Source organism: Cetorhinus maximus, chromosome 14, assembly GCF_964194155.1.
Source record: "Cetorhinus maximus chromosome 14, sCetMax3.hap1.1, whole genome shotgun sequence".
Lineage (NCBI taxonomy): Eukaryota > Metazoa > Chordata > Chondrichthyes > Lamniformes > Cetorhinidae > Cetorhinus > Cetorhinus maximus.
In genome coordinates, this window is record NC_135892.1 from 21573224 (window position 1) to 21717402 (window position 144179).

The 144179-nt window shown below is 44.8% G+C and overlaps 1 protein-coding gene across 1 annotated transcript; it reads left to right on the top strand.

The window, feature by feature from the left end:
* The first annotated feature begins 23528 nt into the window (after positions 1–23528).
* On the top strand, positions 23529–95834 carry LOC144690076 (synapse differentiation-inducing gene protein 1-like). The gene is made up of 4 exons (XM_078557584.1): positions 23529–23728; positions 45615–46189; positions 60830–60967; positions 95261–95834. The coding sequence occupies exons 2-4, from the start codon at positions 45707–45709 to the stop codon at positions 95417–95419; spliced, it is 780 nt and encodes a 259-aa protein (XP_078413710.1). The 5' UTR covers positions 23529–23728; positions 45615–45706; the 3' UTR covers positions 95420–95834.
* The last annotated feature ends 48345 nt before the right edge of the window (positions 95835–144179 follow it).

Below are 144179 nucleotides of genomic sequence, written 5' to 3' on the forward strand. Positions count from 1 at the left end.
TTTGAATTCACATGCTTTGGATTTCCAGCCCACTAACAAAATAACAACACTGCCATACCCATTATACATATCTCCAATTCCTCAATGCAATGTCTTGCATTCAATATCTACACATGTTTGGCCGTTTCAGCAAATCTTTGTTGTTTCGAATATTTGAGTGTAAGCTAAAAAAATTGACAATTTAGCTTTTTTTTTTGTGTGGCACACTGCTCTCAATATTAGATATATTGACTTCCTGAAACACGCTCCTCTAGAAACGTCAATCTGTTAAAGTGCTGACTATTTCTTCCGTTGTAATCTGGAGTTGGCCATTTTCAGTCCCGACATCCAAATGTTTAGAAGAACAACAACAGAAATTTGCATTTATATCAGGTCTTTGGTCTTTGCAGCAAAATTTCATTAGGTTCGTCACAGGAGCTGGATGACCAAATAAACTTTGACAGATAGCCACATATAGAGATAGTAGGGCAGGTGGACAAAAGCTTGGTCAAATAAGTGGATTTAAAGGAATGCCTTAAAGGAGGAGTGAGATGAGGAGAAACAAAGAGGTTTAGGGAGGGAATTACAGTGCTTGGGGCCTAGGCAACTGAAGGCACAGGCACCAATGGTGGGGTGCAGGAAATCAGGGATGCGCATTAGGCCAGAATTGGAGGATCACAGAGATCTCCATTCGCTAGAGGATGTTACAGAGATAGGGAGGGGTAAGGCCATGGAGGGATTTACTCAAGGATAACAATTTTAAATGGAGTCATCGGTTGACCCAGAGTCAATGCAGGTCAGCGAGGAAAGGGGATCAAAGTCCTTTCAAATAGTATAGAGCGTCCCCATTATTTCTTAATAACGGGAGCACACAGGAAGAAAATCAGTGCTTTATTTGGGGCCTGCAGAGATGCTCAGGAGAACAGGCAGCACAGGAAACCCCCAGCTCTGGCTGTTGTTAACCATCTCTCCCAGTCTCCAGGTTCGAGTGGGGCTAATTTACTATCCTCTTGCCAATGTCTAAGGAGGCACACTTCCTTCTCAAAGTAATAATAGAGTTGAACTGACTGCCAGATAGCTGTTGGCACAGCTTGTTGTGGAGACATTCAGTTGAATGAAATTCCAGCCAAATGAGTCTTGCCTTTATGGTCTCAACCCTGTCATTGGCTGACGTATCATTCTCCTCCACAGTAATCAAAACTCCAGTCTCCTGCTCCTTCTGAAAGACATTTTTCTACATTAGCCCAACACCATGCTAACCCTTTTTTGTCTAATACTGCATGTCCATTCCGTTCTAGCCCTCAGTGCTCTCCTGGCCAACCTTCCACCTTGCAAGCTCCAAAGATTTGTGCTCATTCTAAACCCTGCTGCCCATTTCCTAGTTCACACCAAAGTTTGCCCACCATCTCTGTGTTCACTGGCCTAGATTGCTCCCAGTCTGGCAACACCTGAAATTTAAAATACTCAACCTAGTGTTCAAATTCTTCCATGGCCTTACCTTTCCCTATTACCCTCTGAGAGCTTTGCCACCCTCCAATCCTGGTCTCTTGCACATCCCCAAATTTCTTCACTCCACCATTGGCCGTTGGCCTAAAACCTCTACAACCAACCTTTTCGCCACCTGTCTGAATGTGGCTCAGATTTAAAGTTTCTTTGATAATGCTCCTGTGAAGTGCTTTTGAACATTATGCTATGTTAAAGCCATTATGTAAATGCAAGTTATTTTCCTTGTAGCCTCCTGCTACTGTTAGCAGGGGCCTCTGGGTTGGATTGCCAAGGTTTTGTGAAAGAGCCTTGAGGGAGCTTGAGGGATATTGAGGGAGCTTGAGGGAGATTGAGGTGATACATCCTCGTCGTTGTTTGCAGGCTGCTTTCTCTTTCAAGAAGAAATCGGAGAAAGAAAACATTAGAATGGAGCCTTGGCCTAAGAAGATTTTTTTTAATGAAATTGAGAACAGATGCTGCCAAAGAAATGCCTATCACATCATTTTTTTCACTGTTTCCCTACATATTCAGCTTTGAGTGAAGGAAGACATGCCTGAGTTGGAAGGTGATGTCAAGGTTAATGTAGAACCTTCTGCTCGGTAGTTGTTAAGATAGTACAGATGGCATTCAATGCAGGAACAGCAAGGTGGATGCTGAAAATGGGACAGATGCCAATGATTGCTGTGGAGAATTTGGGAGTAGCATTCTGTCAGAAGGACACAATATCAATTACAGAACGGGCCAAAATGAGTTGTGGGTCAAAATGCCTGCAATTATTCTCTAGGATACTTAAGTGCAAAACACATCATGCATTCATCTAAGATGCCAATCTCCACTGTTGTAAAATAACTAGATTAACACCTCCAGTAAATAAGCAGACAACATTTGCAGAAAAATGTTTTTGTTGCAATGCCAGGCATCCTCACTTTTTTATGTTAATTCCAAGCCTCTCAGAACCCTTGGCATTATTTGGTGAAGAGCAGGAGAGATCTGGTCAATATTTATCCCTCCACCAACATCATTAAAATCGATTATCTGATCATTATTACATTGCTATCTGTGGGAGCCTGCTGAATATAAATTGGTTGATGAGGTGTTCCTTACATTAGGACAGTGACCACACTTCAAAAGTGTTAAATAGCTTGTGAAGTGCAGGTTTGGAGGTAGGACCGCAACACTCTAGTGCTGGTCCTGGAACTCCTCGCTCCAATGTAGCTGGGCTCTAGGACAGATGGCAGCTTCACAAAATGACCCCTGCAATGTGCTCCAGGGTGTTCTCTGACTGAGTCAGGGGCGAGAGCAAGACTGAATGTCTCAGTGCACTTTACAATGGGCTGAGATGGACAGGGAGCAAAGGAAGTGCAGACAGAGCGGGGGTGGGGGGGGAGGTGGGGCAACCAAAGGAAGTGGCTGAAGAGACAAGGTTTTGGAAGGTTCTCAGAGAGAGAGAGAGAGGCTTACAGGGAAACAGGAGGAAAATGATTGGAAGATTGTTGGATCCAGTGCCCTTGGTTTGTTGGGGCTAAAGGATCCGGGTTGCACGCTTAATTCAGAGTGACCGAGTTGGTACAGAAACAGAGAACATCCAGGGATTGTTGTTAGAATAAATACATGCTGTTTATTTACAAACTAACCATACAACTACACTTGTGCTCACAACATAAAACTCTATCTTCATTCATCAGTGACTGACTCAAGACTCTCTCACATAGAGGTAGCCCGCACTACTCTGCTATTGGACAATAAGACCATGTGACCTTACATTACAATACTTGTCTTAAAGGTATATTACATCTCAGATTACTACAAAGATCTGCCTCTGATGGTAGAGCAGAAGGAGCGGGGAAGCTGTAGTGCTTGCAGGGATGTACCTGGAGCAGGTGACTTGGATAGGATGGAACTAGCCCAAGGAAGGACCGAAAACAAAAGCATCTTGAATTCAACTTGCTGAGATATGATGAGGAGCATGAGCAGGGGAAAGAATATGATGGAGGAGGCAGAGGTAGCTGAGGATTTTTTGAAGCAAAAGAAGTCTCACACTTACAACAACAACTTATATTTATATAGCGCCTTTTACATAATGAAACACCCCAAGGCACTTTGCAGGAGCAGTATCGAATAAAGTATGTCACCCAAGACACATAAGCTTGGTCAAACAGGTAGGTTTTAAGGAATGTCTTAAATAACGAAAGTGAGGGAGAGGGGCAAAGAGGTGTAGGGAGGGTACTCAAGAGCTCGGGGACTAGGCAACTGAAAGCATGGCCACCGATGGTGGAGCGATTAAAACCGGGGATAGCCAAGAGTCCAGAATGAGGTGAACGCAGAAGTCTCAGAGGGTTGTGGGGCTGGGGATGATTACAGAGATAGGGAGGGGCAAGGGCATGGAGGGATTTGAAAAGAAAGACTAGAATTTTAAAATCAAGATGCTGCTTGACCGAGAGCCAATGTAGGTCAGAGAGCACAGGGTGATAGGGGAATGGGACTTGCTGCAAGTTAAGAAAAAGGCAGCAGAGTTTTGGATGACCTCAAGTTTAGACAGGGTACAATGTGGGAGACCATCCAGGGGTACATTGGAATGGTAGAGTCTAGAAGTAATGAAGGCATGAATGAAGGTTTCAACAGCAAATGAGCTGAGAAAGGAGCAAAGTTGAGCGATGTTACAGAGGTGGAAATAGGTGGTCTTCCTGAAGGTGCGAATATGAAGTTGGAAGCTCATATAGGGATCAAATATGACACCACAGTTGTGAATAGAGTGGCTTAATCTCGGAGGGATGAAGTCAGTAGCTAGGGTACAGAGTTTGGAACGGGCACTGGAAACAATAGCTTCAGTCTTACCAATATTTACTTGAAGGAAATTTCTGCTCATCCAGTACTGGATGCCAGATAAGCAGTCTGATAATTTAGCAACAGTGGAGGAGTCAAGAGAGGTGGCAGTGAGGTAGAGCTGGTGTCATCGGTGATCACATGGAAACCAATGCAGTGTTTTCAGGTGATGTAATCAAGGGGCAGCACGTAGGTGAGAAATAGAAGGAGATCAAGAATAGATCGTTGGAGAACATCAAAGGTAAAGGTGTGGGAGCAGGAAGAGAAACCATTGCAAGTGATTCTATAGTTAGATAGATAAGAATGGAACCAGGTGAGAGCAGTCTCACCCAGCTGCATGGCAGTTCAGAGGCACTGAAGGAGGATGGTGTGGGCAACTATGACAAAGGCTGCATACAGATGGTGCAGGACAAGGAGGGAAAGTTTCCCTTTGTTATAGTTGTTTGGAGAAATGCCTTTGTGCACTGTTGTCTCTTCTGTACTGTGCCTTGGCATAGTCATGTGGCTGCTGAGGTAATCTTAGGTGAAACAAAGGGCTTTGTGCAGAAGCTATTTCTATCCACCACATGAAACACGGTGTCAGGAGCGAGCAGCTGAATTTGAGTGGATTTGGATAGCTGTAAGAGAGCCAACCAGTGTAAGAAATAGCAGAGAATAATTAAAATTTCAGTTTGAAACTTTGTACAGGACATTGACTGCTGGGTGAGACAATATGGCTTTGAATATTCCAGTACCAGCACCTTTGGCAATGAGGGCAGATTTGAGAATGAATTGGAAATTCTTCCAGTCTCAATGGCAGAACTATAAAATTGCTACAGAGTTAAACAAGAAACCTGAACGAGTAGCTACTCTTGTTATCAGTGCTGGGGAAAGAGTCCTACAAGCTGTATTTTACCCTAGACCTCACTGAGAAGCAGAAAAGCTGGCCTTGTGAAATCTTGGAGGCCTTGAAGCCACTTTGAGCTCTCTACTAATGTTATTTATGAGCCCTATGTGCTCAACACCAGAGCTTAAGAAGAGGGGGAGAATATCGATCAGTATATGAGTGCAATGAGATGTCTAGCTGAATCTTGTGAGTTTGAGCAACCGAAGGATGATCTGATCAGAGATAGGATTGCCTTAGTAACAAGAGACCCCACGGCGAGACCATGTCTGCTGAGAGAAGAGAAACTTACTCTCTACTGACATGTGCAGAAGCTCTGAAGTGGTCAATCATCAGCTGAAGAGTATTGATGGGAGAATGGACCAGGCTTTGCATTCTGCTGAGAGGCAGCTCTGCCCTTCCAAGCTCAAGGAAATGGAGAAAAGGAAGAATTATTTGCAGAAGGGCCAGCAGAAAGATTAAGGCCACAGTACTGGATGTAAATATTGCAGAGGACACCACACAAAAGAAAAGGAAGCATATCCAGCAGTGTTCTCACTGCAAGAAGCTAAATCATTTTGCACGAAAGTGTTTTGTTGGAAAGAAAAAAAGCAAGATTATAAAGATGATTGCTGGAGAGATGTCGGACGATGATTCTGACTAATTACTCTACACCCTAGAACAGGTTGGCACTGTCAAGTCTCACGGTAAAAAATAGTGTGTGACTATTGGAATGATGACTGCAGAAAGACAGCATCAAGTTAATGTGAAGTATCAGATAGTTACTGGCGCTACATGCAACATCATGAGCTTCACAGCCCTGTGTGAAGCTGTTCAAGGTGGTGATCTGAAAGTTAAACTGCTGAAGGTAAAGTTGAGGCTCTTTGGTGGAACAATGCTTAGCCCAAGGGGGCAAACTAAGCTGAGAGCCCAATGCAATGGGAAAGAAGAAGATTTGCAGTTCCAGACAGTCAACACTGAACAAAATCTCCTCATCTCAGCTGAAACAATTCAAAAGCTTGGCCTGGTAATCTTCCATATACTGGAAAGGTTTGCAATGTTTCACATGGCACCAAGCATTGACTGCTGAACAGATCCGGATAAACAACAAAAATGTTTTCCCAGCTCTTGGATGTCACCCTGGTGATTTTCATCATGAAGTAGATGAGAGTATGAGACCAACTCAGCATCTTCCAAGGAGAGTCCCAGTTGCTCTCAGGTCCAGCCTGAAAGACAGGCAGAGGAACTTGAAAAGATGGGAGTAATCCAGAAAATGACAGCCCCTGCAAGACTGGATTAGTAACATGGGAGCAATGAAACAACCTGGAAAGCTGAGAGTATACTTAGACCCAAAGGATCTTAGTAAAGGTTTAAAGAGATTGCACTTCCCCATGCCAACCATTGAAGAAATTTTGCTGCAAATTGACAAGGCAAAGTTCTCTACCACCCTGGATATGAAGGATGGATGCTAGCAAGTGAAGTTGGATGAAAGCAGCAGTTTTCTGACTACATTCTGGAAGCCATTGGGAGGCACAGATGGTTGTGCATGTCTTTTGGCATTTCTACTGCTCCAGAATATCAACACAGACAGCATGAGTTGATCTTCCAGGATTGGAAGCAATCGTGAATGCTGTGCTAAAGTCTATGGATGTGGAAATATGATGAAAGAAGCCATCACAGACTATGATAAGAATCTAGTGAGACTACTAGAGAGATCGCCAGATGAACCTGAAGCTGAACAAGAAAGAACTGCAGCTGAGGATGACTGAAGTCAAGGACATAGGTCATGTACTGACAGCGCAAGGAATTCACCCTTATCCTGATAAGGTGTGAGTTGTAGCAGAGATGCAGCAACCAACAGATGTGAAAGTGGTGCAATGATTTATTGGATTTGTGAACCACCTAGCAAAGTTCATGCCCAACTTTTCATCAGAGTGTGAACCTCTACTCAAGCTCACTGCAAAGAGTGTGCAATGGTATTGGGGCACAGAACAAGAAGCAGTATTCGCCAGTATTCAAACAACTAATGTTGACAATGTCCGTGCTGAGGTACTACGATGTTAATGATGAAGTCACTCTGCAGTGTGGTGCCAACGGAAGATGATTTGCAGGAAGCATCATGCAGCAGGGACAACAAGATGCATTTACATCCAAAGCGTTAACACAAACTGAACAACACTATGCACAGATTGTGAAAGAATACCTGGCTATTGTCTTTGTTTGTGAGCATTTTAATCAGTACCTGTTTGGGAGAGACAAAGTGACGATAGAGTCTCACCGCAAGCCACTTCAAAGAATCTTTTTTAAACCACTCCTATCTACTCCAAAGTGTCTGCAAAGGATGTTTCTTTGTTTGCAGAGCTATCATTCGGAAGTGAAGTACAAGCAGGCAAAGTGGATGTACATCGCTGACATACTGTCAAGAGCCACACTCCCTTCGAAGGAAGCTGCTGACATTAGTACAGAGTGTGAAATCTTCCAGATTCAATGAGAAGCAACAGCACAACATGTTCTGGAAGTCTTCAACCCAGCAGAGACATCGAATCTGACAGACAAGCATTTTGCTCAGATCAAGCAAAATGTGCAACCAGCTGCAACTCTTAGGTGCTAGAAGAAGTAGTGATGAAAGGACGGTCAGAAACCATCAAGGACACAGCTATTGTTATAAGTGAGTATTGGGCATACAGAGATGAAGTGAGTGCCCAAGATGGCATCTTGTAGAAAGGAACTACAGTCGTCGTCCCTGAGGTGATGAGGAAAGGGATGCTGAAGGGCATCCATGTAAGCAATCAAAGAATTGAGCCTAACCTGAGGAAAACAAAAGAACTGCTCTACTGTCCAAACATGAGCAATGAGATCAAGACCACATTGGTTAGTGCAGTGCTTGTAATAAACACCAAGCTAAGCAAACTAAAGAGCCACTCATGACTCATGACATCCCAGACAGACCATGGATGATGCTTGGAATAGACCTCTTCACTCTCTTTGGAACTGATTATCTCATCACCATAGACTACAGTTCAGACTGCTGGGAGTTAGACAAAGTGACATCAACAACCACCAGTGAGATCGTGGGATGCCTGAAAGCACACTTCAGTCGCTATGACATCCCTGACATTGTAATGACCAACAATGGCCCTAAGTTCATGAGTGATGAATTCAGACCTTCACGAAAGGTTGGGAAATTCGGCACGACACATCAGCTCCACACTATCCCCAATCAAATGGAAAGGCTGAGGCAGCAGTGAAAATTGCCAAAGGGATCATCAAAAAACCAAGTAGATCTAACAAATAAAGACATAAAAAGTCGGAGCATGAGTAGGCCATTCAGCCTTTTGAGCCTGATCCACCATTCAATGAGATCATGGCTAATCTTCTATTTCAACACCATTTTCCTGCACTATATAGAAATCTATTGATCTGAGCCTTGAGTATATTCAACAGCTGAGCCTCCGCAGCCCTCTGGAGCAGAGAATTCCAAAGATTTACCACCCTCCGAGTGAAGCAATTCCTCCTCATCTCAGCCGGAAATGGCCTTCCCCTTATTCTGAGACTGTGTCCCCTGGTTCTAGACCCCCCCCACAACCAGGAGAAACATCTTTCCTGCATCTACCCTATCGAGCCCTGTAAGAATCTTGTCTGTTTGAATGAGATCACCTCTCATTCTTCGAAACACAGATGTGTGCAAGGCGATCTCAGAGTGGAGAAACACACCTACAAGGGGTGGAAAATAGTCCAGACAGCAGCTAATGTCACGTGGCTGTCACCCAAACCACTCTTCCAATAGCTAAAAAAAAACTACTGAGGCCAGAAGCAGTAACAGGAGTGAGTGACAAAATTAAAGCGAAATGACAGAGAGCTAAATTTCACTTTGATAAAGCTGCTAAATCATTGTCAGGGTTGAGAGTTCAAGATAAAAACAAAAAGCTAAAAGCTACTGCGGATGCTGGAAATCCAAAACAAAAACAGAATTACTTGGAAAAACTCAGCAGGTCTGGCAGCATCGGTGGAGAAGAAATCAGTTAACGTTTCGAGTCCTCACAACCCTTCGGCAGAACTGAGTATAGTTAGGAGAGAGGTGAAATATAAGCTGGTCTAAGGTGGGGGGGCGGGGGGAGAGAGAAGTTGAGGGTGGGTTGATTGTGGGGATAAGCAAGCAGTGATAGGAGCAGATAATCAAAAGATGTCACAGACAAAAGGATCAAAGAGGTGTTGAAGGTGGTGAAATTAGCTAAGAAAAGTGCTAATTAAGAATGGAAGGCAGGACACTCAAGGTACAGCTCTAGTGGGGGTGGGGTGGAAAGACTAACAAAGTTTTAGTTTTAGATTTAAAAATAATCAATAATTTATATAGATTCTTCTTTTCCCACCTATTTCCATTATTTTTAAATCTAAAACTAAAACTTTGTTAGTCTTTCCACCCCACTCCCACTAGAGCTGTACCTTGAGTATCCTGCCTTCCATTCTTAATTAGCACTTTTCTAAGATAATTTCACCACCTTCAACACCTCTTTGATCCTTTTGTCTGTGACATCTTTTGATTATCTGCTCCTATCACTGCTTGCTTATCCCCACAATCACCCCACCCTCAACTTCTCTCTCCCCCCGCCCCCCCCACCTTAGACCAGCTTATATTTCACCTCTCTCCTAACTATACTCAGTTCTGCCGAAGGGTCGTGACGACTCGAAACGTTAACTGATTTCTTCTCCACCGATGTTGCCAGACCTGCTGAGTTTTTCCAGGTAATTCTGTTTTTGTTTGAGAGTTCAAGAGCCAGTCAGAGTGCAAACATGCAGCGCTCTCAACAAAAGTCAGCACACTTGGCAGCTTGGGACCTGTGTAGAGAAGTTGAAACCTTGATCGTACACAATAAAAGTGAACAACAGATATCATATTGCAGACACATGCATGCAACCAGAGAAGCTGCTCCTTCTTAGCAGGCAACCAATGAGGAGGAGTTGATTTTGCCAGGTGAACATGGAATGAAATGACCACTCTCAGAGGTCAACTACGCCCCAACCAATACAGCGGTTCAGCAGCAACATTCACCATGTCAACGCCATTCCCCGGAGAGTCAACCGAGGTCTATTTGTTGGATCTACGGAGAGGCCCTCCAGGTCTCAGCCCTCCAATGGACGCCTGCCACGGTCAATACAGACAGGGCGTCACAGTCAGCAGGCTGCCTCCACCTCCACTGTGGATATCCAGGGAGCACCAAGACGTAGCGGCAGGGTTAGGAAAGTTAAGAAGATGTAGTTGCACAGCCTGGGTACAGGTGTTAATCACTTGTACATGCTGTTCACTATTGTAAATAAACTCCCAACAATTACTCCCTGCCTATGGCTCCTTGTTCTGGTGAGCAGTGTTCGTGTCACTAAAATGTGAAACCTTTCTGCACAAGGTAAAAGGCAGGTGTCTGAGTCCAAGACTTCTTCCCTGTGCTCTGTGCAGCCTTCAGACCACAGTGATGGTCCAGCCTTACACTCCCTGGACACATTACTGATGCCTGCACCTTGGTGGTGCTGGTCATTGCTGCCAAAATGTTGTGGTCAGGCCCCAGAGAGTTCCATCATTCTCTCTGTGTGCTCTCAGCACCTTTTAGATGGGGCTGGCCCCCATCTCTTCAACATCTGTGACCAGTGACACTGCGCTCCTGAAGGGCTCAGGTGCTGAAAGCAGACAAAGGATCAGGTGCTTCTAAAGTTTCATGGCTGTGTCTCTGAGATGACTCTGATCACAGAGCTCAAGCGAGCTGCCCTTGGCCAGACAGGAGTCAGACATACTCAGAGGCTATGTGAAGATCTATGGAGTGTCCTCACTGCATGTCATCATCATTCCCCCGGAATCGAACAACTATTAGGGCCTCCACTGCATCTCCATGACAGGAACATTATCACAGAGGTGTGTGTGCTGCCATGAGCCAGACTGGAGTCAAACATTCACAGATGCAATGTGAGGATCTATGAGGTCTCCTCACTGCATGTCGACATCATCCTCCACAAAGCTATGGGGGTCTCCCGAGCACACCTGCCTCATCTGGCCAGTGCGAGGGCCTCATCCCCGTCATCACCGTCAGTGTCTTCCTCATTGGAGGAGACGTCCAGCTCCTCCATCTCCTCCTCAGCCAGCTCCTCTCCCCATTGCAGTGCCAGGTTGTGAAGGGTGTAGCAGGTGACGACAATGCGTGACACCCTCTGTGGACAGTATTGCAGGGCTCCACCAGACCAGTCCAGGCACCGGAAACTGAATTTCAGCATCCCGATGGTTTGCTCCACCAAGTTGCGAGTTGCAGCATGAGCCTCATTATACCTTCGCTCTGCTGCAGTCTGAGGCCACCGCACGGGTGTCATCAGCCACGGCCTCTGTGGGTAGCCCTTGCCCCCAAGGAGCCAAACTTGCAGCTTCTCTGGTATCTGGAAGATGTCAGGGATCTGTGACCAACTAAGAATGTAGGAGTCATGCACACTCCTTAGAAACCGTGCGCAGACCTGCAGGATGAGTTTGTGGCAGCCACACACCAGCTACACAATCAGCGAATGGAACCCCTTGCGGTTGATGTAGTTGACCACATGCTATTACAGAGACCTGAGTGCCACATGAATGCAGTCGATGACATCCTGCACCTATGGGCAACCCGAGATCTGGGCAAATCCAATTGCTCTTGTATCCTGGCTCTCTTGGTCCCGGGAGAAAAGCGCAAAGTTGTATGCCCTCACGAAGATGGCATCTGTGACCTCATGGATGCATTTGTGGGTGGAGGCTTGTGGTATCCCACAGAGGTCACCTGTGGAGCCCTGGAAGGAGCCACTGGCATTGAAATTGAGCGTTGCTGTCACTTTTACGGCCACTGGCAGTGGATGCCCTCCATGTCCCCGTGGTGCCAAATCCTGCAGTAGCTGGCAGATGTGACCGACCAGTTACCTAGTCATGTGCAGTCTTCAGCGACACTGGTTCTCATTCATCTGCAGGAATGAAAGACTATCTATAGACCCTGAGTGTCGCCAAGCACCGACCAGCGATGGTTCACTGTGGTTCTTCTTCAGCCTGTGCAGGAGCCCCAGCCGCCCCTTCTTCCTGAGGATGCTGCTCCTCTCTCTGCCCAGCCAGGCGCCTCCCTCACTGTCTTCTCCATCGTCTTCACATTCTGTAGGTCATCAGGCATACAGCTAGTTCACCAGGCTCCATGATCCTGATGTATTCCTCCTGCAGGATGAAAGAAAGAGACACGTGGGTTAGCATGGGTGCACTAAGAACCTCTCCTGGTTTAAGTGTGAAGGCCCCTTAACACATTCCGGATACTGCTGGCCACCACTTGGATGGCCAGAGATCAATGCGCTGCATGGCTGCCTGAAACCCCACCCACCTCCACCCCCCTCTATCCGACCGATTGGCTGCAGCTTTGCCCATTGGACTGCATGTTCTGCTCTCAGCTCAGGCACAGGCATTCTCCTAACCCGCTCTCCAGGGCTACACTGTTAGCTTGAGCTGGTCCAACCTTGGATGATGTTATTGCAAGGAGCTGTGAGCACCTCACAGTGACTGCTCCATGGCCAGCTCTCGCAAGGAGATTGTACAACATGCTCACTCATCCAACTGTTCTGCAGTCCATTAGTTTTCAGTCCGTGCTCAATGGGTGAAAAACTCTGGAGCACTTGGTGGCACTTTGAATCCTCCGTGTTTTTTGAGTGGGCAGATAAGCTAGAGGCCCCACTCCAATCATATCAATGTGGCTGTGCCTGAACTGTCTCAGCTGCAGAGGAATGGTGACTCCAGACCAACAGCAATGTGGTTGACTCTGAAATGGCCCAGCAATCCACTCAGTTGTAACAAACCACTTCAAGAACACAAAAAAGGAATGAAACCAGACGGACCACCCGGCATCAACCTCGGCACCGGAAATGACAGCAGCAATCGCAGCCCTGTCAACCCTGCAAAGTCCTCCTTACTTAAATCTGGGGGCTATTGCCAAAATTGGGAGAGCTGTCTCACAGACTAGTCAAGCAACAGCCTGACATAGTCATCCTCATGGAATCATATCTTACAAATAATGTCCCAGACACCACCATCACCATCCCTGGGTATGTCCTGTCCCACCGGCAGGACAGACCCAGCAGAGGTGGCGGCACAGTGATATACAGTCAGGAGGGAGTTGCCCATCGACTCCGGATCCCATGAAGTCAAACATGGGCAAGGAAACCTCCTGCTGATTACCACGTACCGCCCACCCTCAGCTGATGAATCAGTGCTCCTCCATGTTTAACATCACTTGGGTGGCAAGGGTGCAGAATGTACTCTGGGTGGGGGACTTCAATGTCCATCACCCACAGTGGCTCGGTAGCACCACTACTGACCAAACTGGCCGAGTCCTAAATGACATAACTGCTAGACTGGGTCTGCGGCAGGTGGTGAGGGAACCAACAAGAAGGAAAAACATACTTGACCTCATCCTCACCAACCTGCCTGCCACAGATGCATCTGTCCATGACAGTATCGATAGGAGTGACCACCGCACAGTCATTGTGGAGGCATAGTCCCCTTCACATTGAGGATACCCTCCATCGTGTTGTGTGGCACTACCACCGTGCTAAATAGGTTAGATTTTGAACAGATCTAGCTACTCAAGACTGGGCATCCATGAGGCGCTGTGGGCCATCAGCAGCAGCAGAATCGTACTCGAACACAATCTGTAATCTCATGGCCCGGCATATCCCCCATTCTACCATTACCACCAAGCCAAGGGGATCAACCCTGGTTGAATGAAGAGTGAAGGAGGGCATGTCAGGGGCAGCACCAGGCATACATAAAAATAAGGTGTGAACCTCTTGAAGCTATGAAAAAACAGGACTACTTGTGTGCCAAACAGCATAAGCAGCCAAGTGATAGACACAGCTAAGCAATCCCATAACCTATAGATCAGATTTAAGTGCTGCAGTCCTGCCACATTCAGTCATGAATGATGGTGGACAATTAAACAACTCACTTGAGGAGGTGGCTCCACAAATATCCCCATACTCAATGAAGGGGGTGCCCAGCCCAGCAGTGCAAAAGATAAGGCTGAAGCATTCGCAACAATCTTCAGCGAAAGTGCTGAGTGGATGATCCATCTCAGCCTCCTCCAGAGGTCCCTAGCATCACAGATGCCAGTCTTTGGCCAATTCGATTCACTCCACATGCGAACAAGAAATGGCTGAAGGCACTGGATACTGCAAAGGCTATGGGCTCTGACAACATTCCGGCAATAGTAATGAACACTTGTGCCCCAGAACTTGCCGTGCCCCTAGCCAAGCTGTTCCAGTACAGCTATAACACTGGCATTTACCCGGCTATGTGGGAAATTGCCCAGCTATGTCCTGTACAAAAAAAGCAGGACAAATCCAACCTGGCCAATTACCACCCCATCAGTCTACTCTCCATCATCAGTAAAGTAATGGAAGGGGCCATCAACAGTGCTATCAAATGGCACTTGCTTAGCAATAGCCTGCTCACTGTTGCCCATTTTGGCTTCTGCCAGGGTCACTCAGCTCCTGACCTCGTTACAGCCTTGGTTCAAACATGGGCAAAAGAGCTGAACTCCCGAGGTGAGATGACAGTGACTGCCCTTGGCATCAAGGCAGCATTTGACCGAATGTGGCATCAAGGAGCCCTGGCAAAACTGGAGTTAATGGGAATCAGGGGGAAAACTCTCCGCCGGCTGGACTCATATCTAGCACAAAGGAAGATAGTTGTGGTCTGTCATCTCAGCTCCAGGACATCACTGCAAGAGTTCCTCAGGGTAGTGTCCTAGGCCCAACCATCTTCAGCTGCTTTATCAATGACCTTCCTTCCATCATAAGGTCAGAAGTGGGGATATTCACTGATGATTGCACAATGTTCAGCACCATTCGCTACTCCTCAGATACTGAAGCAGTCCATGCCCGTGTGCAGCAAGACCTGGACAATATTCAGGCTTGGGCTGACAAGTGGCAAGTAGCATTCGTGCCACACAAGTGTCAGGCAATGACCATCTCCAACAAGACAGAATCCAACCATCGCCCCTTGATGTTCAATGGCATTACCATCACAAAATCCCCCCACTATCAACATCATGGGGGTTACCATTGACCAGAAACTGAACTGGACTAGACATATAAATACTGTGGCTACAAGACCAGGTCAGAGGCTAGGAATTGTGCGACAAGTAACTCGTCTCCTGACTCCCCAAAGCCTGTCCACCATTTACAAGTCACAAGTCAGGAGTGCGATCGAATACTCTCCACTTGCCAAGATGAGTCCAGCTCCTACAACACTGAAGAAGCTGGACACAGTCCAGGACAATGCGGTCCGCTTGATTGGCACCACATCTGCAAACATTCACTCCCTCCACCACCGACGCACAGTAGCAGCAATGTGTACCATCTACAAGATGCACGGCAGGAATTCACCAAGGTTCCTTAGACAGCGCCTTCCAAACACATGACCAGTAGCACCTAGAAGGACAAGGGCAGCAGATAGATGAGAAGACCACCAGCTGGAAGTTCCCCTCCAAGTCACTCACCATCCTGACTTGGAAATAAATTGCCATTCCTTCACGATCGCTGGGCCAAAATCCTGGAACTCCCTTCTTAACGGCACTGTGGGTGTACCTACACCACAAGGACTGCAGCAGTTCAAGAAGGCAGCTCACCACTGCCTTCTCAAGGGCAACTAGGGATGGGCAATAAATGCTGGCCCAGCCAGCGATCCCACATCCCATGAATGAATTTAAAAAATGCAATGTTTTTTTTTCCTTTTTATGAAAAGCTTGATGTTTGGAGAAATGCCTTGGTGTACCACTGCCTCTTGTGTACTGTGGCTTGCCATAATCATGTGACCATTAAGGTCACCTTGGGTGAAACAAAGCCCTTGTGCAGAAGCCTTACAAGGTTTGGAAGAGGTGATTTGTGGTAGGGAAGGGAAACTTGAGGATTATTCTTGGTCTCCAGGATGATCCTTGGGTGTAATAGGAACAGAGGAATTACTAGGTGAAAAAAGAGCAAGGTCTATTTAGCTGGCCATCCTGGTGGTCGCACAATAATGGAGTTGCTGATTAACCATGGCAATCAATCGCTTTCAATTAGTCTCCAATAGATGCAGACATGAGGCGAGGAAACCCCTGTGATGGAGGTCCCAAGAGATATCATACGAATATACAAGAGCAAGAGCAGAAGTAGGCCATTCAGCCCCTCAAGCCGGTTCCACCATTCAATAAGATCGTGGCTGATCTGTTTGTGTTTTGAGTTCTACATTCCACCTAACCCCGATAACCTTTGATTCCCTTGCCTAATAAGAATCTATCTACCTCTGCCTTAAACATATTCAGTGACCCCGCCTCCACTGCCTTCTGAGGCAGAGAGTCCCAAAGTTACCCAACCCTCTGAGAGAAAAAATGTTTTCTCATCTCTGTCTTATAAGGGCAATCCCTAATGTTAAACATTAATGTTCTGGACTCACCCACAAGAGGAAACATCCTTTCCACGTCCACCTTGTCAATACTATTCAGGATCTTATATACCTCAATCAAGTCACCCCTCACTCTTCTAAACTCCAGTGGAAACAAGTCCAGTCTGTCCAACCTATCCTCACAAGACAACCCACTCATTCCAGGTATCAATCTTGTAAACCTCCTCTGAACCACCTCCAACACATTGACATTCTTCCCTAAATAAGGGGAACAAAACTGCACACAGTATTCAAGATGTTGTCTCACCAATGCCCTATATAACTGAAGAATAACATCCTTACTTTTATGTTCAATTCCTCTCATAATAAAGGATAACATTCCGTGAGACTTCTTTATTATATGCTTTACCTGCATACTAACCTTTTGTGACTTATGCACAAGGACACCGAGATCCCTTGGCACCTTGGAATTCTGCAGTCGTTTTCCATTTAAGTAATACTCTGCTTTTTTATTCTCCCTGCCAAAGTGAACAACCTTTCACATTTTCCCACATTATACTCCATCTGCCAGATTTTTTCCCACTCACTCAACTTATCTATATCCGTCTGCAAGTCCCTTATGTCTTCTTCACAACAGACTTTCCTACCTATCTTTGTGTCATCTACAAATTTAGTTACCATGCCTTCGCTCCCCTCATCTAAGTCATTGATGTAAATTGTAAAAGGTTGAGGCCCCAGCACAGACCCTGCCAATCAGACAAAGATCCATTTGTGCAAACTCTCTGTGTTCTGCCAGCCAACCAATCCTCTATCCAGGCTAATATGCTATACCCTGCACCATGAGCTTTTATTTTCCGTAATAACCTTTGATAAGCACCTCATCCAATGCCTTTTGGAAATCCAAGTACAGCACATCCATGGGCTCCACTTTATCCACAGCCCATGTCACACCTTCAAAGAACTCTAATAAATTAGTTAAACATGATTTCCCTTTCACAAAACCATGCTGACTCTCCCCAATTACCTTGTGTTTTTCTAAGTGCCCAGCTATAACCTCTTTAATGATCGATTCTAAACCTTCCCCACAAGAGATGCCAAGCTAACTGGCCTATGGTTTCCTGTTTACCTGCCTCCCTCCTTTCTTGAATAGAGGGGTTATATTTGCTGCTTTTCAGTCTGATGGAACCTTTCCAGAATATAGGGAATTTTGGAAAATGAACACCAATGCATCTACTACCTCATTACCCACCTCTTTTAAGACCCTAGGATAAAGTCCACCTGGACCCGGAGAGTTGTCAGCCTGCAGCTCCATCTATTTGATCAGTACTTCTTCCCTAGTGATTGTAATTTCATCAAGTTCCCCTCTTCCTTCCACCTCCTGATTTACAGCTATTACTGAAATGTTTTTTGTATCCCCAGTAGTGAAGGCAGAAGCAAAATATTTGTTCATTTCATCTGCCATTTCCTTATTATCTATTATTAACTCCCAACTGTCACTCTCTAGAGGACCAACACTCACTTTACTTACTTTTTTCCTTTTTAAATACCTGTAGATACTCTTGCTATCCATTTTTACATTTCTAGCTAGCTTCCTCTCATACTATAATTTCTTTCTCCTGATTAATCTTTTAGTCATTCGCTGCCATTCTTTCTGACCAATCATCTGAACTGCCACTCATCTTTGCGCAGGTATATGTTTTTGCCTTAAGTGCTTTCCCTAACTTCTTTAGTTAACCACTGATGGTGGTTCCTCCCTTTAGAATTTTTATTTATAGTAAGAATATACTTATTCTGAGTATTCTGAAAAATCCCCTTAAATGTCTGTCACAGCTTCTCTATTGATCTATCCCCTAGCCCAGTATCCCAGTTAACTTCAGCGAGCTCAGCTTTCATGCCTACATAGTTGCCCTTATTTAAGTTTAAAATACTACTCTTAGACCCACTCTTCTCCCTTTCAAACTGGATGTAAAATTCAATCATATTGTTGTCACTGCTACCTAGGGGTGCCTTTACCCCTGAGTCATTAACTAATCCTGTGACATTACACAATACCAAGTTTAATGTAACCTGCTCTGTGGTTGGTTCCAGAATGTGCTGCTCTGAGAAACTATCTCAAAAGCATTCTATAAACTCCATATGTCATTAGTAAATAGGTTAAGGGATAGTGTTATTTTCCCCCAGGATAGAGAGGATACATTAGTTGAGGGACAGAAAGGATGTTCACAAGAAAGGAGGTCTAAATGATTGGAGATGGCCTTGTTGGGGATGAAGACCTTTTCTCTTTGACCGAAAGGAAGGTCATGGGGCGGGAAAGTTTGGGTAGTGCATGAGGCCAAGGCTGGATGGAGAGAGTAGAGAAGAGACCAGGTTGGTCTGGGTGGGTTTGAGGCATCACTCACTGGAAACTGATCTGTTTGGAGAGGACCAATTCCTCTGCTGATGTGAAAACAGAAAGTGCTGGAAATACTCAGCAGGTTGGACAGTATCTGCGGAGAGAGAAACAGAGTTAAGTTTCAGGTCAGTGGCCTTTGGTCCCAACCCTCCTGGTGTCCTGGCCAACAGTAGGTGCCACCCAAAACAGTTTAGCTGGTCACTTATTATGTGATCTTGCTGTGCCGCTACATTTACCTCCATACTAAAAGTCACTGCTGTCCAAAAACTGTGTGCCAAACATTTTGAGGTACTTTCTCATGAGGCAACAATATCGATAAAATTCCCTCCCTTTCAATAGTTTCAGGGTTGTTAAACCAGACCTTCCGGGATTATTGCAACCAAATAAAAGGTAATCCCCATCCCAAATAGGCAATTCCCAGCACAAAAGACTCAATGCCCGAATTTCCACGATCGTTTGATTCCACTTTCATAGGAGAGGTATGTAGAATGGAACAATCTGATCAATTCCAACTGTGATTCCAACATAGTGCCAGTTCTGAAAGCCCCTGTCTCAGTGCAAATCCTTTCATTATTTTAGTGACAGGAAGCTCCCTGATTGGGTGCTTGATTATGCTCTTAGCGTCAGAAAGAAGCAAGGAGCCAATAGCGCCAACCTGTCACTGAGCAGATTGAATTCTGTCACCTAGACTCCAAACCTGGCTTCTTTGTAGATAGGCCCATATTTGGTGTGTGAGGGGGTTAAACTATTGATGTAAATCATCTTGCCAACTCCAGGGATTCAGGTATATGAATATTCCAAATATGTCAGGAGGGAGAGGTATACACTGGGCAAGAATGCAGAATCGTGTGGATACCAAATGCAGACCCATGTCCTCTGACATGGAACTATGTTTGATTTGCTCTTTGGGACACCAAGGTGTGAGTATTTATCACCCATCCCTAGATTTGGTTTTTTTTTAAATCAACTGTGCATTGTGTTAGTTAGCCACATCAGTCAACCCATTTTTCCCACTTGTTATCTGGCCACAGTAAGATATTGCACTCCAACTGAAGTACAGTATCATCTCGCCTTGCAGCCAGTTGTCCACAGCTGATATTGTACTTGAAATGCTGTAACAGACTCGTCTTGTCCCTGGGTGTTAGACAGAAAGACATTTTTTTATATATAAGTGGGCAGGTCATTAGTCTGACTTCCAGCTCCATACCAGGAGGACTGCCTTTAGAACAGCTACAATCTTTCAGCCTGTCTGGTGTAGGCAGCCCTACCAGGAGGTTTGTTTCCACCGGTATAGCTTTCAGAGTTAAAGGAGCATACAAGCCATCTCACCACATCTTGGTGCAATCCCAATAGGGAAGGTATGTAATGTGGACTGGAGTCAAGTGTAGGCCTGAAGAACATTAAAGAACCTGGTGGGTTATTATGACAATTTGGAACTTCCGTTGTCATTTTTTAACTGGCACTAGCTCACAAATTACCAAATTTCTTGAATTTGGTTTCACCAGGTTCCAGTGCAGGATTTGAACTCCTAGGCTTCTAGGTTTCTAGTCAAGAACCCAGATGCTCAACCTACCATATCTTCAGGCCTAAAATATCCCAATGCTTTGTTGGAGAGCAGGCTATTTATTTCTTCCCAGGTGTCTCTGGAGGGGAGGGAGAAAATGCAAAGGAGCCAGAATAGGACAAAAGCGTGAACTGAGTGAGGAAAAGTCACACCCAAAGCGAATTCGGGAGCTGTTGGAGGCTGTCTGGAGACTGCAGTATGGTAAAAGCACATTCTCTAAAGTTAATGGGTAAATTCATCCTCCATCTTTTCATTCAAAAAATTGTTGGACTCTATTTTAGGAGTTTTAGAATTTTCAAGGCAATGCTAAACATCATCATATAGTTCATGAATGCTTCTTGCTGATGAATGCAATTTAAGAAAGTAAGTGAAAAGGATGTGCAGTGTCAGTGTTTTGTAGATCATTTACTGTGTCCGTGCTGTTCTAATTATTGCAACCCTTCCAAAAATGGGTTAACGAGCATTCTTAAAAAGTTGATCAATAAGAATAGTTATTACATGCCAAATGCTTGTCAAGGTCAAGAATGAGGAAGTCATGAAGTTTCTGTTTCTAGAGTTTAACAAATTAAAGGATTCTGAATAGTCATCAGAACAGTATTAAACACAATTTACATAGCATATTTCAGGGGAACTCCCAAAGTGTTTACAGCCAATGAAGTACTTCCTTTTGAATTGTAGTGGTTATTGTAATCTAAAAAAGGCAAAAATTGCACAGAGCACGCTCCCACTAACAGCAAGGAAATAATGACCAACTAATCTGTTTTATTGCTGTAAAAGGAGACACGCTATCAAAGCTTTTTGTCCAACACCCATCAGGATAGCTCGCAAGAAATTACCAACTGTTATGGGAGAGCAACAATTTATACTGCATGAGAAGACAGTGCTGATTGGTTGGCAAGTAGACTCCGATTGGTGGAGGCATTGCCATGGATTGTCATTTGGGCTCACAATGTGGCTCACTTACACATGCTAGAAGCAACATATATTCAAACACAGAGCCCCGTCTTTAGCAGACAGAAGGAGCATATCCACACTTTGCGCCTTTCTCAACTAAACAAAAGCTTAGGGAACAGGCATTCCCTGGTTCATTCCCCAGGGCAATGCCTTGACCAACCAGAGCCGACCTGCTGGTTTGAATCTGAACAAAGCTGCTGCATTTTCCATTGGTGTCCTCAATAGCCCCCCCCCCTCCCCCCCCCCAAAACTCCCTATTAATGTTAAAAAATAAAAAACTACTGCGGATGCTGGAAATCCAAAACAAAAACAGAATTACCTGGAAAAACTCAGCAGGTCTGGCAGCATCGGTGGAGAAGAAAAGACTTGTCGTTTCGAGTCCTCATGACCCTTCAGCAGAACTGAGTAAAGTTAGGAGAGGGGTGAAATATAAGCTGGTTTAAGGTTGGGGAGGGGGAGAGAAGTTGGGGGGGGACGGTGGTTGTAGGGACAAGCAAGCAGTGATAGAAGCAGATAATCAAAAGATGTCACAGACAAAAGGAACAAAGAGGTATTAAAGGTGGTGATATTATCTATGAAATGTGCTAATTAAGAATGGATGGCAGGACACTCAAGGTACAGCTCTAGTGGGGGTGGGGTGGAAAGACTGACAGGGCATTCCAGGTATAGATTTAAAAATTATGGAAATAGGTGGGAAAAGAAAAATCCATATAAATTATTGAAAAAAACAAAAGGGAGGGGGAAGAAACGGGAAACCCCATCCCCAGCCCTTTCCCGTTTCTTCCCCCTCCCTTTTGTTTTTTCCAATAATTTATATAGATTTTTCTTTTCCCACCTATTTCCATAATTTTTAAATCTATACCTTTAATACCCTGTCAGTCTTTCCACCCCACCCCCACTAGAGCTGTACCTTGAGTGTCCTGCCATCCATTCTTAATTAGCACATTTTCTTAGATAATATCACCACCTTCAACACCTCTTTGTTCCTTTTGTCTGTGACATCTTTTGATTATCTGCTCCTATCACTGCTTGCTTGTCCCTACAACCACACCCCCCCCCCCACCAACTTCTCTCCCCCCACCCCACCCCCCCCACCCCCCAACCTTAAACCAGCTTATATTTCACCCCTCTCCTAACTTTACTCAGTTCTGCTGAAGGGTCATGAGGACTCGAAACGTCAACTCTTATCTTCTCCGCCGATGCTACCAGACCTGCTGAGTTTTTCCAGGTAATTCTGTTTCTGTCCCTATTAATGTTGCTGGTAATTTCTTGCAAGGTACCCTGATGAGTGCAAGACAAAAAACTTTGATAGCATGTTTCTTTTTGCAGCAATGTTCAAGTTCTGTTTTAGTTGTGTTTTAGTGTGATGTTACTATGACCAGCCGAGAGGGTAGATGTGGCCTTGGTTTAATGTCACATCTGAAACTCAGCACGTCTGACCCTGTCACTCTCCCTCGATTCTGCATTGGAAGGTCAGCCTAGACTAAACGCTCTCTGGTGTGACTCGGCCAGTAATATATTTCTATTTAGCCTTTCCTTCGCCGTTGCAATGCGAGAGAATTTATTTATTGCCGCCGGCTCAATTTGGCCGAACCCCCTTGGTGACTTACTTCCCACTGGACGAAGTTCCAAATCAATTTTAAAAGGGGAATTTAAAGCTTTGGGAAACAGTCGGTGTTAGGACCCAGGGGCCACCGATAGCTGCACTGCATTGGGATTGGGGGGGTGGGGGTGGTGTTTAATAATGATCACCACAGCACACTGGAACCCCAAGGAATGCGGGACTGATGCATTCGTGGGGGTTTTAATGGAGAGAAGCGCCGCAGCGGTTAACATGTCTGCACACGGTGGTGTTGCTGGCTGAGGAAGGGAGTACCTTTGCAAAGGGAAAGGAAGATCGCACGCAGAGCCTGGCTGCACACGGAACACTGCTTTGCACCGAGGTATCCGATAGGGAGTCAATTCGGACCCTTCACATCGCGTTGACAAGAGACAGAGCTTGCATGGCCAATGGAAGTTCCCCCGGTCAAGAGTTCCTCTCTGTACTTCTTTAAAGGTCACAAGTGGACCGTGGATTGGGGTTCAAAGCCAGAGGCAGGGCAGCATTGTACAAGGAGCCCGGTGCGCTCGCCCAAGAGCATCAAACTGACCCACAAAGCGACAGGTTCGGTTTAAACGTGCAGCTCTCCAACTGTTAGCGCTTTATATTGTGTAGGTACAAGATGCACCTCTGGACTGGCAGGTGAGTGAGTTTGAGAATGGAAGAACTTTTAGGAAAGCCTTTGAAAGGTGACATTTGTCCTATCACCTCTTCAGACTACTTCCGCGACATTGAAAGTAGTCACTCACTGTAATGATTAATGTCCCAGTTACACTCTATCAGGCAGCTGCTAAACTGCTTAAGACACCAGCACAAAAGCGACATAAAGCGAATGATAGCGCGTGCAATTAGGAATAGAAAAAAACAAACTCTCATACAAGCACATACCACACACACACATATACTCTCATACACACACTTCTTGCACACACATGTGCTCTTTTTCAAACACATGCTGTCTCACACACACACACACACTTCCCTGCATACACACAGACACTCGTGTATATTCTCACGTATACACAGATAAACACCTACTCACATACACTCACACACTCCCGTGGACTTACACACACAAACGCACCCTCTCACGAATACACATGCTCCCTCACACACACATACCCTCCCACTCACTAACACTCACACATGCCCACACTTCTCAGGCAGTTCATCAGGATGGAGGGTGACTTGCCTCCATTCCAGTTTGATGGGCCCAGAGGTGGCTGATAAATCCAATCTACGATCTGCAGATTCTGTCACAGGCGGGACAGGTGGTGCTTGTAGATTCGGGTAGTTGAGGTATTTGGTGGTTTATGCGCTCTTTCCGACACTTTGACTTTGCCTCTCTTCATGAACCTGACAAAGTCTCTCAATTTTTTCTGTGCCTTCCCAAATAAACCTCAATTTTGGTCAGTCACAAGCCAGGGTCACTCATGAGTCAACGGAGGTATCTGATCTCATCAGGGATGCTTTGAAGACATCCCCAAAGCATTCCCGCTGTCCTCCTGGGAGTCTCCTGCTGTGACTCAGTTCTGAGTAGAGTTGTTTCGGGAGTCTGGTGTCAGACATACGAACAACATGATCCAGCCAGCGGTGTTGGTTTTCAGTGATTAGCACCTTGATGCTGGGCATGAGCCTTTCTTCCCACCGGACTTGGAGGGCTTTGTGAAGGCACTGCTGATGATACTTCTCCAGTGCTTGAAAGTGCCTGCTTTAGGTTGGCCAAGACACCAAAGCCCACATACATACTGTCACATATACACACTGTCACACATACACACCGTCACACGTACACACACACCGTCACACATACACACTGTCACACATACACACTGTCACACATACACACCGTCACACGTACACACACACCGTCACACATACACACTGTCACACATACACACTGTCACACATACACACCGTCACACGTACACACACACCGTCACACATACACATGCATACACACCGTCACACATACATACACACCGTCACACATACATACACACCGTCACACATACACACATACATACACACTGTCACACATACACACTGTCACACATACACAGACAAACATACACGCTGTCACACATACACACCGTCACACATACACACATACATACACACTATCACACATACACACACATGTATACACACTGTCACACATACACACTGTCACACATACACAGACAAACATACATGCTGTCACACGTAAACACTGTCACACATACACACACATACATACACACCATCACACATACACAGACAAACATACACACTGTCACACATACACAGCCAAACATATGCACTGTCACACATACACACACATACACGCTGTCACACTTACACATCATCACACATACACACTATCACACATACACATCATCACACATACACACACATACACGCTGTCACACATACACATCATCACACATACACAGACAAACATACACACTGTCACACATTCACAAGGTCACACATACATACACACATACACAGTCACACATACAATCACATACATACACTCCGTCACACATACACATGGTCACACATACACATGGTTACATATACACACACATACATACACACAGTCACACACACACAAACATACACACTGTCACACATACACATGGTCACACATACACACATACATACACACCATCAAACATACACATTGTCACACATACAGGCTGTCGCACATACACATGGTCACACATACACACATACACACACACTGTCACACATACATACACACATTGTCACACATACACACACTACACACATACTGTCACACATACACACCCGCCCGCCGCCGGGATCGTCCAGTCCCACCGCAGGTCAATGGACCTCTGGCTGGAGCGCCGCCTCACCTGCGGCGGGTCCCGGCCACTGTCTCTCTCACACACACACACACACACACAAACATACACACTGTCACACATACACATCACATTGTCACACATACACACTGCCACACATACACACACATATGTACACTCTCCACATACTCTCTCATACTTACACATACACACTCTCCCTCACACACCCATTCTCACACAGATATTGATACACACACAACACTCACATATGCATGTACACTCATTCACTAACACATACTCACACACACATCAATGCACTCACACACACCTACACATTCACATGCATATCCGTTATACAAAAATACACCTGTGTCTAAATGAACAGATATACATAGATATGTTTGTATATAGGCACACACACATTATATGCACTTTTATAAATCTCTATCTGTGTAGATATAGATATGCACACAGATATATGTGCACACATACAGACGCACCCTAGTTATTGGGTGAGACACAGTGCTGTAGTGATGGGTCTGTGTCTCACTGGGAGATCACTGGTAGATTTAAGCAGAATGTAGCAGCGGTGGACCTGAGATATACAGGGTAGGTTGGTGTGGAGGTGTTGGTTTTCGGGCTGGGAGACTGGAGCTTTCTGTGAACAGGGCAGTGCGATGCAATGATGCTGTTTGTAGACTGCAGTATTCCTACCGCCGATTATGCTATCCCCAGCCCCAGGGGCTGCTCGGTGGAGGGAAGGGCTCAGCGAACAGTCCCTCACAAGTGCTAATGGATCACTCGGCAGGGTTTGGTACCACGCCGGGCAGGATTATAAAGGAAAGATGAGGTAGGCGGAACAAAGTGCTGTCTTGCTTTATCTTGCTCCGGGGAAATATGTTGTAGCCGCCGATGTGAAACTGACCCATCCATACAAACATATTCATCAAACATTCATGTCACATATAGAGCAATACATACATACACATTTCACACAGACCTATAGTTACATATACATTTCACATACATCACATAGCTATAGTTACATATACATCACACATGCATCACATACCTATAGTTAAATATATACCACACATACACTAAGGTGCATTTCGCAAAATTTCCTGATCACTTAAATGGGACAGAGCACGGGGCTAATCTTCGCTTCGCGAATAAGGTGTCCCAGTGAATTGGAGCAAAATCCTTTCTAAAGTAGGTGATCACTATGTTGCATTGCACGGGGAAATTTGAGAGACGTTATCATTATTAGTGCACGGGTATGGTGCTTAAATGGAATAGTGTGGGATTGTGTCTGTGTCTGTGTGTGTCACTCCGAATAAAGGTAAATAAAGGGGAAAAAATCAAAGTTCTTTCTTCCAGATGTCCTCGAGTAAGCCAAATGTTAAACTAGAAAGGTTCGTGTATTGTAAATAGGCTGTTACCGCAGTCCTCGTCTCTCTGATCAACTGCAGGCAAAAAGCCAACTGGTTTGGTGCCTGGGTAAGGTATGTGCGGACTGTTTTCACGTCTCATTATAACATTTGTCAAATCCCAGTGATTTTTCAATTCTTCATATCATGACACTGCTGGGTGATTGATCATTGCTTCACTGCACCCGATGTGATCGTTTTATTTTGAGAAAAGTAAGGGTTCACATGAGATGTGACGAGCTGACAAGATAGATCTCCCAGAAACTATAAATGGGAACGGTAGCAGTTTAATTGTGGCCTGGCGGGGTTAGACTGGGGAGCTCTGCTTCAGCAGGTACAGGTACAATGGTCCAAAAAGTCTGCCCCTGTGCTATACATTTCTCAGATTCTATCAATGCCAGTAGAGTGAATTTCTGCATCCTGCCGACTCCCAGTGTCAAATTGCAGGGGTGCTGCTAAAGGGTAAAGTAGTCTCATTTGTTTGCAAAGCCTTTCCTGCTGTAGTGCTCTGAGGGAAGATAACATCACGCCTGGAACACGACAGGACACAGTGGAAGGGAATACACTGTGAGCTGCTATGATTTGATAAACATTCACTGTGGACTCTGTTTCATGGCAGCTGCTGCACAGTGTTTGGAAAAAAAAAGTCAAATGTTTAGGATCCATTTGCAAAAAATTGTCACAGCTCACACTGGGGTCATGACGCTTTGGGGGGCTCAGGGCACATACCAATGCCTTTCTCTCCACTGACCCCTCCCCTTCTCTCCTCCCCTGCCCCCCTCTCTCTCCTCCCTCTTCTCTCCTCCACCACCCCCTCTCTCCCCTCCCTCTTCTCTCCTCCACCAGCCCCCTCTCTCTCCTCCCCTGCTCCCCTCTCCCCGCTCCCTTTTCTCTCAACCCCCACCCCCTCCCCCTCTCCTCCCCTGCCACCTCCCCCACTTCTCTCCTCCCCAGGCTCTCCCCTCCTCCCCTCTCCCTTTCTCTCTTCCCCTGCCCCCAACCCACTTCCTGTTCATGGCATAACCCCAGTCCTGCCTGACATCCCCACCTAGACTCCCCAATGGGCGTGGAGTCCCCCTTCACACCATCGCCAATTGGCCGTCTGATGTCTGATTTGCCATGCTGGGATGGTGGGGGCGGGAGCAGAAGTGAGCGGACCACTCACTTTCCTTTCCACCTCCCTCATCCCGCTGAAAACTGTAAAATCCAGCCCATAGAAATTTACAACACAGAATGGGGCTACATGGCTTCTCATGCCTGTGCCAACCAAAACACAACAATCCACCCTAACCCACTCTCCGGCTCTTGGTTTGTAGCCTTGCAAGCTACAGAACTTCAAGTGCACATATATCCAAGTGCTTTTTAAATGCGATGAGGGTTTCTGCTTCTATCACCCTTTCAGGCAGTGAGTTTCAGATCTCCACTATCCTCAACTCCCCTCTCTTCTCTCTAACAATTGCTAAATCAAAAACAAAAGCAAAAAATCTGTAGATGCCAGAAATGTGAAATAAAAACAGAAAATGCTGGAAATACGCAGCAGCTCTCATGAAACAGAGTCCACGGTGAATGTTTATCAAAACACACCAAATCACGGGTATTCCCTTCCACTGTGTCCTGTCGTGTGATCTTTACTGATGTTAGACATGTCGTCTGTGGAGAGAAACACAGTTAACGTTTCAGGTTGATGATCCTTCAAATCTATGCCCCCTGTGTATTGACCTCTCTGCTAAGGGAAATAGGTCCTTCCTAGCCACTCTATCTCAGCTCCTCATACTTTTATACTCCTCCATTAAACCTTCCTTCAGCGTTTGCTGTTCCGAAGAAAACAACAGCCTACTGAATCTTCTTCATAGCTAAAATGATCCAGTTCCCTCTCTCTCTCTTTCTCTCTTTTCTGGCACCATGCCCTAAGAGGGCATTAGTGGCCATGGACTTCCATGTGTTGATCCATGGTTATGCTTGGTACTGCAGTGGCTTACCAGTCCTGACATCCTCATAAATCTCCTTTGTTGTGCGATCACATTCTTCCTACAAAGAGGTGACCAGAACTGTATGCAGTACGCTGGCTGTGGCCAAATGAGTATTTTATACAGTTCCAGCATGACCTCCCTGCTCTTATAATCTCTGCCTCAGTTAATATACCTTTCTACTCTTCCCCTCCCCCCACTCTCTAGCCTTTTCTCCTTTCTCTCTTTCCCCTTCCTCCCCTTTCCCTTCCCCCCTCCCCTCAAAGTACAGCTGTGCTTGAAATAAAACCATCCATCTCTAATGAACTTGCAGTATTGCCTTTTAAAACAGATTTCCCCCTCCTTGAGAATGTCCACCAAATTGTAGTGTGGTACTATCCCTGTGTAGAGTGGACAGACCAAGGACAGATCTAGCTGGACACCAATGGAACACCAGTGGAATGCTTTATCATCACCGTCTGTAACCTCATGGCCTGAGAAATCTTTTACTCCTCGATCACCATCAAGTGAGGAGACCAATCCTAATTCAAGGCAAAGTTTGGAAGGGTCTGCTAAGATGAGAGACAGGCATACTTTAGAATGAAGTACAAATCTGGTAAGGGCACTACACAAGACTACTAACATGATAAGAACCAAAAGCAGCAGGCTGCAGACAGAGCTAAATGGTGCAAAAACAAGCAACATGTCAAACAAGCTTCGATAGCCCTTACCACATCTACAACAGAACAGAAGTGGGAAATCAAGCTACTATTGTCTTCTCAAACATAGTGGAACCCAGTGAGTGCAGGAGAGGAGACATAAATGTGTGCAAGTATCTTCAGCCAAAATTGCCAAATGCATGATTCTAATTGGCCAGTTTCCAGTCAATTCAATTAATGCCACGTAATACTAAGATATGTCTGAATGCATTGGACACAAATGTCCCTGATAACCTTCCGGCTGAAGAGCAATGCTAGTGACTTGCCAAATTATTTCAATACAGCTCTGAAACTGTCATTCCCCCAGCAGTATGGAAGGTTCCCCATCTATGTATCTATGTCTTACCCACAAGAAACAGACCTGCATAAGGCTCGATAGAGAAAGTGTGTGTGTGTGTGTGTGTGTGTGTGTTGGGGTGGTTTTTGGGGGGGGGGGGTGCACGGGGGTGTAAAACGGGCTGGCGAGGTGCTACTGCGCAAAACAGATTTCACCTCCAGTAAATGTACATGTTGGGAGTTATGAGAGCTGGGCAGAATATTCACCTACCTAATTTGAGAAGCCCAGCGACTTTCAATCCACCTGAGGGCAGACAGGGCCTCGGCTTCACATGTCATCCTAAAGACAGCACTCCTGGCAGTGCAGCACTCCCTCAGTACTGCACTGGGAGTGTCAGTCTGGATTATATATTCAAAGCCCTGGTGTGGGGCTTGAACCCAGTTCTCTGAGGGAGATTGCAAGCTCTAACCCAGGCTGATGCTTGTGATAAACACATCTTTCTGACACTGACTTGGAGGCAAAGTGAGGATTCAAAGGAACTGATGACAACTACATTTTTAGGGCCCCTCGAGATTGTTAATTATATTGAATTCCACTCAGAGACTCAGCAGATGAGTGAAAACTGACTAACCTAAACCATATTTCATCAAAATACACCAGGCATCAGGGTGAAGGGGCATGAAGAAATAGTGGCATTCCCTCTTAAGAAATTCATATCTGCATCTCTGAGTGCTGAGTAAAGCACAGTGTAGCTTAAAATGAGACTGCCCTTGAAACAAGAATGCTTGCCTTTAAAACCCACTTATATATTCGATGTTCACTATTCTGCTGTCAGGAAACACATTTTGGTTAGATATAAACTAACCTGACTGCCTGTTCTGTTAAACAAAAGGGTTATGAATCAAAAACACTACAAAAAGCTACCTCAATAGAGTGACTGTGGATTTCAACTTTTATATAAAAACAGATGCAAGATAAATTGCATAATAAAAACTAAATGTTGCTAAATTGCGACGCAGTGCTCAAAATTTCAGTAAGCCTGTCTGCACTGAATAAGTGCCAGGTTTTCATCAGGTCCTGGCTCAGATCCTGAGGACACTTGGCTCAGTACCAAAGGCAGGCGTGCTGGCTAACTGGGGGCTATCGGGAGAAAGAAATCAGGAAGCCAGTCACACTTTTGCAAAATAGAGTGGGGAGGAAGAAGCAAATTAAGAAAAATGTCGAGTGCATGACTGTTCTTCCAACAACGGAGTTGGCTCCAATTCCAAATTCAAACTGCATTCAGGGCCAGTCAAGTTGGATAATTTATTCTGCAGGAAATAATCTAAAGATTGCGAGTTTTATGCGCTCAGTGATGGTAATTTGGATGACACCATTGCAAGGATTCGAGGGTACTCTGCCCCATTTTCACAGTCATATTGGTGCCTGCCGGCCAATTTTCATGTTGTTTAATACTCTGGATGTGAGTGTTGCTGACATGACCAGCATTTAATGCCCATCCCTTAAATGAATGGCTAACTAGGCCAAGTCAGGGCAATGGTTAAAAGTCAACCACATTGGTGTGGGACTGGAGTCATATGTAGGCCAGGCTGGGTAGAAGGCTTCCTTCCCTAAGAAGGTTTCCTTCCCTAAAGGCCATTGGTGAACCCCTTTGGTTTATGACAACCCACTGTTCAGCTGTTCAGCCAGGTAGAGACCTTGGTTTGGTAACAGGGCAGGGTGGGGTAGAGAGAGAGAACAGGGGGTAATAGAGTGAAGTAGAGAGAGAGAGAGGGCAGAGGATAATAGAGTGAGAGAAAGAGTGAGGCAGGGAGAGAGGATGGGGGTGATGGTGTGAGGTGCAGAGAGAGAGGGGGCAGGGGATGGTGTAGTGAGATAGAAAGAGAGAGGGGGAAGGCAGGAGATGTTGGAGCGAGATAGATAGAGAGAGAGGGCCAGATATAATAGAGTGAGGTAGAGAGAGAGAGGCAGGGAATGATGGAGTGAAATAGAGAGAGAGAGAGAAAGAAAGAGAGAGCAGGGGATGATGGAGTGAGGTAGAGAAAGAGGGAGGGTGGGGGATGATGGAGTGAGGTAGAGAGAGAGAGAGATAGAGAGCAGGGGAATGGCCTCCTTCTGTTCCTGTCCAGCATAGCCTGACTGAAAAACCTTCAAGTAAAGGATGAACAATGAGAAACATCCTTCAGATCTTTAACTGAAGCCACCTGCAAGATCAATAATTGTGTATCATATTCCAAGCCCAGGTAATTCCTGACAAACTGGACCATTCCTTATCCCTTTGAGAATGTGATTATTATTAGAATATAAAAATCAAGTTGTGAGGAGGATACAAAGAGTCTGCAAAGGGATATAGATAGGTTAAGTGAGTGGGCAAAAATTGGTAAATGGAGCATAACAAGGCAAAACGTGGGGTTACCCACTTTGGTAGGAAGAATAGAAAAGCAAAATATTATTTAAATGGAGAGAAACTACAAAACTGCAAAAGGATCTCATACCCGAATCACACGAAAAATGCAGGTATAGCAAATAATTCAGGAGGGGTGTTGGTCTGTATTGCAAGAGGATGGAGTAAAAAAGTAGGGAAGTCTTGCTAGAACTGCACAGGGCTTTGGTGAGACCACAACTAGAAAATTGTATACAATGTTGGTCTCCTTATTTAAGGAGGGATATCCTTACATTGGAGGCTGTTCAGAGAAGGCTTAATAGCCTTCCTGGAATTCCTGGAATGAAGGTGTTGCCTTATAAGGGATGATTAAGCTTATACACATCGCAGATGACACAAAAGTTGGTGGGGTGGTAAATAGCAAGGAGGAAAGCCTTAGGCTACAGGATGATATAGACGGGCTGGTCAGATGGGTGGAACAGTGGCAAATGGAATTTAATCCTGAAAAGTGTGAGGTGTTGCATTTTGGGAGGACTAACAAGGCAAGGATGTACACGACGAATGGTAGGAAGTACAGAGGATCAGAGGGACCTTGGTGTGCATGTTCATAGATCCTTGAAGGCAGCAGGACAGGTAGATAAAGTGGTTAAGAAGGCCATGAAAGTGACCGCAGTGCTGAATTTTTATGTCAGTGGCTCCTTTCAGGGCTCCACAGGTGACCTGTGCAGGATCTCGCAAGCCTCCACCCACAAGTGATTCTGTGAAGTTGGATTCAGGAGGTCACGGATGCCATCTTCATGAAGGCACAGAACCTTGCGCATTTCGACTGGGATCAGGAATGCCAGGAAGCAAGAGCATTGGGATTTACACAGATCTCAGGTTGTCCACAGGTGCAGAGCGCTATCAACCGCACTCACATGGCGCTTAGATCTCCATGGCAACAAGCAGTCAACTATGTCAACCGCTTGGGCTGCCACTCGCTGAATGTTCAGCTGGTGTGTGACCACCACAAACACATCCTGCAGGTCTGCACACAGTTCCCAGGGAGCATCCACGATTCCTACATCCTTAGCAGGCCTCAGATCCCTGACATCTTCCAGGTCCATAGAGGCTGCAGGGTTGACTCCTCGGGGACAAGGGCTACCCACGGAGAATGAGGCTGATGACACCCGTGCAGCGGCCTCAGACTGCAGCAGAGCGACGGTACAACGAGGCTCATGCCGCGACCCGGACTTTGGTGGGGCAAATAATAGGCATCTTGAAAGTGAGGTTCTGGTGCCTCAACAGGTCAGGTGAAGCACTGCAATACAATCCCCAGGGGGTGTAGCACATCATTATCACTTGCTGCGCGGTCCACAACCTGCCGCTGCAACAGGAGGAAGACCTGGCTGAGGAGGAGATGGAAGAGCTGCACATCTCCTCCGATGAAAAGGATGTCGAAGGGGATGAGAGTGATGAGGTCCTCAAAGTCAAGGATGTTGGTGATGAGGCCATCACACTGACCAGACGAGGCAGGCGTGCTCGGGAGGCCCTCATAGCCGCAAGATTCATGTAGGATGAAGACGAGATGCAGTGAGGACAGCCCTGACATCCTCACCTTGCACCTGTGAACGTTTGACTCCTGTGTGGCTGATGGCAGTGCACATACCCTCAGTGCTCAGGCTCATGTCATGAAGATGCAGTGGAGGCCCCGGTAGTTGCTTGATTCCAGGAGGATGATGATGACATGCAGTGATGACATTCCAAAGATCTTCACATAGCCTCTGTGAATGTCTGACTCCTGTCTGGCTGAGGGCAGCTAGCTTGAGCTCTGTGATCAGGGTCACATCATAGAGACGCAGCCGTGAAACTTTAAATGCGCCCGATACTTTGTCACCTTTCAGCAGCTGAGCCCTTCAGGAGCACAGCGTCACCGGTCACAGATGCTGAAGAGATGGGGGGGCCAACCCCACCTTAAAGGTGCCGAGAGCACACAGAGAGAGTGACGGAACTCAGTGACGCCTGCCCATGACATTCTGGCAGCAATGACAAGCACCGTCGAGGTGCAGGCATCAGTAATGTGTCCAGTGAATGTGAAGCTGGACCATCACTTTGGTCTGAAGGTTACACACTGCACAGGGAAGAGGCCCTGGACTGAGACACCTGCCTTTATCTTGAGGTTTCACACCTGAGTGACACAAACACTGCTCATCAGAGCCCTAGACAAGGAAACATTCTTGAGAGTTTATTTACAATAGTGAACATTCTGTACAAGTTATAACTCCCGTGCTCACACTGTGCAACTGTATCTTAACCTTCACAACCCTGCCGTTACATCTTGGTGCTCCCCCGACATCCACAGCTGAGGTGGAGACAGCCATTTCACTGACACATCCTGTCCGTGATGACCTTGGTGGGCTTCCTCCGGAGGGCTGAGACCTGGAGGGCCCCAGCCTGCTTTGGGTGTCCTGCTGTGGGCCAGGTGCACCCTCCTCAGCCTGTTGAGTTGGCGCTGCGGGGGTCAAAGGAAGAGGGGATTTGGATCGACCGGACATTCCCAGAGTCTCCTGAGTGTATGGCCCCAGGCTGACTCTTTGAGGAGAAGGGGAAGCTGGAGTGAGATCGGGCTGCCCCGCACCCATCTCATATTGACACTGTTGGAGGCCAACTATGACTACAGCGATGGAGTTCAGCCTGCGCAGTAGTGCGAGACCGATGTCCTGGACCCAGGTCTCCATGGCAGCCACTATGCTGCCAGTGTTGACCTCAATGGTTTGGCATACCGGCATAATCACCTCAGACTGAAGGCAGACAGACTCCTCCATCATCCGTTGCAATCTGAAGAATGCACCAGACATCCCTTCCTGATGTTCCCATGATTGTCTTTGCAGCTCCACTAACTGATTGAAGACCGAGTACAGAGGCTCATCATCCAACACGGACCCAGCAGATTCCTTGCCTCCAGCAGTCCTCCGAGTGCCGGCAACCAAGGATGTCCCTGCCCCTACCTGCTGTGGAACAGATTGTTTGCTGTGCTCACCAGATTGTGATCCCGAGGCGACTCTAAAGCTAGGTCCCACCGAGGTGTGTGTCGCTGCACTGGTGGAGGGTGTGGGTGAGCCTTGTGATGGGTCTTCAAAGGCCCTCAGGGTCCTCATCCGAGGTGCTCTCGGTGCTGGGGTCGGGGTCAAGGTTGCCTGAGGGCAACGTGTCAGATGTGCTTAAGAGAGAAAGTGGAGATTATTAGTTCTTGGCAGTCACATTGACCACAGAACAATGGAATCATAGTGGTGTTGCGAGAGGGATGTGGTGCAGGATCCTCACGTGGGTGTTCGCCACTGACCTCACCATTCCCGCAGGAATGGTCAATACCCTCTCCGTCCAGCTCCAATGCTCAACTCTCAAACGGAGTGAAGACCTTGATGTTCAGCACTCCATCTCCCCCCCACCCCACCCCACCCCTGGGTTTGGGACCCCTCCCAATGTTTGTGCACAATCTTGTCCTGCATAAAGACAGGTGGAGAGAGCAGATGCTGTGAGCAAGGCACATGCCAGGCCAAATGAGAAGGATGCCAGGCATGCGTGTGTGCTGAGTGGAGCCATGGACAGGATGAGGAGGCTATCTCCAGAATAGATGAAGCCAGATGGAGATGTGAGGGAATGTGTGAGAGAATGAGTGGTGATGTCCCTTGAGCTGGCAGCGAGTGAGATTGCAGTGAATGTGTGATAGGCTGGTGAGTGGTTGAGTTGAGATTGGTGAGATGGCTGACTTACCCTGGCAGCACAGATGAGGTCATTCTTCTGTTTTCTACACTGGATGGCCGACCACTTGCGTGCAGCGTTGACACTGACCAGCTCTGCCACCGCCTCCCAAGCCGGAGTGGCGAGACTGATGGGCCCTCTGCGGCCGGAGTGGGGGTAGAGGACTTTGTGGCGGGCCTCCACAGTGTCTAGAAGGCACCCCAGGGATGCATCACTGAATTGGGGGGATTCAATCTTCCTGATTTTTGGGGCAATGTCTCCAGCGGAGCAGTCCTGGGCTGCAAGCATTGAGAAGTGTGCGCGTGGCTGCAGTTTAAATATGGCACCCGGCATAAGGAAGCAACGAGGTAATGGCGTGGCAGGCCAATCGGAGGCCACCTGCCAGCGATACGGTGCGTTTCCCGCGGCTGCGTAATTAATGAGGTGGGAAGGGGACGATATGGCGTGAAATCCCGCCATTGCAGCCGGCGGGTAAAATAACTATTTTCACACCCACTACCGCACTTAGTGCAAATCTGGGATGATTCCACCCAATGTTTACATTAACTCCGTTTCTCTCCCACAGATTGTCTGGGTGCTTCCAGCATTGTCTGTTTTTATTTTCAATTTCTGGCACACGGAGTATTTTGCTTCCCTTTTTAGGCTCTTATTTTCTGAAAGGTTTCCCCTGGCACGGAATTGACTTTTACATCTTGCTGAACCACAGTTAATAAATTCAGCTGATCCTCTTTCCAAGTACATTTGGTTTATTAAAAACTGTGCAAACTAACAAGGGAACAAGCTCAAATATAAAAGTACAAGCTCGTTGGAGGTTACGATCCTGGTCAGCATTCCATTTCTCGCTGACAGGATACCATTGCTGACTTTCGCAATGGCAGGAGCTGGAAATAGTTGTCGAGCAAACACGGAAACTTCATTTGTTTGCTTTCTAACGCCAAAGGCAGGATTTTCAGGGGCAGCGGGTGGACCCGGGAGATGGCCTGTCACCCGCGATCGGGCCCCCGACTGTGACTTCATGCCAGTTAACGGCCAGCCAGCGTGAAACGGGCGCTGAAAGGCTCAGCGCTGCCGGGGTAGGGGGGCAGGAGGAGGGCGAGCGCAAAAGTCTGCGCAGCCACAGGGGAGCGCGCACTGAAAGCTCCCTGACAGCAGGGAGCTGCCTCACGGAGCTGAAGAATTTTAAAATCAAAATTTTAAGATTTTGAAATTTGGAAAAAAGTGTCCTCGGGCAGGACTCACTCATATGAACAGAAACATAATAAAAATGATGTCAAAATATGTTTCTTATTTTAATTGATGTCAGAAACCTCATCCTGCCGCGGTTCAAGAAGGCTGCTCGCCACCACCTTCTCAAGGGCAGTTAGGGATGGGCAATAAACGCTGGCCCAGCCTGCGAAGCCCACACCCTGTGAACGAATACATTTTTAAAAATTGCGATGTTAATGTTTGGTGTTTCCAATCTATTAGTATCTCCTTTGCCAATGCCAAGGGAACTCTCAAAATGACAATCGCCTTGAGAGAGAGAGAGAAGTGGCTAAAATGACTTAATTGATAGTGTTAAATTAGCTTGTCACTGTAACAGTAGGAGAATGGCAGTGGCTATGTTATTGGACTAATAACCCACAGAGTGTCAGTTCAAACCCTACTGTGGCAGTTGAAAATTTGAATTCAATTTATTCATTTTAATTTTTATGTTTTCAAGAAATTGGTGGAAATGATCATGAAGCTGTTGGATTGTCATAAAAACCCAAATGGTTCACTAATGTCCTTTGGGGAAGGAAACCTTTCAACCTTAAATGGCCTGGCCTATATGTGGCTCCAGTCCCACACCAACGCGAGTGACTCTTAACTGCCCTCTGAAATGACCAAGTGAACTACTCCCTCCTATCAAACTGCTACAGCAATTGTTCACCAAGAAGGCCCACTATCACTTTCTCTGGACAATTAGGAATAGCCAAGAAGTGCCTCCAGCAACAGTCAGCTCCAAAGGAATGGATTATTTTAAAATTTCGTCTAAAATAGCATTTTATAAAGCTTCAGTTGTCTTGTTTCAAGCAAAATAATGTTTGGGCTGTTGTATGCAAAGCATCTGTACTGAGCGATATCATTCATTTCACCCAAGACCATCTAATTTGCCATTCATGGATTACAAGGTTTTCCTGACTGCTGACATAAACCATCCCCAATTTATGGCTTCTTCACATTGCCTCTATTTATAATCAAGTCAGACACAATAGTTGACTGCAGTGGCTATGATTAAGATGCGGTAAAAATAGAAAATGCTGGAGGTGTGCATTAGGTGAATCAACATCTGAAGTTGAAAGGTCGGCCAGTGTTTCAGTTAGAACCTTTCATCATTAAGTTAGCAATAATTTGGCTCACCCATTAGTGTTTCTGGTTCTACTGCTACAACTCTCCTTCCCTTAAATTCTGTTCTCCTCTCCCCAATAGTATACCCCATTTCCATACCTTATGTCCTCTCCCCAGCTTTGCCCTGACCATTCATTCTGCTCCTTCCTTCATCTTGCATTCATTTCCCCTCCACCCTGCTTGTATTCTCACCCCTCCCCTTTCCATTCTTCCCTTAGGCTGATCTTTATCTTCTCTTGTCTCTTGCATTCTCTCTCCCCTTTTCCCTGCTCTTGCATTAATTCCTCATTCCCCTCCCATTTCCATTCTCTCCCACCTTTCCCTCCGTTATATTCGAGGTACCAATGTCAACCAGAGAGTGTCTGCTTGGTGACAAGGGCTAACCTTTCTATACAGGGTTCATGACTCCCCTCCGCTACCCAACCATTGCTGAAACAATGAGTGACTCATCAGACTCGGGCTCCCCTGAAAACAGTAGTGTCTTCCCTTGGCCTGGCGATCCTATGCAGTACCAACGCAGTGGCCGCACCATGGCTGTTGGAAGGATTCTACCTTTCAAAGAGGCAAACTGCAGATGGCCTTCCGACCTCAAGTAGCTGTGGCCCTTTGAAGGCCCAACTTCAGACTGTAGCACCTGGAAATGGGTGATAGCAACCTGGGCTGGCTGCCCTGAGAGGCAGCAGCAGAGGCACTGACAGGTTGGCAGTGGTGGGAACACAAACCCTATCTCCTTAGAGCGGACAGCAGGTTCAGGCACCACGGAACCACTACCACGCCCCACTGTGTAATCTATAGATTTAGCAATAGTGCACTGTACCCAAATCCAAGTCATTAATGTACATCGAAAAAAAGCAATGGTCCTCATACTGAACCCTAAGGAAAACACTGTATACTTCCCTTCAATCCAAAAATTCACCACAACTCTTTTTTTTCTATCTCTTAGCCAATTTTCTAACCATGCTGTTATGTTACTGCCACTTTTAACCCATGGGCCTTGGTTGTTGCCAACAAGCCTGATATGTGGCATGCTGTCAAACACCTTTTGAGAGTCCAAGTATACAACATCAACTGCACTGCCTCATTCACCCTCTCTGTTACCTCTACAAAAAACTTAAGCGAGCTAGTCAAACACAATTTTCCCGTAACGAACCTGTGTACTTTATTTTTCAGCTTGCCCAAGTAGCTGTTAATTTTCCCCCCAGATTGTTGTTTATAAAAACTTCCACCAATATTAAACTGACCTGCCTGTATTTGCCAAGTTTATCCTCCTCGCTTTGTTTTGAACAAGGGTTTAACATTTGCAATCCTCCAGCCCTCTGGCACCTAACCCCCCCACCCACCCCACCCCCTGTATGTAAGGAAGATTGGAAGAATGTGGCCAGCATTTCTGTAATTTCCAGTCTTACTTCCACAGCACCCCACCTGGACCTGGTGATTTATCCAATTTGAATACTGCCTACATTCTAGTACCCCCACTTTATCTATTATCTTAGCCAGTATCCCATCAAGCTTGCTGTTTACCGCGGGCGGAATTTTAACCATGGCGCACCCGACTGTGGAACAGAAAATGGGTGCCAATTCCACTCTCTTGCTCTTTTGCTGGTTCCCACACAAATGCAATTAAAATTTAAGGTTCCACAGGAGACATGTGCAATCAGACAGTGTGGGGAAGCTTTTCAATAATGAAACCTGCCATTAGCTGACAATACAGCAGGTACAGACGGGTTATAAAAGAGCCTCCTGGACAAACAGGGAGGCTCCTTACCATGGCCATAACTTTCCTGCCCAACTCCATTGCCATAAACATGAGACATATTGAAAGCGCAAAGATAGCAGGGGTGCTTTTCAATTTTAAATTTCACTTGTAAATATTTCACATTACATTGGTTTCACTTCATTCATGAGTGCATCATCGTTATTTGTTGAGATTAGCTTAGTCAGAGAACTAATTGTACTAGCATGCCTCATGGTTGGCACGCATTGATGCTCACAGGGGAATTAGGACCATTTCCTTTATTGTGGAAGAAATAATGTGTATTTTTGTTTACTCTTTATTGAATGTCAATGTTAGTGTCCAGTGTTGTACTCACCGCTCTGTGGGAGCTGCTGACCTTGCAGGCTCAGCTGGTCCTCCCTTCTGTGCATTGTAAAGGACATTGTCCGAGATCATTCTCAACAGGGACAATTGATGTTGTAGGTGAAATCAAAGCCCTGTAAGGACTCTGCCAGCCAACACCCTGAGGTGGACCCACATTCGGACAGAACTGAGACTGCCCTTCAGACCCCTCATTTTCTCCCCTTGTCTGACTGTTCCAACCACACTGCGCCACCCCAGAATGCCAGGCCCTTCCCATTTCACTCCTCCATACCCCCAACCCCACTCTCTGTCCTCCCTTGGATGCCCCTTCTACTCCTCCATGCCCCCAACCCCAATCCACACCCCTATTCACCACTGACTCACCCTTGCCAATCCCGAGCCTCCATACAAGCTGCCATTCTCCTTCACCCCTGTGCCATATAGTTTAATGAGGAAAAGCCGCTGACCTCAGACACAACTTCACAAAGCCGACGGTTGCACGCCACCTTTAAACAAAGTGAACCAGGTGGCTCAGGATACTTGTGCGCTGTTGACTTTATCATGAAGGTAGGATGTAATTACAAAAAGTTTTAAATATAATGAGTATTCATGGCATGCAAATGTATTGCTGAAGAAAGAGACATGTCAAAGCTTTTCACCTTGCACACATCAGGACACTTCGCAAGAATACCAATCTAAGGAGAAAACAACAATTTATACTGTATGAGAAGAGAGTTTTCTGATATAGTATAAATTGTTATTTTCCCCTTATATTAGTATTCTTGTGAATTGTCCTGATAAGTACAAGATGAAAAGCTTCGACATGTCTCGTTTTTCAGCAATACTCAAGTTCTGTACTATCAAACAACTATTTGCATGCAAATGTATTACAAATAGGAAAGCAACACAGGAGGGCATGAGGCTGAACCTGCCACAAACATGCCACTGAGTTCATCTCAAAATTTGAACCCGGTGGAAAACAAAATTTCAGCTCACTCCTAAATACGTCACCCCCGCCCGCCACGGTTCCCACTCTTGCAGGTCCCATAAATACTCCCTAAACTTTAGCAAAGTCCTCTTCAATAGTAAACACCAATGCAGAGCGCTCATTTAGTAACTCATCCATCCTTCTGCCTCCACCAACAGCCCTTTATTTTGGTCCTTAAATGGCCTCACTGCTCATCTGACAGCCCTTTTACTGTTGATATGCTGACAGAAAATCTTTGGATTTCCTTTTATGCTTGGCGCCAATTTATTCTTATACTCCCTTTGTCCCTTTTATTTCATTTTTCACTTCTCCCCTCCTTTTTCTATTCACCCTGATTTCCATTCCATTATCTAACATATTAGTTGACTTATTAGCTGACATCGATCATGCATTACTTTCTCTGCTCCATCCTAATCTCTAACACCTTCGTCACCCAGGGGACACTGGCTTTGGTTCCATTCGCTTTCTCCCTTGTTCTCCCTTGTGTATCTAGTCTGCAGCCATCGCCTGTTTAAAGGGTCCCCTTTGCTCTATTGCATTGCTGCTTACCAGCCGTTGACTTCAATTTATCCGGGTTAGATCCCTCACATTAAGTGAGACGGATTGAGCGCATTCATCTTGGCCTCCCCCAGCTCAGATGCCAGTCTTCAGCCATTTTGTTTCACTCCACATAATATCAAGAAACAGCACTGCATACAGCAAAGGCAATGGGCCCTGACAACATCTAGCTATAATACTGAAGACTTGTGCTCCAGAATTAGACACACCCCTAGCCAAACTGTTCCAGTATAGCTACAACAATAGCATCTACCCATCAATACGGAAATTTAACCAGGTATGTCCTGCCCACAAAAAGCAGGACAAATCCAATCTGGCCAATTGGCACCCCATCAGACTATTCTCAATCGTCAGCAAAGCGATGGGAGGGGCCGTCGACAATGCCAGCAAGTGGCACTTACTACCCCTAGCCTGCACACTGATGCTCAGTTTGGGTTCTGCCAGGGCCACTCAGCTCCTGACCACATTACAGTCTTAGTTCAAACATGGGCATAAAAGCTGAACTCCAGGGGTGGGGTAAGAGTGACTGCCCTTGACTTCAAGGTGACATTTGACTGAGTGTGGCATCAAGGAGCCCTAGCAAAACTGAAGTCAGTGGAAATCAGGGGAAAATTCTCCACTGCTTAGAGCCATACCTAGCACAAAGGAAGATGATTGTGATTGTTGGAGGCCAATCATCTCAGTCCCAAGGTATTACTCCATCCTAGGCCCAACCATCTTCAGATGCTTAATCAATGAACTTCCCTCCATCATAAGGGCAAAAGTGGGGATGTTCACTGATGATTGCACAATGTTCAGTACCATTTGCAACTCCTCAGATACTGAAGTGCTGCGTGCCCGCATGCAACAAGACCTGGAAAACATTCAGGCTTGGGCTGATAAGTGGCATATGCCAAGCATTGACCATCACTAACAAGAGAGAATCTAACCATCTCCTCTTGACGTTTAGCGGCATTACCATTGCTGAATCCCCCATCATCTACATCCTGGGGAGTCACCATTGGCCAGAAATTTAACTGGACTTGCCACATAAATACTGTAGCTACAGGAGCAAGTCAGAGGCTGGGAATTCTGCAGCAACTAACTCACATTCTGACTCCCCAAAGCCTGTCCACCATCTACTAAGTACAAGTCTGGAATGTGATGGAACACTGTCCACTTGGCTGGATAGGTATCCAGCAATACTCAAGAAACTCAACACCAACCAGACAAAGCAGCCCACTTGATCAGCACCCCGTCCACCATTTTAAGCATTCACTCCCTCCACCACTGATGCACAGTGGCAACAGTGTGTACCATTGACAAGATGCACTGCAGCAACTCACCAAGGCTCCATTGACAGCACTTTCCAATTCTGGGACCTCCACCACCTAGAACAAGGGGAACAGTAGGCGCATGGGAACACCACCACCTGCATTTTCCTTCCAAGTCACCAGTGTGACTTTGAAATATATCGCCATTCCTTCAATGTTGCAGGGATAAAGTCCTGGAACTCCCGTCTCAGCAGCACTGTGGATGTACCACACCACATGGACTGCTGCAGTTCAAGAAGGTGAGTCGCCATCACCTTCGCAAGGGCAATTAGGGATGAGCAATAAATATTGGCCTTGTCAGCAATGCTCACGTCCCAAGGACAAAGGAAATGTAGGACTTGGTGAATGAGATATGCAAATTGTACTACTGCGGTCAGATTGTGAGACAACTCTCTGGACACAAGCAGGATTTGCACAACCGGTTCTGCAGACAGCAATTCAAATTCATACTGAACCTAATGCCCTGGAATCAGGACTTGAGAATTCCATTCCACAAGGAGTTTCCTTTGCAGGCATTTAACACAATATACAGATCGCCATGGCTATTTTAAAATTTCAAATGTCAATAATAAGTGTGCTCCTTTATGTGATATCTGGACTATAAATGAAGGACAGTCATCATCTGTAAAATGAAACATAAAGAACAATGGCTTAGGAAATTGATTGCACAGTGCATGTATTTTGGTCGCTAAATGACTACTTAAGCATCCCATATAGCAGGCAGGAAGGGTAGACACATTAGGAGCTAGAAATGTACCATCCATCAAATTGCTAAAAACCAAAAGCTCATGCCTACATCTGTAACACACACTGAGACCCTTTGGCACATGCAGGTAAGGGGCCTAATGCCTGTTTGAGGCTCCCACTGCAAGATTGGTTTGCCTTGCACCAGTCAGCGTCACCTGCATCAGGAAAACTGGGCCTAAATGCAGTCTAATCAATGGTCCTTAAAGGCATCGCCTGTTAGTCCACAACCAACAAGGTAAGATTCGACACTCCCAAATTTCTATGATATTGAAACTCAAAATTGAAATTATCCAAACTCTGTGGCCTATTTCCTAATGGCACCCAATTCTGGTCACCCAATACCCAACCAGTCACTGACCTACATTGGCTCCTGGTCCACAAACATCACTTTAAAGTTTTTATCCTTGTGTTCAAATCTCTCCAAAGCCTCTAGGCTCACTATCTCTTAAACCTCCTACAATCTTCTGATCACTCTGCTCTGTCCTCTTATGGATCCTCTCACCTCCTTCACCCTTACCATTGGTGGTTTTTGAATTTTACTTTCTTTAAAATATTCCTTCAAACCTACCTGTGTAGCCAAGTTTTAGCCAAGCTTTTAGTCACCTGTCCTAACAAAGTAAACTTTGTGTTATCCAGTACTCTGCCAACCAGAATCCTCTGCTAACTGGAATTCCTGCTGTTACCCTAATACGATTCACCACTTTACCAACTGGGAACAATTACAAAATTATCCGGAACCTGGACCTGCATACTCTTATTATTTTATACTTTAATTTATGTTTCCATGTATTGTTGAAGATTAGAAGTAAAAAGAATACTGTTCTTTACTTCCTGAGCACTTGCTACATGTTTTGCCCTGTATCCCATTGGTAAATGGAACTCTCCTGATTAACCAGCACCACCCATTCCCTGCGCATGCTGGACAATAAAGATTTTACTGTACCTCATTCTGTGGCTCAGTGTCAAACTAGGCTTGATAACACTCCTTTGAAGCCTTTGGGGATGTTTCGCTGTATTAAGCAAGATGCTGATTGAGCTCAGAAAAGTTAGTAATCTACAAAAAAAGGTGGATGGAGAGGTCAATAAGTCTGATGGTGCATCAGGAGCCCTCACCTGGTCCCTTGCCTTGAAGTGATAAGCAAAAGAATATTTCTGCTCTCTCAACAGGAAGAAGACCTAGAGGTCGGATGTGCTCCACTTAAATAACTTTTCTTCTTGGACAGCATTGGGAATTCTGAAGAAAATAGGTAGGAGGTAACAAGCAAAATGGAGAGTCACATGGATCAAAGCAAGAGCTTGAATCACAAAGCTCCTATCGAGGCTGGGAAGAGGAACGGTCTAATCAACACCAAAGACTTGGCAGCAGACGGCAAGGACGGGCTGGTATCTCTCTATTCAGCCCCTCAATACCAGGGACACACACTGGGGAGTTTCCCACCTCAGAACTACATAGAGAGGAGCAGGAATGACTCCGGCCAGCAACAGGTCCTCAACCCCAGTACCCTGCAACATGCAGTCGAGGCCCAATACCGACCCAATATCATTTTGTACTCCGAGAGCATCCTGAGACCCTGGAGTGAAAACAACAGTTCAGACTGCTGTGAAACAACTTTCATTGAAAGCAGATCCCCCACAAAGGATGGCCTGGATTATGGAGACAGCCAATTTATAGACCTGTCAGCTGATGATAGCAAAGTCCAAACCCTGTCTTATGATGTGGAGGATGACGATGACTTCCAAGAGCTGGAGGTAGGAATCTTTTTCAAACTGTTCCTTCAGAAGCTAAATTCTTGGGTTAATGGGAGGTGGGTAGTGGGGGGGGTGGAATAATTTCAATATAAACTGCCCAATGGAAATGAGTACGGAATTGGGTCTGAATCCACTTTACAACCTTGCCCAATTTTACACTCCATTGAAGTCAATGGAAACAATTCCAGTGAGCAAGTGCCCAATCTGTGCTATAGGCTCCCTTGCAGATGGTGGAAGCGTCAACAACAACAACTTGCATTTACACAGTGCCTACAACATAGTAAAAAGTCCCAAGGTGCTTCACAGAGGTGTTAGCAAATAAAATTTTACACCCAGCCACATGAGGGGACATTAGGGCAGGTGACCCAAAATTTGAACAAAGAAGTAGATTTTAGTGAGCGTTGTCAAGGAGGGCAGAGAGGCGAAGAGTTTTAGAGTGGAGTTCTAGAGTTTAAGGCCAATGAGAAGCACAAGGGCCTTGACAGAATGATAACAATTGTTATCAATTCGGTATGTACTGAAGGTTGTGTTAACTGAGCAGATTTCGATTTAAGTCTTCCCACTTTCACTAGAGGAATAATGAAAGTGTTTTTTAAAACCTTTTTTTAAAACTTGTTTTTATGTAACACTTTACACAACCTCAGGTCATCCCAATGCATTTTACAACCATTAAATACTTCTGAAATGTACTCACTGTTGTAATATAGGGAAATGCGCCAGTTGATTAATACACAGCGAGCTTCCACAAACAGCCATAAGAAAATAACCAGATCATTTGTTTAGTCAAGGGATAATTATTGGCCAGGAAACTGAGGAGAGCTCCCCTGTTCTTCATTGGATCTTTTACATCCACCTGAAAGGATATATAGAGTCTCAGTTTAATGCCCCATCCAAAAGACGACACCACTGGCAGTGCAGCACTCCTTCAGTACTCTGGTGAAGTGTCAGCGTAGATTCAAGTCTCTGGAGTGGGGCTTGAACCTACAGCCTTCTGATTCATGGGCAAGAGTAATACTGAGCCACAACTATAGTTAGCAAATTACACCAGGGGTCATACTATCTACGAAACTGAAACCAGTCAAAATACAGTAATTGTTGTCAAAACTAGACTGATGGACTGTTGTGTTAATTAGGTCACAGAATCACCTTTCGGTTCTCACATCAAATTCTTCTTTTGCCCAATTTGGTAAAAATGAAAGTAAACACAGTTCTGTAATAATATGAATCAGATTGCCAGTAATTACTTTGTGGGAGCTGATGTAGGAAGAAGTCATGTTAAAGATGTCATTAGCTGCCAAATTCTGCAGACTTTAATGTGCGGCAGTTTAACCATATAACCAGAGGACACGGGTTTAAGATAATTGGAAGAAGGCAAGATGAGGCATTTTTTTTGCACACTGAGTTATTAAGAGCTGGAATGCACTGTCTGAAAAAGCAGTGAAATCAGATTCAACTGTAACTTTCAAGAGAGAATTGAAAAATGCTTAAGAAGGGAATATTTTTAGGTTATGGGGAAAGAACAGGGGAGTGGAACTAATTGGATAGCTTTCAAAGAGATGGAATATATTGTTACAGACAGGAGGGGGGTCCGTTCAAACACCACACATTTTTCTCTCACTGGAGACAGAGAGGTGTTTTGATTTGTTTCCTTTTTAATAAGCAGTGGTGTATTTCCCAACCTCTCAGTTTTTTGTGTGGTCCAATTCCTACGGCAAACTCGGGTAGGGTGAACTCAAAAGGTTATTTTATTGTGCGCATTCAAAAACCTTGAAAAGGAGGGTCTGCAATGTTCCCCTCTGCACACATACAGTAAAGAGAAGGACAGAGGCAGAAGGTTTGACAGTGCAGAGACAAGGGTGAAAAATAAATATTGGTTCATGTGAAGCCCAGAGTCCAGAATCGAAGCCCCATGAGGAATTCCTTCATGGAGGTCAGCAAGCTGAAAACCGGTGGTGTAAAATTCACTTTTCCGATGGGGTTGACTTCACAAGATGAAATAGGCATGCATCTGTTTGTAGGTGATGGTGCAGAACTTTCAGCTAGGGCAGGGTAGTTGGGGCCAGTTGTCCAGCCTGGCCAGAGCTCCTCCTGTGTAGCCTGCTAGTCAGCTCAGGAAGTCAATATTAATTTGTTTAACAAGCCAGAGTCTTAGGTCATGTGGTCAGACCTCTCCACAAGGTCTTGAACAAAGGATGTTTATCCAGTGTCTGGAGTTCAGCTTGGTCTTCAGGACTGCTAACATCCCCATCATTGTGGGTTAAAGGGAATGTTTGAGAGGTCATTATCTTAATAGACTCTCTGACTCCGCAAGCCTGGTCTATCAAATGCAAATGGCTTTGTGTAGCTTGCTTTGAAGTTAGGCTGTGCCGTCCCCAGGTGGTCTGGTCATAGCTCCTGAGAAATAGCGAGATGTGACATTTCCAACACTGCGACATGGCTTCTTTAGTTCTGGTGAAACACAGGCAATAACTCACAGACATAGGGTCAGCCATCCTAATGGTCTTTGTCAGCCAGTTTAAAATTAAGAAATAACCATGAGGTCATATTTTATAAAAGAAAAGTACAGCGTTAGGTTCTGTTCCATCGCAGTATATTTTATATATATATATATATATATGTATGTATATAAAATCATACAATTTTCTCACCCTCTGCCTACTTCAGCATCTTTTAAAATGAGTTCAGAATTCCCCCCTCCTCCACTTTGTCTGAAAATCCATTCCAGGTGCAGATAATTTTTTACGGATAAAGTATCAGTCTTAAATGTACAGTTTTACTAGTTTGAACCCATGTCCTACTTTAAATTAAATGCCCAGAGTCATACTCTAGATTTATGCCTTCCACCCCCATGACTCTCATCTATTCCTCTCAGCCACCTCCCCTCCAGGCTGACAAGCCAACGTTTTCCCAGTCCCTCCTCATAACTCAGATCCCTGTCATTAGGCTATTAGCCTTGTGGCACTTTGCTGCACTGTCTCCAGTTTTTAATGTCTCTTGTTTCTCAGTGATCAGAACTGAACCCAGTACTCAATGTGCAGTCTGACCAGAGCCCTGTACAGTTTGATCATGACATCCCCTGCTTTGTATTCTACTGTGCTAACGACAATTTTCAACATCCTATTGGCTTAACTGACCTTGTTGAGTGTCGAGCTTACTACAACTTTTCAACCTCTTTCTACCTCTTCCGGAGCCAAATCAACCCCACTTTCCTTCCCTGTGTGCGTCATTTTAGGTCAGCCTTAAATCTCATCTGTCATTTTTCTGACCACCATGAATACTTTGCCCAATTCATTTTGTTGTTTCTGACCTGTCTCCTCCAGTTCCACTGCATATTCTGGTTTTTAATCATCTGCAAACTGGCTGCCTGATGCAAAACTGATGCAAAACAGACAGCTGATCCAATCTCCTCAGATTCTCATCATTGACATAAACCCGAGGTCAGGAAACACAGGGTCCTGAGCATCTCACGCAGTCCTCTTTTTCCCACTCCACCACTGACCCCCCAACACTGGCATTATTCCTTTAACCAGGAGTTTTCTGCTCTCCAGCCAGTTTCTTATCTATTCCCACAGTTATCCCTCACTCTTCATAGTGTTATGGCATGGCAGATGCTTTGTGCCAGGTGGACCAAATCCACAAGAGAAACTTGGTCGTGCTATCACAACAGTTTTGCAATTTGCATTATTACAAGAAGATGTGTGCACTGAATTCAGAAGTAATAAGTTCACTAAGATTTTTAGAGATTTTAAAAATTAAATTAAAATATTTATTAACAAAATAAAAGATTTCAAGCGCATGTTACAATTACTACTATAATAACTCCTAAAATTCCTAATTAACTTGACTCCCAGTGCACTCCCTTTAAGGAAACAGTCCAAAATAGAATTTAGATTTAAAACAGAACCATCAAATTAACACAATACCCACTTGACAGTGGAATTCCAAGTGGCTTTTCCCCAACTTCAGTTTCGCTACATAGCAAGGTTATGCACAAATGGCTGGAGGCTTCATTAAGGCTATTTCACACACTCCTGTTAGGTCTTACTTGGCCTTCTTCTACATAATCTTTCATTCTCCTTTATATATGTTTCTCTCTTTTTAATATGTAAATTCTATTGTTTCATATGTCTTTGAAATTGTATCTCCCTCACAATATAAAAATGTTCATGTTGCCAATATTGTCAGTGACCTTTGGGAAAAATAAGCATACTCTTTAGCCTTGCTTATCTGGCTAGTTGTAAACAGACTAACATCCCTTTGAAATCCAAATCTCTTCATTTATCTAAAAATGCTAATTCCCTTCACACCTTACATGCTCATCCAGCATCCATGTTTACTCATTAGCATGTCAAGCACCTAGCTTCTTTTAATGATTTAAAGCTTGAAGTCTACTTGACTCCAGATGTAATTAAATCACACAGACAGACTCAACTATACTTAGCCCAATAAACCTACTTCACAATAACCAGGAAAATACCATAAAAATTATTATACTTTCGTCACAATAGTTCCAACTTTCACCTATGGCCCTTCATGTGAAATATTGTCCAATTGGTTTTAAAAGCCTAGGTACTCTACAATGTAGAAGTCAGCTTGAGTTATCACTTCCTCAAAAAATTTGACAAGGTTAGTCAACCAGGATCTTCTCCTTCTACAGCCATGTTGACTACTGTTTACTAGGTTATTATTGTACAGATCACCTGTTAGCTTACTCTGATGGTCAATGCCATTTTATGGGATTAAAGTGGAACTCATGGCTCTGTAATTATGCCTGTTTTGCTCCCCTATTTGAATGTGGGCGCAACATTTGCCTGTTTTCAATCTACTGGTATCTCCACACTGCTCATTAACTCACTGATAATGATTGTCACTGCCTCACAAATCCCCTCCCTAGGCCGGGATTTTCCAGCCCCGTTGTGGGTGGGACCCACCACGGGTGAGGCGGGGGCGCCCCAGCCAGAAGTCCATTGACTTGCGGCGGGACCGGAAGATCTGGCGGCGGGCAGGTGATGAAGATCCCGCCCCTAGAAGTGACCTTTCAGAACATTTGCTATGTTATGCTGATTCTTAGTCTTAAAACACTAGCACCTTTTATGGTTCTTAATTCTTTTCTAACTATTCTTACTAAAGCATTGTCAGCACATGTATCAGTGCTATCAGCCTCACCTGACTCAGAAGGTAATGGATTTAAGTTCCATTTCAAAGATTTATGCTCATAACCCAGGCTGACACTCCAGTGCCTGTACTGAGGCAGTGCTGCATGGTCAGAGGTGCTAGCTTTCAGATTGAATGTTAAACCAAGGCTGAGTCTGCCCTCTCAGGTGGACATAAAAGATTCCACTGCAGTATTTTAAAGAGAAACAAGGAAACAATCTCTATGTTCTGGTCAATATTTACCCCTCATCCAACATCACTATGAGAAATTTTCTGGTCATTTATCACATTGTTGTTTGTGGGATCTTGCTGTGTGCAAATTAGCTGCCACAGTTCCTACATTAAAATAGTGACCAACACTTCTCAAAAATACTTACTTGGCTATAAAATGCTTTGGGGGATTCTGAGGTCATGTAAGTTGCTATACAAATGCAAGTCAATTTTTTTTCCAGTACTGAAATTTTTTTAATAGTCATATTTTTCCACAGCATGTGTGCAGTTTTCTAAGACACTTATGTTCCTGCTGGTCAGCCTTTTAGTGCTTTTCCTCATGTTTCTCCATTCATCTAACCTTCCATTTTTTTTCTTTATGGGATTTACAGGGGTAATATTTTTTCTCATCACTTTTGATTTGTTTGTTAATCCATTTAGGCTCATGTTTGTTTAGCCTGAACTTGCTGAATTTAGGTATATATTTGCCTTGTGCGATCGGCACTATTCCTTCGAAGGTGTTCCATTTATCCTCTCTACTTCATCTTTGCCTGAGCACCTTCCTCCAATCCAGTTGCTTTAGTTGTTTCCTTGTTCATTATATACAGTTATATACAGGTCGAGTATCCTTTATCCGAAATCCTCAGGGCCAATCGCGGTTCAGTGTTCAGATATGTTCGGTTTTTGGATCTACCGTATATACAATAGGTCTGGGCCTACTTACATTAAAATAGCCTCGGCCTAGGTTAGCTATAGCCTACAAACACTAGGTTGGTTCTCCACTTGCTAACTCTCTCTCACCCTACTTCTTGCCTGTTAACACTTATTACACCTGTAACATAAATATTACATTGCTTTATTAACATACAAATTAACTGCAAAGCCATTCAAAAAAACACTCGGTTTTTGGATGTGTTTAGTTTTCAGATGTACGAATAAAGGATATTCGACCTGCACTTGGCTGGTAGCCTTTGGTGCCTCTAAATCCCAGATCATTCAGTTCTAGCACCGCACCTCAGAAAAGATAGATTGGGTCTGGAAAGGATACAATGCAGATTCACAAGGATCATGTTCAAGCTAAAAGGATTCAATTACAGGTTGCAAAGATTAGGCTTGTATTCTCTCGAGTGTAGACGATTAAGGGGTGATCTGACTGAGGTGCTTATGATTATAGAGAGAAATCTCTGGTTTCCTCTGGTGGGAGTCCAGAACAAGGAGCGTAACTTTAAAACTAGAGCCAGGCTGTTCAGTGATCAGGAAGCATTTCTTCACAGAAAGGGGAACTCTTCCCCAGTCACCACCACCCGAAAAAGGTGTTGAGGCTAGGTCAATTGAAAAGTTCAAACCTGAAAATGATAGATTTTTGTTAGGCAAGGGTATCGAGGGATATTGGACTTGTTGTAATATGCCTTTAAGGGGTAGCAGCATGCCATCACTTTAAGGGAAGTGTGTCATGTGATCCAGCCTCAGTTTCATTTCGGTCTGGAACAGGACACAGACACACAGCGCTGCAGCTCAGATGTCCTCAAGCTTCCTATCCATGAATATATATTCACATGTGCCTCAAATTAATAAATGAACCCACAATATGTTTGCACAAGCCCTTATGAGTGATTGGTGCTTTTTATGTCATTATAACACACACGACAAGACTAAGTCAGGTAAATGAAGATAAAATTCAGATCAGCCATGATTTGATTGAATAGTAATCTAGGTTTGAGAGGTTAAATGACCTATTCCTATATTCCCAATCATTCTGTGGTCATTATTCTCCAGAGATCTATGACTTCCATTGCCTGTACACTGTCTGGGTCATTAATGAATGCTAAGTCAAGGTGGACATTTCCACTTGCAGCTTCCTTGAAGCAATAGGCCATGAAGCAGGCATGCATTGGATTTAACAATTCTGGCTCAAAACTGCTGGGGTATTCCCAGTTTATATTTAGGCTACAATAAGTCTCCCATTAAAATTACTTCCCTGTTCTCACAACACCATTTTACTTCTTCACAATAGTCTTTCTTATGCCAGCCTGCCAGTGGCATGATACACCTGCAGCTGGATTTCCCTCTTTATGGTGGGAATCACACATCAGGAGGTTCCCTGATATTATGGTGCCACCTCCTGGGTGGCTGTGCCTGCCCACATTATTGTCATGATGGGACAAGCTGGTGTTGGGACCGCCGCTGCCCAAAGCAGGCCCAAGGCGGGAACAGAGGTGGACAGATGTCGAGGCGGGCAAATTAGAAGCCCACCTCCATTCACTGGGACATTGGTCCAGTTCTGTACGTGAGTATTAAGCACCCTAACCCTCATTCCTCAACTGCCTCATCTCCCTGTCCCCATGCCCCCTCCATACACCCCATTCCCCCTCCATAACTCCCATGACCCTCATATCCCTTCATGGCCCTATATCCTTCCATGCCCACTCATTCGGTATCCACTATGGACAGAACTCACGAGTCCTATAATAACATTGGGAAGAATTTTCAGATGCTCATGAAACTGTCAAAATAAGCAAATAGCAAATCTAAAATCTCTTCAAAAAACCTTAATCCTCTCAAGAGCTCATAAAACTGGTAAGAAAGTCAAAGCTCACAGTCCTCTTGACAGTTTTATCAACAACCCCTGCTGAGCTGAATCCATGGGCAGAATTTAATGCCCTCCATTGAGGCGAGTTTGAAGGCTGGAGGGTATTTAATCAGGTGGAAGGGTACCAGGTAGGGACCCTGCCACCTTCCTGCCTCTGCCCCAATTAAACCTGGGATGGAAAGGTTGCAGATGGCCTATCTGCCCCGCCATCAATTGAAGTTCTTTATGTTTGAATTAAATTCAGCCCCATTAGTGGGATTTCAAGCTCAGCCAAGTATCCATAATGAGGTTCCATTGCATAATTATGTCAACAAAGCCTCCAGGAGTGTAAACATTGATGTTTTTGCAAAAATGGGACAGATCAACATCTGTTCCACTGTTTCAAAGGTGGAATAGATAATGAACTGTCAATCAAATAACTCAGCCATTTGTTCCATTGTTTCAAAAGCTGAACAGATGGCTTACCTGCCAATCAAAGAAAAGATCAATGAACAGAGTCCAACTGACACATTAAAATCTGAATCTCAATATCATTCAATGCAAAAGAGCACTTTATCCACTGAACAAAGGACTCTAATGCAGCTGAAAACTTTCACAACGCTGGTCAATTTAATGGTCACTTACCCTTTAAGAACAAAGCTCTATAATAAATCATTGTATTTAAAGTAGATTTAAATTATCATACAGCATCTAATTATGAAATGTAAGGTTGTCAACACGTTTTTTACACTTACCTGTTAAAATGTTCCCAAATCCAGAACAGCCTTCTGCCATGATTCACAACCCTTCTGACTTGACATGAACTACGTCACCTTTAGAACCTTTCTGAAGCCAGCCCAGCTCCATGAAAATTGCAGGGGTTCTGAAATCACCAGACCCACACCCCCCCACCCAACCCCCACCCCCTCAATGAAGTGGCCTGCGTCTGGATTTCTGAGTGTAGGCTCACAACCTGTACCCTTACCCTGCACCTGTGAATATAGCAGAGGATTGAATTGGGGGCACGAATCCTGGAATCAGGTCACCCACCTCTTTATCCCTTCCTGCCTGACATGGGTTTACCCCATGACCGGACAGCAAAATCTGGTCCGAGTTTGTCATATAGGAACAGGAGTCAGCCATACAGCCCCTTTTCCACCATCCTGTTCAGTCATGGCTGATCTTCACCTCAACTCCATTAACCCCCGATTGCTGCACATCCATCAATAATCTAAGCCTTGAAAATGACATTTGGCTTAGAATCTACAGCATTTTGGGGAAGATGGTTCCAAATTTCTAATATCCTTTATGTAAGAAAGTGTCTTCTGATTTTACTTCAAAATTGCCCAGGCTAATTTTAAACTCACGCGCTCTTGTTCCGATTCCCCAGCTGGAGGAAATGAATTCTCTTTATCTATCATTTATCAAGTTAAAAATCTCATTTCGATCACCCCTTAAACTAAAGGAAATGCAAAGCAGGTTTATCCAGTTCGTCCTCATAATTGAAACTTTTTAACCCAGTGTGATTCTGGTGAATATGCACAGTACCCCTACCAATGCCAATATACCCTTCATGAGGTGCAGTGCCCGGAACTGAACTGTGTACACAAGATAGGGTCTGACTAACTGTATCCTGTTCACTACAGCCACTGTGTTGAGTTGGTTTGTCCAGTTTTCTTCCTGGCTGAGATGAACCATCAGATCAGGTGTTTAGGTTCCGCAGTGTTAAAGGTCAGGGATCGTCATGGCGTTTCCTCCGTGCAGTGAGTTCCTTATCTCAGCCAGGTCTTTGAGTGAGTTGCTGAGCAAAGTCAAGAGTTGTCACCTTAGGGACGGATAAGGTAAAAGAAAAATCTAAGGGGAACCCTACCCATATGACTCTCAGCATCAGGAAAGGCTTGGAAGTCACAACCACCTGCCCACACTTTATGTTTGAGAAATGTCTTGTCACATGTTCCACAGGTACAGGAAATGATGGAGCTTGAGTAAAAAGAAAGAAAGACTTGCATTTATACAGAACCTTCTACATCCTCAGGACGTCCAACAGTGCTTTATAGCCAATTAAGTGCTTTTGAAGTGTAATTATGCTGGTAATGTAGAAAATGTGGCAGCCAATTCGTGCACAGCAAGGTCCCAGGAGCAGCAATGTGATAATGACTATCCAATCTGGTTTTGCGATGCTGAGAGGACTCGCTTGATCTTCTTTGAAATAGTGGTGTGAGACATTTTATGCCCACCTCAGAGGGCAGACAGAGCCTCCACTAAACTTTTATCTGAAAAACAGCACTGTCAACAGTGCAGCCCTCCCTCAGCACTGCACTGGGAATGCCAGCCTAGATTAAGTGCTCAAGCCTGGAGTGGGACATTCTAATTTGGAGGTGTGCATGAACGTTTCAGGCATGGGTAAAGGGTGCCTCATGTTTTTCCTTTCACAAACGGAGGGTAGTGCATGTTTGGTCATTAATACATGAACGATTCCTGCCTGCCATATTGGGGCCTTGTTAGGACCAATTTCTAGGCCACTGAACCCCTATCATCATTTGCAATATCATTTTGTAAATCTTGAAATGAACACAATTTCACTAGGCTTCATTCAGTTCTATTTTGGAGTCAAATCTACACCCTCGCGTATCTTCTGTAACTCGGCTGATTGAATAGAAATTCTAAAGCAGTCTTCGAATAGAGTGCTTTATGTCCTTTGTAAGGATAGCAGTATATTTTTATATTACATTTCTAATAAAACTGAGACTATAATGTAGAAAGAATTGGTTTAAATCGTGACTTAAATAAGTTTTGGCTTGAAATTGGGACAGGTGGCACACATTGTTTGGGTTCTGTTTGGGGACCAAAATGGTGTCTGCAGCGCACCTGCACACTTTTGGGGTGAGTCACGCCACAGGCGCTACATTATGATGGCATATTGACTGCCGTAAATACGCAGGACCTGCTTACAGATTAGCTGCCAATTGATTTCCTCTGTCTGTGACTTCAATTTTACAAATGTTTGGAACTTTCTGTGTATGTTTAAAGTTACAAAACTTTATGAGGAGTAGCGTGGCAGAGTTTTTTCTGACTTCAAGGCTTCTGCAGAAACCAGTTGCTCCCAGGCATGAATTCACTAGTAGCCATTCCCTTGGAGCACAGCATGACTTGGAGAATGACTAGATGCCACACAGAACAGGACAGGCTGCTGGAAGAGAAAGGAGGAGGAGAGAGAGAGAAGGGCTCTCAGTGGGAGGCCATATTCATCCTGGCGTGTTCAAGGAACAATTCCCCTTACGAATCTCAGTGAGGATAACGATTTGTTACTTCTGCTCTTCAGTAAGGAGGTCCTCACTGAAATCTGCCACCTGCCGCAGCCTCCATTGAGACCTCAGAGTAGGGCAAGGATGGCATTACCAGTGGCTGTAAAGTGGCCGCTTTGAAGAACTTTATGCATCCTGCTCCTCCAACATAGAGCTGGAAACATTGGCAGCATCTCATGGCTTGCCATCCACTGTTCTGTAAGGGAGGTCACTGATGATCTCTATTCATTGAGAGATAACTACATTTCATTTGCTTTGGCCAGAGAGAATCCAGCAGAGCAAGCACATGGCTTCACTAGGATTGCAGACTGTCCCCTGGTGTAGGTGCCATTGACCTCAGCTCATCATTTTACAGGCACTGCATGTCAACTCTGCCCATTAAAGGAACTGAAAGAGATTTCATTCCCTCAATGTTTAGCTGGAGTGTGACCATACACAGCAAGACATGAAGGTCAATGCCCAGTATCCTGGCAGCAGCCACAATGCCTTCATTCTGTGCAATGCACTGTGCCAGCTACATTTGGTAACAAGTAACAGTATGTTGTAAAAAGGCATGGGGCCTCTCAACAGTGTGTGGCAACCCATTCAAGCAACTTGTAGTCATAAAAGATGAGATAGGGTTGCAGCCAGCAACAAGCTACAAGAGCAGGTCAGAGGCTAGGAATTCGGCAGCAAGTAACTCACCTCCTGACTCCCCAAAGCCTGTCCACCATCCACAAGGCACAAGTATGATGGAATGCTCTCCACTCGCCTGGATGAGAGCAGCTCCAACAACACTCAAGGAGCTTGACACCATCCAGGACAAAGCAGTCCGCTTGATTGGCACCCCATCGATAAATATTCACTCCCTCCGCCACCGATGCACAGTAACAGCAGTGCACACAACCTACAAGATGCACTGCAGGAACTCATCGAGGCTCCTTAGACAGCACCTTCCAAAGCCACGACCACTACCATCTAGAAGGACAAAGACAGCAGATAGATGGAAGTTCCACCAATTGGAAGTTTCCCTCCAAGTCACTCACCATCCTGACTTGGAACTATATCATCATCCCTTCACTGTCACTGGGTCAAAATCCTGGAGCTCTCTCCCTAACAGCACTGTGGGTGTATCTGCATCACAGGGATTGCAGCAGTTCAAGAAGGCAACTCACCACCACATTCTCAAGGGCAGTTAGGGATGGACAATAAACGCTGGCCTTGCCAGCGATGCCCATATCCCATGAATGAATAAAAAAAGAGAACCATATAAGAAAATGCTACAAGAGGAATGCTATATTTTTACTTACTTGGCAAGAAGGGAAGAAAGAAAGACTATTGCTGCCCTCGAGACCTGAGGTGGAAAATGCTTAATTCTTCATTGGCCCTTATTAAATAGACACACAGTAATTCTTGGAGACTGGGCTAAGGTGGGCTTCTTTGCATGCTTGGTTAGGTTGTTTAAGATTAATGCATTATCAATAATAAATGAAGTGAATTATCAAACGTATTGGCCTGGATCTTCTGAGGAATGGCAATCATTGTAGAATTGGGGGGAAGACGGGACACGCCCCCTTTTTACGGCACTGGCTGCCATCCACTAAGTTTAAATGTAAAGTGTGAATGATAGAGCATGGGTGAATGGATAAATGTTACTGAGCGAGTGGATGAATGAGTGAATGAGTAGGGTGGTGGGGTGGGTGAAGTAAGTGGATAAGTGGATCGAATGGGTGAGGTAAGTGCATAGGTGGGTAGGGCGGGTGAGATGGTAGGTGGGTGAGGTGGGTGAGTGGGTAGATGAGCCAGGGTAGTCCAGTCATGTTGGGAGGGTTAGTCAGGTAGGGGGGTAGTCAGGTCTGGTTGGAGGAGTAGTTGGGTGGTCAGGGGGTAGCATGGTCAGGAGGTGTAGTTGGGTTGGGTTGGAGAGTTGGTTGGGTTGGGTCAGAGGTTAGGCTGGATGAGTCAGGAGTTAGTCAGGGGATCAGGGAGGTAGTTGGGTGCTCCGGGGATGGGGGGGGTGGGGGTGGTGGGGGGGTGGGGGAGTCCAGGGGTCATCGGCAGGTCAGGGGATATTTGGGTTCTCGGCTGGTCAAGGTGGTATTTGAGGGTTCGGGAGATAGTCAGTGGTCAGGGTGCTAGTTGGGGGTCGGAGACGGTCAGGGGATCGGTGTGAGTAATTTGGGGGACAGTTCTGTAGTTACCCAGGTGCTAAACTAGGATTTTTCTGTCTAACATTTCCTGGGAAACTACCCAGGTAAGTAAGTCGGAACCACCCAAAGTCTCTGACTCTAACTCAGAGTTGGAGACTTTTTTGGAGGGTCCTGGGGAGCAGGGGAATTGCCCATTGGAAGTTCAAACTTCCCAGGCAATTCCCATGGAGGTCAGGGCGTTAGCACTTCCGGAGGGTCCGACACACATCTTCAGATGTACTTCTGGTCTCCAACGATATGGAGATCGGAGCATCTGCTGTCCTAGCTCTCTGCAAATCTATATATTGGTTAAAAGTTTTATCCACTATTAAAGTTAATTCAAGTCGAACGAGGAGGCGTCATGCACAGAAGTTAGCCCCTCGGTGATGCCAAGAGAAGAGAATGTTCACAAGACTGCCTTTTTATGATCAATCCTTACTTGTGGACAAATTGGCTGTTATAATGTGTGTGCTCTTTAAATAAATTCCTCGCCTCTCTTTTTTTTATCTAAAAAATTAAATAGTGATCTATCCCATTGCTGCCTCAGTTCTTCCCTCCACTAGGAGGTGTCAGACTAGCTGAACAAAACTAGTGAACAAATGGGCAAAAAATAAATAAAATTGCAAATTGGATCATTAAAGTCAATTGTTGTTGGCACCAGTTCATTGTTTTAAAGTGTGTGGTAGAGCGGTTTTGAAATAGCCAGCCAATTCACGACAGTCCCCATTACCCTCATTTGAATTTGTTCTGAGTTCCCTATGTCTCATGATGGGACAGCCTATCCCTCGACTATCTTCTGACTGCATCAATGGTGCTCCTATTTTAATTGGCCAGGAATTGTAGCATCTTGAGCCAATCAGATTTTTCCTCCCTGAAAGGACTAAACTGAGACTGGCAAATGTACTCTTATGAATCACTTAAACGTCAGTCAAGACTGGTCCCTCAGTCTGGACTCCAGTCTTGTAGCTATCGAGCTGTGTCAATAACTCTATTTTATTCAGATTTGTATTTATAGACATTTCTGATTAACAGCGACTGGTATTGAGAGTTCCAATCTTACATTGACGTACAAGTTGTAAACCACAAAACAGAATGCATTGGAATTTAATCACAGCCCATTAACTCTTTACTTAGGTCTTGGATTTTCTCACTAACTTATGTTTTTATTATGAAATGATGGAACATTCCAGGATTATGTAACTAATCGGATGCCTTGCCTTTTGATTTTGTGCAGAGTGATTACTCAAGTGAGACAGAAAGTGAGGACAATTTCCTAATGATACCACCTAGGGACCATCTGGGCCTCAGTGTTTTCTCCATGCTCTGCTGCTTCTGGCCTTTGGGAATCGCTGCCTTCTATCTTTCACATGAAGTAAGTAGGGGTGAAAAGTCACATGGACTGCTAAAAGAAGGTAACATAACAATTCATCATCAAACACTAGCTGACATTGGAGTGACTATTGATCATCATAGCTTTATTCCACAGTGGCAGCAGTTCTATTGGATCAATGTATTTTGTTAGAGCAAAACTCATGAAGCTACTCCTGGTTGTTCTGATTCACTAGTTAATTCAGCCCTGATGGTGTTGCCTACCCACTGCCAGTGTAAATGGTATCTTGAGGCATCTGGAGAGAAATTTGGAAAAGTTGGGGAAAATGTAGTTGTTGTGGTCAATGTTAGAACAAAGTGACATATGTAGGAACAGGAAGGAGGTCTTTCTGAGGGAATATGGGAAATTGGGAGCTAAATTAAAAAGATGGACCTCAAGGGCAATAATCATTGGACTATTGCCCAAGTCAATCCCACATTGGCATAGAGACAGACAGACCAGGAGAATTAGCATGTGACTGAAGGGCTGCTGAGGGAAAGAGGAGTTCCTTTTCATGGAACACAGGCACTAATATTGGGACAGAAAGGAACTGTATCGGTGGGATGAGCTCCCTCTGAAATGAAATAGGACCAGTGTCGCAGCGGAAAGGGTAAATACAGAGGTGGCAAAGCCTTTGAACTAGTAAGGCACTGGGACAGGTCTCCAGGAAATGAAGCAAAGCAAAATATAACTTAAACAGGAAAGGAGCCCATAACGTGACTAAACCAAGGGAGGACATAAAATGGCCAGGGAATAATGAGTATAGAACAGGAGTGGAAAAAAGTAAAAGTAAAAGAAGTAGAATACTTCTTGAATGGTGAGACACCAGGAAATGTTTCCATTCCGAGGATCCTGGATATTGCTGTAAATGAATCACATTAACATGCAGCTACCGCAGGAAATTAGGAAGGCAAATGGTAGGTTAGCTTCTGTTACAAAGAGATTGGAGTATAAGAGTAAAAGAAGTCTTAGTACAATTATACAGGGCATAGGTGAGGTCACACCTGGAATACTATGTGCAGTTTTGGTCTGAGGAAGAACATGCTTATTCGAAAGGGAGTGCAACAGCAGTTCCATAGACTGGTTCCTGGGATGAGAGGATTATCCCATGAGGAGAAATTGAATAGACTAGGCCAATATTCTCTGGAGTTTAGAAGGATGAGAGGTGATCTCATTGAAACATATAAAATTCTTAAGAAGCTTGATGGGGGGATGTTTCATGGGGAGCCTAGAACATGGGTCGCAGTGTCAGAATAAGGGATCAGCCATTTAGGACTGGGATGAAGAGAAATTTCTTCACTCAAAGGGTTATGGACCTTTCGAATTCTTAATCCCAGAGAGCTGTGAATGCTCAGTCATTGAGTATACTCAAGACGGAGGATGATAGATTTTTGGATACTAACAGAATTAAGGGATATGGGGATAGTACAGGAAGGTGAAGTTGAGGTAGATCAGTAATTATCTTGTTGAATGCCAGAGCAGGCTCGAAGAGCCAAATGGCCTACTCCAGCTCCTGTTTCCTATGTTCTTAGGTAAAATAGTTAAGCATAAAGTGAGAGAGACTGCTATTAAAAATGAGTTAAATTATCAGTACAGCAATGCACACAGTGTCTGTAATCAAGGGGGAAACTGGAAGCAATGATACATTACGGGAAACCAGAGTTGGGAATACTAAGACATGGCAGCAAGAAAAAATCAGGGCATTGTAGGGTATGACATACTTAGAAAAGATAGAGAAGGAAAAAGAGGAGATGGAATCATGCTACTCAATAGAGATAACATAATGCCAGTTTAAAATAAAGTGATGCAGCCATCCGTAAGACAGAAGTAGAATCTTTATGAATCAAGATACAAGATAATAAAGGGGCAATCACAGGAATAAGTGTAGCCAATTAGTGGAAGGGAGGTGGGGGAAGATGGATGCAGACATATTGGAAAAATGGAAAGAAAACAAGACTTACATTTATAAGCACTTTTCATACCACCAAAAGCACTTTTCAGCCAATAAAGTAGTTTTTGATGTGTAGTGACTATCGTAATTTATGAAGCACGGCAGCCAATTTGTACTCAGCACATTCCCACAATGTGATAATGACCTGATAATCTGTTTTTGCGATGCTGATTGAGGGATAAATATTGGCCAGGATAACGGGGATAACTCCTGCTCTTTGAAATAGTACCACGGGATCTTTTACATCCACCTGGGAGGACAAATGGGGTCTCGGCTTAATGTCTCATCCGAAAGACGTGAAAAAAAGGATAATATTTATGGGGGAATTTCAAACATTCTGAAATTAGTTGGCCAGGGAAGGTAGGTAAAGGGACTGAGGAAATGGAATTTCTATAATGTATACAGGACTCCTTTCTAACTCCATTTGCAAAGCACCCAACAAGGGAGAATTCACTCTCGGATCTAGTAATGGGAAATGAACCAAAGAAGATAAAAGAAAAACAGGGGAACATCCAGGCAATAGTGGCCATAATATAATATGATTTAAGGTTAAGAGAAAGGCATACACATGATAAAGATCATGTCAAAGACCAGGGCAATAGATTGGAAAAAAAGTTGATTTTAAGGTGCCCAGAATAGAACTACAAGTAAAATGGGCAATAACATTGGCAAACAATGACATTTAAAACTGTGTTCAGAGTCCAGGAAAAATGTATTCAATTAAACACTAATGGCACTCCATGGATGAATGAAGAAACAAGGGAAACATTGAGGACAAGAAATGAGGTGTACAAGAAGTACACGGACAACAGGGGAGAGCGGGATAAAATACTGCGGATGCTGGAAATCTGAAACGAAAACAGAAAATGCTGGAAAAACTCAGCATTTCAGAGCTCTGAAGAAGAGTCATATGGACTCAAAACATTAACTCTGTTTTTCTCTCCACAGATGCCGTTAGACCTGCTGAGCTTTTCTAGCATTTTCTGTTTTTATGTGAGGGGAGAGCATGATATGGGAGAAAAGAAAGAAATTAGGAGAGACGTCAAAAAAGCAGTTAGGTAGGCAGGAACATAAAGCAAATGAGCAAAAATAATTTACAGGCACATTATTAAAAAATGAAAGTCAGGACAGGAATAGGACCACTAAGGGATGGATTGGATAGAATCACAGGTAATGACCACAAAATGGAAGAAATGTTACATAATTACTTGCTTCAGTATTTGCCAGGGAGACAGATTAGGTGGATTGGGGAAGATGAAATCAGGCATGATACAACCACATTTAAAATAAAAAGAGGAGAAATAGTTTAAAAACTAATCAAATTCAAAGAAGATAAAACCCTAGGTTCAGATGGATTACATTAGCGCATTTTAAAAGAATTTAGAGATAGTACTATTGCACATGTTAAATACTTTGTTAGAAAAGGTGTGGAAATGCTAGAGAAATAACAGACAGCCAATGTTATATCTATATTTGAGAAGGGACATGGAACATGTCCAGGAAATTATAAACCAGTCAGCTTAACATCAGTGGTAGGAAAAAAGATGGAATCTACAGTGAAGCTGAAATTGGTAAAACATTGAGAAGCCTAAAATATAATAATGAACAGTCAGCATGGATTTCAATGGGAAAAGACTTGCTTGAATAACCTCACTGAATTCTGAGAGAGAGTAGACAAGGGTAATGCAGTGGGTGTAATTTATCCAGTTTTCCAAAAGGCTTCAATAAGTTTACACTTAATAAACTAATGAATAAGGTCCGAGCATATGGAGTCAGAGGACAAACAGCAGAATGGATAGCTAGCTGGGTGCAAGACGGGAAACAGAGAGTCGGAGTAAAGGGTAGCTATTCAGAGCGACAGAGGTGGAATGTGGTGTCCCCCGAGGATTAGTGCTAGGACCCCTGTTGTTCACAATTTATAGCAATGATTTAGACTCTAGGATCAAAAACCCAGTTTATATATTTACAATTGAGACCAAATTTGGGTGGGGGGGGTGCCAGTCAATACTGAGGAAGCCTGCAACAAATTACAAGTAGACAGTAAATAAAACATCCAAAATGGGCGTATAATTAACAAATGAATTTCAACAAAGATTAAATGTGAAGCATTACATTTTGGTGAGGAAAAATAAGATGGTCATTTATTGTTTGAAAAATAAGAATCTAAATGGGATTGAGGAGCAAAAGGATTTGGGAGCACAAATACGCAAATCACTAAAAATAACGACACAGATTAATAAGGCTATTTTTAAAAATGCAAACCAAGCATTAGGAATTATGTATAAAGGGATAGATTTAAAAAGCTAAACTGTATCAAACCCAGGTTACACCTCACTTGAAGTATTACGCATAGTTCTGGTCACCATATCATTAAAAAAGATATAGGGCTGGATTTTATTATCCCCCACCAGCATGTTTGAAAGGGGCATGTAAAATCGAGCGAGTGGCCTTCCCACTGCCTACCCACCCATCCCAGCTTGCCTGAGATTTTATAGGGAGCGGAGAGACGTCAGGCGGCCTTGCCCGCCCTTGGGCCTATTGAGGCCTTTAAGTGGCCAGTTAATGACCAGTTGCCGGCATCTCTCTAAGCTGGGACTTCCTGCAGAGAAAGAAGTGAAAGTCTTGCTTTAAAGCAATTAATAGTCGTTTAAGGCCCTCATCCCACCATTGCCAGTATTTTCCCTGCGATGGGGGAGGCCCACACCACACAGGAAGTTCATCAGTTTTAGCTTCATGGATGGTGTCAGGCCAGGAGGGGAATGGCCTCCTTTGCAGACTGCCTGGACCCATCAGATCCTGCCTCCCCCTCCCCCACAAAGGTCATCCCCACCCACACTGACCCTCCCCCTAGGCTCAAACCTAGCCCCCGACCCACTCATCACTCACCCCCTCTCCGAGACTCCCAACTCAGACTTACCTGGGCTCCTCAGCATTCTGGACCGTCCGTAGCCACCACAGTAGCCACTGCTCCCAGTGACGCTGCTGGGACTACAGAGTAGCCGGCTGTCCGATTGGCCGGTATCTCTCTAAGGTGGGACTTCCTCCAGAGAAAGGGGTGGAAGTCTTGCCTTAAGGCAATTAACACTGCTCCCAGCGTTAAATTGTTGAGGGGGCAGCCACCAGGATCGTGGTTGGGCTCCCCCACCATGACCTTTTAGCTGGGGGTGTGAGGGCGAGACCACAGCACCCCATAAAATCCAGCCCATTGAAGAGCTGGAGGAGGTGCAAAAATGATTTTCAAGGATGATGCCAGAAATGTAAAGCCATACCTTTCAGGAAAGGATAAACAGGTTAGGTCTCTTTTCTCTTGAAAAGAGAAGGCTGAGGGGTGAATTAATAGAGGAATTTAAATTGTGAAAGATTTTCACAAGAGTATACACAAAAAAGGTGTCTCCACAGTATAGTGATTGCAGGTATAACCTTCCCTACTGTCTTTAGGGGTCACGTGATTCGACTGGCGAATCAGCCTTAAGCACGGGTAATCTTAGGGGCTGAGCTTTCTAGTCATGGACCTGGTTCAAGCATGTAGCTTCTAAAAGAGTTCCGTAATAAAGTTATCTGTTTCAAGTAAGAAACTTGTCCGGTACATCAAGTTCATTTCAATTGGCGACGAGGCTGGGATAGCTCCGATGTTGCACCTCGTCTTGTGAATGTGAGTACATCAATTCTTAAGGGATGAAAGAAAAGTATACTCACCAGTCATGCCACTTTTCAGCAGAATCAACCCTTATTACTCATCCATGGAAGGCTGGAGCCAGTACAGAGAGCGCCTGGGTTTTTATTTCATGGCGAATGAAATAACAGCGGAGGATAAGCAGAAAGCAATTCTTTTGAGTGTCTGTGGTAGCAAGACACATAACCTCATCTGTAGTCTGACAGCCCCGAACGCGATTAATTCTAAGTCTTTTAACAAGCTTGTAGACCTCGTGAAGATGCATTTTTAGCCGAAGCCATCGGTAATTATGCAGAGGTTTAAGTTCAACTCCAGAGTAAGGGCCCCGGGTGAGTCAATCATAACTTATATCGTGAAGTTGAAACAGTTGACTGAGCACTGCGAATTTGGAGATACACTCAATGGCATGTTGCGGGACCAGTTGGTTTGTGGCATTCACAATGACACCATTCAGCGCCGTTTACTTGCAGAAGTTAACATTGATTTGAAGCACACCATGGAATCAGCACTAGCAATGGAGAGTGCTTAGATGGAATCAGCACTAGCAATGGAGAGTGCTTAGATGGACTTTGCAGAGTATGCACCATAGCACCCCTGTTCAATGGGGGCGGGAACCTACTGCCAGGCGTGGCACAAAAACCAGAGAGACAGCCGCGAAATGGGATATGATCTCTACTGCTGGAAAAACGGAAAGGCATAGTGGAAGCATCCCACCAGTTATTCAGAAATTAATCTGTTACTGATGTGGGGGTAACCATGTACCAGAAACCTGTAGATTTAAAGAGGCAGAATGCCACTACTGTCACAAAAAAGGGCATGTAATAAAGCAATGGAGGGCAAAATCGAGGCAGCCAATCAGACAGTAAGCCAAGATGATTGAAGTGCACAATGTAACAGAACCAGAAGCTGCCGATACTGATATCTATTCCCTACACAATGTCAAAGCAGTAAAAACTGAACCAATCGCCGTCACCCTTCAAGTGAATGGGAAGCTTTTAGTCATGGAGGTAGACATAGGAGCCTTAACCACAATGGTGGGAGAACACACATTTAACTACCTAAGTGAAGGTGCCCAGCCACTGAATCTGGAGCAAACCACGGCTCAGCTGAAGATGTACACTGGAGAGTCAATACAGGTAAAAGGGCATCGCCACAGTACCTGTGTCCTATAGGCAACAGACAGCCCAGCTTCCAGTGATCATTGTAGCAGGTGAAGGACCTAGTCTTCTGGGCAACGACTGGTTACAAACTATTACGCGCAACTGGTCGGAAATCTTTCAAGTGAGCTGTTGAGGAAGTATGACAGCGTAATGCGTGACAAATTGGGAAAGATTTTGGTTACAAGCAAAAATATTTGTAGTTTTGACGGTGACACCCCAGTTCTATAAGGCCAGACCTATGCCTTATGCCCTAAAAGCGAAGGTGGATGCAGAATTGTGCTGCTTGGAGAAGATGGGCATCACCCACCCACTCATAGTCCCTGTGATGAAACCAGATCAAACTATTCACACCTGCAGAGACTACAAATTAACTGTGAACAAGGCTACTAAATTAGATAAATATCCTAAACAGGGGATAGAGGATTTGTATGCTAAACTAACTGGAGGCAAATCTTACACCAAACTGGACATGAACCATGCATACCAACAGCTACAACTGGATAGCACATCTAGAGGGTATGTAACCATCAACACACACAAGGGCCTGCACCAATATACATGCCTACCCTTTGGAGTATCATCTGCATGTGCAATCTTCCAAAGGACCATGGAAAGCCTATTGCAAGGACTTCTCTGAGTAGTAGTGTACATGATGACATCTTGATCACAGGATCAACAGAAACCAAACATTTGGCCAACCTAGAAGAGGTTTTAAGAAGAGTTTTGGAAGCTGGTGTATGATTGAAGAAAGAGAAATGTACTTTCCAAGTGACTGAAGTCACTTACTTGGGTCATTGAGTGGATGCCCAGGGGTTGCCTCCAGTAGAGGAGAAAATTAGGGCAATTAAGGAGGTGCCCTCTCCTACCAGTGTCACTGAACTCAAGTCTTTTGTGGGCATGATAAATTATTACGGTTGCTTCTTGCCAAGCTTGTCAACAGTGTTAGCACCATTGCACTTATTACTGAAAAGAACCATCATTGGTCATGCAGTGCGCACAAGAAGAAGCCTTCATAAAGGTCAAGAAGACATTACACTCATCATGTCTACTTGTACATTATGACCCATAAAAAGAATTAATATTAATATTAACTTGTGACGCATCTCCAAACGGGGTGGGAGCGGTCTTGTCACACAGGATGGAAGATGTTTCCAAAAGGCCAGTTGGCTATGTCTCCAGAACCTTCTCTGCAGCCAAGAGGGTTTTTCACAACTAGAAAAGGAAGTTTTATCAGTAATATTTGGAGTGAAGAATTTCCAGCAGGATTTGCATGGCCGACATTTCACCATAGTGTCTGACCACAAGCCACTAATGGGTTTATTAAGTGAAGATAAAGCAATTCCACCGATAGCCTCAGCCAGAATTCAACATTGGGCTTTGATTTTATCGGCATATGAATACACGTTTATGCACCATCCGCATGTGCATATTGCAAATGCAGATGCACTCAGTCATCTCCCGTTACCAGATGGCATTATACATGCTCCAGTGCCACAAGAAATTGTGCTTGTGCTGAATTTCTTGGACTCTTCGCCGGTCTGTGCAAAACAAATAAGGAATTGGACAAACTGGGATCCAATTTTGTCAAAAGCCTGAGACCAGGTATTGCAAGGATGATCAAACTCGCCAGTGTTTCAAGAGATAAGACCATCCGATGCCCATAAAACTGAGTTCTTGACAAAGCTTCACAGCGCATTTCAAAGGTGAAGATGCTTGCGTGAAGCTGTCTGGTGGCCAGGTATAGACAATGACGTTGAAAGTATGGTCAAGCACTGTCTCCAGTGTCAGCAACAACAGAAGCTGCTCACTCCAGCTCCACTGCATCCGTGGGAGTGGCCTGGTTGACCCTGGGTTAGATTACATATAGACTAAGTAGGTCCATTTTTAGGTACCAGGTTTTTATTGATCATTGATGCTCATTCTAAGTGGATGGATATAGATGAAGTTAGATCACCGACATTGTGTTCAACTATTGAAAAGCTGTGCCAATGTTTTAATATACATAGCCTACCAGAAGTCATTGTTTCAGATGACGGTACTGCCTTCACTAGTACAGAATTTCAGAGGTTCATGAGTTTAAATGGAGTGAAACATATTAAAACAGCACCATATCATCCCTCATCAAATGGATTAGCAGAAAGAGCTGTGCAAACTTTCAAATTAGGAATGAAGAAGTTACCTGAAACTCAAAACTCGAATACTAGAAGCTCAAATTTCACATTTTCTTTTCAACTATCGTACGACTCCTCATGCAACTACAGGTTCAACACCGCCTGAGTTACTAATGAAATGCCGCCTTTGTACAAAGTTAAGTCTGGTGTTTCCAAACTTAGAGGGGAAGGTAGAGAAGAAGCAGAGTAGTCAGAAATTGAATCACGATATTCATAACAAAGCTCGAAAATTTACTATTGGAGAGACAGTTTTCGTGTGGAATTTTGGACCTAGTTGGTTCTTGGTATTATTCTTCGTGAAACTAGACCCTTGTCATTCCAAGTGGAAGTGGAAGACCGGATTGTTCGAAAATATGTGGATTATCTAAGGAGTAGAGAGAGATTCCAACAACCAGCTATTCCATCTGTAATTGATGTCGAACCTTTAATCCCTGAGGTGACAGATCAGCCTAGAATAGACATACCTGATGTCTCTGTTGAATTGCCTAACCCTGAACTGCCATTGTCCGAGGACGTCCCTGATGTTGCAGTTGCTGATTATGTCGATCCAGTGCAGTGGGAGAATGTCACGTAGAGCTGTACCGCTCCATCTGAATTAGAAAACCACCTCAGAGACTTAGGGCGGAATTTCCCGAGCCCGCTGGCGGTGAGTGTGATAGGTGACGTGCACGGAAAATACGGCGCGACCCACTTCACGACAGCGTGAAGGCAGGTCATGATCTTACGCTCAGCGCGCCAACGGCAGGTCGTGTTTACCGCCATTGGTCAGCGGGGAGCTAATTGTAATACATCAGCATATAATTAAAAGGCCATCTCGCCAGGCTCTTGGAACCCCGCCGGATCATCCATCCACGTCAGCGGGAAAGCTCACCGACGCGTTTCACAACAGCACACAGGCGATGTGCGCTTGGCGGCAGCATTCCCCACAGCTCACCCACTGTTTACAGGCCTCAGGAGCACAGGAGGGGGTGGGGGAAACTGATGCCTGGCCCCCACAGGTGACTGCTAAGGGCGGGGGGGTGGTCAAGTGCTGCCCTGGCGCTGCATCCCGTGCACAGGTAATCGAGGTGGGGGCAGGGTAAGCGAGTGAAATGGCCACGCATCAGAGACACCTGTATAAACTGACCAGGTCTCTGCAACTGAGACAGATCAGGCGCAGCCACAGTGATATGATTGGGGTCGGGCTCCTAGCCTGCCCGCCCCTGGAAGCAAATCAGAGGCACCAAAGGGCCACCAAGTGCTCCAGACCTTACCCCCTGCCACCCCCCACCACCCCAGCTCCCCTCCTCCCACCTCCCCTCCCCACACCCCCCGCCCCTCTGGCACAGACTTCGAGTCCACAACCACTTTATTGGGCCGCGGAGCAGTTGGACTGCACACGTTGTACAATCTCCTCACCCACACGGCCATGTAGCAGTCACTGTGCTCACAGCTCCTTGCAATCTCAGCATCCCGGTTTGGTCCAGTGTCCCCCGTGTCGCAGGTTGACAGGGCAGCCATGCAGCGCGCTCATCTCTGGCCATCCGAGGGGTGACCAGCACTCTCCGGGAAGCATTAAGGGGCAGTCACACAGGCCAGGAAAGGTGCTAAGTACAGACATGGTAACCACATCTCTCTCTCTCTTTCTTGCTGCAGGAGAACCACGTCAGGATCATGGATCCTGGTGATCTAGCTGTATGCCTGATGGCCTACAGAGACCATAGAAGACGGAGGAGAGAGTGACTGAGGCTCCTGGCTGCGCAAAGGCAGGAGCAGCAACCTCACGAAGAAGGGGCAGCAGGGGCTCTCGCACACGCTGTCCAGGAGCAACAGCGAGCCGTGGCTGGTCGGCGTCTAGAGACACCCAGGGTCTATAGACGCCACCTGGCAATCCTGCAGGTGACTGAGAACCAGTGTCGCCAATGACTGCGCATGTCTAGGGACCTGGTGGTTCACATCTGCCACTTACTGCAGGACTTGGCGCCAAGGGGACATGGAGGGCATCCACTGCCAGTGGCTGTGAAAGTGACCATGGCGCTCAATTTCTGTGCCAGTGGCTCCTTCCAGGACTCCACAGGTAACCTCTGTGGGATTTCACAATCTGCCACCCACAAATGCATCCATGAGGTCACGGATGCCACCTTCACAAGGGCACACAACTTTGTGCATTTCGCCTGGGACCGGGACAGCCAGGATGCAATTCCCACAGGTACAGGGTGCGATTGACTGCACTCATGTGGTGCTCAGGTTTCCGTTGCAACGCTCGGTGGTCTTCATCAACCACAAGGGTTTCCAGTCCTGAACGTGCAGCTGGTATGTGACCACCAGAAACGCATCCTGCAGGTAAGCGCACAGTTTCCAGGGAGTGTGCACGACGCCTACATCCTCAGTCGCTCACAGATCCCTGCAGTCTACCAGGGACCACCGAGGCTGCAGGGTTGGCTCCTCGGGGACAAGGGCTACCCACAGAGGCCGTGGCTGATGACACCTGTGCGGCAGCCTCAGACTGCAGCAGAGCGACGATATAATGAGACTCATCCAGCAGCTCGCAACTTGGTGGAGCAGACCATCGCGATGCTGAAGGTGCGGTTCTGGTGCCTGGACCAGTCTGGTGGAGCCCTGCAAAACAGTCCACAGAGAGTGTAACGCATCATCATCGTCTGCAGCACCCTTTACAACCTGGCTCTGCAATGGTGTGAGGAGCTGGCTGAGGAGGAGATGGAGGAGCTGCATGTCTCCTCTGATGAGGAGGACACTGACGGGTATGAGGGTGAGGGGGTCCTCGGTGGTGACGATGATGGGGATGAGACTCTCGCACTAGCTCGACGAGGCAGGCTTACTCGGGAGGCCCTCATAGCTGCCAGATTTGTGGAGGATGATGGCAACATTCAGTGAGGTGTCTCCATAAGTCCTCACATCGCAGTTGTGAACGTTTGACTCCAGTCTGGCTTATGGCAGCGTCAATACTCCCTGAGAGAATGCTCCTGTCATGGAGATGCAGTGGAGGCCCAAATAGTCGCTTGATCACAGGAGGATGATGATGACATGCAGTGAGGACACTCCATAGATCTTCACATGGCCTCTGAGAATGTCTGACTCCTGTCTGGCCGAGGGCAGCTCGCTTGCGCTGCATGATCAGGGCCATCTCAGAGACACAGCCATGAAACTTTAGATGCATCTGATGCTGTGTCTTCAGCACCTCAGCCCTTCAGAAACTGGTGCACAGCATCACTGGTCACAGATGCTGAAGAGATGGGGGCCAGCCCCACTTTACAGGTGCTGAGAGCACACAGAGAGAACGAGAGAACTCTGTGGCGCCTGCCCACTACATTCTGGCAGCAATAACCAGCACCGTCGAGGTGCAGGCATCAGTAATGTTTCCAGGGAGTGAGAGGCTGGACCATCACTTTGGTCTGAAGGCTACACAGAGCACAGGAAAGAGGCCCTGGACTGAGACACCTGCCTTTATCTTGTGCAGAAAGGTTTCACATCTAAGTGACAAGAACACTGCTCATCAGAACAAGGAGCCACAGGCAGGGAGGCATTCTTGGGAGTTTATTGACAATAGTGAACGTTATGTACAAGAGATTAACACCCATTCCCAGGCTGTGCAGCTAACTCTCCTTAACTGTCTTGGTGCTCCCCGGACATCCACAGCAGAGGTGGAGCAGCCTGCTGTCTGCGAAGCCCTGTCTGTGATGACTTTGGTGAGCGTCCTCTGGAGGTCTGAGACCTGGAGGGCCCCGGCCTGCTTTCAGGGTCCTGCTGTGTGGCAGCGGACCCCTTCCAGGCCTATGAAGCTGGATCTGCGAAGGTCACAGGAAGAGGGGAGTCAGATGGGTCGATCACTCCCAGAGTCACCTGGGTGGATGCCCAGAGCGTGCACCTGCTGATCCCCCTCCCTATGGGTGCCCAAGGGCCCCTGGCTGACTCTGTGAGCGGAAGGGGTAGCTGGAGTGAGATCGAGCTGCCCAGCACCCCTCTCGTGCACACACTGTTGGAGGCCAACAATGCATCAGCGATGGAGTTGTGCCCGTGCAGCAGTGCAGGAGTGACATCCTGGACCAAAGTCTCCATGGCAGCTACCATCCTGCCTGTGTTGACCTCGGTGCGTTGCAATGCTGGCGCTATCACCTCAGCCTGAAGAAGGACAGACTCCTCCATCGTACTTTACAATCTGAGGAGTGCAGCGGACATCCCTTCCTGATGTTACTGAGCTTGCCTTTGCAGCTCCAGCAACTGAGACATGACCGAGTCCAGAGGCTCATCATCTGACTCGGACTCAGCAATGTTCTGGCCTCCAGCAGTCCCCCGAATGCCAGGGAGCTGGGAAGTCCCTGCCTCCGCCTGCTGTGGATCAGAAAGTGCAATGTGCTCACCAGGTTGTGATCCCGAGGCTACTCTAAAGCTAGGTCCCACCGAGGTGTGTGTCTCTGCGCTGGTGGAGGGTGTGGGTGAGCACTGTGATGGGACTTCAGGGAGGGTGCCTTCATATTCCTCTTCAGACTCCATCTGCTGCTTCCCAGACGTGCCTGTGAAAGCAAAGGGAGATAATTAGTGCATGACAGTGGCCTGTGAAACAGGACACATCACTCATGGCATGGGTTTCTGGTGAATGTTGCACTGCTGGATCCTCACTTGGTAGAGCAGCGCCAACCTCACCATCAGCACAGGAACGGGTCCCGGTCATTGCCGGCCAGCTGGATGGCTCTGTTTTCGAATTCTGTGAGAACTTTGAATCCTGGCATCCCTCGACCTGTCTGCGACCTTTCCCTCCTGTTGTGAGCCAGTTTGTCCTGGATAGGATGGGGAGAATAGATCAGGATGCCTGCCGGGCCAGATGATAAGTACGCCTGGCCTGTGTGGGTGGTGAGCGGTCCCATGGACGGGGCGAGGGCAATGATGGTGTGTGTGAAAGAGTGAATGGTGATGTCCCTTGCACTGGCAGTGATTGACACCCTGTGGGTGTGTGATGGGTTTGTGAGTGTGCGAGTTGGGAGTGATGAAAAGAGTGATTTACCCTGGCGGAACAGAGGAGATCATTAACCCTTTTGCAGCACTGGGCGGCTGTCCTCTTCTGAAGGGCATTGGCACTGACCACAGCTGCCACTGCCTCCCAAGCCGGGTTGGTGATATTGCTACCCATCCAGCGTCCAGAGCGGGGGTAGTGCAAATCCCATCGGGCCTCTACATCGTCCAGCAGTCACTCAAAGGACCCGTCGTTAAAGTGGGGGGGGGGCTGCACTCTTTTTGCCTTTTCTGCCATGTCTCCCATGCAGTGGTGGTGAGCTGGTGGCGATGAGCGCTTTGCTAGCGACTGCCTTTTAAAGATGGCGGCCGGCGTGATGCAACAGCGGGGTGATGGCGAGCGGGCGAATGAGAGCCCGCCCACCATGGAAACAGCGTGTTTCACGGGAGTGAATATATAATGAGGTGGCCTTGGGATGATATGGCATGAAAACCCGCCATTTTCATCAGCGGGTAGGACTCCATTTTACCCGCTTGCTCCCTCACTTAGTGCAATTCTGGGAAAATTCAGCCCTTAATCTTTAAATGCATGACTTCTGTATATATGCATACGTTGTGGATTAAGATATTTTTTGTAAATAAGAAATGTAAAAGAAACTAAAGGGAGAGGAAATGTAGTGATTGTAGGTATAACCTTTCCTACTGCCTTTAAGTGTCACATGATTGTACTGCCAAATCAGCCCGAAGTGCGGGTAACCTTAGGGGCGGAGCTTTCTACTCGTGGACCTGGTGCAAGCACATAGCTTCGGCAAGAGCTCTGTAATAAAGTTACCTGTTTCAAGTAAGAAATCTGTCTGGTACATCAAGTTAATTCCACACTGTGAATAAGAAATTCAGAATGAACTTCTTTACCCAAAGAGGGGTGAAAATGCAGAACCTGCTGCCAGAAGGATTGTTTGAGACAGATAGGACAGATGTATGTAAGGGAGATTAGATAAGTATATGAGGGAGAAGGGAATAAAAGATCATGCTGATAAAGTTAGATGAGGAAGGATGGGAGTGGGCTTGAGTGGAGCTTAAACATTGGCATGGCCTTTTTGGGTGGAATGGCCAGTTTCTGTGCTGTGCATTCGATGTAATTCTAAGTTGAATACTCATGTCCTGTGTACATGTAGAGATGGACAATCTCATCTAAAGAACTACTACAGAACCTGTGGACTCTGCACACAAAGGGATTAGTAATAACAATAATCTCATCTAAAGAACTATCACGGTGCCTGTCTCCTATGAAAATGTAGGAATTAACGATAGAAGTGATTTCATCTGAATAATTATTACAGTACCTGGGTCCTGTGTACATACACTGATTAATAACAATCCTCTCATCTAAAGACCTATTGCAATACCCATTCCCATTCTCATGTCATAATTGTTCATGCTCACACTCATTATCCTCATACCTCCACCTACCGCTTGGCACCATAGTGCTGTCCTCTTAACAGCTCCCTGCAAAGAAGATTACACGTGTGCCTGGACTGCTGCTGCCTTCCTAATCAAGGCACATGTACAAGTTCACACCCACAGACAGAAACCAGAAGTCTAACGACACGCAGCTCGCTGTTTCTGGCAGGTGTACTGTCATTCTCTATAAGATCTACATCACGCCTCATTACCCACAGAATAAACCAAAATCCTTCTGGCTCTTCAGTGAACCTTTAAGTCTGCCTGCACCTTTAATGCTGCCAGTGCCTTTTAAAGGCCCAAGAAACACCTCGACTTCCTTTTGTCACCAACTGTCAGGGCAGGTGGCACCTTCTTCATTTTCTTTACACACAAGAGCATGTTCAAGGGACTGCGTTCCAGGTTCCAGTCGCATGCACTCCGGTGTTTCCTGCAATTATTTACATCTGGATGGTGTCAGGAGGGGGAGGTCGTCCCTGACACCAGCTGGAAGGTGATCCAAGCTCCTTCAGATTCCAAATCATCTTGCATATGAACCTGAGGTTGGAGTTTTACTGGTCCTCATGCTTCACAGGAGTGTAATAAGACAAAAGGTGACACTGAAACAAAGAGGGAGATGTTAGGACAGGTGACCAAAAGCTTGCTCCAGTAAGTAGGTTTTAAGAAGGAGAGGATCGGGAGACGGAAATGCAGAGTGGTTTAGGGAAGAAGTTTAAAAAATCTTAGGGCCTAGGGTGCTGAAGACACAGCTGCCAATAGTAGGGCAAAGGGACTGAAAACAGAGTGCAGATTGCAAACAGAGTGAGCTGATATGAGTTTGGTGAATTGGGGAGTTTTAAGTATCAATACCTTCATAAAAATCTGTTTTGCAGGTGGCATTTAACTGGTATTTACTTAAAATAAGTTAATAAACTAAAGTAAGTTAATAAACTAAAGTAAGCTTCTTCCAGCCTTAGGCAGGGATAAACAAGCTCTACTGGAGAGCAGCTGATTGGTAAATTGGCTAACGTGTCCAATATAGCTGTTATAGTATCAGCTCCAAAGACTATAAATATGGAAGTCTGTGTGCAGCTTTGCAAACGGAGTGCAGATTGCAAGCAGAGTAAACTAATATGAGTTTGGTGAGTGGGAAGTTCGGTGAGGGAGGAAGAGTTGCTCTATTACTTTGCATTTTTCTTACTTCAGTGCAGCGGAAGGAGCTGTTTGGTGAGTAACCGGTAAGCCAATTAGGAATTAAGCATATAACTCAGTTGCGGTACTAGTATATAATAAGCAGAGTAAATTGTAGTATGCATAGGAATTATTCTGTTAAGTAAGCAAGTAATTAAACTAAATTAACTAAATAATGTAAGTAGCAATGGCAGGACAAGTGTTGTGCTGCAGCTGTGGAATGTGGGATCTCCTGGTCGCCATTGCGAACCAGGACAAACACTTCTGCAGAAAGTATAAACAGATAGAGGAATTCCGGATCAGGATTATTGATCAGGAAGCTGAACTTCAGACACTGCACAATAGCAGGGAAGGAGGGAAATACCTGGACACTTTGCACCAGAAGATGGTCACACCTCTTAGAATAGGGTCATGTGTTTTGGTCAGCGGTCAGGGACAGGAGGGTGTGACTGTGAGTGAGGCAGGTAAAGGGAGTGAGCAGACAATAGTGGAGGAGCCTCAGGCTTTGCAGTTGTCAAACAGGTTTGAGGTGCACACAACTTGTGAGATCTCCAAGGTGGATGTGCAGACTGGCCATGGCACCATGTACAGGAAGCCATTCAAGCGGGGGGAGCAAAAAGGACTGTAGTGGTAGTAAGGGACAGTATAGTCAGGGGGATAGACATTGTTATCTGCAGCTGAGAGTGAGAATCAAGAGGGCTGTGTTGTCTGCCCGGTGCCAGGGTTCGGGATATCTGCTCAGGGCTGGAGAAGAAATTGCACGGGGAGGGGGAGAATACAGTCATTGTGGTCCATGTAAGTACCAATGACATAGGTCGAACTAGGAATGAGGTTCTGCTAGACAGTATGAGGAGTTAGGCACTAAATTAAAAAGCAGAACCTCACAGTAATAATCTCTGGATCATTACCTGAGCCACGTGCAAATTGGCATAGGGTAAATAAAATTAGAGAGATGAATGTGTGGCTCAAAGACTGGTGTGGGAGAAGTGTGTTCCAGTTCGTGGGGCACTGGCACCAGTACTGGGAAAAGTGGGACTGTACCGTTCAGATGGTCTACACCTGAACCATGCTGGGACCAGTGTTCCAGTGATCTGCGTAACTAGGGAAGTAGAGAGGGTTTAATCTAATAGTGGGGGCAAGGGATCAAGTTTGGGAAGATGTGGTAAATCAAAGAGTAGAGGCAATACAAGAGAGAAATGTATTAATATGGGAAATGATAAAAAGACCATGACAGGAAGGGACTGAGAGTACAAAACTAAGAGTAAAACAGCAGATATGGCTAGGGGTTACAAAAGTAATAGAAGGACAAAACGAAAGATTCTGTATCTTAGCATTTGAAATAAAACAGATGAACTGAGAGCATAAATAGAAATAAATAAGTACAATCTGATAGCCATTACAGGGACATGGCTTCAGGGTGACATAGTTTGGGACCTGAATATTGAAAGGTACATGACATTTAGGAAGGACGGGAAGCTAGGAAAGGGTGGAGGAATTGCTCTGTTAATTCCACAGAGTGGAATTAGCACAATAGAGAGGGATGACCTAAATTCAGAAAACCAGGATGAATAAACGGTTTGGGTAGAGATGAGATGTGATAAAGGCAAGAAGTCACTTGTGGGAGTGGTGTATAGGTCCCCTAACAGTAACCACATGGTAGGACAGGGTATAAAGGAAGAAATAATGGGAGCTTGTCAGAAAGGTTTGGTGATAAGCATGGGGGATTTTAATCTACATATATACTGGAAAAATCAGATGGGCAAAGGTAGCCTAGATAAGGAGTTCATAGAATGTTTTTTGGATAGTTTCTTGGAATAGTACATTCTAGCACCAACCAGAGAGCAGGCTATACTAGATCTGGTATTGTGCAATGAGATAGAATTAATTAATTATCTCATAATGAAGGCACCCAAGGCACCAGTGATCATAACATGATTGAATTTTACATTCAGTTTGAGGGAGAGAAGAATGGGTTTAAGACTGGTATTTTAAACATAAATGAGGGCAATTATGAGGGCATGAAAGCTAAAGTGAACTGGCAAATTAGGTGAAAGGATAGGTCAATAGAAAGTAAGCAGCAGGCGTTTAAGGGGATATTTCAGAATGAACAGAATAAATATATTCCAATGAGAAAGAAAAATTCCAAGGGGACCCATCATCCGTGGTTAACTAAAGAAGTTAAAGATAGTATCAAACTTAAAGAAAAAGCATGTAATTGCACAAAGATGGGTGGCAGGTCAGAAGATTGGGCAAAATATAAAAAACAGTAAAGAATTACTAAAAGATTAATAAAGAGGGAAAATTTAGAGTACTAGAGAAAGCTAGCTAGAAATATAAAGACAGATAGTAGGAGTTACTTTGGTATTTAAAAAAAGAAAAGAGTTAACAAAGTGAGCATTGGTCCTATAGGAAGTGAACCTGGGGAATTAATATTGGAAAATAAGGTGAAGGCAGATTAATTGAACAGGTATTTTCCATCGGTCTTCACTACAGAGCATACAAGTAACATCCCAGAACTAGCTATATATCTTGAAATGGAAGGGAGGGAGGAACTCAAGAAAATTACAATCACCAGGGAAGTGGTACTGAGCAAATTGTTGGAGCTGCAGGCTGAGAAGTCCTTGGGTCCTGATGGACTTCCTCCTATGATCTTAAAAGAAGTGACTAGTGAGATAGTTTTCGGCCTGGAATTTTCCTATGTTGGGCAGGCTGGGCGGGAGCGGGCGAAGGCAGGCGCAGAGCCGATCGCCACCTGTGATCAACTGCGCGCCGCCGGCCTACCCATCATCATGTGCGACCGATTGCACTCAGCGCTATCTGTGCGGACGGGGGGGGGAAGGGAGAGTCGGGGCCTGCGCACTTTCACGTATGCACACAAAAGAGCGCAGCAATCTCCCTGAGGCACAGAGCTGCCTCAGGGATATTGAATGGTTATGAAAATGATTAAAGAATCAATTGGAAAATTCATTCAAACATGTCCCTTCATGTGACTGTGTCACATGTGTTGGGACATGTTTGTAAAGATGGGAAAATGTATTTATTTATTTTATAAAAGCTTCAGGAAACCTCATCCCACCCGTGGATGAGGTTTCCTGAAAAATGTGAAGGACGCTTTGGACTTTTCGCCTACGCCAACCTTAAGGTTGGACAGGTAGCGTTCTTACATACTTTAATAATCCTTTAATGGCTTTAATAGGCCCTTAACATTTCGGCGGGCGCACAGCCGACTCTGGCGCGCACCCGTCGAACGAAATATCATGATGATGTTGGAATGCACGCTGACATCATCGCGCGTCATTTTACGTGTCGGTGTGTCAGGCCTGCCCCTGTACACTGACTGGAAGATCCTGCCCTTAATTTCCAAAATTCCCTAGATTTGGGGAAGGCTCCATTGGATTGGAAAATAGTGAATGTAGCTGCTTTATTCAAAAAGGGAGTGAAATAAAAAGCAGGAAACTACAGGCCAGTTAGCTTAACATCTGTCATAGAGAATATGTTAGAAGCTTTTATTAAAGACGTTATAGCAGGGCACTTAGATAAATTCAAGAGTCAACATGGTTTTGTGATGGGAAATCATGTTTAGCCAATTTATTGGAGTTTTTTGAAGAAGGAACATGTACTGTACTTAGATTTCTGGAAGGCATTTGATAAAGTGCCACATCAAAGGTTATTGCAGAAAATAAAAGCTAATGGTGTAGGGAGTAACATGTTGGCATGGATAGAAGATTGGCTAATTAACAGGAAACAGAGAGTATGCATAAATGGGTCATTTTTTGGTTGGCAAGATGTAACGAGTGGTGTGCCACAGGGATCAGTGCTGGGGCCACAACTTTTTATAATTTATATAAATGACTTGGGTGAAGGGACCGAAGGTATGGTTGCTAATTTTGCTGATGACACAAAGATAGGTAGGAAAGTAAGTTGTGAAGACAACATAAGGGGCTACACAGGGATATAGATAGGTTAAGTGAGCAGGCAAAGATCTGGCAAATGGAGTATAATGTGGAAAAATGCAAATTTGTCCATTTTGGCAGGAAGAATAAAAAAGAAGCACATTATCTAAATGGTGAGAGATTGCAGAGCTCTGAGATGCAGAGGGATTTAGGTGTCCTAGTGCGTGAATCCTAAAAGGTTAGTATGCAGGTCCAGCAAGAAATTAGGAAGGCCAATCAAATGTTATTGTTTATTGCGAGGGGAATTGAATACAAAAGTAGGGAGGGTTATGCTTCAGTTATACAGTGCTAGTGAGACCACAGCTGGTGTACTGTGTGCAGTATTGGTCACCTTATTTAAGGAAAGATGTAAATGCATTAGAAGTAGTTGGGGGGAGGTGGTGCCATTGTGGCATTGTCACTTGACTGGTAATCCAAAGACCCAGGATAATGCCCTGAGTTCAAATCCCACCATGGCAGATGGTGCAATTTGAATTCAATAAAAATCTGGAATTAAATGTCTAATGATGACCATGAAACCATTGTTGCTCGTTATAAAAGCCCTTCTGGTTCACTAATGCCCTTTAGGGAAGGAAATCTGCTGTCCTTACCTGGTCTGCCCTACATGTGGCTCTAGACAACAACAATGTGGTTGACTCTTGACTGTCTTCTGAACAAGAGCAATAAATGCTTAGCCAGCAATGCCCACATCCAATGAATTTTTTTGAAAATTTAGAGTCAACCACATTGCTGTGGATCTAGAGTCACATGTAGGCCAGACCAGGTAAGGATGGCAGATTTCCTTCCCTAAAGGACATTTGTGAACCAGGTGAGTTTTTAACAATAACCAACAATGGTTAATTGGTCATCATTAGACTTTTAATTCCAGATTTTTATTGAATTCAAATCCCACCATCTGCTGTGGCAGGATTTGAACCCTGGTTCCCAGAGCATTATCCTGGCTCTCTGAATTACTAGTCCAGTGATAATACCACTATACCATCACCTCCCTTAGGGATAGGCAATAAATGCTGGCCTAGCCCAGCAACACCCACATCCCATGAACGAATCATTTTTTAAAAGTTCAGAGAAGGTTTACCAGGTTAATACCTGAAATGGTCAGGTTGTGTTATGAGGAAAGGTTGGACAGGCTAGGCTTGTATGCACTGGAGTTTAGAAGAGTAAGAGGCAACTTGATTGAAACATATAAGATCCTGAGGGGCCCTGACAGGGTGGATATGTAAAAAATATTTCCTCTTGTGAGAGAATCTTGAACTAGGTGTCACTGTTCAAGAATAAGAGGTCGCCTATTTAAGACAGAGATAAGGAGAAATTTTTTCTCTCAGAGGGTCATGAGTCTTTGGAACTCTCTTACTCAAAAGCTGGTGGAAGCAGAGTCTTTGAATATTTTTAAGGCAGAGGTAAAAAGATTCTTGATAAGCAACCAGGTGAAAGGTTATCGGGGGTAGGTGAGAATGTGGAGTTAAAATTACAATCAGATCAGTCATGATCTTATTGAATGGAGGAGCAGGCTCGAGGGGCTAAGTGGCCTACTCCTGCTCCTAATTCGTATGTTCGTATGTATGTTCATATGACAAGAGGCCAGAGTTGGAGGAATGTAGAAATCTCAGAGGGCTGTAACCAGGAGAAGGTTACAGTGGTGTAGAGAGGTGAGACCATGGATGGATTTGAACAAGAGGATGACGTCTTTCCCACATACATGTTTTACTGTATCACACTTAGGAGTTGCGGGCAAAGGCCATGGCTAACAACATTAACCATGATTGAGATTAAAAAAATGAAACAGTAGGTTGACCATATAGATCCCTTTGAAATTATCCACCCTGCTGTAGTGTATTGAAAATTGCATTGTGCATTTTATCCACTTGAAGCTACCGTACACACATATACCAGCAGAGGAAGTCTGCTGGGAGAGATAATAAAGGATCCATGTTTAACAGCTCATGAAGCTCTAATTCTAAATGTTTCTGGCTGAATATATAACTAAGAACTACATACCTGCTTTACATTGTGTGACCTCTGTAACTATTTTTCTCTATGTATAATTGAAGAGAAAACAATGTTTAACTGAACTATCACTAGGTTTGTAGTGAAGAGAAAATCTTCAACTTTCACACAAAAAATGCATTTGTATATAGCCTTTCACAGCCTCAGGATGTCCCAAAGCACTTCACTACCGACTAAGTACTTTTTTTCGAAGTGTAGTCACTGTTGTAATGTAGGAAATGCATGGCCAATTTGTGCATACCAAGCTCCCACAAACAACAGTGTGATATTGGCTAGCTAATGCGTTTGAGTGATACTGTATTGGCCAGGACACTTGAAATAGAGGAACGTGTACCACAGGCAGCTTTGTCATTGCACATAAATTATGTGAACTTGGTCTCTCCTCCTATTGGTCAGTTTGCAATAGGAAGATCCTAACCTCCACCAATGTGACACCCTTATTAACAGGGAATATTAACCATACAGCATGGTTTGAAGGGCAGAAAACCAGGTCTTCACTGACAGGACTAAGAAAGCGTCTTTGGATCTGGTGTATCGGCAACCCAACCTCCTGCATCGTTCTCATTGCTTTCCTTTAGTCATCATCCTGAGATTTTTGACACCAGTGGCATTTTATTTCGGTGAATCTTTTGTGTATAAAAGGGCCGTACACTCCCACAACCCAAGAGCCCCATGCACAAACAACAATTGCCGAACACAGCAGATGAATCTGCCTGATATTACTGAGGGGGAGGTGTAGGGTGTAGGTAATATTCAGCTGGCCAACAGAGACTCTCATTAAATTGTAAAGTCTCTGTTCGAAAGCTATTGGACCTTAGTTTGATCTGATGCCGTGTTGTGGGAAGTGCACTCCAGCACTTTCTTCATTATAGTGCAGCTCCTGAGGTTGGCATGACAATGTAGGTGGATAACACTGTAAAATTCAGAAAGAGCCTCAAAGGAAATAACTTTCAGCACGCACTGTGCCCCAAGGCACCACGGCAACAGTTTTGTGAATTTTCTCCACACAACCCTGACTGGAGATGTTTCAGGTCTATAATCTTAGTTGCCTCGCAGCTTGACAGGGACCCTGTGCATCCCTGAAGTGAAAGTAAGTAACGTGGAGGCTTCCTTCGCATGGAGCAGGGTGATGTTATGCCATCTGTCTCCATGCAGGTCAATTGAAACAGATTCAAGCCTTGACTCTGAGAGAGAGCAGCAGCAGCTTGAGAAGGTGCTAGACGATGCAGTTTGATTTCCTGTTCCATCGGCCACTTTGCAGGAACACTGCAGCTCCTAACGCAAATCAGCCAGGCACCAAAAACAGCAAAACATGTGCTTCGGCCCACACTGCATCTGCTGGCACCTGCACAGTTTCTGCCATCGCTGTTGTCACTGCGGTGCATCCATCGGCTGGTGCCAGTACTGGTTTGCACTTTGCCATCCACTGCACCACTGGCCCAAGCCATGGCCACCTCTATCCAACACATGTCCAGTGCACCTCTGGCCTGAGCCCTCGCCACCTCTGTATTCCCTTTCTCCATGACATGTCCAGTGCACCACTGGCCTGAACCCTCATCATCTCTCTCCCCCCTCTCTCCAACACATATCCAGTGCGCCACTCACCACGTCTCGCTCACCGCCCCTTTCCTGAGCACTTGCCAACCCTCTCCTGCATTTACAGCATCGGTCAGATACAGAGGAAAGTGCCCTGTACATTGTCTCATCACACACTGCCAGGAATGACAGGTGTTATGTACAGATTAAAGCAGCATATCATCCATTTTTATTTTTGAAAAAGGCGGACTTTTTTTTATCAAAGAGGGTATATCATCGTTTGCAGTTTCCGGTTCATGGAGTAACTTGTTTTCTGGCTGAGTTTCTTTTTCAGCCATTTTTGATGCAGGCAGGTACCTGGGGCGTCACTGGCAGTGATGTCACAGGCAATGCAACAACATGTGCACGAAGTCACCTAACTCAACCTTGCAGGAAAACCCACTGTCGACAGAGGAGCAGTGGCCGGACGACTCTGCCTTTGCGGGGTTGCAGCTGTGAAAGCCCTACTTGAATTATTAACACGTTGGATGTCTTTCCTTTCCAAATCTCTTCCTTGTGTCAACAGTGACTACATTTCAGTCGATTGGCTATGAAGCAACTGGGGCCATCCTGAGGTCATGAAAGGTGTTATATAGATACAATTTTTCCTTTCTATTCATTAAGTTTAACATGAATTTACACTTCAATGCTTAAAGGCAAAACATAAAGAATGGCACCCACCAACAATGGAGAAAACAATGACATGAGGGGGTGTAGGCTTGATAGGGGCCAGCAACAATTTGGGTCCCATCCTCCTGGATCCCCTTCTCCACATGAGGGATTAGACTCTTCTTCCACCAGCATCAGACCAACATCCCATGCTCCAAGACGCCTTTTCAAGTTGCTGGACCTCGGAATCTTCCTCTTTAGCCTTATTTCTCTGCCACACCACTAGACCCTATGACCCTCTTTCTCAGTGGTTGCAATCCCCTAGAGTAGACACTGTGCCAGTGCTCCCAACTCATTAATCATCCCTAGGCATTTGGAGCCCACCTGAGACTTGCCCGGCCCTGAGATGCCACCCCCTGTACAGTTGGCTTTCACCCCACACCATGAGAGACTCACCTGTAGATATCTTTGCTTGCGGCTTTACGTAAGACCCATCCATCACATGGAAATTACTCAACACCTTTATAGCTCCTTTTTCATCTGAAGGCAATTCATTAGGTACAATTGCAGAGACTGAATGTGTTGATATTGCCAGATATCACAGAACCTTGTGCAGAGATGGAAAAACAAAGTGACATAAATAAAATGCCCATCTGTTAAGTCAGCCTGCCTTTAGGGCAACAATCCAATTGATTGCCATCTGCTTTGTGCTCACAGCAAGATTTCATTTTGCTCGACATGCTAATGGCACAAATTGCAAATTGAATGTTGTCCATTCTCCTCCCGTTCACTTCATGAACACTGGGGTGAGGACAAGGCCTCCTGTGTTGCATTGCCTCAGGGGTAGCACTCATGCTTCTGAGTCAGATTCCCACCCCAGAGACGTGAGTGCAACACCTAGGCTGAGACTCCAGTGCAGTACTGAAAGAGTGCTGCACTGTCAAAAGTGCTGATTTTCAAACGAGATCTTAAACCGAGTGTTATGACGTGGCAGATGATGTGTGCCAGGTGGATCAAATCCAAGAGGGAAACGTGATCTTGTGATCACAACTGTTTTGCAATTAGTATTTTATTTCGAGACGCGTGCCTTGAATTCAGAAGTAATAAGATTACTGCAACTTCAGAGGTTTTAACAAAGGAAAAGATTTCAAGCACATACATAAGTCTACAAATTACTATTATAATAACAACTAAAATTCCTAATTAATCTGACTCCCAGTTACACCTCCATTAAGGCAACAGTAAAAACTAATAGATTTAAACACACCCAGGCAAAACAACACAATACCCTGGATAGGAGAATTCAAAGTGAGGTTTCTCAACCTTGGTTCCTGTAGACAGCAACTTGATTGCACAGAGGCTGGAGGCTTTTCACACTTGTGTTAGTTCTTAAAATGCCTTCCTTCTTACATATAGCCTCATCTCCTTTATACATGTTCCTCCCTTTTTAATGCAAATTCCATTGTTCCCATATGTTTTTGCAACTTTACTTTCTTCATAATATAAATATTTCATAGTACTAATTTTATCAGCAACCTTTGGGAAAAATAAACACACTGTTTGGCTTAGCTTCTTCTGGCTAGGTGTAACACCTTACCATCTCTTTGAAATTCAAACTAACCTAATTTATCTAAAAATGTAAATCTTTCTTACACCTCACATTCTAAAACTTCAGCCATGTTTACGTGTTTAGCATTTCAACCCTAGCTTCCTTTTTGATGACTCAAAAGCCTCCAGACCAGCTGTTTCCAATTCAATTAAATCTCCCCCACACACACATACACACAGAGATATTAATCCAAACCCCACAATTAGCCCTCTTTTACAATAAATCACAATAGTATTATGAAAATTATTATATTCCCATGACACCGAGGCCTCGTTTGCCCTCTCTGATGGATACAAAGACCTATGACACTATTTTACAAAAGAGCAGGGAACCCCTGGCCAACAATCATCCCTCAACCAACATCATTAAAACAGATCATATGATCATTTTCTCACTTGCTGTTTATGGGACTGTGCTGTGCACAACATGGCTGCTGTACTATACTGTACTATACTATACTATATATAGTACTATATGTACTATATGCCTATAGTATAACAGTGACTCCACTTCGAAAAGTACTTCATTGGCCGTAAAGCACTTGTGAACATCATGAGGTCATGAAAAGCGCTGTATAAATGCACATTCTTTCTTCTTTTCACACAGGAGACACATGTGAAGAAAGACAAAAGCACGGAAAAAGGGGAAATGGGTGGATTTTTTTTTACCCAGGGTATCAGACCAGTGGAGTTAGTAAAGCAATGAGATGGTAAATAAAAATGGATTCAGATGACATGTAGATATCTTTGGCAGAGAAAGGATTGAGGGATGAAGTGAGAGGTGCGCTGATAGGCTTGAACAGTTTCAACAAAGGATAGCCTTGCTGGGTTGGGAATGGTTACATTACTGGACTATTAATCCAGAGGCCTGTACTGATCAGCTAGGGAGGGAGTGTTCAAATTCAACCATGGTAACTTGAGTTCAGTATTTTTACATTTTTCTTAAACCTTGAAAGAACAATCCGGTCTCAGTAGAAAGCGACCATGTCGTTGTCGGTAAAAAAGTCCAACTGGTTCCCACAAGTTCGTTTAGGGAAGGAACCCTGCCACCCTTACCTAGTCTGCCTGTGTGTGATTCCAGTCCCACACCAACATGGTTGGTTCTTAGCTATTCTCTCTGAGGTGGCCTAGCAAGCAACTCGGTGCATCAACCTGCTAGAGGTGGGCAATAATCACTGGCATTGTTAGTAATGTCCACATCCCAAGAATGAACAAAAAGAGGATTCAATTAGGTTTTCCATTTCCTGAAAACTTCTGTTCATGAAGTACTTTTGAAACGTAGTCATTTTTTTAATGTAGGCAACAACGGATAATTTGCGCATGAACACAATCCAACAACCAGCAATGAGGTAATGACCAGATAATCTGTTTTAGTGATGTTCATTGAGGGATAAATTTTAGCCAAGACACGAAGGAGAACTCTCCAGTTCTTCAAACAGTGCCACAGTAATTTGTACATCCACCTGTGAGAGCAGGTGGGGCCTCAGTTTAACATCTCATTTGAAAGATAGCATATCCAACTGTGCAGCACTCTCTCAGTCCTGCATTGGAGTATCAGCCTAGATTTTGTGCTCGGGTCTGTGGAGTGGGATTTGAACCTGTGACTTTCAAATCAGAAGTATGAATGCTACTGTTGAACCATAGCTGATACCACTTGATATGACGACATTAAGCATTCACAGGATAAAATCTTACAGTTCCATTTATCTCACTGACTGTAACAAATTGAATCTGATGCAAATTTGAAAATGTCCAATAAATTAATACAAGGCCAGCCACAGTTTGTCAATCAGGGAAACAAATTGAATGTTTTGGAAAAGATCACAAACGTTTAAATGTGTACTTCTTCATTATCTGTTGAATTGTTTTACGTCTGTTGCTTAGAAACCTACTTGGTTGCTAAGAAACCTTCCATGTTTTAACGTATCATCAGCAATGTATTGAAACAATGGCATGGCCATTTGTTGCAGTATTGTAAAATTGAGTACTTAGTCCTCCATTAGATATTAATATCTTGCATGTAATCAGGATTATTAAAAGAATAAATCATGAGAGCGACAGCCAAATTCTTCTCATTTCTCTGTAAGTGCAGAGCTTTCTAAGACGAATGGATAAAAGCCATTAAAAGTCTACACCCTGCATGTTGTCACCACTGATATGAGCTACATTAGTAACTAACAGAATCACAAACTAGGCCTATTCGTACACAGGGGTCGATTTTCACTTGCGTTACTTGTACAGTAACAACCTCAAAGTGGGGTCAGCTGCCATATCGTCCCTGTTAATACCGGTGTTGTGGCTGGCTCCATTTTGAAAGGGCCGTCTGCCCACCTGTTTCGGGCAATAGAATGTTTTTAATATGGAAGCCGGGGCCCTGTGATGTAAATACAGACCCCCAATACCATCTTCACTCAGAACTAGTGGAGGCTACACTGAGGAGGCACTGACCGATTCCACAGAAGGTAATTATGCATTAATTTCTGAGTGCACATCCATGGTCCACAAAAATACTCTGGGCCGCTGCAATGCCAGGGTCTCCACCCACCACTGTCACGACCTTTCCGCACTCCCCTCCTCCCCTGCATTGTACATTGGCCCAAACCCAATCTTGAGGTCTCAATCCAGCGAGCTGTACCAGATTGCCTTTCATATATATGGTGCTCCAATCACCCATAGGAGAAGTTTAGCCCCTTATCCTTTATTTCAGTTGTCAGCCATAGCTCCGTGAGTAACACTATTGTCTCTCATGAACTCAGGGTGTTCCAAAGTGTTTTACAACCGCTGCAGTACTTTAAAGTGTAGTCAATGTTGTAGTGCAGGAAAAGTGCCAGCCAATTTGTGCACAGCAAGATCCCAGAGACAGTAATGTGGTAATGACCAGATAACCTTTTTTTTTAAGTGATGTTGGATAAGGAATAAATATTGATCAGGACGCCTTCTCTTTGAAACCCTGATTTTTTTTTTTCTTCCCTCCTGGGATGTGGGCATCATTGCTCATCCCTAATTGCCCTTAAGAAAGTGGTGGTGAGCTACCTTCTTGAATTGTTGCAGTCCACAGTGCCATTGGAAGGGGTTCCAGGAGTTTGACCTAGTGATAGCTGGTGATATAGTTCCAAGTCAGGATGGTGTGTTGCTTGCAGGCACTGGTGATCCCATGTGTCTGCTGCCCTTGTCTTTCTAGATGGTAGAGGCCGCGGCTTTGGAAGGTGCTGTCGAAGGATCCTTAGTGAGTTGCTGCAGTGCAATTTGCTTATGGTACACACTGCTGCCACTGTGCATTGGTGACGAGGGAGTGAATGTTTAAGGTGGTGAATGGGGTGCTGATCATGCAGGCTGCTTTGTCCTGAATCTTTGCTCTGGGGTCTTTATCTGAGAGGTCACTCAGGACAGGTTTATGATTCAAAAGGATGAAAACCCAATCAGTGCTCACTATCATGCCTCCTTTCCATTAAACCTAACACACAGAGACACTATTGGGCTGTGTAAACACAAAATGCCTTGGCCTGCTAAGGAAATGTTGGGAGGCAAACACATGATTAACATTTTGATTCTAGCCAACTGAAGCAGAAAGTGAATTGAACAGACAACACTTGACAGAGACAAATGTGAATCAATAGAGAAACGAGCCCTTCACACTATCTTACCAACCTTGGATTATGCTGAGTCTCTGCTTGAATTCAATCTTCCTCAGCTATTTGTGTGACCCCCAAACAACTGCGCGTGAAACATTTCTGGAACATGCAATGACCTCCCGACAATTAAATAGAGCAGCTGTTGCAGTGCTGTGTTGCGTAAGGGATGATGGAGTGGGTTATTCCACTGGCTCATAAAAAAAATGATTTAGTAGTTTTATTCATCAGTTACTCAACACAAAGAAAATCGTTGTGTATTATACATCATTTTTGTGTATATGCTGGCTTTCCATAGTACTGCTATGCATTGTCTTTATGGTGCTTTGCTGTAGAATTGTGCAAGTAGAAACCAGGCTTCATTGTGCCCTTTGCTGTGTATAAAACAGGTCCAATGCTGCCCAATTTCAAGGCCCAAAGTCCTACGCCCAAGGATCCCTGAAAAACCTCCAACTCAAGAGTGAGTCAGGCCATTTTTCAGTCCGCTTCAAACAGGCCTTAGAACTCTCATGTTTGGAAATGCAGGGCCCAAGGCCTGCTTCAGACCCATCTGCTAAATGGGTCCAGCAAGGCCTCGCCCTGGTTACTTCGGCAACCACTGCCAACGAAATTATTCTTAAAAAAAAATCATCCCTGTGGAACTCCTCCTGCCTTTATTAGATTCCTGATCATGATCAGCTCCCCCGCACACCACCCACCCCCCCACCAGCTCTGATTTTCCTCCCCTCCCAGGGATTTACTTGAGGGCCTACAGTTCTCAGTGAAGATGAATTCTCTTCTATTTGTAATGCGCAGCAGGTAGACTGAAAATATCAAATGGATTCCAGCCAGGAAAGGGTCAAGAACTGCAGCTTCACGTTGCTGCTATGCAGCTATTTTTGTAACGTTCTTTACGCCATAAATATGACTTATTTACATTTGAGGCAGCTGCAAAGGGTGTGCATGAATAATTAAAACCTGTCACTCCGGAATGTTACTGGCTGAATAAAGAAAGGGCGAGAGACACCCATTTCTCTAGCGCCTCAGCAACTTCGGCCTGTCCCAGAGCACTTTACGGCCAATTAAATGCTTCTGAAGTGCAGCCACCATTTTTAATGCGGGGAACATGCCAGCCAACTTTCACACAGCAAGATCCCACAAACAGCAAAGTAATACCAACCACATAATCTGTTTTGGTGGTGTTAGCTCAAAGATAAATACCAATCAGGACACGGGGGAGAAAAGCCTCCTCCTCCCCTTGGGACTATGGTGCCATGGGATCTTTTGCCCCCGCCTAAGAGCACAGACGGAGCTCTGGTTTAGCCTCCCATTCAAAAGGTAGTCCTTCCGACAGTGCATCGCTCCCTTAGTGGAGGTAACAACATCCTGACTCACGACCAAGGCAGCAATACACTTACAGGCCCAACAAGAAGGCCAAGTGAAATTAAGTCAGGCTGATGCAGTGACGGTATCCATGTAGGATACATTTCAGTTTGATGCTTCAATCGTGTGAACAATCACTGGAGGGGGGTGGTGGGGAAGTACAACTCAAAGAAAACTCTCCTGTTGGCTCCTTGCATTCTCTCCAGAGACCTGTGAAATTGACAGGAGAGAATTGTTTTTCATAATTGTGTTCTCGCCTTTTTCCCTCTCCCAAAGTCTGTGGTAAGGTTCTGAAGCGTCCCGGTCTAAAAAGTCCTTCTTTATAAATATAAGGTAGTCACTAACAAACCCAGTCCAGAATTCAGGAGAAACAGCTTTACCCAGAGAGTGGTTAGAACTCTTTTTCTTTATTCTTTCATGGGAGGTGGGTGTCAGAGGCAAGGCTAGCATTTGTTGCCCATCCCTAATCAGCCTTGAGCTGAGTGGCTTGTCAGGCCAATTCAGAGGCACTACAGAGTGAACCACATTTCTATTGTCCTGGAGTCACATGTGGGCCAGACCAGGTAAGAGTGGCAGATTTCCTTCCCTAAAGGGCATTAGTGAACCAGATGGGTTTTTACCACAATGGATGAGAGTTGCATGGTCACCATTGATGAGACTAGCTTTCAATTCCAGATTTATTCATTGAATTTAAATTCCACCACCTGCCATAGTGGGATTTGAACCCAAGTACCCAGAGCATTAGCCCAGGCCTCTGGATTACTTGCCCAGTGATATTACCAGTATGTCACCATCTCCCCCAGTAGAATGTAGAACTTCACAAGGTGAATAGTAGAGATAAGGGGAAGTTAGATAGTCATTTGAGGGAGAAAGGAATGGCAGGAGGCTTGTGCAGGATATAAATGCCAACATAGATCTGTTGGGCCGAATGGCCTGTTTCTTTTGCTGTAGAAGCCTTATAGATGATGACTGTTAGTTTGCTGTTCCCTGGATGGGGAGAATTTCTTTTAAAGGTGGGTAGAGAATATTGCAAAGCAAACTTAACTTTCAGCTTCTATACTGATCAGTACACCTCCTCCACATTGTCTCATATCCAAATCACCATAGCCTAGATTTTCATGAGAATCTGTCACTGATAATCACTCATCGCCTGCACATAACAATAATGAGGTGCCACTGTAAGAGCCATATTCCATTATGGGTTTCATTTTAAAGTATCCAAGGAACATATGTAAAAAGCTTATGTCAGAAATATATAATCTTTGCTGTATCTCGTCAAACAATCAGATTCCAGAGCTTTGTTCAGTCAGGTGTCTGATAACACCAATCCTTCAATAACCCTTCAACCAGTCAGGCCCCAGAACAAGAGACCATTATCCTGTCAACTAATCAGACATCAAAACACATATAAAACAGATCCCTAATAGCCTTGCCTCTTCAGCCAATTATATCCCCAAGAACACTGCCCATCCACCAATTGGAACCAGGATGTAATTAAGTCCAAAACCATGAAACCATGACCCCATCAGATTCCTGAACCACGTCTGTTGTTATTTCTGATTGGTTCCACCCCTCCATGATTGGACTCTTGTTTCAGACTCTGCTTCCCAGCTACATGCACCAGGTGTCAGAGCCATCACATCCTGATCCTCACCTCACCACTCCCCTCGCAGTCCCCAATTCCAGCTGCACTGCTGTTCCCCTCACCACTCCCTACATCACAAGCCAATTGAGATCATACAAACTAGGAGCAGTAGGCATTTCAGTCCATAGAGTCATCGAGTCTGCTCTGCCATTCAATAAGATCATGGCAGATCCGATTGGAGCCTTAATTCCACTTTCCTGCCTGCCGACCACCCCCCCAGCCCATAACCCTTGACTCCCTTGTCAATCAAAAATCTGCCTAACTCAGCCTTGTATATAGTCAATAACCCAGCCTCCACTGCCCCACTGGAGGAGAATCCAAAGACTAATAACACTCTGAGTGAAAATTCTTTGTCGTCTTAAATGGGAGATCCCTTATTTTGAACTCTGTCCCCTAGTTCTAGATTCCCCCACAAGAGATAACATCCTCCAGCATCTACCTCACCAATCCCCCTCAGAATCTCAATCAGGTCACCTCTCATTCTTCTAAACTCCAATGTGGAGAAGCCCAAATAGGGAAGGCAATTCAGGCCATCTTTTTTCACCCAACTGGAATGGCCCTACAGTTCTTAAGCGATTCAAGGGGTTTTGCTCCTGCCTCCTCTCTCTGAAGTCCCCTCTAAGTTTTGAGCAGTTTCTGTGATAAAATAATTTCTGATGTCAGTTCTAAATTTGCTTTTACTCATTCCGCCTGTGACATCTACTTCCAGTTTAATTCAAATTCCCAGCTTACTTTTTCCATACAATTTGCAATCTTATATTCCTGTACAAGATCACAACTCAGACATTTTCATTCAAGGCTGAAAAATTATTGGTCTTTCCTCACAGCTCAGCTCAGAATAGTGTCATGGGATTTTTGAGGTCCGCCAGAGAGGGCAGAGGGCATGTTGGTTTACTGTCTTATATGAAAGATAACGCCTTGAACAAGGCTGCACCCCTTCAACCCTGCACTGGAGTGTCAGCCCAGATTATGTGCCTAAGTCCCCTGAGTGGGACTTGAACCCACAACCTCTGACTCAAAAATGTGATTGCTAGCACCACACCACATGCTGATATGCTGACATATGCACTTTCCCCTAAGCCCACGCTCAATGCTTAAATGCTATCGTTGGGTACCTGAGCACACTTCTGGAAAGATACCTGAAGTGGTCTATTCCTCAACACTAGCATATTTTACCATGAAGAGCACAATACTCACAATATAAAGACTTTATAAACAGCCGTATATTTCAAAGTGTTATGATGCGATACAATTTTTCTAAGAAATGTTGATAAGCAGCTTTGGTTGAAGAGACAGTTTCATCATTGAATAACTGATGTAAAGTGTGCCATGCCTCACTGTTCAAAACTATTTATTTTTATTCATTCCTCTCTAGACCAACAAGGGTGTGGCGAAGGGAGATTACCACCATGCGAGCTCCAGCTCCAGGCGGGCCCTGTTCTTGGCCGTGCTCTCCATCACCATTGGAACTGGCATTTACGTGGGTGTTGCCGTGGCACTGATAGCCTACCTGTCCAAGAACAACCATTTGTAGGACTCTGACCTAGGTGGACACACAAGTAGCTCTTTGGCATGTGACCTCTTGAGACACGCAAGAGAAGTCCCAAAATCAGAAGGCGAGCTGGGCAGCTCCAACACGGCCAATGGAACATTTGATTAAAACAAAAACCTCATCAGCGTTCATTATGCCGATCAATCGCATCAGTGTACAGTATTAGGAGAACAGAAGACCAAGTGTTTCCCAAAAGTAACCCGGGCTCTAACTGGTAATTCAGTCAGCTAAACAAGGAGGAAGCTTTGCCCCAAATGTAAGGATGAGGCAGCTTTTCAGAAGTGTGTTAGAGCAATGACAATAATGTAGAAAATTTGTTCAAGCTGTCCTGATAGCTTATGGTAGTTTTAGAAACAGTTTGTGAAGATGAGGCTCTCCAAAGTATCTCTTTGCTTCTTTCTTGTCTCCTTCTGTTGCTCCAAGGCCTTTGGTAAATGACCAGACTGAAAACCGGCTACCAGACTAGACCCCCCCGCCAACCCCCCACCCCCCACCCCCACCTCCCCCCCCCACCCCCACCCCGCCCCCCCCCCACCTCCCCACCCGCCCCCCCAACCACCAGTTCTCTTCTGTCCTGCTTCAATGAATCTCTGTAGACAAGCACTTGGCTTCTCAAGGACATCTTTTCAAATGGCACCTCCCACCTTCAGCCACTGGTTTGTCCTGAGTCAGCTGACCAGCCACATTTGGAGTGAGGCTTCACTTGGTTGTAGAATCCACCGAAGGAAGGGTTCTCACTCCTAGCGGCCACCTGACAACCATCGGCTGGAGACGTAGGGGTCCTGTCACCAGATGAGGATGGCGCCAGGCTTAGCAGTTCAGTTATGATCAGCCAAGTCTCTGACCGAATGCGCAGGCTCTAGCCCAGAGAACGAGTGTGGTGTGAGTCTGTGAACTTCATCAATTGGACGATCTGCACCTTGATGCCTTTCATGATTGAATGGCTTGCTAATACTCAGGATCAAGGCACCCACATGCATAATGGTTCCAGACCTCATTACAGCCTTGTCCTAAACATAGACAAAAGAGCTGAGTTCAAAGATTAAACAAAGTGATTGTCCTTGACATCGAGGTAGCATTTGACCGAGTGTGACATCAAGGAGCCCTAGCAAAACTGGAGTCAATGGGAATCAGGGGGAAACCTCTCCACTGGTTGGAGTCATACCTAGCACAAAGGAAGATGGTGGCGCTTGTTGGAGGTCAATCATCTCAGTCCCAGGATATCACTGCAGGAATTCCTCAGGGTAGTGCCCTAGGTCCAACCATCTTCAGCTGCTTTAGCAATGACCTTCCACATATCATAAGCTCAGAGGTGGGGATGTTTGCTGATGAATGCAGTGTTCATTCCCATTCATAACTCTCAGATAATAAGATAGTCCAGGCCCACATGCAGCAAGACTTGGACAACATTCAGGCTTGGGCTGACTAGTGGCAAGTAACATTTGTGCCACACAAGTGCCAGGCAATGACCATCTCCATCGAGAGAAAGTCTAACCATTTCCCCTTGACATTCAGCATGATTACTATCGCTGAATCCCCCACAATCAACATCCTGGGGGTTACCATTCTGCCATTTTATTACCTCTTTGACAAAAAGAGAATATTGTTTGGCTAAATCCAGCAATTAAATTTTGAATCAATTTCCTTTCAGAGGCTTCAAGAACAAAGAGCAACAATCTTAAAATCTAAGAGCCAAGCCACACAGGCCCAAAATCAGGAAGCATATTTTCACATAAAGGGTAGTAGAAGTATGAAACTTACTCCTCAAAAGGCTCTTGATGTTCAGGTTCAATTGGAGCTTTCAAAATTGAGATTGATATATTTTTGTTCTGTAAGACTATTGAGGGATATGGAGCAAAGTTGGGTGAAGGGAGTCGAGTACAGATCAGCCATAAATGGTGGAGCAGGCTTAAAGGGATGAATGGCCTCTCCCTGTTCCTAGGTAATCTTTGTTTATATTGATTCAAAAACATAATTGAAACAGAAACGGGACAACTTTTGTTTTATCCCAGCATTGTTCCCGTTCCACGGGCTTAAAGGCATTGTTACCTCCCAGATCAAACAGCTTCTACCTTCTCTAAAGCAGCATACCCTAATGTGAAGGTGTATCTGACATCATTAATGTCATGAAGCCAAACTCTAGCAGTTTAATGATCTCTAACTGTGCCTGGAAGTTGAAACCGGGCATGGTTCTATAATCAATTGATTCTTACGAGTAATTAAGCAAAAGGTTCTTTCAGCAGAACTGAAAGCTTGCTTCCTCAAAGGACTTGTAGCAACTGATTCTCCTCTCAGTTCAAACTGCTAATTGTTCTCTACATCTAGCACAGCCTTCCTTTCTTTGTTTTAACAAACCCTTATTCCCATTCCCCGACAAGCTTGGCATCATTTAAATTCTACTCCTTGACTTGTCCCATTTTCACTCTTATTATTTTCATCGACCTAAACTTTGGTTCAGTGGGAGTCTGAAGGTGATGGGTTCAAGTCCGACTCCATCAACTCAACTACATAATCTAAGTCAACACTTCTAGTGCATTACTAAGGGAGTGTTGCACTGCTGGAGGTGTCATCTGTTAGTTGAGACATTAAACTAAGGTCCTGTCTACCCTCTCAGGTGCATGTAAAAGATTCCACGGGACTATTTTGAAGGAAAGCTGGTGTCCTGACCAATATTTATCCCTCAACCAGATTCACTAAAAGCAGATCATATGGTCATTATCATATTGCTGTTTTGGGGACCTTGCTATGCATACATTGGCTATTATCACACCATTTTCTACTCATGTCTACAACCTAGTAAAACTAATCATAAAGGGGAAATGATAACCCATTGTCATTGGGCGAGTTGATACTTTACCATGGCCTCTGATCAGAATTGTGTACAATTATGCGGTCAGTGCTGCCACACTGACACAATGCCATTAATCACATCCACAGGAAAACTCCTGAACTTTAATTGGAAAGGGAAAAGTGTGGATTACCAAACCTCACCCTCAGTTACAGCTGTGCAAATGTACACCAACACAGCTGATTTACAACAAAGTCCTGGCTTAGTCCTAGAATTCAACACGCTCAACAGGATTCCACCAATTCTTGAAGAGGAGAGTCTTTACCGAACCTTTATGCTAACTGTGGTATCGAGGGATTGAAATGCTTTTGCAGCTAATCACACCTACTCAATGTGAAATCTGGTTAAAGCAGGATAAGAACAACTTACCTGGAGCATGTAGAAATGTCCATAAAAGTGAAACTTAAAAACAAATTGATTTGACAGTACTGATTTAGTCACTTAACACATTCCTGAAAGTTAAGCATGCAGAAGGTAAAAAAGGTAATTGTATGTTATTTTGAATTTTGCAGTTAATGTATGCCCTATTGTTACCAAAATGGTTTAAGTTCTATTTGCATGTAAAATTGGATGTGTATTAATCAGAACATAGAAGATCACAGGAGTGGTGCATTACCCATTTATGGATATATATATTATATATATATATTGAGCTACCACAGTGCCATTGGCGTATTTATTGTTTATATTTTTCTGACTACTCTTGGATGGGTTTTAGCTTCAAAGCTCAAAGTAAAACTTATATATACTTTGTTTTCATTAGAATGAAATGTAAACCAAGCACTGGGAGATGGCAGCTAGTGTCCATTTAAACTGTTGGACTAGTTAGCCAGTGAGAGGCTGTGACCAATGTCCATCAAAACCCATTGGACTAAATGGTTCTGGAGATAGCGTGACAAGTATCTATAAAACACATTGCGCTAGATGGCCTATGGAAGATTGTGGCTGGTGCCCCTTCGAATTTGGGTGAAGAATTTTTGACAAAGGTTGATGAAAACAAGCTATTGGTACTATTGGGACTAATACCCAGTGTTGTTTATTAGGGGCTGAAAATAAGGTTTACAGATTATGATCTATAATGAAAATATGTCACTTTAAAAAATTAAACACACCTCCATAAATTTAATTGCTCTATTTAATAATTCGAACTAATCATAAATCTCGCTCTTAATGTTGCTCTGATCCTGACAGTTTTGCGAGGTAATGTTGATCATGCCACTTATGATTTATTTGTCATAAACACCTACATTTAATACATATTCAGCTATAAATTGAAGTTGATGGAATACAGACTGCTGATTCACTGTCGCCCATTTTGCATTACGAGCCAAGACATAATGATATCCCCTACACATTGGGTCGGACTTTCTTTAGAGTGCCATGTTTAGTTCTTGGGCACCACACCTCAGGAGGGAGATATTGACCATGGAGGGAATGCAGCACAGATTTACCAAAATGATGCACTGGGCTTAAAAGGTTAAATTCTGAAGACAGGTCACTTAAATTTGGCTTGTGTTCCCTTGAGCTTAAAAAGTTGTGTGGTAATCTACTGGAGTTGTTTAAAATTATAAAATAATTTGATGAAGTAGATACAGAGAAACACATTCTGCTGGTCAGACAAGGGGCACAATCTTAAAATTTGAGTTATACCACTTAGGAGTATATTCTTGACGCATTTTTTACACAAAGGCTAGTGAAAATCTGGCGCTCACTCCCGCAAATAGTTGTGGACTCTTGGGGCTTCCAAGACTGAGATGGACAGATCTTTGTTAGATAAGAGATATGGAACAATCCTGGATAAATGAAGTTGAACTATGATCTAACTGAATTCCAGAACTGCACCGAGGTGCCGAAAGGTCTCCTCCTGATCTCTGTTTTGTTAACTGGTCTCCTGTGTCTCTTATGATGCAGTTGCACCATTAAAAAAAAATGTCCCTACTGGCCAAGTAACTCCATCCTAAAGAAACAACCAGGAAGCTTCCCATTGTCCCAGAAAACCATAGCTGTTTATGGTGCCCGTGGGGCATAAACCTCTCAGTTTTGAAATAAGTCAGGGATGATAGTATAAAACAAGTAATAGTGAATTGGCAACCCATTTTAACTGTGCTCCACTTTCCTCTCACATGAAATCAATGGATGGAGTGTAAAACAGGCAGCCAGTTTGCTAACACCCGCTTTGCACAACCAACCAAGAACAATTTCACCCCAATGTTTCAAACTGACATCCTTCCTCTTGTGCGTCCCACTGTTCTTCTTCCTTTAACTGTGATGATTTTGATTTACATTAATTTTTGCTGATTGCACTTCTAGCCTCACACTTAGAGATAGACGAGGCAGGGAAGAAGAAATGATTATTCCACCCCCCGCCCCAAACCCCACCCACCAACCCCGCTGGCCCTGCGTGGAGGCAGAAGGAATGGTTGAGAAGAATTTTGCTTCACCCTATTTCCAGGGCATGAGAACGGTGTGTGCGTGTGATTGCAGTAAAGGCACTGGACAGCAGGGAACTTGGCCAATACATTTATGATGGCACTACCTGGAACAAGTAGCATACAATTCTTTCTTCATCACAAACAGAAGTTTGGTGAGAAGACAAAAGGAGAATATTTGTGTTATCATCTTCCAACAGAAGTCTATCATAATAAAGGTCTGGAATGCTTGAAAGAGATCTTCAAGGCCTCTTCCCACAGATGGCAATGAGTGACTACCAAAGACAACATTTGAGCTTCAATCTATATGTAGCTCACTGTTTCAGAGATTGCGATTTTCCACAATGTCCCGCCAAAACTCATGGCAGTCTGTCTCAAAGGTAAATTCACTTCCACCCCTCCAATTAATGAAACATGCTTAATGTTCAGCCTGCTTTCATGAGCTTAGTTTAAACTACCACCATTACAGAGGAGACGTTCAAACAAAAGCAGAAATATAATATGTCTTTTCCCATTTGTTTACTCATCTCCTTCCACTTGTTTGTGTATTTCCACTCATGGGTGCACCTTGACCAGAGGGCCAATTACCAGTAACACCACTCATCAAGCTCTAATATCAGTTGTAGATTTACGGAACTTAATGTATAATAAAGTGACATTGCAAAATAAAACATTCTGGCAGTTCTGCAAATGAATAAATGTGTGGCAGTTGTGTGCATCATTGGAGCAGATCTTTCAGGGAGGCCAATGTACAGAGTTGAACGCTCCCAATCATAAATGATTGTCTGCTTCTTCCAGCATGGAGTTAGAAACAAGGATCAGATAGGCCTCGAGCATGACTTTCTAAGCTAGCAATCATCATCAGTGACAATGGCGGACAAACGCATAATGTGTTCATTTGAGATTCCGTTGTTGGCCAACTAATAAAGGCATTAACCAATTTATTTTGTCAGAGAAGAACACAAAATGTTAAGAAGTAGTGCCTTATTGTCAGCTTTGCACCTCCACCTTCCATAAACTTCTGTTCGTCCAAAACCCTCCACTAAGCCATCCACCTTCGGGAGCAAAGCGCTGCAGATGCTGGAAATCTGAAATGAGAACAGAAATGCTGAGAACACTCGGCAGATCTACCAGCACCACTGGAGAGAGAAACAGAGTTAATGTTTCAGGTCAGTGACCTTTCATTAGAACTTCCAAGCTGACATTGGCTCTTGATCTTGATCTCCAATATCCCATACCCACTTTCCCCTGGTTTAAATACCTTAACGGCCTTGCTTCTCCCTATCTCTGAACTCCTCCATCCCTAGAAAATCACCTCACTGCCTAATCGCCCCCTGCAAAAAAAAAAACTCTCTTTCTGCATGGATTCATCCCATTCTCACTTTCGATCACTTTGATCCCATCAGCCCATCTCTGTTTGAAGCAATGATGCATCCTGGACTTGTTGGCTTTCTAGCTCTGCCCTTGTAACCTTACACTGGGTGGAAACCTCAGCCGTTGTCTTTTTAGAAATTAGCCGATGATTTACATTTGCACGAGTTCAAGTCCCCCTCCAGAAACTTGAGCACATGATCCAGGCTGACATTCCCAGCGCTGCACTATCAGAGCTGCCATTTTTCAGGTGAGATGTTAAACTGAGGCCCAGTCAGCTTTTACAGGGGGATGCAAAAGATCCCAGGACATTATTTCAAAGAAGAGCAGGGGAGTTCACCTCTGCCCTGGCCAACATCTATCCTGAAAGCAGTCATTGAAAAGCAGGTGACATGATCACATATCTCATTGGTGCTTGTGGGATCTTGCCGTGCACAAATCCACTGCTGTGTTTCCTGCCTTACAGCAGTGAAACACTGCAAATGTACATCATTGGCCGTGAAATGCTTTAGGATAATCTGAGGCTGTGAAGTTTGCTTTATAAATGTAAGTTAATTTCTTTAATTTTGTGTCCTGGTCTCTCACCAACTCTGTCCTGGAATCAAGATGTGAACATACAAATTAGGAGCAGGAGTAGGCCACTCGGCCCCTTGAGCCTGCTCCTCCATTCAATAAGACCATGGCTGATCTGATTTTAACCTCAATTCCACATTCCTGCCTGCCCCAATAACCTTTCACCTCCTTGCTTATCAAGAATCTGTCTACCTCCGCCTTAAAAATATTCAAAGACTCTGCCTCAACCACCTTTTGAGAAAGCGAATTCCAAAGTCTCGCAACCCCCTGAGAGCAAATTTTTTCCTCATCTCTGCCTTAAATAGGTGACTCCTCGTGAAACAATTGAGTTATCCCATCATTCGATGCAGCATCGTGATCACTTATAATTTTACTAAGAATTCTTCATTTTTAAATAGATTACACTGCTGGAGTAGCATACTAGTCATAAGAGAACCTTTTCTATCATCAACAGTCAGGCTTCTGACTCAATTTTTTTTTAAAACAAGATCCTCTTCATTCTTGCCTTAGCGCTGGCACAGTCATCATATATAAATGCACTTATTAATAATTTGACATTGCCAACCAATCTCATGTGCCAGGGTTTAAATGTACCTTATCTTTCTTGGACAAGATAATGATGATTTATATTTCATGTCTGAGGTGCCTTATCAATTCTGTTTTTTTTTCCACAGACAATGATTCTTCTCATAAATCACAGAAGAGGAATGGGTTCCCATTATTTAGAAGTTAAAGGAATTTCTTATTGTGTGCATTAGATGAAATAAAGTCATGCTCTGCCTCTCAGGCAAGTGAATAACATACATTCAAATAAAGACCATCAAAGTAAATGCATAGTTATAGGAATGGTGGGGCTAAATAGCGACAGAAAAGGAAACCCTCTTGTGAAGAAAGAGGACATGACTGAGGTACTGGATTTGTCTTGAAAAAGGAAGAGGAGGACATCACAGAAGAGGAAGGGAGGTGGTAGAGATATCAGATAAGAAAGTGTTATATAGTTCAGCATCACTCAAAGTTAACAAGCCATCGGTTCCCGATAGGGTGCATCCTAGGTTGCTGAGGGAAGCTAAGGTGGAGATAGCCAAAGCTCTGAACACAATCTTTCAATCCTCCTTGAGTATGAGAGTAATGCCAGAGGACTTAAAGATTACAAATGTTACACTCCTGTTCAAAAGGAGGGAGGGAAATAAACCTGGTGACCACAGATCAATCAGTCTAACTCAGGCTGGTAAACCACCAGAGACCATTGTCAAGGACAAAATCAATTCTCACTTGGAGAAACATGAGTTAATAAAGGTCAGACAGGCTGGGCTTGTTAAAGGAAAATCGTGTCTAGCTAACCTGATTGAGTTTTTTGATGAAGTAACACAGATGGTTGATGGAGGTAGGGCAGTAGACGTTGTATGCATGCATTTTCAGAGCACATATGATAAAGTAACACTCAACAGATTTATGTGGAAAATAGAAGCACATGGGACAGTGGTAACCTGCACACATAATTGGCTCAAGGATAGGAAGTGGAGAGTAGTGGTGAATAAACTAGTTTTTCAGACTGGAGAGAAGAATGTTGTGGGTTCTGCAGGGGCCAGTATTAGGACCATTGCTTTCCTGGCCTGGTCTTCAGCATAGGGAGTACAATTTCAAAGTTTGGGTGGATACAAAACTTAGCAGCATAGCAAAAATTGAGCATGATAGCTGACCTCAGGAGGACATAGACAGGTGAAATGGGCAGACACATGGCAGATGCAGTTTAATATGGAAAAGTGTGAAGTGATGCACTTTGGGTGGAACAACATGGAGAAACTGTATAATCCAAATGCGCTATTCTGAAGAGATTGCAACAGCAGGGAGACCTATGAGTGCATATTCACAACTCTTTGAAGGTAGCAGGGCAAGTGAATAAGGCAGTTAATATCATTCAGATATATAGATTTAAGCCCATGAAATAATGTCTAACCCAGGTTTGATACAGGTTTAGCATAACTTCCCTACTTTTCAATTCCATCCCTCTAGAAATAAAGGCAAGTGTTTGCTTTGCTTTTTTTTTATGACCTTGCTAACCTGTAGCACAACTTTTAGTGATTGATGTGTTTGTAGCCCGAGATCCCTTTGTTCCTGTACCCCACCTAGACTTGCACCTTCCAAGTAATAAGCGACCTCCCTTTTCTTCCTGCCATAATGTACTACCTCATATGTATCTGTGTGAACTTCATTTGCCAGTGGCTTGTCATTCTGCAAGTTTATTAATGCCCTCCTGTAATTTGTTGCAGACCTCCTCAAGTATTGACTATCACCCCGTTCCCCTACCCCCACCCAGCTCCCGCTATGTTGGTGTCATTTGCAAATATAGAATTTGTGCTTTTTTTTGTCCAAAGTCCAGAATGTTAAAGTGAATTGTGTGCAGGAGTGTTCCCAGCACTGATCCTTGTGGAACACCATTTCCCACCTTCTGCCTTCTGCCACTCTCAATAACTACCCTTTATGCCCACTCTCTGCTTCCTATCTTGAAGGCAGCTAGCAATCCATTCTGCTACATGTCCCCTGACTCCACATTCTCTGACCTTACTCATTTGTCTATTATGAAGCACCTTGTCAAAAGCCATTTGGAAATCCAGGGGCAGGATTTTTATCTTGTCCGACGGGCGTGGCAGGCGCGCCCGGGAGCAGTCACGAAACCATCCACGACTGGGCCCCAACCACGATTTCATGCTGGCTGGCCAATTAACGGCCAGTCGGTGTGAATCGCTTGCTGCAACGCTGAGCACTGCCGGGGTGGGGGTGGGAGGAGGGCAAGCGCCGAAGTTTGCTCTTGCGCATGGTTGCGCGCACTGAATGCTCCCTGAAGGCACAGAGCTGCCCCAGGGAGCTGAAGAGTTTTAAAAACATAAATAAAGAATTTAAAAATGGTAGAAACATGTCCCCTCATGTTCACATGAGCAGGGACATGTTAAGAATCAGTTTTAAAAGTATTTTTTAAATCACCGGTCAAAACTTCATCCCGCCCATGGATGAGGTTTCGCAAAAAATGCAAAGGCCACTTGGCCTATTTGCCCACCTGCCAACCGAGCGATTGAATGGGCAGCGAAAAATCTGATTTAATTAATTGATTAAGAGCCTTAATGCCTCTTAATTGTCGGCGGGCGCGCTGCCGCCTCTCGCGCGCGCCCACCAAGCAAAAAAATCGCGAGAATGTCCACTCATGTTGGGACGCTCAGCCAACGTCATCATGCACTATTTTGCTCTAGTTTGGGTCAAGCGCGCACCACCCGACGAGGGAAAATTCTGCCCCAGATCAATTACATCTACTGCATTACCATTGTCGACTCTCTCAAAAAATCCAGTAAGGTCGACCAAACAAGGTTTTCCCTTTTGTGATCTATGCTGACTATTCATTATTATACTTTTTGTTTTTAGATATTGTTCTATTCTCTCCTCTAGTAGGGATTCCATTATTTTTACGACCACCGATCTTAAGCTCACTGGTCTATAATTCCCTAGGCACATTCTTTCCCAGTTCTTAAATAAAGGAATTACATTAGACATCCTCCAGTCCCCGATACTATATGTTTTTCAAGTGAATTATGAAATATGTGTAGTAATGTTTCTGCTGTCCCTTCCCTAGACCCTTTCAAAATACCATTGATGTAATCCATCTGGGCCAGAAACTTTATCCTCTTTAATCTTAACTAATTTATTCAATACATCTTTATCTTATTGCTTAATCTCATCATTCAATGTCATGTCATGATAACGCTTTCAAAGAGCCAGCCTAAGTGCATCAGTCTGAATTGCCTCTAATATAAAAGCAAAATACTGTGAATGCTGGAAATCTGAAATAAAAACAGAAAATGCTGCACACGCTTAACAGCTCTGGCAATGCCAGCGGACAGAAACAGAGTTAACCGGCTGGATTTTCATTACCGAGACAGATAACTCAAGTAAGGGAATTTCCCACCTCGACAGACCTGCCTCAGTAAAAGGTGCCCCGTCAGACTCAATTTTTTGCTCTGGGGTGGGGGTACTGCAATGGAGAGGGTGTGGAATAGAGTCAGGCCCGCTGCCCCTGGAAGCAGACTGGAGGTGGCCACAAGGGCAGTCAAGTGCCAAGGCCTGCCTTGGTTCTCTAGCACTTTGTTCCATTTGTTTGTTTACATTTTAGGCCCTCCAGCCCTCACCCTCACAGCCCCTAATGAGGCCTCACTGAGAGCCCAGACTCTCATAATAGGATAATGTGAGTGAGTTTGGTGACACAGGTGCAGAGAATATTGGAAGCTTTATGATGTTATAAGTTATTTTTTATGTAATCTGTTTTGTCAGTGGCTCAATGTTTATTTGCACAAAATAAAGAGGTATCAAGTGCTTATAGTTTCTACCACTGATATTTTAAAGATCTAGTTGATTGACACTTTTATAGGGTCATAGCAACAGCAGTTTTTTTTGAAGAAAATCATGAATGTTCTTTTTAAAGCAGTTCCAGACATTAAATACTACGGGTTAATCAGTTCTTTACAGAATTTATACTGGGCAAATGGGCATGGAAGTGCCCTGAGTAGACGTGGAGAGTATGAGAGGCCATTGGGGATGGTTGGGGGGCATGATTTGGCATAGAAGTGGCATGGTGGGCATGAGTAAGACCTTACCTTTCAAAGGTTTTCCAAATCCAGACTCTGAGGGGCCATGAATCACGAGCCATGGAAAAGTTGACCTGATTCCATGAAAATGGTGGGTTGGGAGGCTGTGGTAGGAGATGCCTACCCCTGCAGTGGAGCCAGCCAGGTCGGGGGTGCAAGGTGGGAGCCCACTACCCGCATCTTTATCCTACGTCACCGAAAATTGGCTGCAAATCCCAAAATTGGGTCCCGTCCACCATTTTTAAAGGCTCCAGAATCCTTACAATTCTGTAAAAATCTGGCCCAACATTCCAGGTCGGTGACCTTTCATCAGAACTAGAAAATATGTCAGATGTTAAGTAAGAGACAAGGAAAGGTGAGAGGGGAGGAAAAGAACTAAAGGAAAATCTATGACAGGGTGGAAGACAAAGGAGATTAAATAACAAAAGGAATTATGGTGTAAGACAAAAGGGGGTGGTAATGGAAGAAACAAAAGAGTGTCTAGAGGTGGCGTTAATGGGAAAGAGCAGAATAATTACCAACAGCTGCCAGTCAAAAACAAACAAAAAAAATTGGAAGCAGAGGTTATAATATGAAATTGTTGAACTCAATGTTGAGTACAGAAGGTTTTAAAGTGCCTAAGCAAAAGATGAGGTACTGTTCCTCGAGCTTACATTAAGTTTCATTGGAACAGTGTAGGAGGACGAGGACAGAGAGGTCAGAGTGGGAGTGGAGCGAAGAATCAAAATGACAGGTGACAGGAAGTTTAAGGTCTTGCTTGCAAATTGAACCAAGGTAAGCGATTCCCAATGCATTCAGTCTTTCAAATGTAAAGGAGATCACATCGTGAGCAGCAAACACAGCATACTAAGTGAAAGATGTACAAGTACAAACGCCTGGAAGGAGTTTTTGAGGACTTGGACAGTGATAAGGGCGCAGGTAAAGGGGCAGGAACGTATGGGAAGGTGCCATGGGAAGGGGAGTGGATAATCAGGGTGATGGAGGAATGGACCAGGGTCGCAGAGGGAATGGTCCCTTCAGAATGGTGAAAAGGGAGGGGAAGACGTGTTAGGTGGTGGTATCACACTGGAGGTGATGGAAATGGCGGAGGATGATGCGTTGAATGTGAAGGCTGGTGGGTTGGAATGAGCACAAGGGGAACCCTCTCATGTTTCTGGGAGCAGGGGTGATGGGGTAAGAGCAGAATTATGGGAAATGGAATGGGCACATTCAATGGCCCTGTCAACCACAATGGAGGGCAATCCTCAGATGAGGAAAAAGGAAGACAAACTGAAAGCACTGCTTTGGCAGGAAACTTCAATTGCCTCTTTTTTGCTGTGGTATTCCATGATTCTGTAATATGTCTCCAGCTTTATGTATAACTGCCCTCTGTCATATGTAGTTAAAACAGAAAAAAAATACTTAACAAATCAGAGGGTATACAGTTCTATGTGTTTATAGAACAAGATGCTGAGTTGTTAAACAGACCACAAATTGATAGCACGAAAGCAATTATCTGGAGGCCCAACATAGTATAGGCATAGAAATTCAGCAGTGTCCATTGTTGGGCATCTCGCAGAGAGTGACAACAGTCTGTGCTCAAATGGGGAGGTCTGAGAAACCATGGATTTTGGGCCTCTCATTATCATATAGGAAGCACAGCAGCAGAATCCAGGTTGGTGCGTCAATGGTCAGGTGAGTGGACTCCATATTGTTTGGGGATCGGGAGTGTTTTTAGGCAGGGGGAGCTGGGAGATCAGGGATAGGCCGGCAGGATAATAGGGGCTGCCTGGAGGTCAGGGTCAGGAGTAAGATTGGAGATCTTGGGGAGGGGAGCAATGATGATTAAGGTAAGTACAAAATCTTTCTTTTTAATTCTCTGCTGTTGAGCATTGGTTTTCCCAGAGGCAATCAGCACAGGTGCTAGCTACCTCAGGAATAAGTCAAAGTCTCAAGAGGGAGCGACAGCAAGCATCAGGTCACTTATCTGCATATATCAATGGCCTAATGCCTGTTTCTTTTGGGTATACAAATGGCACATCTTGCTTGGACTTTACTAAATTTGTGTCTGGCATACCAGAAGGATGCACTCATAGTGGACCCCATCTTGGACACAAAATAGTGCTGGTAGCACCAAAAATGCAGGTGCTATGGAGCCAAATTTCTAGCCCATAGAACCTTACAGCACAGAAAGTGGCCATTCGGGTCACCATGCTTAGACCAGCCCAATGAATCACTTAGCCTCACTCTCCCACCCTTTCACCATAGTCCTGCAAATGATTCCTTCTCAAGTATATATCCAATTTCCTTTTGGAGGTACCACAACTTACCAAGTGTAGCAGAATCCACCACTTAATGTTGGGACAAGTTGATTTTTGAAGGTGAGTCTCCCTGCTGCCATATATAAATCTTTAATTTTCACTAGTGGGGATTCTAAGGTCTAAATTCTTAGGCACAGAAAGATGGAATTAAGAGGAATCTAGACAATTACATGAAGGACAAAAAAAAAGAAGGAAATACTGATAGCGGGGGCCATGAATTATAGTGAGAGGAGGTTCAGGCGTGGTGTAAACACCAGAAGAGATCTGTTGGATCAAATAGCCCATAATTAAATGATCGGTTTAATAACCCTATGTAATTTTCCATAAAGCCCATTGATATGTGAAGGATTGTGAAGAAAACAAAGTAGGATTACTCACCAATTTTGGGAAGGTAGGGTTGGGCAATAAATGCCTGTGACATCCCAAGAAGGGATTTTAAAAAACTGATTCGTATAAAATTTATGCTGTGGTGTCATGTGGCGTGAGATCCATGGATAAACTATTAAACATCTTCTCATGGATAAGCTTCGATCACTGACACAAATCAGATTGTTTTCTTTTCAATTATCTTATCCATTTCATATTGAAGCTAAAATAAATTAGCTCTGCGTTATTGCATGGATCCATATCTATTTTTGGGAAAAGTACTTACGATCCCACATAGGTTGCATCAATAGTACTCTAATGCGTTACATCAATGATAGGTCTGAAATCTCAGTTAAACCAATCAAGCAAAAGATTTTTGTCTGATAAAGATTTTTTGTTAACTTTGTTCCAAACTTGGATGAGTTTTAATCACCTTCCAAATCCTAGCCCTTGGTGTGCTAAGCCTAACAAGCTTCTGTTGACTTTGTAACATTCACAAGGTGATTAACAGTCTGACAGGATGGTGATTTTATTGTTTTTGTATCTTCACCCTCTTCTCTTGGAAAAACAGTGTGAAGTATGAAAGGATTTGTCGTCTGACTAACAGCTTGACAAGCCACAACATGAACTCCCCTTCCACGCCCATAATCATCTTTATCCAGCTGATAAGGTGGTTAGGCCTTTACAGTGGGTGGGTTTCATGGGCTCTCACAACCCATATGATGCAAGTAAAGTCGGGTGGGGGGTGTGAGGTGTTGTCATCCACAGCCACTGGATGAGAGTATCCTATTGGTTGTCAATCCAGAATTCAGATACAGAAATCCAGTCTCCAGTCACTGGACTCGAGCAAACAATTTTCAAACCCTGCACCTTCTAACTCAGGGGCAGCTGTGGAATCACTGAGCCAAAGGCTTCATGAGAGTTAGTTTGAAGTTTATTGAAAACTGACCTGCCTTTCCCTCACATGTCTATTGAAACACAATTATTACAGTGTAGATATCTGAAACAAATCACCGAATTTGACAGCAATGTCATTCCAACAGATACTTGCGTGAGAGCTGACTCAGTCTCCCTTTAATGTGTCTTCTAACATAGATAAAGCCATTGCAAGGGCAATTATAAACCTATTTAATGAGGAGGTTGTGGATTTGAGTCCCCCACAAGAGACTTGAGCACATAATCTAGGCTGATGCTCCATTGCAGTTCTGAAGGAGTACTGCACTGTCAGAGGTACCACCATACGGATGAAATGTTAAACCAAGTCCCCATCGACCATCTCAAATGGATGCAAAGGACCCCATGGTACTATTTTGCAGAATTGTTGAGAAGTTCTCCCCAGTGTCCTGACCAATATTTATCCCTCAATCACCATCAGTAACAATAGATGACCTGGTCATGATCTTGCCATTCGTGAGACCTTCCTGGTTACAAATTAGCTGACAAGTTTCCCACATTACACCAGTGACTACACTTCAAAGGTGCACATTGGCACATTTTGGGGTCATGAAAGGTATTATATAAATTTAATTCTTTCCTTCTAACATCCAGATCAAATATGGCAATGATGATATTTGTTCCACAGGATTTGTTACAAAATGAGAGGACCCGCAATATACGTTGCACTGAAGACCTAACAGAAATTCCAGGACTAACACAATGTAGATTAGATTAACCATAGAAGGCTAAATCAAGATTATACAGAGTAGAGATTTCTCAGTTTCACAGGGATAGGAATGCTGTAATCCTGCATACAAAGTAGCAACACAACAATGCACAATGCATTAAAATAGATCACTAAGGTAGAACTGAAAGACCATGTGGAAAATAAAATTTCTTTCCAATCATGAAGGCTAATCTTACATCAAGCCTTTTAAAGAAACAGATTTATTTTTTGGAAAAGGCAACTTGCATTTACCTAACTTGATTGAGACTTTTGGTGAGGAGACGGAGAGTGTTAAGGGGAGACAACAGTGTAGTGTTAATGTCCCTGGACTAGTAATCCAGAGACCCAGACCAACTCTCTGGGGACAGGGGGTCAAATCCCAACGTGGCAACTGATGGAATTTCAATTCAGTTAATAAATCTGGAATATAAAGATAGTCTCAGTAATGGTGACCATGAAACTATCATTGGTTGTCATAAAAATCCATCTGGTTTAATGCCCTTTAGGGAAGAAAGTCTGCAGTCTTTACTTGGTCTGGCTTACATGTGATTTCAGACCACAGTGATGTAGTTGACTCTTAGCTGCCATCTGAAATGGCCTAGCAAGGCACTTAGTTCAATGGTGATTAGGAGATGGGCAACAAATGCTAGCCTTGCCAGTGACACCCACATCCCATGAAAGAATAAAGCTGATGTGGGTAATGCAGTTGATGTGGTGTACATGGATTTCCAAAAGGCATTTGATAAAGTGCCACACAATAGACTTGTGAGCAAAGTTGAAGCCTGTGGAATTAAAAAGAAAAAGTTGCAGCATGGCTACGAAGTTAGTGAAGTGGACAAGAAACGGAGAGTAATGGTGAACAGTTGTTTTTTGGACTGGTGAACAGGATATAGTGGAGTTCCCTAGAGGTCGGTACTAGGACCACTACTTTTCTTGATATATAATGATGTAGACTTCTGTATACAATTTCAAAATTTGCAGATTATGTAAAACTTCGAAGTATTGTGAGCTGTGAGGAGGACAGTGATAGACTTCAAGAGAACATAGACAGGCTGGCCAGACATGTGGCAGATTAAATTTAATGCAGAGAAGTGCAAAGTGATAGATTTGGGTAGGAAGAAGCAGGAGAGGCAATATAAATCAAAGGGTACAATTCTAAATGGGGTGCAGAGAGAACTGAACAAATTGTTGTAAGTAGCAGGTCAGGTTGAGAAATTATCTGCAAAGGTATACAGGATCCTGGGCTTTATAAATTGAAGCATAGGGTACAAAAGCAAGGAACTTATGCTAAACACTGGTTCCATCTCAACGAGTGTATCATGTCCAATTCTGGGCACCAAACCTTAGGAAAGATGTGAAGGGTTTGGGGAAGTGTAGAAAAGATTTACAACAATGGTTCCAGGAATGAGGGGCTTCAGTTTTGTGGATAGATTGGAGCAGCTGGGATTGTTCTCTTTAGGGAAGAGAAGGTTGAGAGGAGATTTGATAGCAGTGTTCAAAATTATGAGGGATCTAGACAGGGTAGATAGCAAGAAATGGTTCCCATTGATTGAAGGCTTGAGAAGCAGGGAACACTGAGAAGAAAAATTGCAAGGCTGTAGGGAAGGGGCAGGGGAGTGGGACTAACTGAGTTGTTCTTGCATAGAGCAGGCCTGACACACTAGAAGACTTCCTACGGTTCTGTAGTTATTCTATGATGCTATGGTTCTAAAAAGAGAAGCTGGAATTTGTGTGTTCCAGCCCTTATAATGGCCATTATATGGCAAAAAGAAAACCAAAAATTGTTCTTTTACATGGTCATTTGGATTAATAGGAGGTGAGGTGCATGCTTCAATAAATATGCTGACAGGCATCAAGTCCTGAGTGTAGGAACTGTAAAGGATGAAGGAAGTGCAGGGAGGGTGATTGGATGATTTAGGATTCAATGCCTGTAGCAGCCACAGTTTTTCATTCAAGATTGGCCAACACTTTTGCTTATTTCTCTTATTTACATCAAGACTTTTAAAGAAACAGATTTATTTTTTGTTAAAGGAAAATTGCATTTACCTAACTTCATTGAGACTTTTGATGAGGTAACAGCAAGTATTAAGGAGAAATGACGGTGTAGTGGTAATGTCACTAGACTAATAGACCCAGGCTAACTCTCTGGGGGTAGGGGTTCAAATCCCAACCTAGCAACTGGTGGAATTTCAATTCAGTTAATAAATCTGGGATATAAAGATAGCCTCAGTAATGGTGACCATGAAACTATCATTGATTGTCATAAAAACCAACCTTTGCAATTTTGAACACTTCTATTAAATCTCCCCTTAACCTTCTTTGTTCTAAGGAGGACAACCTGGTCACTCTATTTTCTTCATGTACCTGAAGTTCCACATCCCTGGTATCATGCTAATAAATCTCCACCGCCCTCTCTACAACCTTGGCATCCTTCCGAAAGTGTAATGCTATGAATTGGGCGCAATACTTAGACATGAGTAAAAACATGTTTACACAGCAAGTGGTTACAATCTGGAATGCACTGCCTGAAAGGTTGGTGAAGCCATATGTAATCCTGGCTTTCAATACAGAATTGGATAAGCACCTGAAGGGGGAGAAAATTGCAGACCTATGGGAAAAGAGCAGGATGTGGGGCTCCAAATTGCTCTTGCAAAGCGCCAGCACAGGCTCGACGGGCCGAATAGTCTCCTTTTGTGCTGAAACCATTCTATGGTTCAAACCATTGATTTATAACTGTTTAGCATAACTTCCTTGTTTTTGTATTCTATGCCTCTATTTATAAACCCAAGGATACTTTTTTAAGAGCCTTCTCAACTTGTCCTGCCACCTTCAAGATTTGTGTATGTACATCCCCAGTTCTTTATGCTCCTGTTCCACTTTTAAAATTGTACCACTTAGTTTATTTTTGTCTCTCCGCATTCCACATAAGATACAGCTAGCTAAAATTAAAGCTCATGGAACTGAAGGTAAATTATTGAACTGCATAGGAGATTGGTTAGGCAGTAGAAGACAGAGAGTGGAGATAATCAGGATGCACTCTGCTTGCACAAAGTGATAATTATTGTCCCACAAGAACCTGAACTACTCACTATATCTACTAATGACTTCAAAAATGCAATAGACAGCCGTGTATCCAGGTTTGTCGATGACACAAAGATTGGTGGTATATAGTAAGTACGTAATATAGTCAGGAGCATAAATTTACAGAGACCTCATAGATTAAGGGCAGGATTTTCCTGTTGGCATGCAGGGGCAGGCCCCACACGCCGACGCGTAAAATGATGCGCGGTGACGTCGGGTGAGCGTCCCGACGTCACCACACGCCACCGCGATATTTTGGTGGGTGGGCGCGTGATGATCTCCGATGCGCGCCCGCCATTAATTAACGGGCCACTTAAGGCCTTTGAGGCGCCAATTGGCGGTGATTTTTCGGGGCCCGTGCAAACTTCAGGTTCCGGTTCAGGCGGGTAGGAGACATTTGTATAAACTTCATCCACGGATAAGAGCCGTGTCTGGCGTTGTGAATGTGCTCTGTCAGTTATTTCATTTGGAAGGGTACTGATACTTGCCTGTGAGAGCAGGAATACGTCAAAGCTCATACCAGCTGCTTGGACAGCACTCACAACCTTCAGGTCAGGACTCTACAGCGAAGATCCTTTTTGGGGCCTGCAGGTTTCAGGAAGCCTTCCCTTAGCCTGGGAATGGGAGTTGTGTTCTCCACTGGAGACACCTACTCTGAGGAGGAAGGGAGGGCCAGAAGGGAGAGGAGGCCAGGAGTGCACATTCAGCCTCCAGGGGAGCCACCTTTGGGAGAAGAGGCGCAGGCACAAGGGGCGCAGGGCCAACAGGAAGTCCTAGGCAGGAGGGGCCGCAGAAGATGCCACTATCCTGCTGCCAGGGTATACAGGCGGCAAAGCAGCTACCTCATTATGTCTGAGGTGCAGTGCTGAAGGAGGCTCTGTCTCTCAAGGGAGACAGTTAACTCCATCTGTCAGATGATAGGCCCTAAGATCTCCGCTAACTGTGTGGGTAGACACCCCATGCCAGTGGCTCTTAAGGTCACAGTGGCCCTCAACTTCTATGACTCTGGCTCTTTCCAGGGGTTGGTGGGTGATCTTTGCGATGTCTCCCAATCAGCTGTCCACACATGTGTGAAGCAGGTGACAGGCGCTCTGTTTAGGCATGCATTGACTTTCATGCATTACTGCTCGGACGAGGCCAGCCAGACACAGCGATCCAGAGGCTTTGCGACGATTGCTGGCTTCCCCCGAGCCCAGGGTGCAATAGGCTGTACACATGTGGCCATCAAGGCGCCAGCGGGTGAGCCCGGTGCCTTCATCAACAGGAAGGGCTTCCACTCCATGAACGTGCAGATAGTGTGTGATCACAGGATGCTGATTCTGCAAGTCTGTGCAAGGTACCCAGGCAGCTCCCACGACGCTTAAATCCTCAGACACCCCCAGGTGCCGGGGTTCTTCAGTGCTCCAGCCTGGCTGGATGGATGGCTGTTGGGTGACAAGGGCTATCCCTCAGAAGGTGGCTCATGACGCCTCTCCGCCATCCAAGAACAGAAGCTGTGCAGCGGTACAATAGGAGCCACACCTCCACAAGGGCTGTGGTGGAGAGAACCATCGGTCTTCTCAAGATGTGCTTCCGATGCCTGGACTGTTCAGGGGGTGCACTCCAGTACCCCCCAGATCGTGACTCGGTGATAGTGGTTGCATGCTGCGCTCTCCACAATCTTGCGCTGGAAAGAGGGGACACAGTAGATGATGAAGACGTTGACGCAGTGGCTGTGGCTGCACACGATGAGTCCAGCAGTGAGTCCGAGGATGAGCATGCACAGGGAAATGCTGAGGGGGTAGACGCTGACCCGGGCATACTCCAGGGAGGCAGGGACACCCGGGAGGCTTTAATCCAACAAACCTTCGGCTAGCACACCACAGATGGACCACCTGTGCTGCAGGCTCAAAAATCAATACCTGAGTGCACAATCTGCCTAGATAGCAACATTAACTAAGTGCCTTGTCAATAAAGCTCAATGTCCCACAACTCACTCGTAACATCATGGGTAACCATCCACCTACAGAAGAAAGGAGTCACCCTGAGCCATGCTCACGTATCTAAATTTAATGATATTACAAAATGAAGTTAAGGAAAAAGAATTACAAAGGTGTTAAGCATCACACCAACTCATCATGAACTAATAGTGGGGCAACATAAAAGCACCAGTGAGAAACCCCTGGTGTGCCTAAGGTGCCTTAAGTTTACGCTTACGGGTGCTATGTCTTGGTGCTGTCCCCTCACTGGCAATGGCATCTGAGACAGCTTGCTGATTCTGCTGTCCTGTTGGCCTCAATGACCTTGGCGGCCGTCCTCTGGCCCGTGGAGCCAGTGCTGGCCCCTCCTGGGAGGGAGCTGCCAGTTCCACAGCTGGCATCTCCCCAAACATTGCAGCTTCATCAGATGCCATGGTCACTGGCAGAGGGGCAGAGGAGCTGTTGCACTCATCCAGACCACCCTAAGAGGAGCCCACAGAGACAGCAGGCAGCTGCTGCGCCGACGTGAGGTCACTTTGGACCTCCCTGCTCAACGTGGATGGGCACTGAGCTGGGAAACTTGGTGCCCAAACCATTTCCCACACTGGCACTGACCAGCTGAGGTCAATGCCGATGTGAGGGCTTGCTGGTCAGAGCGCATCCCCAGGAAGCCCTGATTGCTCTCCTGGAGGACGCTCTCCACGAGAGTCGCCACTCTCTTCATGGAGGACGCTTGGTGCTCGGACATGTGTCTCATTGCTTCAGCGATCGTCTGCATAGACTCCTCCACCACGGAGACCAAGCCAAGCATAGCCTCATGTATCTCCCCCAGATGCTTCCGCACACCCGGCCGCATTTCCTGCACCTGCTGCATCGCGGACAACTCCAGAGGCACATCATCAGCCACCGACTGAGCATGTGCCTGGTCTCCTGCAGTCCTCCAACTGCTGGTGCCATGGGCACTCTCTGTCTCCACCTGCACCTCAGGTGACTGTGACGTGCCCTCACCACTGAGCCCCGGGACACTAGCCAATGATCTAATTCCCACCGAGGTGCTAGTATCTGCGCTGGTGCCTGCCTGGCAGAGATGGTGTGACGCTGGTGAGACTTCAGGGCCCTCAGGTGTGAGAGGGGGCCTCTGCTGCTCCTCCTCCCGACCCTGCTCCGCTGATGCTGGAAGGAAGAACAAGGACATTTAATTAATTAACGTGGAGACAGTGTCATTGTGCCTCCCTGTCCCCCGGATGATTATGCACTCATCCTTCCATAAGCAATGGTCAAACCATGTTGCAAACTTCAATCACTGAGCATTCAGCACTGCCATGGCTGCTGGGACACTAATGGTGACCTCAGTGCTCGTGGCACCACACACACCTGCCCGTGGCACCCCAGCCTCACCGACACTGGTGGAACTGGGCGCATAGTGCCTCTCCAGATTGAGGGTCTCCTGCTCGAATCTGCTGACGATGGACAACTGGACTGGCCCTCCGCCAGTCCGCAATTTCTCGGTAGCATTGTGAGCATTCTTCCCCTGAAAAGGAGAGAAGAGCATTGATTAGTGCACTTTGTACCTGTATTCTCATCACAGCCAGCCCACTCCAACCAGACTGGGACATATCAGAGCTTCAGTGCCTCCTCACCCCGCTGCTGCCAAACACTCACACAAAGATACCAGGCCTATCTCACCCTTGCCTAAATGCTGCCTATATCACATTTGGCACCACACGGTCTAACCTTACAAAGCAAAGAGGCACAAGCACGTGGAACGCCAAAGGCAGCAGATGGATCAGTGCCCCACCACCTGAAAGCTCCCCTCCCAGCATATAAGCGCCCTGACTTTGACATGTTTTGGAGTTCCAGCACTGCGCCTAGGGACAGATCCTCGAGGTAGCCCCCAAAACAGTAATGTGGGTGTCAGTCTACCACATGCTGGGGGTGCAGAACCCGTCTCATCACAACCCTCTCAGGGTGGCCTAGGCATGGGCAATATCTGCTGGCCCACCCAGCGAGGGATACATGCCGTCAATGATTCAGTGCAGTAACTACACTCAGAGTGGGGTGGGGGGATGCGGCCATGGGGGAATGCTGGGTTAAGTGACCAATGTCAACATAGTACTCACCCTTCCCGAGCACAAGAGGTCATTGAAACGCTTGCAGCACTGGACCCAGGTGCGTCGCACCACGTTGTGGGAGCTCACTATCTCCACCAACTCCTCCCAGACATATTTGGTCATGTGGAGGGGGCCTCCTCCTCCCGTCCCTGGGGACAAGGGCCTCCCACCATGCTGCTACCTCCCCTAAGCGAATGCACAAAACTACGGTAGATTTTTTTTTATTTATTCATTCACGGGATGTGGGCATCACTGGCTAGGCCAATGTTTATTGCCCATCCCTAATTACCTTTGAGAAGGTGGTGGTGAGCCACCTTTTTGAACCACTGCAGTCCATGTGGTGTAGGTACACCCACAGTGCTAATAGGAAGGGAGTTCCAGGATTTTGACCCAGCGACAGTGAAGGAACGGCAATATATTTCCATGTCAGGATGGTGAGTGGAATGGAGGGGAACTTGCAGGTGGTGGTGTTCCCAACTATCCCATCTAAGGCTACCTATCTTGTCCTTCTAGTTGGTAGAGGTCGCATTGTTTGGAAGGTGCTGTTGAAGGAACTTTGGCGAGTTGCTGCAGTGCATCTTGTAGATGGTACACACTGCTGCCACTGTGCGTCAGTGCTGGAGGGAGTGGGTTTTTCTTTTAAGGTGGTGAACAACATGCCAATCAAGTGGGCTGCTAGATTTTTATGCAGGTAAGCATGACATCATCCATTTTGGATCAAAAATGAATTGATCAGAGTATTTTTTAAATGGTGAAAAACTAGCAAATGTGAAAGTGCAGAGATTTAGGGGTCCATGTATATAGATCACTAAAATTCAGTGGTCAAGTACAAAAAATATTCAAAACATAAATAGAATTTTAAACTTATAACTAGGACATTAGAATGTAGAGGGGAGGAAGCTTTGCTATGGCTATACAAAACAGTTATATCACAATTGGAGTGCTATCTATAGATCTAGCCACCACAGCTTGGAAAGGATAATACTGACTTTGAAAGGAGTGCAAGCACAGATTCACCAGAATGTTACCAGGCCTCTGAGGGTTAGACTTGGAGGAGAGATTACATAAACTTGGCTTGTATTTCCTAGAATATGGAAGGTTCAGGGGTGATTCGGTGAAGGTTTTTTTAAAAAGACATGTAGGGATGAGTTTTGCCGCTTACTTGGAATTTGGAAAGGCAGCTTCCTCGAAGTGCTGCCTCCCTTACAGACATGTCCTGGCATCCTGCTGCTGCGTCCATGCTGAAATGCCTCTGATTGGCCGTCCAGCTTTGAGAGCCACCCACCATCCTGAATTGGACAGTGAGCCCACCCTCTTAGTTGGCCGCTATGGGGAAAATCACACTGAGTGACTGTTTCCCACACAGTGGGGGCTTCTGACCCCCATTTGAGCCAGATGGCAGGGTTTAGAAACCCACAGGGAAAATCATGCCCCTATCTCTAATCTCCTCCAATCCCCAACACTGACAAATCTCTACTCATCTCATTCTGATCTCTTGATTATCCTAGGTTTTAATCAACTGAAAGCTGTACCCTCAGTGCCTAGGCCCTAAGCTCTGAAATTCCCTCCCTACGCCTCTCCACCGCACTACCTCATTGTCCTTCTGTAAGACACTTCTTCAAACCTATCACTTTGGCAAAGTTTTTGGCCCTCTTAACTAATATCGCCTTATGTGCCTTGGTGGCATATTTTGTTTTACAATGCTCCTGAAGCATCTTGGGATGATTTATCACATTAAAGGTGCTATAAGTATAAGTTGTTGTTGCTGTTGTTGGTGATGGTGGTGGACAGGCTTAGAGGAATCAGGAGGTGAGTTATTCATCATGTAGTACCCAGCCTCTGACCTGCTCTTGGAGCCACGGGGCAGAATTTTGCCCTTGGCGTGCAGGATCTGGGGGCAGGCGGGGGCGATCGGGAAGCCGACTGTCACCCGCGATCGACAACGCGCCGCGATTTCATGCTTGCGGGCCAATTAAGGATTGTTTCATTATCTGAGGAGTTGTGAATGGTGCTGAACACTGTGCAATCATCAGTGAGCATCCCCACTTGTGACCTTATGATGAAGGTTGAAGTTGGTTGGCCTGGAGTCAGTGGTATAATGGTATGGTCAGTGGGCTTGTAATCCAGAGGCCCTGGCTAATACTCTGGAGACCATGGATTCAAATCCCACCATGGTAGCTGGTAGAATTTGAATTCAATTAAAAAGTCTGGAATATAAAGGCAACCATGCCAACCATCATCAATTGTTGTAAAAGCCCAACTACTTCACTAATGACCTTTAGGGAAGAAAATCTGCCATCTTTATCTGGTCTGGCCTACATGTGACTCCAGACCCACAGCAATGTGGTTGACTATTAACTGCCCTCTGAAATGGCCTAACAAGCCACTCAGTTCAAAGTCAATTAGGGAAAGGCAATAAATGCTGACCTTGCCATCCCATGAAAAACAGCTATTGCGCTAAATCTAAGGAACACGCACACATTGTGCATGCCTATCATTCGAAAATCTTGTTCAGACATTTGCTAGCAGGTTACTCACTGTTTTTCTGTACTCCTTCCTGTCACTGTCATTTTACTGACTGTACCTGTCACAAAACCTGGAATGGGGTATACAAAAACTAATGAGAGGGGATGCACCAATGACTATGGACCAACTTTTTTTCCTCACCTCACAGGTAGCAACCTGGTAGAGCCCAATGCCCACCCTCGTGAAACCAGCCTGAAGGCATGCAATCTGCTGCTGCCCGGATTACCACCCAAGAGGTGGAGATGCAAATTTAGCCCCATATATCTAACAGGTCTACATCTTCTGAGAATGAGGACCCAATCTTACTTACACTCTTAAATACACAACCTTACTGTAATGTAACATTCCTAAGATACCTGATATCACTCAAAGTGACCTTGAAGCTGTCAGATTGTCATAAAAACCCAACTGGTTCACTAATGTCTTTCAGGGAAGCAAACAGGGCATCTGAACTAAGTCTGGACTGTACATGACTCCAGTCCCATCCCAATGGGATTGACTCTTACCTGCCCTCTGAACAAGTCATTCAGTTGTACTCAGGATGAGGAATAAATGTTGGCGTTGCCAGCGATGCCACAGCCTGAGAATGCATAAAAAATAGGCCCCATTGACATGGAAAATTTACTTATCACAACTATTAAGTACTGGGCAGAACTAAAAGAATCACAAGCACAATACACAGAGCAGTAGCACAGTGCGCTGCCAGAGTGCTTTCATAACATTGGTTCGAAGCTGTGGCATTGCACTGTACAATATCACACAAAAAACCATAAATAAAATTCAGTAATTGGAGCAGTCCTTTTAATATCCAGAGGACTTTGACTCCACTGAGCTTTCATATTTTGTGACATGCAGCATGCGAAAGTCTATACTAATTAGCTATCAGTTTGATCAATTGTTAGGCAGTGAACTGTAACTGACAGTGCATCTGGCCAATCAATAATGGATAAACCTGTGCTAAGTGGCCAGCTCAACCAATCACTCCATAGATTTATTAAGGTTGGGTAAAGCGACATGACTGGCATTTTGCTTATGGATCCAAGTCATATTTTACTTAATTCCTTTTGAATTATTCATTGAAATATGTCACTCTCTGTTTCTTTTGACATATGTTTTTCCTAGTATGCGATGGATAGGTTTTCGAATCAGAAAATCATACAGCACATTTGGCTCATCATACCCATACCAGCTCTCTGAAAGAACTACTAATTAATCCCACTCCTCTGCACTTTTCCATAGTCTTGCAAATATTTCCTTTTTAACTACATATTCAATTCCCTTTTGAGATTGACTATTGAATCTACTTCCACCACCCTTTCAGGCAGTGACTTGCTGCTCTTAATAACTCACTATGTAACAAAACAAAACCTCCTCCAGTGGAATTTAATGTTGGCAAGGGGGGTCTCGCCCACCATCTAGAGAACCAGGATGCCCATGTTGCCCCCATTGCCCAGCGGAACTAAGGGGCAGTCAGTAAGGGGTGCACAAGGAGACAGGCGATTGTGCCAGAGTGAGACGGAGCCCAAGTGAATAGCGAATTAGGCTCATGTGGGGATTTGGTGCACAGGGGAAAGAAGTGCGGTATACACAGGAATTATTCTAAGTTGGGAACAGGAGCAGCTGAGCAGAAACGGTCCTGGGTGTAAACCTCACCTTCGGAGCTGAGTTTGAAAAACAAATCAAACAGTGGCATCACAGGAAAACCGTAAGTTCATTGGTTGGTAAGAAGCTGCTGTTAGGGTGTGTAAATAGCTGTAAATTAGAAAAGCATATTATTTTTAAAGCAGTAACTACCTGGATTTGAGTAAGAAATATTAGGAGTAAGGGAAGTCAAGGCCAGTAACATAAAGTAATATAAGTAAACCAAAGTAAAATAGAGTTAACATAAGGGAAGTAAAGTTAAGACTTAGCAGGGCAGCTAGATCATGTGGAATGCGTATCCTGTATTGTGTGGGAAGTCATGGACACTACTGGTGACCTAGATGACCACTTGTGCAGGAAGTGCTGCCAGCTGCAGAAACTTAAGCTCCAGGTATAGGAGCTCAAGTGGTGGCTGGAGTCGCTGTGTCACATCCACGAGGTTGAGAGCTATGTGGATAGCATGTTCAGAGAGGTGATCACACCGCAGGTCAGGAGCATGGAGGCAGAAAGGGAATAGGTGACCACCAGACTGGCTAAGAGAACCAGGCAGGTAGTGCAGGAGTGTAGTCAGAGCTAAGTTTGTGGCACTGCAGGTGACTCTGCTGTACAGGAGAGGAGGAAGAAGAAAGGAAAAGCAATATTGATAGGGGTTCATTAGTTAGGGGAGCAGACAGGCATTTCTGTGTCCATAGATGTGACTTCAGGATGGTATGTTGCTTCCCTGGTGCCAGGTTCAAGGGTGCCAAGTGGCTGCAGGGCACTCTTCTGGGGGAGGGTGAACAGCCAGAGGTCGTGATCAATGTAATCTCCGGATTACTCCCAGTTGTTATCGGCGGTCCTTCGGAATTGAGGATGACTTCCGTCGTGCTTGGTGAGACTTCAGATGGCTGAGGAGCCCAATTTTGGATTCACATGTTCTTCCGGAGTGGGAGCACGTTGTTGCGCAGGGGAGTGGAAATCGCAGCCCCGGGTTGGCTTCCTTCTCCTTCCCCTGCTGCTGCTAATCCGCCTTGCAGGCGAGTCGCTGAGCCTCGAAGTGGTGGTGGTGCCATGCCGAGCAATCAGCAGCATTCTCCTCCCAGTCAGTGTTGTTAATGCCTCTGTGCTTTAGGGCGACCTTGAGCCCATCCTTATATATTTTCCTTTGGCCGCCCCATGAGCATTGGTCAATGGAGAGCTGTGAGAAGAGAACCTACCAAGGGAGGTGATTTTCAGGCATCTGGGTGCAATGGCCCATCCATCAGAGTTGGTTCCACAGGAACAGGGTTTCAATGCTGGTCGACGCAGCTTCATGGAGGACGCTCGCGTTAGTCTGGCGGTCCTCCTACTTGATTCTTAGTATTCAATGCAAACACCGCTGATGGAAGCTCTCAGGGGTCTTAATGTGGCTTCGGTAGACAGTCCATGTTTCACTGCAGTCGAGGGCGGGTGGTCAATACAACAGCCTTATAAACCAGAACCTTTATTGACTTGCAAAGGTCCCTGTTGTCAAAGCTTGAAGAAGGCAGTGCTGGCACAGTAGACTCAGTGTTGGACTTCCTCATTGGTGGTAGCCCCTTGGGAGAGGTGGCTGCGAGATAAGGGAAGTGCCGCATATAGTCCAGAGCCACCCCATCTATATGGATGGCACAAAGGATGCTCAATTGGCATGGGGGAGGTTGGTGATGGACCTTCATCTTGGTGGTGTTTAAGGACAGGCCAAGCCTCTTAAACGAGGTGTTGAAGAGGTCAAGCCTCCTTTGCATATCCTGTACATCACGCAGCCGTCATCCGCAAACTGAAGGTCATGGATGTCCATGGCGGTGAATTTGGTTTTTGCCCAGGAGCGACCAAGGCTGAAGAACTTCCTGTCCAGACGATACTGAATGCTGACACCAGGTTGTAGGTCATCTCAGATGAGGTGGACGATGACGGTCAGGTAAATGGTGAACAAGGTGGGGATGATCACACAATCTTGTTTGACCCCAGTCCGGATGTGAAAGGTGTCAGTTTCAGATCCTCCGCTCAGGATGGTGGCAGCCATGTTGTCCTGCAGGAGTCTCAGGATGGTGACAAACTAGCAAACAAAGCGTTGGAGGATGATTCATAGAGCTTCACGATTTAAAGAATCAAATGCCTTGGTCAGGTTGATGAAGGCAAGGAACAATTCTTGATTTTGCTCCCAACATTTTCCCTGGATCTGTCCAGCCACAAAGACCATGTCTGCAGTACTCCGGGATGGTCGGAAGCCCCACTGGGTTTCCAGGAGGATCTCCTCAGCAAGTGAGTACAGAAATAGGAGGATAAGACAGATGAATGCGTGGCTGGAAAGATGGTGAAGGGGGGAGGGCTTTAGATTCCTGGGGCACTGGGACTGGCTCTGGGGAAGATGGCATCTGTACCAGCCGGACGGGTTGCACCTGAACAGAGCCAGGACTGAGTTCCTTGCAGGGCGCTTTGCTAGTGCAGCTGGAGAGGCTTTAAACTAACTCAACAGCGATGTGGGAACCAGTAAAGAATATTAGTGAGTGATACCAAGGTGCAGAAAATACTGGGAAAGCAGATAGCACTAGTATAGAGAATAGTAAGTTAATAGGCGGAGTCGGAGTAAGGGAGAAAGTAATGAAGTCTAAATCAGGGTTACTATGCAGGTATGTGAATGCACGGAGCATAGTAAATAAGATTGGTGACTTACAGGTGCAGATTGCCATGTGGAAATGTGATGTTATAGTGATAACAGAAACCTGGCTCAAGGAAGGGCAAGACTCGGTGTTAAATATTCCTAGGTACAAGGCATTCAGAAAAGATAGGGCAGGAAGAAAAGGAGGAGGGGTGGCGGTATTGGTTGAGGAGAGCTTTGCAGTGCTGGAGAAAGAGGATGTCTCAGAGGGTTCAAGGACAGAATCAATTTGGCTAGAGCTAAGGAACAAAAAGGGTGCAATTACATTGCTCGTTGTAAACTATAGACCATCAACTAGTGGGAAGAATGTAGAGGAACAAATCTGCAGGGAAATTACAAAGAGGTGCAAACATTATAGAGTAGTTATAATGGGGAACTTTAATTACTTGAATGTAGACTGGGACAGTGGTAGTGTAAAGGGCAGAGGGGGGAAAAAGTTCCTAGATTGTGTACAGGAGAATTTCCTACAGCAGTATGTGTCCAATCCAACAAGAAAGGATGCACCGTTGAGCCTGGTTCTTGGAAATGAGGTGGGCCAAGTAGATCAAGTGTCACTGGGGGAAAATTTAGGAGACAGTGATCGCTGTATCATAAGGTTTAGAATGGAGCTGGGCATAACCCATGGGCATGCATGGGTTAGAATAGACTGGAACAAAAGGTTGGTGGGAAAAACTGTAGCTACACAATGGGCTACCTTCAAAGAAGAAATGGTTTGGGCAGAGTCAAGGTATATCCCCTCAGAAGGAAAAGGTAGGGCAAACACATCCACAGATCCCTGGATGAAAAAAAGAGATAGAAATTAAGATAAAGAAGAAAAAGTGTGCTTATGACAGGTGTCAGATAGAAAATACAATTGAGAACCAAGCTGAATACAGAAGGTTCAGAGGGGAGGTGCAGAAGCAAATAAGAGAAGCAAAGAGGGATTATGAGAAAAGCAGTCAACATAAAGCAGAATCCCAAAGTCTTCTATAGAACCTGTAAAGTCCTCCTTATTAATATCTGGAGGCTTGTGCCGAAATTGGGAGAGCTGTCTCTCAGACTAGTCAAGCAACAGCCTGACATAGTCATACTCACAGAGCCATACCTTACAGATCATGTCCAAGACACCACCATCAGCATCCCTGAGTATGCCCTATCCCACTGACCAGACAGACCCAGCAGAGGTGGAGGCACAGTGGTATACAGTCAGGATGGAGTTGCCCTGGGAGTCCTCAACATCAACTCTGGCCCCCATGAAGTCTCATGGCATCTGGTCAAACATGGGCAAGGAAACGTCCTGCTAATTAGCACGTACTGCCCACCACCCTGCACTCCTCAGCTGATGAATCAGTACACCAACAAGGACACAGAATATACGCTGGTTGGGGGACCTCAAATTCCATCACCAAGAGTAACTTGGTAGCACCACCACAGTTTGAGCTGGCCGAGTCCGAAAGGAGCAGGTCTCTGGCATGTGGTGAGGGAACCAACAAGATGGAAAAACACACTTGACTTCATCCTCATCAACCTGCCTGCAGCAGATGCACCTGTCCATGACAGTATCAGTAGGAGTGAACACCGCACAGTTCTTGTGGAGACAAAGTCCCATCTTCACATTGCGGATACCCTCCATTGTGCTGTGTGGCACTACAACCATGTTAAATGGATAGATTTAGAACAGATCTAGCAGCTCAAACCTGGGTATCCATGAGGCGCTGTGGGCCATCAGCAGCAACAGAATTGTACTCAAGCACAATCTGTGACCTCATGGCCCGGTATATACCCCACTCTACCATTACCATCAAGCCACGGGATCAACCCTGGTTCAATGAAGAGTGAAGGAGGGCATGCCAGGAGAGGCACAAGGCATACCTAAAAATGAGGTGTCAGCCTGGTGAAGCTATAACACAGGACTACTTGCGTGCCAAACAGCATAAGTAACAAGTGATTGAGAGAGCTAAGCGATTCCACAACCAATGGATCAGGTCTAAGCTCTGCAGTCCTGCCACATCCAGTCGTGAATGGTGGTGTACAATTAAACAACTCACTGGTGGAGGAGGCTCCACAAATATTTCCATCCTCACTGATGGAGGAGCCCAGCACACCAGTGCAAAAGATAAGGCTGAAGTATTCACAACAATCTTCAACCAGAAGTGCCAAGTGGATGATCCATCTTGGCCTCCACCGGAGTTCCTCAGCATCACAGATGCCAGTCTTCGGCCAATTCAGTTCACTCCACGTGATATCAATAAATGGCTGAAAGCACTGGATACAGCAAAGGCTATGGGCCCTGACAATATTCTGGCAATAGTACTCAAGACTTGTGCTCCAGAACTTGCCGCGCCCCTAGCCAAGCTGTTCCAGTAACAGCTACAACACTGGCATCTACCCAGCTATGTGGCAAATTGCTCAGGCATGTCTGTACACAAAAAGCAGGACAAATCCGACTTGGCTAATTACTACCCCATCAGTCTACTCTCAATCATCAGTAAAGTGATGGAAGGGGTCATCAACAGTGCTATCAAGTGGCGCTTGCTTAGCAATAACCTGCTCACTGATGCCCAGTTTAGGTTCCTCCAGGGCCACTCAGCTCCTGAACTCATTACAGCCTTGGTTCAAACATGGGCAAAAGAGCTGAACTCCCGAGGTGATGTGAGAGTGACTGCCCTTGACATCAAGGCAGCATTTGACTGAGTGTGACATCAAGGAGCCCTGGCAAAACTGGTGTCAATAGGAATCAGTGGGAAAAATCTCTGCTGGTTGGAGTCATACCTAGCATAAAGGAAGATGGTTGTGGTTGTCGGAGGTCAATCATCTCAGTTCCAGGACATCACTGCAGGAGTTCCTCAGGGTAGTGTCCTCGGCCCAACCAACTTCAGCTGCTTCATCAATGACCTTCCTTCCATCATAAGGTCAGAAGTAGGGATGTTCACTGATGATTGTACAACATTCAGCACCATTCACGACTCCTCAAATCCTGAAGCAGTCCATGACCAAATGCAGCAAGACCTGGACAATATCCAGGCTTGGGCTGACAAGTGGCAATTGACATTCACGCCACACAAGTGCCAGGCAATGACCATCTCCAACAAGTGAGAATCCAACCATCACCTCTTGCCATTACCATCACTGAATCCCCAATACCAACGTCCTGGGGGTTACCATTGACCAGAAACTGAACTGGACTTGCCATATAAATACTGTGGCTACAAGTGCAGGTCAGAGGCTAGGAATCCTGCAGCAAGTAACTCACCTTCTGATTCTCCAAAGCCTGTCCACCATCTGCAAGGCACAAGTCAGGTGTGTGATGGAATACTCTCCACTTGCCTCGTTGAGTGCAGCTCCCACAAATCTCAAGAAGCTTGACATGATCCAGGACAAAGCAGCCCGCTTGATTGGCACCACATCCACAAACATTCACTCCGTCCACCAACGATGAACAGTGGCAGCAGTGTGTACCATCTACAAGATGCACCGCAGAAACTCACCAAGGCTCCTTAGGCAACACCTTTCAAATCCACAACTGCTACCATCTAGAAGGTCAAAGTGGGAACACCACCACCTGGAATTTCCCCTCCAAGTCACTCACCATCCTAACTTGGAAATATATCACCATTCCTTCACTGTTGCTGGGTCAAAATCCTGGAACTCCCTCCCTAACAGCACTGTGGTTTTACCTACACCAAGTGGACTGCAGTGGTTCAAGAAGGCAGCTCACCACCACCATCTCATGGGCAATTAGGGATGGGCAATAAATGCTGGCCTAGCCAGCGACGCCACATCCCATAAATTATTTTTTTTTAAATAGTAAAAGGGTGACAAAAGGAAGAGTAGGGCCAATTAGGGGCCAAAAAGGGGATTTACACATGGAGGCAGGGGGCATGGCTGAATACTTTGCACCTGTCATTAACAAGGAAGCAGATGCTACCCAGGCCATGGTGACAGAGGAGGTTCGCGGGACAATGGCACCAGTATTGGGGAAAGTGGGATCTGTACCATTGGGACGGTCTATACCTGAACCGTGCTAGAGTTGGTACCCTCATGAGCTGCATAACTAGGGAAGTAGAGAGGGTTTTAACTGAATAGTGAGGTCAAGGGATCAAATGTGATGTGGTAAACCAAAGGGTGGAGACAAGGCAAGAAAGACAGGTATTGATATGGGAAATGATAAACAGACCGTGACAGGAAGGGACAGAGAGTACAAATCTAAGAGTAAAACAGCAGATCAGGCCAGATATTATAAAAATAATAAAAGGGCAAAACTAAAGGCCTTGTGTCTAAACGCAGGAAGCATTTGAAACAAAACAGATGAATTGATAGCACAAATAGAAACAAATAAGTACAATCTGATAGTCATTGCAGAGACATGGCTACAAGATGACATTGGGACTTGAATATTGAAGGGGATGTGACATTCAGGAAGAACAGGAAGTTAGGAAAAGGTGGAGGGGTGGCTCTGTTAATTAATGGTGGTGTTAGCACAATAGAGAGGGATGACCTAAGTTCAGGAAACCAGGATGTAGAAGCAGTTTGTGTAGAGATGAGGAATGATAAAGACAAAGAAGTCACTTGTGGGAGTGGTATACAGGCCCCCTAACTGTAACTACACAATAGGACAGAGTATAAAAGAAGAGATAATGGGAGCTTGCCAGAAAGGTACAGCAATAATCATGGGGGATTTTAATCTACACAGACTGGAAAAATCAGATGGGCAAAGGTAGCATAGATGAGGAGTTCATAGAATGTTTTCAGGATAGTTTCTTAGAACAGCACATTCTGGAGCCAACCAGAGAGCAGGCTGGTATTGAGCAATGAAATAGGGTTAATTGATAACCTCATAGTGAAGGCACCCCTAGGTAGCAGCAAGCATAATATGATTGAAGTTTACATTCATTTTGAGGGAGAAACGAGTGCATCCAAAACTAGTATTTTAAACTTAAATAAGGGTAATAATGAGGGCATGAAAGCAGAACTAGATAAAATGAACTGGCAAATGAGGTTAAGGGATAGGTCGATAGAGGTTCAGTGGCAGACATTTAAAGGGATATTTCAGAATACACAGAATAGATACATTCCAATGAGAAAGAAAAAATCCAAGGGGAGGGCCCACCATCCATGGTTAACTAAAAAAGTTAAAGTCAGTATCAAACTTAAAGAAAAGGCATATAATTACACAAAGACGGGTGGCAGGTCAGAAGATTGTAAAGAATATAAAGAACAGCAAAGGATGACAAAAAGATTAATAAGGAGGGAAAATTAGAGTATGAGAGAAAGCTAGCCAGAAATATAAAGATGGATAATAAGAGTTTCTATAGATATTTAATTAAGAAAAGAATGAACAAAGTAAGCAATAGTCCTACAGAAAGTGAATCTGAGGAATTGATCATGGAAAATAGGGAGATGGCAGATGAATTAAGCAGGTATTTTTCTTCTGTCTCCACGATAGAGGATACAAATAATGAGAAAAATCTGTAAATCAGAAGGAAGGAGGGCAGGAGGAACAAGAAAAATTACAATCACCAGGAAAGTGGTATTAAGCAAATTGCTGTGGCTGTGGGTTGACAAGTCCTCAGGTCCAGATGAACTTCACCCTAAGGTCTTGAAAGAAGTGGTTAGTGAGATAGTTGATGGATTGGTTTTAATTTTCCAAAATTCCTTAGATTCGGGGAAGGTGCATTAGATTGGAAAATAGCAAATGTAACTCATTTATTTAAAAAGGGAGGGAGACAGAAAGCAGGAAACTACAGGCCAGTTAGCTGTCATAGGGAAAATGTTCAAAGCTATTGTTAAAGGTATTATAGCAGGGCACTTAGAAAAATTCAAAGCAATTAGGCAGGTCAATATGGTTTTGTAAAAGGGAAATGAAAACCAGTTTATTGGAGTTCTTTGAAGGAGTCACGTGTGCTGTGGATAAAGGGGAACCAATGGAGGTACTGTACTTAGATTTCCAGAAGGCATTTGATAAAGTGCCACATCAAAGGTTATTGCAGAAAATAGAAGCTCATGGTGTAGGGGGTAACATATATTGGCATGGATAGAAGATTGGCTAGCTAACAGGAAGAGAGTTGGTATAAATGGGTCTTTTTTTGGTTGGCAGGATGTGACGAGTGGTGTGCCACAAGGATCAGTGCCGAGGCCTCAACTCTTTACAATTTATATAAATGAGTTGTATGAAGGGACCGAAGGTATGGTAGCTAAATTTGCTGATGACACGAAGATAGGTAGGAAAGTAAATTGTGAAGAGGACATAAGGAGGCTACAAAGTGACATCGCTCGGTTAAGTGAGTGGACAAAGATCTGGAAAAGGGAGTATAATGTGGGAAAATGTGAAATCGTTCATTTTGGTAGGAAGAATAAAAAAGAAACATATTATCTAAATGGTGACTTAATTGAAACCTTTAAGATCCTGAGGGGTCTTCACAGGGTGGATGTGGAGAGGATGTTTCCTCTTGTGGGAGAATCTAGAACTAGGGGTCACTGCTTAAAAATAAGGGGTTGCTCATTTAAGACAGAGATGAGGAGAAATCTTTTCCCTCGGAAGGTTGAGAGTCTTTGGAACTCTCTTTCTCATTAGGTGGTGAGGCAGAGTCTTTGAATATTTTTAAGACAGAACTAGATAGATTCTTGATAAGCCAAAGGGGTGAAAGTTTATCAGGAGTAGGCAGGAATATGGGGTTGAGGTTACATTCAGATCAACCATGATCTTATTGAATGGTGGAGCAGGCTTGAGGGGCTGAGTGGTCTACTCCTGCTCCTAATTTGTATGTTTGTGTGCCATGGTGGGATTTGAACCCCTGTCCCCAGAGCATTTGCCTAGTCTGCTAGATTACTAGTCTAGTGATGTTACCAGTAGCTGACTATCTCGCCTTTAATTGGGTCAAGGCGGGAAGGTGGTGGTGTACCCTGCTCACACCCTCCTGCCTGATTAAATGCCCTTCACCTCCAAACTCGCTGCTGGGATGGGGGAGACGTTAAATTCCACCCTAGTCCTTTTGCTAATTATCTTCAATCTGCATCCACTGGCTACCTACCCTCCTGCCAGTGGAAACTCTTTATCCTTATTTACTGTATGAAAGTTTTCATAATTGTAACACCTCTATTAAATATTCCTTTCACCTTCTCTGGTTGAAAGTGAACAACCCCAGCTTCTGCAGTCTCTCCACATAACTGAAGACCCGCATCCTTGGTCCCATTCTGGTTTCGTCCAGTGTTTTCATTACCTTAGGCAAATCTCTCCTGTAAATTACCTGCTCTAGATTCTATAGCGTTCACCAATCTTTATCAGCCCATTGAATTTCTAGTATTGCCCTCCCTCCCTCTTTCATTCGAACACTCACTGGGAAGCTCCTCGGTTGCCAGCCCTCCAGGGTTGTCCTGGAGTCTCAGGAATAAAAGATTAATCCCCGGGGTATTACAATGAACAAAAACAGGGAAAACAAATTGTGGATTGCTTTCGGTTCCCTTGAATACTTTTATCTATGAGTCATAACAATATTGGAGAGGGTGGAGGGGTCTAAATTACAGCCGGACTGGGCAGAGTGGTCAGGGGCAGGTCATGCGATGTATCCTCCAGGCACATCTTCTACCAGAGTTGGTAACCCTGCTTGGTCTGGGCATGGTAAGAGGTGGGAGGGTGTTCTTTCCCAGTTGACTGTTGAACTTCAGCAGAAGGTCAACAGGAACCTCTGGTTTACATGCTCTAGCGTGATTACGGCCAGCTGATCAGAGAATTAGTGAGGAGGAGATTTAGAACAAGTGAACATTGAACTGGACTCACACTGACTGCACATTGTAGTACAGATAACAATTACATGCCTGTTAAGACCAGGTAGATGATGGCATCAGTTGCCAGGGTCATTCCATAGGTATCTGATGATCAAGCAAGGGAGGGAGTTCCAACACAGTGGAAGCCTAAACTTTCAGAGCTCGAAGAATTACGTGTGCTCTTCCTGGTTCTGCAAGGGAAGTTTTTTTTAAAAGTACCCTTTTGGGCTATTCACATCAAGCTCCGTCTCTCTCTCTCTGCTCTCTCTTTACCCTCCCTCATCCTCTCATTTTCTACCCACCCTCCACCCTCCATCTTCACCTTACAGGAAACTCACTGCTATTTCCCGTTCAGGCTGCTGAGGTAAAATTGCAATGCAGTATTCAGGGGGTGCTGCAGTCTCAGATGTGTTTTTTTTTTCACTTCTAAGTTGCGTCAATCCTGTTGGGTGGATGTCAAGGATTCCATGTCATTATTTGAAGAAAAGCAGTGTAATTCTCCCCAGCCAATAATGATCCTTCAACCAAAATCACTATAAGAGAGGGCAGAATTTTCCCCATGGGCTTCGGGACCCTGTCATCAGGCCCAAATGGAGCTGAGAAGCCTGCACTGTATGGGGAGCTGTCACTCATCTGTGATTTTCCCCACTTTGGCCCTTATTGGCTAGAAGCCAGGCTTACTGTCCAATTAAGAGTGGTGGGCAGGCTCTCGAAGCTGGAGCACCAAGTGGAGCACTGAATCTCCAGCACTGAAGAAGCAGCGGGATGCCTCTGCAGGTAAAAGTGAGCCAAGGTGTAAGGGCCCCCTCTCCAACATGTTAAAATTGAAAATTGAGAATGCCCCCTACAGGGCAGCTTACAGTGGCAGCTGAAGCCAAACAGGCAGGAAGGGCCCTTAAGCCAAAAATGGCACAGAGACGGAATGGAGCTCAGGAACCGGCATGGCAGGCAACACCACAAACTCATCCTGCCCATCTCTGTGCTTGCCCACCACCACCCCCCCCACCACCGCACCATCAAAGGCTATGAATCCTCCCCAGATTGTCCGGTCAATATTTCATTGCTGTCTGCAAATTGTGTGAACAGTGTCCACATTTCAAGCCTACTCGATTGGCTATAAAATGTGAAAGGTGCTACAGAAATGCAAGACTTTCTTTCTTTAATATTCATGTGCCATAAGACTGAGGAGTGATATTAAAAAATCTTAATTCCCAACTGCTATCACACCTTAATTGTTCCACCTTGTTGACAAGGCTATGACCCAACCGAGCTCCCATCAAGTGAATTTGTTTGATCCGAATGTCAGCTGATGCTGTGACGTCACCTTTGGTCAAAGAGATTAACACAAGGTTAATGCACCACCACACAGGAACAATCGATCTGTCTTTGGCAGTAATAGTCACAGTGAACTCAAGATCCCTTTCAGCAGATGCTGCAGTTTTGAGATGCATTTGAGCTCATTCAGCTGAATATATCCTAAACTAACCCTTATGTTCACCAACTAGAATCCCATCTTATACCCACCTACTTAATTCACTCCTTTTAATTGACAGTTTTTAAACTGTGCGCTCATAACAAACTCATATATTTTTAAGTTACATCTTTTGGCACACTATGGGAGTACGGTAGAGTAGTGGCTATGCTACTGGGCTAATAACCCAGAGAACGTTGAGTTTGAATCCCACCATGGCAGTTTGAGAATTTGAATTCAGTTTAAGCAAACTTGGAAATTAAAAAGCTAGTATCAATAATAATGGCCATGTTGAATTGTCATATTTAACACTAATGTCCTTTTAAGGAAGAAAAGCTCTGTCCTTACCTAGCCCAGTCTACTTCAGTCCCACACCAATATGGTTAACTCTTCGCTGTCTACAGGGTCACTCAAAAAAAGCCACACCACCACCTTCTCGGGGCAATTAGGGTGGGTAAGAAATGACGACCATGTAAGAATCATGGGATGATTACAGCACAGAAAGAGGCCATTTGGCTCGTCAAGTCCGTACCAGCTCTCTACAAGCTGAACTCAGCTACTCCTACTCTCTTACCCTTCTCTGTAACCCTGCAAATATTTCCTCACCAGGAATTATCCAATTCCCTTTTGAAAACCGCAATTGTATCTGCGTCCACCCCATTCTCAGACAGTACATTCCAAATCCTAATCACTCACTACGTCAAAAGGACTTTCCTAGTGTTGTTGAATTGGTTCTTTTGCCAATCATCTTAAACTGATGCCCTCTGATTCCCAACCCTTCCACCAATGGGAACAACCCTTTCTACCCTGTCCAGAAACCCTCCTGATTTTAAACATTTCTATCAAATCTCCTCTTCTCAAAACAATGCCAGCTTCTCCAACCTATTCATTTAATTGAAGTCGCTCATCCCTGGAACTATTCTTGCTCTCTACAGCCTTAACATCCTTCCTAAAGTGCAGTGTGCAGAATTGAACACAAGTGTTTGATAAAGGGTTCACCATAACTTCCTTGCTTGTACTCTGTATCTCTATTTATAAAGCCCAGGATGCCCTTTTAACCTCTTCTTCAGACTGCTCTCCCACCTTCAATGAATTGTGCATTTGGACCCCAGGCCTCTCTACCCCTCAATCCCCTTTAGAATTGTACACTGTATTTTATATTAACCCTCCTCATCCTTCTCTGCATTAAATTTCATCTGCCACATGTCCACCCGTTCCACCAGCCTGCCTATGTTCTCCTGAAGTCTATCACTATTCACTTCACAGTTCATAATACTTCCAAGTTACGTTTCATCTGCATCTCTTACATATATATATATATATATATATATGACCCTAGTATCAACCCCTGAGGAACCCCACTGTATACCTTCCTCCAATCTGAAGAACAACTGTTCACCACTACTCTCTGTTCCCTGTCTTTCAGCCTTCAAAGAGCTGGGAGGTAGGGAGGGTTCTTCCCAGAGCCCCGGTCAATATGTATTCCTCAATCAACATCACTGCCATTGTCACTTTACTCTTTGTGGAATCCTGTTGTGATCAACGGGGAGAATTTGAGCAGCAAGGAAATTAATGAAGGAATAAGGGTGGGTGGTAGAGGGAGAGAACAAGTTGGAGAGATGTATTTTTAGAAGTCCATTTAAAAACCCTAACAAGGATGGTGAAATGTTTTCAGAAGCAAGTGGGAAGGTCAGTCTCCAGTGAAAAATAAGAAATAATCAAGTGTTAGAGAAATGAAGAATTCAAACCGAGAACTGAAATGCGATAGAAATATATCTTAGATATTTAATCTGCTACATTGACTCTGCTTTTTGAATTTGTGAGCTTTCTGACATGTCAGTTTACCCAGAAGGCCATGCAGTGGCAAAATGGCAGCGCCCACTGTTGGTGACAAATGAAGGTCCTGATTGACCACACGGATCAAGGTAGCAGGGAATACAGGAGGTGAGACAGGTAGTTTTGACTCTCTGCAATTCCAATAACATTCACAAATCATTGACGACTTTGATTGAAATTCCTGCCAACTTCCAACATAACTCACTATTAATCAGCATGCAGCTAATGGGGAGAAATGGAATCCCTTAGAGGGTGATGTTACAAACTGCTCTACACCACAGCATTTACTTAATACACTTGCCAGCTACAGAAATTTAATTAAAAACTTTATCCCCACGCATTTTTCATGACTCCTCCATCATCTGTATATTCAGGGTACATGCCAGCGCCACAAATCAACTAAGGATTCTACTGTCTTTTGAACAAAGCTCCTCAGGATATTTTTCTTCATTAATAGGAAGAGGAATAGGTCTTTCAGATGAATGAGCCTATGAGATCATCTCCACACTGTTTGCCTGCCTTGTTCCTTATCACTTGATATTTTATTGTCGTAGGATGGCTGAGTTGTACTGTTAATGATAGAGTTGATCCACAGACACTTCTTGGATGAAAAAATTAAAGTTTATTTACAATACACTCAGCAGCAACAACGCATGTGCTTTCAACTCCAACTCTGTCTCTACACTGACTGTTGAGGAAGCCCGAGCTACTCTCCGACTGGTTACTACAGATCATGCGATCTTCTTTAAAAAGCATTATTCTTAAAGGTACTTTGCACACTAAATAAAACCATAATTACTACATTCCTCCCCCTTTAACTCAGCTATACATATTATATTCACAAGTACATATTTTTCAAGACAACATAATGGGCAACATTTACCCCCCATTGGGGGTCTGTGCGGGAGCAGGCGTGGGTGGGCGTGTTCCCAATTGGCGCCCCCAATTGGGGGTGCACCACTATTTTATGTGGGCGGGCAAATTAAGGCCCGCCCAGCGTGACGTCCACCAGCCAGCAATGCGCTCCCTGTGCAGGCAGGGGGTGGGGGGGTAGGGGGATTCCCTCAGCCGGGAGTGCGATCTTTCACAAAGTGCTGCCTCAGGGAGACCGGCTCAGATGTTAAACTTTAAATAAAGCTGAGAAAAAAATTTCGCTGCCATGTCCCCTCATTTGACACTGTCACATGAGTTGGGACATGTCCATAACTTTTATTTTGAAATATTTGTACATTTTTAAATCCCTCATGAAACCTCATCCTGCCCACGGATGAGGTTTCATGCTTTTTCTGAAGGCCGCCTGGTCTCCTCGCCTGCCCGCCAGCCTCAAGGTTGGACAGGCAGGTCCATTAATTAACTTAATTACTTTTTTAAAGGCCTTAAGTGGCCATTGACAGTCCGACTGCACACCCACCGAACTGGCAATCTAAATGATGCGCAGTGACATAGGGATGCCCGCCCGACGTCACCTCACATCATTTGGCGCGTCGGCGAGCAGGCCCCGCCCCTGCTCGCTGACCAGAACGTCCTGCCCAATATTTACACTGGGTAAGGAATTTACAAGTTCAGTCTTTCAGGTGGTTTCCTGGTACATGTGGAACATCGCAGCTCCACAACTTCAGATTCTTTGTCAGGGACCTCCATTTCCAGAGTTGCCTGAGCATCAGGTGCTTCGGTGGGCACTTGCAGTCCTGTATCCTCAACTCTTACAGGAACATCAGATATGTCTGTCCTGGGTTGAGTATCCTCAACAGGAAACGCTGACCCGGTCATGATCACTGGTGGAACCATATCTTGATGATTTGTCTCCCTCTTCCTCAAATGGTCCACATGTTTACGGATGATCCAGCCTTCCACCTCCACATGGTAAGATAGAGGTCCAGTCACTGCACTTATTTCACCTGGTAACTACTTTGGTCCTTTCCCGAAATTTTTCACGTATACCGGCTCTCCCATGCTAAATTTCCTCTCGCGACTTTGCCAGTTGTGTATTGTTTTCTGGCTTCCCTGACTCCTTTCCACCTTCCCCTCTAAGTTCAGCATTTTTGAGCTCAATCTCATCCTGAGACAGTATTTCAACAATAATTCCACAGGGGTGACACCTGTTGCTGTGTGAGGCGTAGTCCTGTAATGGAAAAAGAAAGCGTGCTAGCTTGGTTGCCAAGGATTCACCAGTTAGCTTTTTCATGCCTGCCTTGAACGTTTGAACTGCCTTTTCGGCCAGTCCATTTGAGGAAGGGTGGGACAGTGCAGTTTTCACATGAGTGATATCATTGAGGCTGATAAACCATTGAAATGGTTTGCCATTATCGGAAATGACTACTTATGGTAGTCCATGAATGGCAAAACTCTGACGTAGTCTCTCAATTGTAGCGGCTGACGTTGATGACTTCACCTAGTATGCATCCAACCATTTTGAATGATCATCAACAATGAGCAGAAACATTGTTCCCAGGAAAGTTCCAACGTAGTCAATATGTAACCGCACCCAGGGTCTATCTGGCCACTCCCATGGGTGTAACAGAGCTGTCACTGGCAACCTTTGCAGTTGCTGACATTGCACACAGTGCTTTACTCAGCTCTCTATTTCACCATCCATCCCAGGCCACCATAGATAGCTGTGTGCTATGGTCTGCATTGGGGAAATTCCTGGATGGGCACTGCGTAGCTCAATTAAAAGTGGCTCCTTCCCTTTGGAGGAACTATCACTCATGCTCCACACAATAAGATGCCATCCTGGCTGGTTATTTCATGTCTTCTGTTGAAGTACAGTTTCATTTCGTCAGGTACAGGCTCCTGTGACCAACCAGGTCACTTGTTCTCGTACCTGAGATAGGACTGGGTCCCGACTTGCCCAGTCTCTGATCTGTCGAGTACATACTGGTGAGGAACCTAAGAAATTTAACAGTAAAACAAGCTCGTTTGGAACTGGGATGTGCTCATCATTTTCTTGTAAAGGCAAATGACTAAGGGCATCAGTGTTTGTGATTTGATTTCCAGACCTATGTACAAAGTGTATTTGTATGCTGCCAGAATTAAAGCCCTATTAATATTTCTGCATCTTCTTTCTACTTGCCTTCTTCTTTCTAGCGCAGACTTTAACCTCGGCCTTCTTTTTGACTTCACTGTTGGCCAGACTTCTCTCAGATGCAAGTTCAACTTGTCTGAGCTCAGTGCCTGAGTCTCCCAAAATTTCATTATCTGTCTGCTTCTTGGAAAATTCTGCGACTTTTGCTGCCAAAGCCTCTTTGACTTCATTTAGCTGATTCTTCAGCTCTTCCGTCTCTTTTTTGTATTTGTTTGCTGCCTCCTGGGAAATTGAACATTGTTGTGTCTTCTCTGCCAACTCATTCTTCAGTTTGTTCAGAGAGGTGCTGAATTCTTTCTGTTTCTCTTCATACTTTTTCAGTAGTACGAACTTTGACTTGAGGGAATCTTGTAGTGTATGAAGGTCTTTCAACGGGTTTTCCTTTTCCCTTCAAAGGTCACTCACCTTGTCTCGAACTCTGTCATCAAGCAGGGTCTCTTCCAGGTTCTTCTGCTGTTCTTCCAGGGTTTGGCTTAAGACAGTGTGCATTTCTTCACGTTGTTGAGTCCTTGCACACTCCCTTTTCAAAACAGAAATGCTTCCAGCTTCCCTTTGGAATCTGTGTTCAACCAAGTTTGATTTCCCTTAGCCAATTTCACCCTAAAAGGCTTGGTCCTCTGCCTCTCAATACCAACACTGGTAGCTTTGCCAATTGGCTTCTATAATGGACAGTCGCTCTGTTTATGCCTTTTACTTGAATGTCTTCATCCATATATGTTTTTCTTCTAAACTTAATTGATTTTCACCATTATTCAAATATCTGAAGGGATATTCTCCAATTACTGTAGTGGAATTTGGGAGAATTGATCTTTTTGAGCCAGCCATGGACAATTGGTCTAAGTACATAGAGTGCCTCACGTTCTTTTTTCAAGCGAACAAGATTACGGGGGAAAGAGAAGAGGCGAGCGATCCTCTTGAGCACTTGTCGGAGCAAAACCTACAGTCTGATTCGAAGTTTGACTGCATCCTTGGCCCCAGATTCAAAAAATTTTGATGAATTGGTGGACCTCGTGAAGGGTCATTTTCAACCAAAGTCCTCAGTCACGATGCAGCGGTTCAGGTTAATTCACAAAATAAGTGAACTCTCGTGTCCACTTCCATTCTAACAGGTTTGCCATTTACTTTCACAGTGACAAATATTGGTTCTGTCTTTCCAACTTTCAGATTAAACAATGAGTAAATGTCTGAATTTGTTGTTTCAGGCTCTTCTATATTGTAGATTTCATTGGGCTTCTTCTTTTGTTTACAAGCCTGCTTGAACTGCCTCATCATATGTCCATTTATATGACAATACTTGGATTTGATTTTTTTAAACTCCTATTTGTTAAAAGACTGATTGTTTCCACCTCTATTAAAATTACTCTTCAATTTTGCTACTAAGTTATATTTTTTTATTCTTCAGTTAAGCAGTTTCCTGCTTCCTGGCAGAGTCTCGCTTTTTCACACCTCTTTTGGCTGAGGTTTCCTGCCTAATGTGGAGGACGGCACCATTTTGCACACCCTGTATTGCTTTCGAATGTCTTACTGTGCTTTCCATGGCCAGCACTATCTCTAGTGCCTTCTTGAAATCCGGATTCACCTCGGACAATAATCTTTTCTGAATAGTATCCTCTTTCACACCACACACTAAACAACTTCTGAGCATGTCGTTCAGATCATGCCAAACTCACAATGTTCCATTAACTGCTTCAAATTTGCCATGTGGCATGCAATTGTCTCACCCGGGGCTTTATTTTGTGAATTAACCTGAACCTCGGCATCGTGACTGAGGGCTTTGGTTGAAAATGACCCTTCGCGAGGTCCAGCAATTCGTCAAAATTTTTCGAATCTGAGACCGAGGATGCAGTCAAACTTTGAATCAGTAGGTTTTGCTCCGACAAGTGCTCAAGAGGATCACTCGCCTCTTCTCTTTCCCCTGTAATCTCGTTCGCTTGAAAAAGTGAGGCGCTCTATGTATTGGGACCAATCGTCCATGGCTGGCTCAAAAGGATCAATTCTCCTAAGTTGTGGCATTTTGAGAGAGGATAGTTTCTTCAATTCTAACGCACCTTGCTACTTATTGTGTGAGGTACAGTGCTGATTTCTTTTTAACTTGATTTCTTCTGTTCAATCCTGTTTTATCCTCATCGCCAGTTTGTTGTAGGGTGGCCGAGTTGTGCTGTTAATAATAAAGTTGATCTGCATACACTTCTTGGGTGGAAACATTAAGTTTATTTACAATGTACTCAGTAGCAACTACACGTGTGCTTTCAACTCCCACCCTATCTCCATACTGATTGCTGAGGTAGCCTGACTACTTTCCTATTGGTTACTACAGATCATGTTGTCTTCCTTAACAAACATTATTGTTAAAGGTATATTGCACACTGAATAAAACCATAATTACTACACTTATCCAACAAAAATATCAGTTTTAGTCTTGAAAATTTCGATTGACCCCAGCAGCCACAGCCTTTTGGCGGAACCAAGTTCCAGGTATCTACTACCCTTTGCGTGAAAAAATGCTTCTAGATTTTTCTTCCTTCGTAACCTAGCTCTAATGTTTTAGGTTCCTCCACCAGAGGGAATAGTATGTCTTTAATCTACTCTATCAAATCCTGTTGTTATTTTAAGTGCTTTGTACTGATCACCTCTCAACCATTTTTAGCCCTGGTATCATCCTGGTAAATCTGTACTGCACCTCTTCCAAGACCAATATATCCTTCCTGAGGTGCGATGTCCAGATCTGCACACAGCACTCTAGGTGGGGGTCTGAACAAGGCTCGATTCAACTGAAGCATCACTTTCTCCCATTTTTATTCCAGCCCCCTTGAAATAAAGGCCAGCATTATATTAGCTTTACTGATTGCTTTCTGTGCCAGTCCAAACTTGCTTACCTTGAACAAGTTGCTCCCACTCAGGATTATCTCTCTGGCACTTTTTCAGTCACTTTAAGGCAGTCTTTATGTCTTGTTCGCTGTCAGCCAAGAGGTCATATCCCAATTGTCAGGGATTTATAATATTCTTCAGGGTTGGTCCATTGGTTCATTTTGCACCATGTGACCTGACCTTCATAGCCATGCCTCCATGATCAGGGTGTCTGTGCTTGGCCTGTCAGCCATTTTAAGAGCTACAATGTCAGGGAATATACTGTTGTGTCTTGCACAAGTCATGTAGTTACCTCTATTTTGTGACAAGACATAATCCACTGACGTTTCAGGAGTATCAATCCTTTGGTATTATTGCAGTTGGTAACACCTTTATCTCTGAACCAGAAGGCCATGGGTTCAAGCCTCATTCCAGATTTGAACACAAATTCTACATTGATGCTCCAGTGCAGTATTGAGGAAAGGTAGCGCTTTCAAAGTGTCATCTTTGGATGAGATAAAAAACCGCAGGTCTCATCTGCCATTTTTGTTGGATTTTAATGATCCTGTGGAACTATCTTGAAGAAGAGGGAGGGGAGTTATCCCTGGTGACCTTGTTAATATTTAATCCTCAATCAACATCACTAAGACAGATTATATGGTCATTATTACATTGCTGTTTGTAAGAGCTTACTGTGTGCAAATTGACTGTTGCTTTCCCTATATTACAACAATGATTACACTTCAAAAAATATTTAATTGGCTGTGAAGGACTTTGGGAAATTCTGAAATTGGGGTGCAAACTTATATTAGTGATGTTACTTGCCTTTCAGAGTCACAACAATTAGTTGGTTTCCGGCACACTAACCCAGATGTGCAGTGGAAAGGTGATTGGGCACAAGCTTCCTGGAGGAGACCAATTAAGAAGCCGCCTCCGTTAGCACCATCCAATTAAGGACAGTGGGCTTTTTCCTTCTGAGTAGATAAGCTACACACACAGCGGGAGTCCCATGCATTGCTGGCAAAATTCCATAGCCTTCCAAAAATGCCCACTAATTGCCTCCATAATTACTTTAATTGTCTTCCCACCATTTACAGGCTGCTTGCTGTCACCACACTGAAGCTGCCTCTGGTTAACGTTGCGGGAGGCGGAAACAGGCTGGGGAGCCACCTCAATGCAGTTTTGCGCCATTTCTCAGCCCTCAATAAACCTCACCTCCACACCAACCTAAAAGATGCTTAGAAAGCTTCCTCCATAAACCTTAAAGCACAGTGGGAAGTCATTCGGCTATTTGGTGCCTGTGCTGGCTGTTTGAAGGAGCTGTCCAATTAAGTGCACTGCCCTTCCCCTCCATACACCCCCAACCCCCTCTTGCCCCATTGCCCTCAGCTACAGTAAGAATCAAATGGACCTCAGTTTATCCCTGTCCCTTAGCATTTCTTATACATCAATTATTAAGTGTCTTCAGTGGACAGGGATGAAGAGTGCTGTTAGTGTAAGATGTAATTAATGAACACACACTCTGACTAGACCTTCTAGAGTCTGTAATTTATTACCTCCTTCTGTGCTGCAACCATTCTATGATTCTATCACACCATCCGGA

What these genes read in the sequence shown, in the direction of transcription:
- LOC144690076 (XM_078557584.1), top strand. Translation starts at nt 45,707, where the DNA reads ATGGAGAGTCACATGGATCAAAGCAAGAGCTTGAATCACAAAGCTCCT. An exon ending in ATGACTTCCAAGAGCTGGAG is followed by an intron (nt 46,190 to 60,829) that starts GTAGGAATCTTT and finishes GATTTTGTGCAG; the next exon opens with AGTGATTACTCAAGTGAGAC. An exon ending in CCTTCTATCTTTCACATGAA is followed by an intron (nt 60,968 to 95,260) that starts GTAAGTAGGGGT and finishes ATTCCTCTCTAG; the next exon opens with ACCAACAAGGGTGTGGCGAA.